Genomic DNA, 144,179 nt, shown 5'->3' with positions numbered 1-144,179 from the left:
TCTGGAGTGTTCAGCATCAGTGAGCTTAAACCAATGGAAACTCCTCAGAGACAAAGCAGTATCTCTCTCCTGTCTATCCAACTGACCTGGACTGGCATTGTTTAGCTTCTGGTCGTCTTACAGTCTATCCTTCAGTCCTCCCTTCACTTGCCTTTTGTAATCCATTCTTTCACATTTCTAATGCCTTGTCTCCAAATTCACATGGTAGTGTATAGGCTTAAGAATAGACAAAGTTTCAAAGGTTACTCAAAGTTTTTCTCTATCTTAACCATAAAGAAAGGTTCATTGTATTGTCTGGTGAGTCATGATTATGATTTGTTTTTGGTTGCAAAGTCTGATGTGATGTTTGTTGGACACTTGCAGTTTTTCTTTCTCCGCCTGTTGGCTTAGAAAATATAAATGAAGCAGTGCCACAGTTCCGTAACATCGTTGTGAAATGGAGCATGTCACATACAGGCTTGACCCTGGACAAGTAATTGATTGATATATGGTCGGATGGATTAATGACAGACAGCATTCCACCAGAGACTGGCTGGCAAAAAGACATCTCCGGATAACTGTGTACGAATTGCTATTCTAGCCAACGTGGCCCTTCCTGTCAACTTGCATCTGGCTGGTGGGGCGAGTGATTGATGACAGCTGTCAGTCTGCTACCCACTCCACCTCGTCACCCCCAGCTGGATGCAACTTCTGCCACGGTAAGAGTCCATCTCCCTCTCCTGGCAGGTTTGACAGAGTAGAGCCACATCGAAACTAGGTCTCATCTACCCAGTCAACAACAGCTGCCCTGTCTTTCCCTTCAAAAACCCCATGCCAGAGAACTGTAGGAGTGAACTGTGGAGAAGTGTAGGGGCTCGCAAGAATAATGTAGATATATTCTGATTGAAGTGATCTGTTTTCTAGGACAAATATGACATTTGAACATTCAGACATGCCCAACAGGTTCTCACTCCCATCTCGTAAAATATGGACGCTTGGTCAGGTGCCTTTGTCGTTGTGATTGACGCTAAAAGTCTCCTTTAGCGTCATATAACATGCTTTAACTAAACACGCTTGATCGGGACTATTGGCGTCCCTTTTGACGCAGTTATGTTAAGGAAAAGGTTGTGTGTGGGCTTACGTTTCCGTGACACATGGGAACAGGACGGTTTAGTTTAGGAAAAGGTCGTGGGTGGGCTTACGTTTCCGTGACACGAGTGAAGAATGGGACGGTTAAAGAAGAAAGCGTCTTTAGGAAACGTGACAAGCGGGACACAAACCCCGGTCTCCTGGGTGAAAGTCCTGTGTCTGACACATCCGCCACACCAACCAACCTCCCTACGCAGAATTTCAGCCTTATATACTACTCGCTAAACCCTGTGTAGCTGCCTTCTCTCCCCGGTACGTTATACAAACACGCTGAAGGACGCCTTTTTCTGACAGCCACTGTCCAAACGTCCGTATTTTACGAGTTCGGAGTGAGAACGAGTTGAACAGCCACCACACTGTAGGGAGAAGCAAGCAACTAACTGGTGGTTTAGCTGCTGGAACTGTAGGAGTGAAGGTAAGACTGACAGAAAAAGAGAGAGGAAACGTCAGACAGGCAATGTCAAATGAAAACCAGAGCTGCAGATTATTACACACCAAACGTGGTTTGGCTGTAAGTAAACCTGCCAGGATGACGACTGAAAGGCTTTGAATGCCTTTAATGAATTAGTCTAAGTAAGATCACAGGCCTCAACATCTACTTGAAAGAAAGCTTTACTTTTATTTTGCTAGCAGCACCAGAGAACAGGATGCAGCAGTGTGTAAGGGTTATGGGTCCTTGCTAGTGGAGTTCAAACTTACAAAAGGCAGTTCCAGAAAAAGATAGAAATCACCAATTTTGGTTATATATCAAGGCGCAACTGTATCGTATAGATTGCAGATGCACTGCATCTTTAATGAGGCACCAGAGGCTAGTGAAATCAACCCTGACCTGGATGGTAAGCATAAAAAAGAAAAACATCTGTTTGGGTGTTAAATGAGGATAGATTTGGTGCATTTATATGACTCAGGAGGTCCTTGCTTATTTTGCATTTTATATAGCTTACTTTTAAAAAAATGGAATCTTCATTTTCTCAGCAATTGCATTCCCAGTAGGAAGTAACATAAGCTCATTCTAATAACAATCTTTATTACATACCTTTAAAACTTTGCAGGTATGAATCATGGCACTTGGTTTACCATCTGTTTTGTACCCGTATCGACCACACAAGTCCTTTGGCTGCCAGCTGCCCATTGGCTGAGAGCCACAGACACACTATTAAAAGCTCAGCATCTGCATGACAACATACGTTATACTGTATCATAGAAACCATACACCTGAACATACTGATGCTATCTTCAGGAACCGTTCTTAGAGCATATGAGCATATGATATGAAGGTATCAGGTAGTGTCACTCAAGTGTTGTTGCTCATAACTGTAATGCTTCAATGAACTTGATGATTCATGAAATTGATGATTGATGATGATCCATGAAACATCTCCATATACTCCATTCCTAACTGACTGTAACAGAGCCAGACTGCATCATGATTAATCTAGCAGTCTATCAATAACTCATGACCTTTCAGCTGTGTGCAGGCAAATTCTATTATGCAGACTTGTATATGTTCGCATGATATTAAGGAAACCTAACATGATATACATTTGTAAGGCATGTCTTCTTAAGTAGATCAAAAACAAGGAGGGCGCCCATCATTTACATCATCATCACTTATTTATGTATTAACTATTGTAGGGTTCAACTGTGCCATAGTTGAACAAATGCAGTGGAAATGAACACTGTGTGGTGTATTTGAATGTTTGTTTGAATAAATTACATCTATGTTTAACTGGTATACTCCAGCACTACCTACTACATCACTGTGTTTCCTCTTTTTACTCATCAACACAAATCATAAAAAACACTGCAACAGTGAATAGTGGCCTATCCCTATTGATTCGGACTATTAAAGATTGACACTATTTTTCAGTTCTAATTCGATTCTATGAACCCTGGCAGGAAATGAATTCTATGCACAGGCAGTGGTCAAATTTAAAAGAAGAGAGGAAAACCAAGTCTTTCTCTATTAAAGTTGTTCTGTTTTCTTCTGGAGCAACCCTCGTTTGAATATGCCTAGTGTAGCTTTACATTTATCAATTATTGAGTAAAACATAATAAGTAATGCTGTAGACCATTTTTTTGAACTACATTATTAACACCTCATCAGCTCCATCCTCAGATTGCTGATATTGAGGTAAAAACTGTTCTTTGAATAGTTCCATTTCTTCTTCAACATGTTTAAGTGCTTGGCTTGCCATTATCAACACATCATGAGAGATAAAACTTTGCAGGTAAGGAACAAGTGCAGCCCTGAGGGGCAAAATTATAGGCTTTCATTTTCCAGACGAGTGATTATTCAAAATCCTCATATCTTAAGTTTGTCAGTTGAAGTGCTGTGCCATTTACAGTTAGAGATAGTGACAGTTATATTCCCTGTGATGCCAAACAGCCATACTCAGGGCAATCTAAAATTAACTGAGTATATATATGTTTCATGAAGTCAAAACAAACTTGTACAGCTATTTATTTCAAGGCCTCCAGCCGTATTGCTCTATATATCTGAGGGTAAAATGAAGCAGATTCTTACTGGACCCGGTTGTTAGCAGCAGATATGGCTGGTTATATGTGCGTGTTCCCTCTGGTGACTTTTGTCGCAGGGGATTAAAAACATAAATATGGTCGGGGAATCCAATAACTATGTGCAGTGAAGGGAGAATATGCATCATCTACACCTCGCAAACACAAAATGTCAGCAAGCATAGCTGCAGCTGTAACCTTGACAATGACAATAAGGGCTATTAAAATGGAAATAATGATGGCTTTACCCCGCGGGATTACCATGTCTGATCTGTCTCTGCAACATTGTTGGAGTCATCAGTGAGTGGAATCATAAACTCTGTTCAAATGTGATCATAATGCCATCGCAACCTGAGATTGATTACCTCGTAAACATAGTTTACAGAGTGTCATAGTTTAATTTCAACAAGGGCTTACAATGCTAACATGAGGTTCAGAGGGACATCTAAACCTACACTACAACCCACACAGCATGAGCTTTTAGTGACCACGCAGAAGCTATATTTAGTTTCTATGAGCTATATCATTAGCTATATCAATAACATAACAATACATTTAAACAAGGGCAACCTCTATTTGAAAAAGTCCTGTTTCAAATGTGTCTAACAAAAGAAATAAGTGGAACTTATATACCAATTTACCCCCAAAAAAAAGTCCAAGTCCATTGATAGTTGCTTAGTTCCGCTGGCTGTTGGCATTACCAATAACTTACTTACTGTGGTTAATATTGTATTTATCTTCTGTTATGTTGCAGTGGCAATTTTACCGGACTGATGTTGTTAAACTCTAGCCAATGCAGCTAAGACACATAACATATATCATTTTAATCCAAAAAAACATTGCTGAAAGGTGTAGTTTGCTGATTTTGCTGCAAATTAATATGAATTTAGAATTGGTCTTGAGATAAATGAGAAAAATATTGCTAATTAATATAATGTAATGGTAAACCAGTTAACAGGACTGTTCTTTAGCCTTTAATATGAAGCCTTTGATTTGAACAAGCCTCGAGGTCTGCTCATCACTGAATTATAATTTTGGCCAATTCTTCCATGCAGGCCAGGTGATCAATTTAAAATGGCTGCAGTGTGCATGAAGGGAACACCACTACTTTTAGGTAAACTCTTTCGCTGCTTAATGTCTATAAGTCATTTCTTTGTTTTGGCTCATGCTACTTGTTTAGCTACTGACAGGCTATTTTTGACTTGGATTATAGAAACTGAAGCCGATGATCTGTGTGTGTATGTTTATGTGTGTGTATGTCCAGGGTCATCTGCTAACAAAGCAACTACGGCCCCTCTGAGTGGCAAGACAGATCAAATTCCTGCATCCGTTTCTGCGGTTTCCCAAATGCTGACCTCTGAGAAATGTACGCTAAACATGCAATGAAGCGCCCAGTGCCCAAATATAGGTCTGTTGAGGACAAGACTAAGAATGCATGAAAGGGCATACAGAGGGCTCTTGGCAGACTCTTTGGTCAAATCAATACAAATGAAGATGTCTTTTTGAAATAGGGCAATGGGCCCCTGCTTCTTCCAGTTTTGGCTCCGCTGACGGGGTTGTGAGAGAGGCAGGTCCACAAACACAAGTCACTTAAGCATAAAAACTGACGCTGGCTGTGTTCCATCCCAGAGATTTGTCCATTTAATCGTGCCCTCCCTCACAGATCTTAGGTGATTGGACATAAAGCCTTCCCTCTTTATTGGGGGGGATTTAAGTGCCAGTAGAACAAACTGAATCCTGCACATGTTTAATTAGGTGTATCAGCTTTAATGGCAGTAAATATTAAAGCTTATATCAGTTTGAATTTGGATTAGAGGTATTATCACGAGAGGGTGCACTGCGGTAATCAATGGGAAAATCAGTGTTGGAGGTAATTACAACTGCAACATATCGCAGAGTTTATGCTGTTATCTGTGAGAAATGCAGAGCTGGCAGTTCATAATAGCATGTCATTGTCTCAGTTACAGTAAAAAAATGTTCAATTACTGTTCTAAGTTCCCCTATTAGAAGGAGGAAACACCTCTATTCTTAAATTAATTAAGTTGTTGTTTGAATCGGACAGTCTAATCAGTTTTTGTGAGCATGAACAAACATATCACATTGCATCAGTTTAGAGACTAACACTCCTCCACTGACATCCTTTGTATTTTGAATGGCTAACAAGTGCAGGCAGTTAATTTGTTAGCTCTTTAGTAGATCATATTTGTTGTGGTGTTTTGTTCTTGGTATGTGTGGGTGCTTTTATTTTAAGCTAGGAAAGACAAGGAAAATTCCCCTCAGGGAACAATGAAGTAAATTTTATCTCATCTCATTATCAAACCTGAGTGAATCCATACAATATTGTGTCTTTATCTAGATTAAAAGAGAGTTTACGATAATATGTTTAATAGGTATCAAACTGCAAAATGTACTGTATTATAATACACAGAAATATCTAACTGCTATAGAAGCCACATTTCGAATCTGATTTAGTTTTGCAGCCCATCCACTACTGGATGTGTTACAAGGCAACTGTTTGTACTGTATGTGCCATAACTTTATAAAGTGATCAATGTTTGGTTGTTAGCTTGTCCCGGTGCCCACTGAAGACTAAATAACATAATACTGCTTTAAGGTCCCACCTTACATGTCAAAAGTTAGTTTGCATCCAGTTTGAGCTTCTATCAGTGCAGTGTAGCAACTTTGAGAAAGCTTTAAGGTTTGGATGAGTTGGTGAAAAAAGTAACTGAATCCATATTTACGCTTACTGGACCAGCTAATTATTTTAAAGCGACACTAATGAAAATGTTCATATTTATGACAGATTAAGTGACTAGATGTATGTGAAAGATTTAGCTTGCACGGTGATGAACTCACAGAGAATTATTATCAAACTCTGCAGTTCCCATCAGTTCAATAGAAACTTATTTAGGCTCATTATTTGGGGTTTTAGGACCACAAACTCCATTGAAATGTGTCTGCCAGATATTGTAAGTATGCAGTTGTTTGCTAACATAGTAATTATGTTATTATTATCACATAATATTGACAATGCCTTCTTCCGCTGCCCTAAAGTGGCCAAAACTATGAAATGTAGCTTTAAACTTAAAATAATTGTTGCAATAAATAAGGCACCAGTACATTTTTTGCTCAGATTTTGAGAAAAATCACCACCATTGTTGTATTTTATGACTAAATAGTGCTAAATAAAAGCAGTTTACAATACAAAAAATGTTTTATTGTAGCTTTTCTTCTTAAAAAGTGTACAGTGTGGATATATACAGAAGGTGTCACATCCCAGCTAAGACGGCAGGGCAAGCTTTGTTTTCCGTTCTGACTGTAAGAGTCTACAGAAAATGTTCACTAACACAGACAGTTTTCTTGTAGTGTAAGAGCAACACACAAAGATAAAAATCAACATTATCCCCTTTTTAAGCCCTTGTCAACTAGAGACAAGCAATACTCCATCAAGCTTCAGGGAATTGTAATACTACCACACAGACTGTGCAGTATTGAATAACAGCCTGATTTAAGTGCCTATCACTGTCCTAATTGGTTTCCTCTGGCTCTGTGTCTACTCTGCTTTCTCAATCTCCCTCTAACGTTCTGACTCTCTCTCTATCTGTCTTTCTTCCTGAGGCACTTACAGTACTTTCCTGCTTGGTCTTATATCTTGCTGGCTTGCCCTCCCTCCACAATGACTGTGATTAAAGTGGAGCCAGATACCACTCACATTGATAAGTCCTCATTCAGCCATTTCTTGAACACAGACTAGCATTACCCAACAGTATCAAGGGCATATTATATTTTGACGGCTGCTTTAATCACCACAGTTGATATCCCGATGAAGTCCTGTATTGATTTTGTTAACAGGGAACTTAATGATCGAAAACTGTGCTAGCAACGCCGAAGAAAAATAAGTTCTGTGTTTTAGTGTACTCTCTTTAAAATATGAGTTTGACACAGTGACCAAATCAGTATGTAGCCTACGTGAATTAAATGCACATGCAGTATAATTCCTGTGGTAAGATTTTATCCTTTTGACACAATGTGTCACTTCTGTGTGGGTAGAAAAGGTGACAATAACATTGTATCATTTTCTGGGTGCATGGATCTTATTAAAATAAAACACTGGCATATCTGCATTGATTTCCCTGGCCACATGCAGTACAAATACGCCTGTAAATTTATATGGCTTACAAGACCTATGTATTCCCTCTGAAAATAAGAAACATTGTCATATCTTACATACTGTATAAATATGACAATACCTACATTAAAGTATGATGGTGTGTGTAACATTAATGCATAGCAGCAGACATTGTACAGGGCCACCAGGGCCTCACGTGCAGTTCAAGAGCACATGTTGTCTAGTTTAAAATGAACTGCTGCTCTAAATAACAAAATAATTTATGTGTTAATACAGTATGTTATGTCCACATGCTTACAGAGGCTTCCAGTTCTTTCTGTGGGTATCAGGTGATTGACAGGAAGTAGAGCATAACATAATGTGTGCAATGATGTAAAAATGCTCAAGCACAATAAAATGGCACACATAAACAGCCACAAACCCAAATTTAGACTCAGTGTTTGCTGTGATGGATTAGTTCACTCCGGTGGAAGTTGTTTTTGTTACTGTTCATACTGTACAAGAATGAATGGCAGCAAAAACAAGCTCTACCACATCCAGATGAATATATGCAGATGACAACAGGGAAAATAAGGACATGAGCAGCCTCTCACAAACTTAGTATCATACTGTAGTAACCATACTAGTAGTATTAGGAAATAATAAAGAGGAAACACATTAAAACAATGCATATTAATGGATATTAAGATGAAGAATGTAAAACCCCAACATACTAAGCAAAACTGTGCAAGATTTATTGTGAAACAGTAAAAAAAGCAATGGAATATGCCATGGGTACTGTGTGGAAAATAAGAGCATATATCCTTTTTGCAAGAAAACTCATTGTTTAAACATTGCCATTGTTGCAGTAACACTTTGTTTTTTTTTCTTGCCACTGGCTTTTTAAGTATGTACGCATTTGTCCTATTGTAAGATCAAAATTTAACAACATCCTAAAGTTTGGTGGACTTTTAAATAATTGCAGATCTCTTAAGTACTCTGTCTTTACATATTTCATTGAAGTGAGGTTTCCTAACATTGGTAAGAACAGACCCATAGTATTTTTAGAGACTGCACAGAAGATCTCAGTGGCAGTGATCACAAATAGGAATACTTTGTTGTAGCCTAGCAGACAAACAATTACGTAGCCTATATCCAGGGGCGGACTGGTACATAAAAGCAGCAACACCACAGGTGTAACCAAGGTGGCCAGGTTGCGAAAAATCTTGCCGTATTTTGTGTTTGTATTTTTGTATATTGCTTTTTTACGCAATTAATTGGTTACATAGCCTAAAAGACTAATGGCTAAATGTCAATGAAAGGGTAAAGGGCATCAGTTCAAAATGATGGCCTGAATCAATGCCTCTGCTGAATACAATAGGCTACATAAATAAATGCCGACACACAGCTCAAAATGGATGCAAAACTGAACAGATTACCGCAAAAGATGCAAAATGAGTGGAGGTTGTAATCTGCATCTAGCAATGAATACAGACATTCAGCAAAAGAATTCATACACTTGGACTATTTTCCCTGTGTAAAGACACTTAAATGGCAACCTGCGTCTATGATGGAGAGGTTTCCAGCAGTGCTGTCAGCCATGACTGTATTTTATGTAGCAGCCAAAACACTATCTTCACTTTGAAACATGGCAGATAAAACGGGATTACCCATGATCACTTCACATTATGGTCAACTAAAGTCATCCTCAACTCTGTGAGGATCTCCTGCTGGCTCTACCATCGACATCTACTCATAACCTAGTATTGGGCCTTCATTTCAGATTTATTACATAATGGCAAAATACTGTATATGATCACTGATCTCTCAGGTTTTTTTAGGTGTTCTTCATCCTCTTAAATCACAATCAGTCAAAAAGGCATTCAAGCTCTCCTACCTAGTTGTTACATGTTTAAAGTAAAAAGGCAATAAAGGATGAATCTGGTTTATTTGGGAGATAAAATCAAGAGGAACGATAAAATAAGTATCAAAACTTAGAGCATTTTAAGACTTTGAAAATAAAAAAGTCGAATGGAGTTTTCATTTAAATTTTCATATTGTTATTAAAATACATTATGTTTTTAATATAGTCATATAATGCTATACAAGGATGTGAAAATGAAAATTGGATTATTGCATTTTTAATTTAAATTTTCACTCAAAAAACATACATTGGTGGAAAATGATAATGCTATGGTGGAATTACATTTTCATTTTCAAATTAACATTATCATTGGAATAAAGTCCATGAGAACTCTCCATTGTGGTCAACTTCGACCTACTGCACTTGCCTTAGTTGTGCATGCATACAGTTTTCCTCTGCAATGAATGATTATTATTGACATTTTGGATATGCTCACTTTTTATTTATCAGATTGTGTCACTGCTCGTGCTTCTTTCGACTTTGTTGTAGCAATGCTACAGCAATAATCTTTGGTGTGAACAATGTTATAACTGGATAACACTTTATAATAACCATCGCTAATAAATGGTAAATTGATAGTTAATTAAACTTAAATTAATAGTTATTTTACTGTGAATTACAACAAAATGATAATTAATGTTTACTAATTATTAGTTATGCTTTAATTTATGTTATTTTAAAAGTTTATTGTTGTTAACATTTTATATATTGTATTAACTTTTTGTAAATGATTAAGAAATCGTTTGTAAACCATCAGTAAACATAATTTGGATGTCTGTTGTAAAGTTGCATCTGATGAAAATAATACCTTGTTAATGGTTAATAAAGAGTTTGTAAAGCATCTATAAACATTATTTAGACAGCTATTATCAGTGCTCAAATAATAAAATAATCATCTCTTTTATAGATCACCAAATAAAGATCTAATGGGGCCACATTAATGTTACTTGATGCTTTAGAAACCATTTATTAATCATTACCTTATTATGGATTAATTGCAACTTTGTAATGGCCATTCAAATAATGTTTATAGACAATTTACAAAACAATTATTAACCACCATAAGTATTACCTATCTATCTGAAGTTATAAACGTATTATTGTATATGACACCGTGCAAATACATCTGATGCTACTGGACACATCTTCAGTGATGTTCCTGGAATCATTGGATGTTTTGGGTCTTTCAACATCATACACCCTCCTCCAGGCGACCCAGCTGAGGCTGATCAGACCCCAGCTTGTGTCCAGTTGGCAAATCTAGCTACTCTGCCCCCAAGGATCTCCTCTCTTTAGCCATAGCCATCTTGAGGCTTTCTCTGCCGCTTCGCTGGTATTGTGGATGGCTCATCTCCTTCTCACTCCATCGATGCCTAACACGCTGAAGGCTCTGAACAGTGATCGGGCTGCAAAGCCCCTGCTTCCAACCTCTATTGAGAGACACCTTGCTCTCCATCCGGCTTGTCGACACTCGCTAACCAGTCCCTCATACTTGGCAAGCTTCCTTTCAAAGGCCTCTTCCAAACGGTCTTCCCACGGGACTGTTAGCTCCAACAGAACCACTTGTTTGGTGGATTCAGACAAGAGAACAACATCTGGTCTTAAGGTGGTGGTCACAATGTGGTTGGGGAACTTGAGTTGCTGCTCCAGGTCCACCAACAGCTGCCAGTCTCTCGCAGTGGCCAGGATTCCTGCAGATGTTTTTGCAGCTGGTCTTGGTTGCTCTCCAGCTCTAATGAAGGTGATGGCTTGCATGGAGGGGCGGGAACGTTTGGCCCACTCGACTCCTGCAGCAATGGCTTCAGCAAAGGCCTTCAGCACCTGGTCATGTCTCCACCTGTACTTTCCCTCTCCCAGTGCCTTTGAGCTGCTGCTCAGAATGTGCTCTAGGGTTCCACGCTTGGAGCACAGCGTAAACTAATGATAAAATAGCATTCATTATAACATTATGAATCATCATTTCATTGTCTTTTAACAGATTAATTAACTATCAATTTACCATTTATTAGCGATGGTTATTATAAAGTGTTACCCCTACAGAGAATTATCACCCAAACCCGCAGCTCCCCCTCGGAGCAAGTTTCAGCTCATTGTGGAGCATTTAGCAGCTAAAGAGCCAGAGACTCCCTCACAAGTCTGTAAAGACCAAAAACAGAGCTAAAACAGAATAAATACTGGACTTACATTTGCCAGGTGGCCATAAGCACGACTCCAAATGAATGATTATATTGCTCTGTAACTGCTGGATGTGTAAATATTAACTCAAAAGGTGATGTTATGTCAATGTTGTGTTTACAACTTTTCTGCGTTTCTGCTGCCTCCAAGTGGCCAAATATATTTAGCAGTTGCAGGTTTAAGTAATCCCAGTCTCGCTTTTGCCAGACCCTCCTCCAAAGCACGCTGGAGGAGGGTCTGGCTACTTATAAATATAGCATTCTGGGATGGGAGGAAAACGTGCTCTGGTTTATTGGCATTTCTTTAAACCAATCACAATCGTCTTGGGCGGTTTGTTTAGGTGGAACATGTGTACAGTTAAAAGTTGTTTTTGTCCTGCAACAGAAAACTCAGATTGGACAGATAGTCTAGCTAGCTGTCTGGATTCACCCTGCAGAGATCTGAGAAAAAGTTAACCATAGTCTTCATAAATCGACCGGAGTTTTAAATGCCAACACAAAGGAAGCCCAAGGCAACGGATATCCGGCCTAAATGAGTAAAATCCGGCGGATTTTACTGTATGCTGTATATCACAATATATAATAATTTGTTAATACTTGTTTATCAAATATCTAAGTACAAGTTTGATGCAGAGCAGAATATGGAGATGCAGCATGTTGTTGTTGTTGTTCACACAATAGAATCAGGCTTTGACTCAAAAGGACAATCTCCTTGAGACTAAAAGATGGCAGCTCCGTTTTTTCAGTCATTTTGAGCTGTTAAAGAAAAGTGCAATCTGTTTCAGTGATTACCATCTGACTCACAACACACTGCCAACACTGAAGTGCTGGTGGTGTCTTACCACCATTTTACTGGAGCCTTTTCTCCAAAATGTCTTGTGGCATCTTTAAACGAGGAAAAAGAAACACCCAGGTCTGTTTTGTCACAGGACATTTTGTCTATTACTGTACGGTACATACAGAAAAACATGTAATACTCAACTAATCTCTCTATGAAACAGCTTAATAATGTTTACATGAGCTGTAGGAATGAGATGATGTTAAATTCTTGTGAAACCACCTGTCATGTCAGGGAAATGGCATATGTGTGGTTTTATTCCCAAAATAATTGCAACTACTACTGAACCAAGTACACTTCCTAAACCAACAAAACCCAGAATAATGGTCAGGTTTTATGTATTCCACCTTAAGAAAATGATAGATATTATGATTCAGGAATCATGAAACAGCTGTTCTCACTGTAGCATTTCTTCTGTGAAAGTCCCAGGTTCGTGTAGGAAAAGTCACTTGTCATGCTTTGGGACCAGATATTTAATTCAGCTGAGTGGATGAGAGGCTCGGAAATGTGTCATTTACATATCAATTTGCATGTCACAGTAGATCTGTTTCAGTGTGAGTTTGTTAAGCTGCAGTGTCTCTGGTGTCTCAGCATACATTGTTAAATGTGAATGTCACTGCCTGTTGGAAAAGGACCTTCGCAAAATGTGTTTCATCATTGGGTCACTTCAGGAGCAATACCGACTCCTATTTATTGGTTTATTGTTCTTTCATCAATCCATTCATTTAGGAATGTTGTCTTTACTTTCACATGGAGGTCAGAGGTCAAACTGAGCCACAGGACAGCTCCTGGGAAGCTGGTGGAGATTCAATTTATAACTTAAGGACACAGTAGAGATGGGAATCACAAATTACCATTCCTTTTGTGGCCACTATGCCATAATGCTCTTTTGGGGGGCTTTTCCTACATCAACAGATTCATTTTTTTTTTTCAAGTTTAGAAAATCTCACAGTTGTCAAATGAGTAGTTTGGCATTTGTTAAAGCAACAAGGCTTTGTATGTAGATTCTGAAAGGCCATGAGTTTTATAGAGGATGTGGATCTTGTGGTGTGTAGACTCCATTATAATGACACTGCCCAACCTTTTCATAATACTAAAAAAATATTTCATTAAAATTGGAATGTTTTGGCTGAATTCCTGTCTGTTTTATTATCATGCAAATGGTGATAACCAGTGGAAAGCACTGGAGATTAAAACAATTCCAGGTATTGTGAGAGACAGCTATAAATGTAATTGGCAAGCCTGCAACTTTAAGGAGGTGACAGAAAAGGAGGTTAGGAACGCGCCATGGACAAAGGAGGCCAAAGCTGAGCTGTTGAGCTATCTCCATCAGGTTAAGTGCTTAAACTCCTGACAGTCTGACTGCAAATGAGGTCTGTGAGCTCCCATGAGCTGTGGTGTGACAAACTGTCTCTCTAGCCAAGGGCGGGGCTAGAAGGGGGGCATGAGGTGGCACCGGCCCCCCCTGAAATATGATTGCCCCCCTGTGGTCCCCCCCCCCCCCCATCCACTGGGCTAGAGTGCTGTCAATCTGAAAAATTTAATTTCCATTGGATCAGAGTACTGTCACTTGGCTGCCTGTTCTGCCAATTTTCCCAGCCCTTGTCACATGACCAATTAATGTTTCCATGATGACAAAATTCTGATACTGGATTTTTTTTTTAAAGTGGCAGACTGAGCCTATAGTATAGGAAATGTGTATTGTATTCGGATATACAATTTGTTTAAAATGAAAACAAGTGAAATTAATAATGAATGTGATGTTTTATTTAGCAGAATTGCATTGTGTTGTTCTACCCTATCCAATATTTCCTATATTTCTAAGCAGATTTCCTGTGCTGTATTTTGATAAAATGTCAGAATGTGGGGCTCTGCTGATCACGACGTACAGGTGTTGAGCTTTAAGCAACAGCTTCCCCTTCAGAGCATGGGAATTTGTCACAAATAATGTAGGAAGAAGTAAGGCCAATTAGTGTTACGACTATTGAACTCCACTGTTCAGACGTGCCCTAAGGGGGAATATAGACTGTCTCCACTTTTCTTCTCTCCCCCCTGAAACAGAGCAGACAGCCATGGAGATCTGAACACATACTACATCTTTGTACTGACCACACTGTGTTAGACAGATGGGAGGCTAATCTGTGTGCAGACCGAGTCTTCAGTCTTTTTCTTATTGTGGACCTGATTTTAAAACTGTAGTTGTGTTCAGATTCATGTGATTTTTAGAAGTTATGTGTGTGTAGATCCTCTTAACACACACCAACTACTGTAGATGTCATTACCTCTGGAATATGCTATCAAGTGCATTAAGTTAAATTCTACATTTTCTCAGACGAAAGTTGCATTTTTATAGAAAAAAAATGCCACTAAATGCACACATCATTTAAAGTTCTAATACATTTGAATAATGTTATTGTGCATATAAACTGGACCATTTTTTTTAGCCAAACTCTTATATGGATGTTTTGCAAAATGAGGATAAAATAAGTAATTCGGTTCGAATATTGTCATTCTGTTTCATGAGAAGCAGGGGCCCGTTTCAGGAAGGAGGTTTAACTCTGAGTCTAACCCTGATCTCTGAGTTGATTTACACTGAGATGGGAAACTCTGAGTTTTCAGTTCCAGAACGGCTGATATGAGTTGGTTCAATCAACTCCGAGTAGGTTCACCACCACAATAAAAAGGCAGCATGAATGGAGCCATGATACTACGAGTCACCATGGCAACAACCACAAACAAACGGGTCGGCGGAAATACTCATGCGCACATACAGCGAGTTTGAACATGTATTTCGTTAAAAAAGCAATCACAGCAGCTGCTGCAAAAGAGAGAGAATTTGCGTGGGAGAAAATTGCTGCTATATATAATATCATATTTAATCATAAGTATAATATTACTGGTGAAATGGTATTGAACCTATAATCTATTTCATTTAGGTGCAATACTGCGGGCGAAAAGGTCCAGGCCTACTAATCCCATTCTGAGGCTGCAGCACCATCATTAACGGAATTATAATTCATAATCTTTTATTTCAAAGGGTTTACATCATTTAATGCAATACTGTGGAACTCCTTTTTAATGTCTCTTGTCTCTTTGTGGCCAGGGAACACTACAAAAACGTTTAAAACATGTTTCAGAGCAAGTCACACTCTTCTGACGGCGCTTTGCGATACAGTGGCTTTACTAATATGCTCCGCATCACCAATGTTGTAAAGAAAACTGCCGTATTCAAAAAAAATGTAATGCAACACAAATAATCTACTGGGATGTAGAGCATTTCCACGATGGGTGACGTTAGTGATATGAGGACGGATAAGGTTATGTAAGCTACATAACTGATAGACTTGGAAGAAAAACGATACCACTCAAATGATATCTGGAAATTAAAATGCGCCGGGGCCTCAATATCATCTCCCGACGTATGTTTAACACCCTGCGAAGTAATACAGCTTCTTCATCAACGGGATCATTGACAAAAGGAAATGCCATGTTTTGAGAAAAAAAAGTTTTATAGTCTTAGTCTTATTAGTTGTTTTATAGTAACATGGTTAATAAACCAACCCTGTTTTTGTATTCATGCAGATACAGAAACAAACTGCACTAAAATGCACCTGATACAGACTGAATGAATGAATGAATGAAGGAAATGAAAGAGGGCTGTGTCAGAGGGAGGAGACTGAGAGAAGAAAACCTGCTCCCGACCAGGTTAGGGTCACAGGCTCAGTTACCATAGTAACTGACTCTGAGGTTAAGTTACCTCTCTTTCTGAAACAGAAAACCCAGAGTTTCCCTCATCTCAGGGTTAACAAACTCAGAGTTTTCACTAAACCGGTTTTCTGAAACAGGCCCCAGAGGCCTGTACTACGAATCAAGATGAACATGCCCTGGATTTCTTTCAGTTATCCGGCTTCACTAACCAAAACAACTGCGGTCCTGCATAACCTGTGTCACGACGCTGGTTATCAACTAGTTCAGTCAACCCAGGGTTTCCCAATCCAGCAACGCGCGCGTTCACATAAAAGAGGCGGTGTTTGCGCACCACGACCAATCGCAAACATCTACCAGAGCCGCATATTTTAAACAAGAAGAGCAAACTATAATTCTACATAAATATGAGAGATTCTGGCCATTATACAGTAGGCTACAGTACACCCCCTATAATAGTATACATTAGACTACACTGGTCACTTCCCCATCAGTCAGGCACAAGATCTGACCATAATTACACTTTTGTCATTGCTTTAGCCTTTTATTTCTACTTTCATATGTGGCAGGGGTTTTGCAGGTTTGGACCCCAAATGTACAGACAGCAGCAGGCAGGATACAGGAAATAAAGATCAAACTATGTATTCTCCAAACAAGAAATACAAACTGGACAACTAGGACAGGCTAAACATGTGCAGCAACGCATGGAATCACAACAAACAAACCGACAAAGAACAGACAGGTAAAAATACACATGGTGCTAATCACATGACAAGGCACAGCTGGAGTGGGCAGGGAACAGGAATAAAGTATAAAGTAGGAAGCAGTGATTGGGTAACCAGACAACGAGGACTGGCAACACAAAGGCAGGCTGACGAGGCTAGACACAAAACAGGTGTACAAGGATAGACATGCTGGCAGGGCTACAGAAACACATAAGGAACACAGAGCAATCACAGAAAACTCAACATGACAACGAATGAAACAAGGAACACGAACAGAAAAGAAACCTTCAATAAATAAACACTGGAATAAAGGCAACTAAAGATATACTGTCACACTGACACAAAAAGTCGGAAGGCCGCTCGCCACAGAGCAGGACTGTGACAATATCAGTGTTTCAAGAGTATCTGGACCAAAAATAGAATAACTTTAACATTGCAGTACAATAAATATATAAATGTAAAAAAAAAAAATATATAAGATTAGCAAAGCCTCTCAGTACACTGCACTTTATGTGTTTTAGAGAATAAAAACTCAGTGTGTTTAACATTTAATATACACTGACACTCATTGTTTTCATCCTTAATGAGCCAAAGAAGACCCAAATGGATTTTATATCCTACTAGCTGTAAATATCAAACCACCGTTTCAGTTCCTAATATCAGAGCAGTTCAGACGCACAAGCTGCTCCTCCTGAGATACTTTATGCTTTATACTTTATACTTTATGCTTTAGTCTGCCTTCATATGTCCTTTTATTCCTTTGTCTCCTTGTGTCTCGTTTTCTCTCTCTCTCTCTCTCTCTCTCTCTCTCTCTCTCTCTCTCCAGCTTAAAGCTGAGAATGTTATGTGTCTCTCTGAACACTTAACATAATTCTCCCAAACATTATCTTTCTTTCGTTTTTCATACGAGATTGGAATGTAGACACCTTGACCCTAAATATCAGAATCACATTTAAAGCGTCAGAACGCCCCTATTGGGGATTGTGTATTTATCTGCTCCTGGCCCACCATAACACAAATTGATTTATCTGTCATATAGCTGTGTATTCTATAAGAATTACTACCTATGAAAGATGCACTATTGCTGTCACCTCCTCCATGAATAATAAGCTGCTGATGCTACCTGCAGGTCAGCTCAGGTGCTGCTGTCATTGGCGGAGGCGATGCACTGCAGAGGGGTCGTACCACAAGGCTGGGCACAGGAGGGGTGAAGGTAAAGATGACGTTGATGCGTATGTGTGGGGGTGTGCATGTGCCTGCATGAATGAGTGTCAGAGAAGCAGGCACTAGTGGAGAAAGTATTCACATCTTTGTGTTATTTCCTAAAAGTAGAAACAAAACAATGTAAAAATACTGAATTAAAAAAATTAAAAGTCTTCCAAACCAAACGACCATATTTATTCCTACCCTTTAATACGACCCAAAGGAGCGTTTAATAAATAAACGCCTAACGTTGGCAGGAAATGCGACCTTATATCTAAACCAGAGAATGTACACATGGTCGAAGGCAGTGGTGGAAGAAGTACTCAGATCTTTTACTTAAGTAAAAGTACTAATACCACACCGTAAAAATATACTGTTACAGGGAAAAGTCCTGCATTGAAAATGTTACTTAAGTAAAAGTATCATCAGGAAAATGTACTTAAAGTATTTAAAGTAAAAGTACCCATTTTAGAAACTGGAAACGATCAAAAAAGTTCTGTCAATCAAATAAGTGTTTAATCGGCTCATCATTTCAGCTGGATTTGTAGGCCGTTATATTGTTGGGTATTTTAATTTATAATAAAAGTATAATTTTATAAATTACACGGGTTTTGTGTGCAAAAATCTAAATGTGCAAAGTAACTAGTAACTAAAGCTGTCAGATTAATGTAGTGGAGTAAAAAGTACAATATTTCTCTCTGAAATGTAGTGAAGTAGAAGTAGAAAGTAGCATGAAAAGAAAAGACTCAAGTAAAGTACAAGTACCTTAAATTTGTACTTAAGTACAGTACTTGAGTAAATGTACTGTACTGTATTGTACTGTATGTAGTAAATGTGTAGTGTTACATTCCACCACTGGTCGAAGGGTGGTTGAACTGTAGTCATCAGTCAATCAAGGCAAATCTATCAACATAAGATGTCCCTTCTACTATGTCTACTAGTATTTGCCTGATGTATTGTTTTGTCAATCAAATGCCTTTTTGAGAATCAATACCAGACTATAAACATCATTAGCTTCAGGTTATTGCAAACCACCACGGCTACAATTTGAAATTCTATTCATATCACCTGCTGCATGGCAGGGGTTTGTTTTCAGTCTCAATAGAAAGAAAAAAATCTTTTCCACTACAGCAACATGTATTGTGCAGTAATGGATTGTGGGTGCATGCTGACAAGGATGGAGCTGCAATCACTTTCAAAGCTGAAAAGAATCGTGTGAGCTAATGTGACTTTGAATTTAATGTGCCGGGACACGCTTTGCAAAAATCTAGGTGGAGTGAGAATGGTGCAGATAGATGAGTGGAAAAAACCTTCTTAATCCTTTATAACATCAACTTGTATTCCTAAAGTGCACCCACTGGCATTAAGATGTTAGAGCCTTTGAAAAACTCTTTGAATGGTTGCATAGGTGTATGCTTGTGTATATACGACTGCACATACATAGTTGTAGCTATTTTATCACCATCTGCAAACAAGATCTGCTTTTGAGGGATGTAAAATAAGTATAGTCAATATGCAGTACTTAAAGAAAAACTAAGCAATCAATACTACTTTGCAGTGATTAGAGAGTAAAACAAAGTCTCCACAGTCATAGCATCTGGATAGGTATTGAAACAGGAAACCTGTGTAGCGCTGTTTGATGTTTGACATGTCTACAGTGGAAAGCAGAATGCCAAGTAAATAACAATCCAGTTAAAAGAATACACAAAACAAATATGTAATGCAGATTCTTTCACTCCATTCTCGGAAGAGAAATAATAATCCACCTCTTTCCCTCTCCACCACCTCTTAATAGTCGTTCAAGTCCTTCTTTAGAGATCGCAAAGCAAGGAGAGCAGATTAACAGAGGAATTATTGACTAGTTTTACTTTGAGCAGAAACCATGTCCATTTGTCTCTGGACTGCAAAAGTCCAGCAATTACTATTCCTCGGGCCTTAGGGATATCGGTAGAAGTAGGCTTCTGTAATCCTTGCTATAGACCTTTTTCACGGCAGACATGTTGACATGTCATAGTAGGAAAAGCACAGGTGTATTCAACACCATTAATGATGGCTGCATTCCACTTAGGAGAGGCCCTGGTAGTGTGCATGCTGACTCACTGAAATAGCTTACTGGGACATTTGATGGAATTGAGCCATCGTTAAGGTTATCAATTTCAGCTGTGCTTTTCCTACTATGACAAGTCAAAATGTCTGCTGTGAAAAAGGTCCATTGCGCGATGGAAGTGGTGTCTCGTTATATTCACACCACCTTACATTAGAATTTCACTGCTCATGTTTATGGAGGCCAGTAAGATCATCCATTCTGAAAGCCTCAGCATGGAGAAACACAGTCGCTGTTTTGGCGTTATGTAGCCATGATGGGCTACATTTAATCAACTGGCAGTGTGTCCGTTCCCGAAAGTCTGAAGGGTTTAGCATCTGGTCACGTCAGTAGTGCTACTGATGTTGTTCAAGTCCAACTTTGTCATTACTGTCCAGTTTTTTATTATTCCTCCTCTATATTAAATGTCACCTCTTTGTATTGACTGGTTATTTCAAGCTTGAAATGCTGGCTCCAGAAGGCTCCATATGAGCATTCACAACTGTGCCCAAGATGCAGATCTTTTTTTCTGTTTGTGGGGCTAGAAGGACAGCATGATGATGAGGGGGCAATGGCTGTTTGAAGCACTCTACAATAATGTAATCAATGGCGTTAATGGAATCTGACTTCCATAATGTTGGTCAGCCTTTGCCACTAATTTGCACGGAGAGAGAGCTGTGGCGTCAAAATCACTGCAGAGAGCCATCTGGAACTGCAGCCCAATGGCAGCGGCCTGAATATGCCATAAGCAATAAGTACTGCTACTGTACCTAAGCCAGTCAATATCACATGAAGAGCCCACCGTGTGTAGGCAGCTGGCAGTGGCATGGTCCCAATTTCAGTCTTGGTTGCTCCATCTCTTTCTCTGTGTCATATCTTTTTTTTTCTCGATTTCCTACGAGATTTTAACACTATTGTTCAAGGACAACAAATGTCCAACAGGGAAAAGGGGACTAGAACACACTGATGGATATGCAGCCTTTCATTGAAGTCACAAAGAAGTCAACATATTGTGACAGAGGCTCCGTAAGAATACTGATGCTTGCCACAATCAGGCAGAGGGAGGGGGGTTATTAGTGGATTTATGTACTTTGGACAGCCCATAAAAAAGCAGGACTTATAGGACCTTGTCTTTGTCCATTTTGACTCTGATGAAGACACAGTAGTGTCCAAACATTAGTCTGTTTGCACAATTAAATGCTGCAAATCAGTGTGCTCTGGTCCCTTTTTTCCCTTTCAAGTTTGCTCTTCTTTTTCTGTCGGCGTTGACAGACATATTGTTTGCACACAGCCAATCAAATCATTTCTATTCAAACATATTTGCATATAGCAGTAAGTGTCACCATTATCTATCATTTGATGATGGTGACAGTTGACGAAGAGGCGGTGATAAAATGCTAAAAGAGTCTCGGACTTTGAACTGCAACCCACACTATCCTTCGTCTCTCACAAGCATTAGGACATCTTGTGTTGGCCTCCTGCACCAGCTAGCAAACAAACACCCAGTGAGTAAAACTAAACACTGCTAGTGTCAGTTTGCAAGCTGGATAGCTAGTCAGCTACACATTACTGTGAAAAGCTTATACCTGAAAATGTCAACATCGGTTGTTTTAGATACTAAATAGTGTGGTTCTTATTCTTCTGCACCACCGTCTTTAGCTTGTAAGCTACAGTAGTTACCTGCAGCGCTTTACATTGTGTATTTATGGCCCTGCTAACTCAACTGAGGCTTGAAGAGTATAGGAGTATTATAATCTCCAAAGACCTTTTTTTTCATCCTATTAGTTATAATTATATTAACTAAATATATTGTTTTATTATATTTGACTACAGAAAGACTAACAATTTAATTTTTACTGATTGAGCTGTGCGATACATTAAGTCAATCATATTATTTATGGATTTCCACATCTTATCTTTTTACAGAAATCTCTTTCCCATTTTAGTGAAGTTTCTAATTTCATTCCTGTAAAGAGTTTTGTTTTCTGAAAGATATATTGTTATTGATAATGTGAGCACGGGAGCACCCCTTGGGGCAGGTAGGAAGTGTCTTCATATCTTCCTACCTGCTCAAGGAACCTCAGGGAAAAAAAGCAGATGCTTGCAAACATTCTTTAGGCCCAGGTACTGCAGCTCAATTCTTCTCATACATGTTTCCTTCTTCCTCAGATCCAGCATTGTTCCTTACATCTTACTATCGTTATTGGCTTCAGGATTTGTTTGATTTGTATTGCATTTGGCTCACTTTTGCTTTCTGATTCAAACTATTGGCACTCAGCTGAGAGTGCTGAGTGAGTAATAAAGTTCTTATGAAGACTGACGTGGGGGAACATATGGATCTTTTCTGGAGGAGTTTAGCTGCTGCAAAGCTGCTAAACTGCTCCAGAAAAGATCCATATGTTCCCCCCACAGAAAAGATGTGGCGTCTGCGTATGTGATGTATACATTCATCGATGTGTTAATATATACATTGGCACTGGTGTCAGCATGTGGGTGTGAGTCTACAATCTTTACAGTCTGCATCTACTTATTCAAGGTGTTTCACTCTAAGAAATAATACTCAAACTACAAATACTGCATGCTATTTTTTGTGTGTGTTTTGTTCAGCTGCAAACTATAAAATAAAAAGAAAGCTTTCATAATAGTAATGATGCAAACACATCTGCACAGCATGTTGCACTTTTAACATAGGCCAATCTATAAGCATTTAATTGCCATTAATGGGCATATTATTTTGATAATATCACCCATTTCATGGTGCTTTTTTACGTAAATAATAAACAATGTATATAATATAATTAGGGCTGTCAATCAATCAAAAATGTAATCTAATTAATTACATACTCTGTGATTAATTAATCGAAATTAATCGCATACATAATTAACGGTGCCTGAACCTGTAGTTTACCAGTTTCATTGAACGCACCGTCTGTGTTGTTTCTCCGACGGCAGCTGCAGATTGTTACATACCGGTGTTGAATCCTCTACAGTAAAACACAGTCACACTTTACACCGTTTAGCGTTAGCTGTCAGCATTTTAACAGTTTTTAATCCAGCTACTAGCTAGTGGTAGGCTAACGTTAGCTGCTGTCGAGTATAGTGTTAACTAGCGTAACGTGCAGCGGTGTTTGTGTTTCCTGTATCGTATCAGAGCATCAGAGAGAAGCGCAGACATATCAGTGGCACCAGATTTCGGTAGCCAGGGTTGGCAGGAAGAAGATTTTTACAAGTAAATGTTCCAATTAATGATCCAGGCAGCACATTCTCGTCTCCCACCTTCATTTTACAGTCCAATGGTGGCTAGAACGGCTCCGGGTCAAACGTCAATATGGAATGGATTAATCTGCGTTATTTTTTTTAATGCGTTATTCTCAGATTAATTAATCAAAATTAACGCGTTATTTTGACAGCCCTAAATATAATATAAAAAATTAATAAAAACATGATTGTTGGTTATTACAAACACTGTCACTGAATTCCAGTCTTTCACTCTGAGGTACCAGAACATCTACATATGAAGCGGTGCAGAGCTTTACTGCAGTCTTTTCTTTTGGCAGTGTGTGAGGCCTTATTATTGCAACAGAAGCCAGGAATCCTTAATCCACAGGGGTCTCAGTGGGAAGGAAAAGCTTCTTGAACAATCCTCGTTCTTGGACCCTGTGGTGAAATCCAGCGATCAGTCAACCCTGAGCCCCTGAGCCTCCTGAGGGCTTGGGACTCAGGCCAGTGTTTTACAACGGCCCCGGTGCACTGAGGAGAAAGGGAGGGAGGGAGAGGGAGTGAGAGAAAGAGACAGAGGGAGAGAAAGAAAACAGACAGAGATGTAGAGATTGAGAGAGACAGACGGCCAAGGTCTGCTAGGAAAAAAACCATCTATCAAAAACACATAACAAATTGTCTCAACATTGGTGTATTCATAGAGCTGAGTTACAAGGCTGGCGGGACACAGGAGTGGGTGTTGATTTCACACAACACCTACGCTAGTTGACTTTACTTAGAAAATGGAGAAACTGATTTGTTTTAGTGAAAGTGATTTGAACTATATTACACTGAAAGTAATCAATACATAAAAAGCCAAATAATTTGTGCTTAACATCTGCAGTAAAACCCACTGTTTGCCCAACTAATATATTCAGCATTTTAAGTTTCAATGACCAGAGTTTTTTTTCTTAAATGCCACTGACATTATGAGCTGTGAAGAGATTAGTGTTAATAAAAGAACTTGATTTTAGGGATGGAACCAGCCGTCCTTTGCAAATAGTGAGAAATCAACATCAGCTAAAAAAAAAAAACTTCAGCACGGGTACACTGCGCATGTGAGACAAGATATTTTTCTCTGATTCATTCAGTTCCCATTCAATCATGACAACCTTTGACTGCAGCTAGCTAATTAAATTACATAAAGATGCATACATTGATTTGACAAGCATCCTTCACTGTTTCATTCCCAGGGACCCAGAGATAGACATTGCATTTATGACCATCTCAGTTTGACTTGCATGTAAAAAAAGTATTCACCACACTGTTTTTTTTTGACATTGATTCATTCCATGAGCGGGTTTGATGTCATTTGACAACACTAAAAGTATCTACTCTGTGAACCACAATCATTTCATGTAAATGTTCTTCCCATGGAGCAGATTCTGGTGAGTCATACATTAGCCTCTAATATAGGAAACAACTATCTATTCATTACAATAATTGTAAGTACACATTCAAGTGTGTGCAGGGCAAGCAAAGAGGCCTGATGGGTGTTCATCAAAGCTCATTTGATCCTCCACCAGAGGGCAGTGCTAAGTGCTCTCTTGACCTCAGAGCTCTGCTCGACTCCCCGGGTGATGCAGCGGCTGCATCTCATCCCACCTACTACTGCTCCTCAGAGCTGTGGTAATTTGTACTCGGCACGCTCAGAATATTGTGCATGATAGGATCAAGTAAAAAAACATCCACTAATTGCTGCAGATGTAAAAACTGTCCAATAGATTGATGGCGTTTTCTGTATTCCTGCAACATACAGTACTATCTAGGTGTTGTGCAGCTTTGACTTTGAAACTGCAATGAAACTTTTCTTTTTACTATGAACCCTTGTTCCTTTTTCACAAAGCGTAGCTTGGAGGTGCTTCGGATGTGTGCCAGCACCTCTCAAAAAAGAATACAAGAACAGGGGGATTCACAGAATCATTGAGAGCGTAGAAAGTGAGCTTTTTTTAATAATCGGCTCGTCACACTGTGCTAAGCTTTGTGTTTGAGTGTGTCTTTTGTGTCGGAACAAGCCAGGCCCAAACACAAAAGATTTTTTTAAGGCTCCCAGCATGTTTTCTTTAAATGTTTAAACAATGAATGATACTTGGGGTCCACATGGCATCCTCAATCAAGGTTACAGAAGAGAAGGTAATTAAGTTGATTAAGTCTCCTATGAGCACAATGAAGCTTCGGCTTTTTGGCAGGAGAGCCTAAACCAATGACAAGCGGAAGAAATTACGAGGCTGCTTTTATGAAGTATTAGAGTTACTTTTTATAGGAATATTAGAAAAGAATGAAAACCCATCCCCTTGATTTCTAGCCTTTTTCATATTTGAAATTGTTTGTTGCACTTAAGTGTTTTGTATTATATAAAAACAACAATTTGTCAATGGTTTCTTTTTGAATTGTATAACTGCAAACTTAGTATGGCCAAGGCTGTGCACTGACCTCAACCGACTCGCCCACCCACATCATGGCATTCAAACTACGCCATCATTTCACATTATGTGATATAAATATGGTTTCTATTCCGGAACTAATAAAGTTGAACTCTGTGATGTGACATCTAATTTAATAACTGTTTCAGTACAAAATGAGAGACATTTGTTTTGGAAGGACGAAAAGATAACATTGATGATATGTTGGAGGACAAATATGTCCAGTTAAATGTAGAATGATGTCTTGCAGAGATCAATGATGTGCTAATCCACAAAGTTCCTCAACATGGAATCCACTTGAGAGTAAATATATAAATCTGAAAAGAGAAAACGTGTGTAGAACTGCCAGTCCATATCAAGGTTAGATTTAGTTTCTAGCCAACATGAATTTTAAGTCTGAAAGTGTATATTGGATATCTTTGATCGCATTTTTTACATCCTGAATCATATTTTATATCTTTTCTTCTTTGCTCATAGATGTGGATGAGATTGATACCACTCTCATGTCTGTAGGGTAAATACAAAGCTTTTGAAGTGCTGGTTTTCATATCTTGTTAGCTTTGGACAGCAAGCTAGCTTTTCCACCTGTTTTCAGTCTTTGTGCTAACCTGAGCGAACCGGCTGCTGGCTGTAGAATATATTTTACCCTACAGACACAAGACACCTAATACAAACACCATGTGAGATAAATTAGCAAAATTAGTTTTAGTATCTTACGAATCGTGTGGATTCAGTTGTATACAGCAGAAACAAATGTTTCTTGCGCAGCTTGCAGTCTTGTCCTGTTTGTGCTGTTTCAGGAATTTGCTGCGATACATTACTTATTGATTTCAGGTGAGAAATCAAAGGATGTTTCCTTTTACTTCAAACAAAAAAGTCTCATGTGCCTCGACTGTTCTTTTCTCAGTGTTTCAATCACTGCCTGGCTCTCTCTCCAAAGGGAACTAGCTGCTTCATATGCTCTGACTACTTCCTGCTGCATGTTTGCAGCTTTAAAGCACTGTGATGTTCAGAGCACAGCAGGGGGACTCAGTGTTACAGTAACAATGTTTGCCACCCTCCCATCCTTCCTTCCATTTAGCAAGTTCATATGCGAGCATCTCCAACGGCTGACATTCCTCTCTTCATCAAGTGAAACGGCGCGTGAAATTCTAAATTTAGTTTTGTGTGCACGCTGACTGGCACACGATTGTTAGAAAGATTTCTGTCCCACTCTGTCACACTGATGATCTGTTGGCTTTGATGGAGGGAAAATCCACTTTTAGACGATCAGCTGTGAAGTAATGCCTCAAATTATTATGCGTGTGTCAAGAAATTAGATTGGAAACATTTTTTCTTTCTGCAACAAAAGCGAGCATATGTTAGAATTTAACCTTGAAATTCTAACAAATTTGGTACTGCTTCAAATGGTAACCTGGTGAGTAAAATCGATTGCTGGTTAGTTAGGCTAGTTAGCTTTTGTACCGAAACACATTTCTGTTTACTGTCAGATGTTTTGGGTATATGTGCTTAGTTTGACAGCTCTAAGTCTGTTTTCATTAACACTTCTGCTTAGTTATGTGTCCTTCGTTTTCCATGCATCTATGTGTTAAAAAAAAAAATGTCTGCGTATTTTTCTGCACAAGCATCATTTAATACCTGAGGATCCCCATCTATCTGCAGACAATGCGCCCCAGGCCAAAGAGATTCAAAGTCACAAAGCTGTCAGGGAAAAGATAAACAAACTGTTGTGGTGAAGATTTAGCCAGGGAGCCCTGTGCCTTTGAACACTACATGCTAATCGAGATTAAGACCCTGAAATGATACAGCAAATGCCAAAACACAATTTAGGCTGCAACCACTTATTATCAAGTTTCTTTAAATTGCTTTGGAATTGTTTGATTGGCAAGCTTAATCCTCCCCTCTCCTTGAGCAACCATCTCTAAATAAGTGATTATTTAACTTGTAAAAAAATAAATAAACTGCAGGAGAGACAAATATTGTCACAGGAATTAGCATCATTAATAAATACGGGGGACACAGCATTACATGTGTAAACATCGCAAAGGAGTCAACCATTTTCCAGTGGTGTCATGCATTAGCTGAGGTGAGAGAAGCAAATTTAGTTGACACTGCTGATGGATTGTCAAAGAAGGACTGTAATAGGCTTACAGCGGGAAGAAAGTAACTCTGACAACTAGCGTCTGCTAATGTTGCAGCACAAAATAGAAGCCTGGAAAATGATATTTTCCATGCTTTTTTATTATCTGCAAATGTTGGCTGTTGGTCATTGGGAGTCCTTTTGAAAGTGTAAAAATGCGTCCTGTGAGTTAACTGACTTTATCAGTGACTGTCAGTCACGGTAAAACATCACTGCGGGTACAGAACATGCATCCTGGACCATTTGTTAATTAAAATCTGTTAATAATTAATTCAAACAATTCTTAGAGCTTCAATTTGCCTATTTGACATTAAACAGGCTACAACCTCATAATCTGAGTTCAATCAACACCTTCTGTGTCAGTGTTAGGCTGTTAATCACAACAGTAACCAACTGTAACACCTCTACCTCTGAGGGTTGGGTGGACATGCATTCTCACAGCTTATTTGAAGAAATATATTCCAGCAAAATGTCTCCATATAAGCCTGTTAACATCTCCATTGTAGGACATATTTAGCTCTTTGGCAATGAGCCCACGTACAGAATTATATACAGATGCTGGAACGCTCATCTTATCTTATTACTCTATGTGACAAATTCCTCTCTGGATTTCAGAGCTCGTTCCTGGACACAAACACTTAAAATGTATTAAATCTCTGCCATGCATCAGGTCACAAGTAGTAAGAGTAGAATGTTAGTATACCATATGGATTCAGATGCTAAAATGACATGATTTTAAAGTCAGAGTTATTGGTTGAGATTAATATTGTCGAAATAACTCATCTGTCATTTGGCACAATTTGTAATAAGGCTGATGGTTATCATTAATGATTCATCTGCTGATTATTATTTTGATGTTTGATACATAGTCAAACATCAACCATCACAATTTCCCGGAGTCCAAGGCAACATCTTCAAATGTCTTGTTTTGTCCGACCAACAGTCCAAAACACCAATGTATTGCCATTTTACTTGATACATTACTGAAATGGTTTATTGGTTATCAAAATAGTTAGCGATTATTAATCCATTGATCGACTAATCCTATTTGTAATTCAACAAACTTGCTGTAGATACCAATAAAAACCTCAATTTGTAATGATGTAGTAGTTTCCTCTTTCACCGCTTCATATGTTAAGGCTATTTTACAATAATAATTGATCTTTACCAGATTACATTTTGAAAGTAACCTTCTTTGCCCTGTTTAGAATTGATGTCACCATGAACTTTGCCTCTCGGTGTGCTGCTTTCTCTCACAGCTACTCATCAAAGTGTTTACCTTTGCAGTTAAATGACAGAGGTTGCAACCTGCAACCTCCTCAAAAAAACCTTTCCACTCATAAAATCCTGTCCAGCAACCATGCTCGAGGCATATATCGCACGAGGAGCGCTGATGTTATACAGGTGGTTTCAGTTTCTTCTCAATTAGGTTGTCACTGAAGGGAAAACAAAGTACTGATTTGTATTATGAATTTAGTCAAACAATGGAGCTAATGAAAAGTGAGCAATTATACTGTACTAAAGAGACAAAGAGTGAGTGGGCTTACATTAGCTGAAAAAGCATAGAAAAGTGATACCTCTTGGACAAAATTAAGAATCTCTTATAATGAAATGGTTCTGTTTTCCCACAGTGGTGTCCTTGCTACTGCCAATGGCACTAAAGCTCTTTGTTCAGGGACCACTTGATTATTACAGCATATTTTAAAAGCAGTAAATCATGGTGATCAAAACAGACCACTGTGATTTTCTGGCATTTGGCTAAAGTTCTTATCCTGACAGTGGGGAAAAAAAAGGTTTAGAATAACACTGACATACTTGCTGCGGTTTAATCATGTCTGGAGCTTTGAGAGCATAGCGGTGGTCTGGCCAGACGGCTGCAGCAACACACAAAGGTGATATCTGAGACTGTGCAGTGAAAGCTGAGCTTCTTTGCTCTGCCCTAAATGACTTGAGAGGTGAAACTTTGGCAAAATGTCCTACGTTACTGCTCTGTATGAAGATTACATCAACTGGGAGGGAACTGAGATCTGATAAGAATTCCTCCAAGCTCAGAAAAGTTACTGTGATATAACTGTAAGGTAATGTGCTGGCATGGTAGAATCAAATAGTGTTTATTGCACAAAGAAGTGCACAAATATTTCAACTTAAAGGACAGGTTTAGATTTTCTTTTGTGAAGAAACGTGACAATGGGCCTGGGTAGCTCACCTGGTAGAGCAGGCGCCCATATATAGAGGTTTACTCTGCTGCATGTCATTCCCCCTTTCATGTCTTCAGCTGTCCAGTAGTTTTGAAAAAAAGAAACGTGACCATGTAAAAGATGGGGGATAATCTGAGTTAGTCCAATCAAATGGGAATTCTAATTTATTTAGTAAAAACATTGCCTTGGTGGTTTTTCGGACAAAACAAAGAGGGAATTTCATTCTAAAAAGAATTAAACATTTTAAAGAATACCACCGTTGAATGTATACGTTGAGGCCTTGTGTTAGCTTCATCTTAATTTTGGAAGCCATTTTTGCAACAGGACTGTGGATTTTGTCCCCAATCTGTTTGATTAAACCTATGCTGGGAAGGGATCACTTCACTGCCATTATGGAGAGGAGGAATGATTACAGTGACCAGTAACTCTTTTAGTGTTCATATGGGCATGGGAGTAATGTATTTAAACAGACTTGAAATAATTTCGAACATACCTTTTTAAGCTTATGCAATGAATATGTATAGAATTACTAGGTGACCCTCATAGTTATGAGCCAACAGGGAATTGTCACCAACTTTTAGTCTTTTAGGAACCTTTTAGTCTCCGTAAATTCATTGTTTTAGTTGTATGGCCTGCAGATTGAGCTCATTGTATCGGAAAGGGCAGAGTCGTCTCTACTTCCTGAGGAGGCTGCGGTCATTCAATGTCTGCAGTAAGCTCCTCTGGATGTTTTACCAGTCAGTCATTGCCAGGGTCCTGTTTTATGCTGTGGTGTGCTAGGGAAGCAGCATTAAGAAGAGAGACGCTGGGCAACTGAACAGGCTGGTAAGGAAAGCTGTTGTTGGCATTGAGCTGGAGTCGCTCACAGCAACTGCAGAGAAACGGACCATGAGTAGGATACTGGCGATCATGGACAATGACCGCCACCCACTACACAGCACGTTCATCAAATAGAGGAGCATGTTCAGTGGCAGACTTCTGTCACTGTCATGCTCAACAGACAGGTTAAGGAGGTCCTTTGTTGCCAGGGCCATCCAACTCTTCAATACCACACAAAGGGAGAGGGGAGAAATGGACTTTTCAGCATGAGCCTGTCTTTCTCAGCCCCTACCATTATATCACTTTGTCTGCTGTACAACTGTCTTATAGGCTATATTAGCCTCCCTACACAATCTGGACTGTGGTCATAACATCTACATCTTACAACTTATTCCCTGTTATATATTGTTCATATTCTTATTCAATCAGTCAGTTAATATGTTAGTTATTATGCTAATACTTCATAGTCATAGTTAATATTTAATAATAATCTACTGCACTGTTCAGTCCCTGCACTGTTCACTTGTGCACTATCACCATTGCACACAGTCTACCATAGCACCTTATCATGGTCATTGCATTTCTGTGAGTGTTTTTATTATTATTTTTATTCTTATGTATGTGTGATATATGTGTTTGTTGTGTTATGGTTGTCTAAGCTACTGGATGCCTAAAATGTCCTTCGGGATGAATGCAGTATCTATCTATCTATCTATCTATCTATCTATCTATCTATCTATCTATCTATCTATCTATCAATCTCATCAACCTCATTTCCAGAAGCAACCGGCAGTTGTTTCAGCAAATAAAGCTCTGATAAACTCTTTATCTGTGCACTGTTTGGTGGGCAGGTTGTGTTGAAAATAGTGGAGCATTTAGCAACTTGAAAACCACATATTTCCCTCAGGAGTTGGTGGACACCAAAGCAGAGCAGAAAATGTAGGCAATGTAGGACTTCGATTCTTCAGATGGACGGAAATGCGACTCCAAATGAATGACAATGTTGTCTGCTGGATGTGTAAACAGTCAAATATAAAATATATAACAGTTTTGCAACTACTTCAAATGTCAGATGTATTTTTCGCTTGTTCTGCTGCCCCAACTGGTCCAAAAAAATCTATTAATGCAGTTTTAAACTTACTTTATGTACTGTAGTTTTTGACCACTAGTATTTTTTAATAGTGTAATGTTTTTTGTGAATAGTTTGTCATATTGTTTTTATCTTGAGTACATACAATAAGGATGCAGATGCACAACATGTGCAGGGGCTTAAACTGATACAAAGTTCACAGTAAAATGTAGCAATGCAGCTATAAAAGAGGATAAGATAAAGATTCAAAAAGCGTTTGCAGATGTTTTGTGTTTGGGAATTAATTCAACGTGTTGTTAAGCCTCAAGGATACTTATATAATATATTTGGTGAGAATAGCTGAATGTAAACAAACCCCTGTTTGTTTACAATAAAGACTCCACAGGACACCTTTAATCAAAGCATGTCCATGCATTATTAAGCCCAAAAAAACCCTCATGAATTGCATCAACTTTCTTTGATAAAAGCGGGTTCACACACATCTACTTGCATCATCTGACGTGCTAAAGGGGCCACTGGTGTTGTGGATTACATAAGACAGCTTGTGCTCTCACACATAATGCAGGAGCCCACTCATATCAGTGGGTGACATCCCTCCAGGGCAATTTATGCATCCCCAGGGAGGCTAGAGTATGTCATCGGTGTAAATGGTTGGCTTAGGCTCAGAGGGAGCGTTTTAATTGTAGCTTGTGTCATGCTGAAATAATCAGGGAGGTTATGGTGTCAGAAAAGGTTGCCTGCAATAAATAGTGTCGTGTTACAGGAGCCATGTGTTATTTTACAGGTGTTCTTACAGCCTCAAACACTTTTGCAGGGTAAAGAGATGAGTTGTCCACTTCATCTTGTTTGTTACAAATTAATGCCACCTCAGCGTGGAGCTGTTAAGTTATTTGCCACTAGAGGTGCTGTTGAATCAAAGAAAAAACATATTCAGATTTTGTTTGAGGGAGAACTTGTCTGCACAGATCATGAGGAATCAGATGAAAGCCATATTCCCGTGTGAATATCAGTTTCAGTAAAATGTGATATTTTGGATGAGTGTTTCTGTTACAATGTGAAAGTTTCTGAGATAAAAATCTCTCCACTTTTTACTTAAAATGCCCCTTTTTTGGAATGGTTTATCGTATTTTATATGCACCTATTTTGAAGATAATTTCTGCGGAACTATTTGTTCAGTTAAAGGGGAAAAACTCGAATTGAACTGCATGGGCTGCGCTCAACAGTGAATCACTGTTGTAAAGTTATTCCACACCTGAGAGGAAGTCTTTAGAAAATTCTAATTGTATTCCCATTTCAGCTGTCGGAGAGAAATAATTTGCCAACCAGCTGACTGTGAGACAGGTGAAATTGAACGTTCAGGCTTTGAGAGTGAACTTGAGGTTTAATCTTAGCATCCAACCAGAAAGTACTAATCCCTGTGAGGAGTGTGTGCACGTTCATTACTAAAAAATAAAAGTGAAAGCCAAGGGGAGAACAATCAGTGACATTAACCACGATGAAAGTCTCTCTCTGAGTGTCTTAGTTAACTTAAGCAGTAAAACCTTTCCATTGTCCCTGTCCTATCAATAGAGGAGAGATAGTGAATGCAAATCCAACACAAACCACCTCTATTCCACGCTAAAATGTGAGCTTAATTAGCTTCGGGAGCAGGTTTGTTGAACAAAAACATAGAGAACGAGACATTGATCAAGAGAAAGGCTAGGAAGATAAAGCACCAAGTGAGTTGGGCAACCTGATTTGTCTTTAATTAAAAGCAAAAGGTTTATCCTTGCAGAGGGCAGCAACTGGTCTCCAAAGGCCACTCCAATTACCGAATGAGACAGAAGGAGTGTGTGTGTGTGTGTGTGTGTGTGTGTGTGTGTGTGTGTGTGTGTGTGTGTGTGTGTGTGTGTGTGTGTGTGTGTGCGTGTGCGTGCGTGTGTGTGTGTGCAAATGTGTTTGTATGTGTGTGATGTGTGTATTGCAGTAATCAGTCTTGTGCTTTTGAATGTGTAGGTGCAGGGGCAGGAGGGAGAGAGACAATATGATTTTTCAATCTTTGAAGATGTGAAAGACATATTAAACCATTTCCCTCTCTCAGTAAGAATGTACAAACATTCTCAGGTAATCCATGTTTCAGCACTGCAGTAGTAACTTTCTTACACCTGGTTGCTAATACACCAGATGTTGTTATTATCAATGAGGAGTCCAGTGAGGTGCATATTTTGGAGGTATGCTGCAGCTTTGATTCCAGCATTTAGGAGTCTTTCTACACCAAGGTAGTTAAATACCAACCACTCCTAAACACCATCTCAGAGCTAGGCTATAGGTGCACGCTACTAGTTTTCATATTTAGTAGCCTAGGAAACACACACAGGTTGGTAGTAAGAGGGCTGCAACAACTTGGGATGGCCAAAAAGAGGGCTAAACAACTTGCAAAGTACTGTGCCATATCTGCTATTATTGGCAGCCGCCACATATGGCGGAGACGCTGCTACTTATACCCTTAAGAACTGAGTATTGTGCTACTTATACCCTTAAGAACTGAGTAGTGTGCTACTTATACCCTTAAGAACTGAGTATTGTGCTACGTATACCCTTAAGAACTGAGTAGTGTGCTACTTATACCCTTAAGAACTGAGTATTGTGCTACTTATACCCTTAAGAACTGAGTATTATGCTTGGTAGGTGATATTGTGAAGATTTGCTGCGTGTCACTGGTCCATGAGTTTGTGTATGTATTGTATTGCATCGGTATTATTGGTGATAAATAAAATGATTAAAATGTGTGCGTGTGTGTGTGTGTGTGTGTGTGTGTGTGTGTGTGTGTGTGTGTGTGTGTGTGTGTGTGTGTGTGTGTGTGTGTGTGTGTGTGTGCGTGTGTGTGTGTGTGTGTAGAGTGCTAAACAGGGTGAGTTTGAAAGAGGGCGTCCCTCTTATGGTCCCTCCCCAGCCCTGCCCCTTACCATGGAGGAGTAACCCATAGCCGGTCCTAAAACTGGAAACTCATTCAGTCCCCTTCTGAATGGAGTGTCTTTAACGTGAGAGTGGAGGACTTAACTTTCAGCACGAAAATATTAGAGCCATGCATTCGGTCCTGGTCGCTGCCTTCCTGACCCTGCTGCTCTGCCTCCCCAGTCCCGGTCATGGAGGTAAGTGCCACTACAAATCACTCTGTCCTGATCCCCCCTTTTCCCTTTCTCCCCTCTGTCAGAGATGCACGGGAGGATATCAGATCACTGTTCCTGCCTGAGGCTTCCCCAATGCATAAATCAAAGCATGACAAGCTGATGAGTTAATATATCAAACTTAAAGTAATGAAACTTTAACCTGCACGAATATTGCATTGAGCGAAAAGTTTGAGTAAACTCTAAATCAGGTTTTCTTTATTTTATTTTCTGTACTTTTATGTTGTTCACCCTCACAGTCCTAGTGCCATTTATTGCTCAGCAGTGAAACCTTCTTTTTCCTGGATAAAACTCAATACATGAGGGAAAAGATGTGCCAAGGGTCTAACCCTGGACCAAGGTCTAAGACAACATCTGTAGGTTTCTCATCTGAAGCAGTTTTTTTCTTTGCCTTTCAGTCTGTGCCCAGCTGACTGTGTAAGAGGATTTACCTTGAGAATGTATGCATGGAAGGCGTGTTGCCAAAAGGCAGGAGGTAGTGAATTTGAAGCCCTCTGTGGATAGGAGGTGAGCTGAGGTGCCTCTGCCGGCAGCTATGAATGGCTCTTTCAGGGAAGTACACAGTGGCAGGCAGAGCTGCTCCTGATACACCCAGAGAGGTGAGATGAACGTGTGGGAGAGAGAGGGGGCTAGTAGGGGACAGAGAGAGGCAGTGTGTGTATTGGGGAGGAGGATGCTGGGAGGCCAAGGACCATACAATGGCCCCATAGTGCATGAGTAAAGTCAGATACAGATGTACCTTTCTCAGTATGACATGATGCAGCTACTTCTTCTTCTTATTCCCCTGTACTTATGGTGTGAGTACAGTTAGTGTGGGAGCTACAGTGTTTAGGTGAGGCAAATCCGGTATGTGGATGGGAATTTGAAAGTGTTTCCAAACAGCTTAACCAACTCACCTCAGCACAAAATTATACATATGGCGAGTTGGCAGGATCAGCTTTGGACTTAGAGCAGCTGTTGAGCCCATTGTCTTCTGCCGGCTGTCACATCTTCAAACTCACTGCAAATTCCACTTCAATTAAGCCTGGGCAAACCTCTCCATGAGTGTCTCTCAGGCAGCTAAAGTGAAAAAGTGTCTCTTGATCTGAACAGGGGAGTATCGCTTTGTTTTAGTGGCACAGAATCAAAGCTCAGCTGGAGAGCTGGATTCAGCACTGTGATCTGTTCACCACGAGCATGAGGAGAGTCATCTGCCCTTCTCTTTGCTCATTTATAGATAAACCACTGACTGGTGTGACGGCGACACCTCCACTAAAGAATTAGCCGTACACTGAGCAAACAGTGACTGCTCTCCGAGTGTGGTCACAATGCATTTGCTGACGATTCATAGAAACCTTTGTGCAGTATCATTATAGTTAGTGCTGACTGGCTAAAAGGTGCAGTAGATGAAGTTTTCCACAAACCAAATGCTCCTCTAATCAAAAATGATGGCAGAATAAAACAGGAAAACTGTACCGGGGAACAATTTCTCCTCATCTAATTATCTGCTGGCACAATCCTCACTGCTTCAGTGTGAACAGCACTCACCCACTGACCCTGGAGAACTAATGGCTAATGTTGACCAGATGTACCGAGTCACTGATTAGATGTTGCCCCCCCTCGCTCCACAAAATGCCTGCCACAAGCTGTTGGGGGACTCTTCCACCAACTACGTAGAACGTTTACAGAGGGTTTTATTTCTTCCCCGTGTTTACATCTTCAAATGTCACAGGCCATGCGCCACATGATGACCAGATGCCTGGGCGTTGTTCGAGTCATTGGCACCTTTCTTTACAGAGGCACTATGCAGTTGTTCAATTCAATTAAATTTTATTTATAGTGTCAAATCATAACAGGAATTATCTCAGCACACTTTACAGATAGAGTAGGTCTAGACCACTATAATTTACAAGGACCCAACAATTCCCGTGATTCCCCCAAGAGCATGCATGAATGCGTAAGTGCGACAGTGGCGAGGAAAAACTCCCTTTTAGGAAGAAACCTTGGCAGACCCAGGCTCTTGGTAGGCGGTGTCTGACGGTGCTGGTTGGGGGTATGATGAACAATGGCAACAATAGCAGGCTAAGATGTGAGATGCTCAACGATCAGCCTGTTTAGCCTTCTGGTAATGTCATGGCCCCCAATTCAACATTTGCACCTGTGATTAAACACCGTCTTTCACCTAGCCAAGCTAACTGAGCACCTGCCCACTCTTTCAGATTCTGTATATCAGTGAATATGATTACATCATAGAATTTATCAGGGACACATCTTTTCTGGCGTTAAAAGTAGATGACCAGCAGGGTTCTGCATTCAGTGGCCATATGGGAGCACTTTTCTTTCTCAAATCAAGTGATGCTCACTTTATCGTGACTCTATCTGAAATTAGACATGACATGTTCCTGTGCAGAGTCTTTAAAACTGCAGCTCTGTATCTCTTCAGTGGCTTTAAGGCTGTTATTTACCAAGGTTTGGAAAAATTGGCAGGGCAGTAATTTCCGAACCATACATTTCTTTCCAGTGCTTACATGTTGTTTGGTTGGCTTGGTGATAGAGGTTTTTTCCTGTTTTGCTGTCTGTTGAAAGGCACACAAAATGCGAAGTTCCTAAGGAAGCCACAGCCACTGTCACTCCTCTCTGTTCGCCAAACAGTGTGAACAGTTAATGACATCTTTCTTTCCCCATTGCCAACCTTTTTAGTTTCTCCTATTTGTTATTTTGTTTTGTCTTATGTTGTCTGAAAATCCATTTATAAAATATTGACATTTTCTACAATACAAATAAGACCCAACAGATGAAGAGACAGGCAAACAGACAAAACGGAGAGAAAACAAAACTTCTGTCCAACTCTGTTGGCAGAACTAATCATGTATGATGTGAAAAAGCTACCAGATGACACTAAAAGAGCATCAATTGAATTACCACATGCCTAATTGCAAATTCTAGTCTTAAATTGCTCAAATAACATATAATAAGCCATAAACATCTACTACAAACACTGTCTAATGGTTTATGCATATTTGTAACTGTTTTAGAGATGTCTTGCTCCTGAATGTGTTTGCATTTTCATTTGCATAGCTTAACGAGAGCATTTGCATCCCAAGACTGCATACAAGCCCGCTATCTCCCCTAGAGTATAATGTTACTATGGTAACAAGAAAAAATAAATATGAAATTTGCCTGGGCTTTGTGAAGTGTCTGTATACAAGGCCTCCATGTGTTCCTTGAGAGTTGGCATGGAGAATGGTGTGACAACAAGTGTCTGCACAGAAGATTAATAAGTCCAATATTTGCAATGGGAAATTGATGAGATTAGTGTTCTGCTGCTTGTGCTGGTCCCACAGACACACTTTGTGACCCTCCCCTTACCTCTTAGTTTAAACAAAACGCAATTGTTTGGACAGAATAAAAATGGGGCATTTGGAGTAAATCCAAACAAGAAAATCAGTGTTTATATATATGCAGAGCAGAATGTGCAATCCCTGGCCTGCTTTCTGTCTATGGAAATCCATCAAAAAGTGACTTAATTGTGGTCACTTCAGCTTTGTGAAAAATGTCTAAGGACAGAGTTATACATATTATTTTCAATTACTTCAAGGTACACTTCCAACATAACATCCAAAATAATCTGTGATCTGTAACAAACTAGACATTCCAAAAGGAGCAGGAAGATGAAAGTAATTAGTAAAACAATAGATAGTTTTAGGGAATTTGCAAAAAAGATGCACAAAAGTAACATATGTTGTTTCTTTAAACGAGAATAAACTCTGGTTCTGCTGCAGAACAAGTGCATTTCTTCACTAACTTAAGTGCAGTACATGCATCATTCTTGTAGTCTGGAAGACATCCTGCGCATTGATGAGCTTGTCTTTGGCTTCACGAAAATGAGACTCTCACAACTTCTCTGAGCATGGAAGACGATCAATATTGATAACGCTTCTAATATGATAAAACCTCCCTCACTTCTGCCTGCCTGATGTTTTATCCTGGCACTTTCACAGAGAAAGTTTCAGTGAGTCATGGTTTATTAACTATTTTTGGGGGGATTCTGGCCCGAGGCAAACATCATTGCAAGAATCTAAAGTTAGCTGTATTGCCAACCTGCCTCACTCTGCTCCTTTCCTCTCTATGCCTTCATCTTGCTACTACAGGTAGAAGTTTATATCTGACCTGCAGCAACAGAGTGGGCAGCATGTCTGCCGAATCATTACACTTGGTCGGTCCCATAATGGAAATGTGAGGGGTTTGACTCCTGTAACAGCAATAACTCCTCAAGGTGTCCTTAAGCAAGACACTCAGACATGTTTTCACGGGTAGCTGCTGTAAGCATGTCATAATACATAATAAAGCCATAAATTTAAAATGCAAAAGAGTGCCTAAGAAAAGACAGAATTTATGACCAATGTATCATTTATTTCACTGAACAGTTAGTTGAAGGATAATAATTATTACTTAATCTTATTTCCATTGTTTTTGCCATCATTTGTATCAGTTATGTATTCATAACTGATGAGTTACTCACCAAAGTAACTCAGTGACATCTCTACAAAAAGAAAGCAACACAGGGCAAAAACTTCTGGTGGTCTAACAATCGGACAGGAAATGAATAAGACAATATTTTAGCAAGATTATCTAAACAACTTTATTTGGAGGTAAAACTGAAAGTGGACAAGCCCGCAATGCACATGGTTACGGCTAGTATGGCAGGTCAAAGTTGAACTAGTAAAATAGTCTGTAAACTGTTATGGTTGTTTACAGCAGTTTGGGGAATCATTTTACTCTTTGTCTTTGGCTTCTCTTTCAAATAAATTTGGCTAACTTTGGGACAAGGCTAGATATATGATTTGGCAACTGCCCCGGGGCCCCAGAATCTCAGGAGTCCCAAAGGCTTCAGATTCACTGTGTGCTTATTACTTAGTGGCAATATGATAGTTTGATAATAATGCATGGTCCTCTAAACACAATATAACAAGTGTATCATTACATATTCTCAAGGCCCTGACTTGTAGAGGCAGTCTAAATAGTTACAATCCCGTTTAACACCTTTATTATTTCAGTTTGGATTGTAGTTAAATAATATCATACCTTTAAGTAATTGTGTTTATTGTTTTGTTGTTAATTGTGTGTTGATCGATAGGGGCCCACAAGCACATTTATACCCCAGGCTCCCATAGTTAGCAAATCCTGCCCTGCCTATGGGTTTCTTTATAGCCATTCTGATTATCTGACTGCTCATGTTTTTTTCTCCTTTTTTTAGCCTGCCAGATCTAAACGATTAACTTGAAGAGTCATATGGAATAATTACTGACAGGAATGAGGGCCAAACTATGAAATAAGGTCCAAGTTGTAATAAAGCATAAGAATTATTTAAAGCAGCAGAGACATGTGATGAAGCTATCAAGTTGTCCTTCACAGGGCTACATATGTGCCTGATGCACAACCCTTCCAAAATAAAAGAGACATTCTGCCTTCCTTTTGAATGTATCACTGGCATTGTTGTCACACTTAAAGCAGAGGACTTAGTGACTTCAAAAGCACATATCACAACTCAATTTACTCTCATCTCAAGAACAGTAAAAAAAAAACAAAAAAAAAAACATATCCCTTGCCTTGAGGACTCTATAGTCCCCTGGCAGATGATCTTTCCCACATTGCTCTCTTTGAGGTTGCTGGCTGTCAACGGCAGGCTGCTCGGATTATATTTTAGGGCCATGATCTGCTTAGAGCAGGCAGACAGCCCACACACAGACCTCATTTAGCCCTGGGTGTGTACACAAAAGAGTTTCTGTACATAAACACAGGCCCAGATTTTCTCCCTAGGTGGAAGGTCAAAAGCCATCTCATGGTGTGCTACCATGTTGTTTTAACCCTTTCCACGTCATTCAGATAAGCCGGTGGAAGGGGGTTTGTTGCAGTTTAGTGACGAATGATCTACACCCAGATATGAGCTATGTGTAAGTGGCAATTTGGGGATTTCAAATTGTTGTTAAACTGTGATTGCCTTGTCGCCATGCAATTTTAGGCAAGGACACAGTCTACCTACAGCAGTAGCAGCTTGGGGTTAGAGAGCTGCGTGGGCGAAGGAGGAAAATAGTCAACATTTACTCTAGAGGACTGCACTCTTTCTCCTCACATTTGTTAATACTTGGAGTTTTAAAGTTACAGGATTTCGGCCAGCCAGGGTTTTTCATGTTTTTTGTGTTGGTCCACTGAACAGGACAATAAAGTTTAACAGCTGTTTTTCATTTGACAGATTGTTGTGTGGACACAGAACAGAAATAACTACTGCATGCTCATCATACTTCTCACAAAGATACTTGAATTTCTGATTAGCACTTAATACAGGGTACAGCTGAAACTGATGGGAATCTCATTATTTATGCAGATATATGTTCAAATGTAGCCATGGACAACAGTAATGGACCAATAAATACTTTTTATATCTTAACATCTCTAAACATGAACTCAGAGGATCACCAATATTAATAGGATTTATCCTCTGGGGACCAAGACTGTTTGTGCAGAATTTCATGGAATTCATCCAATAGTTTTTGAGATATTTCAGTCAGGACAAAGTGGTGGACAGACCAACACTGCTAGTCATAGACAAATAAAACAGAGTTTATTACATTTGTGTCCTTGACCAAAAGCTTGACATCCTGGGAAATCTGGTTCACGATGTTTTTGTGGATATTGGGTCTTTGCAACAGCAGGCAACAGGATGTGGATAAGAATCAGATTACTGTCAATTACTGAATAAAATAAAAAGTAAACACTGTGAAATAAAAGAAAATAACAATAAAACAAACCAACAGCGCTGCAAAAAAAAGATCAAAAAGACAAATATTACCTACCCAGGTCCACCATCATGCACATTAGGATACCTGTCAGACAACAAAGGAGCCAAGACTTGAAGTGGAACATTTAAAATCAAAGTGTTTGTGTGTGTGTGTGTGTGTGTGTGTGTGTGTGTGTGTTATGACCCTGATAATCACAGGCTTATATTCCTCCCCCACTGCAGCAACTGAACTGTGCATGTTTATTTCTGATAAGAGCTGCTGGGGAGTTTAGTGCCCAAAATGAAAACTCCAGAGAAAATGCTCATCATCACAGAACTGCCAAGTTTTCAATAAGCAGGAATTATGCATGACCAGATGTCTTGATACAAGTGGCCTCTATGGGTTTTTTCCTTTTTTTTAAGGGAATAGTTTGTTTTATCATTTTTGGTTGAATAGAGAGGGAATGAGTTATATTCTGACTGCCATTGTTTTTCTTATTCAGTGAAAATAAATTGAAAAACAATATGTGTCCTTACCCCAAAGTACTTTTATTTATTTATTTTTTACTCAGTCAGTTTCCCCCCCAAGATCAGCTCTCAAGATCCTGCCTTTCTGTTTATCGTGAATGTTATCAACTGGTAATATCATCTTACATCATCATATGATATAAATGAATACCTATATCAGATTTAGGAACAATACTTGCTTTGTTGAACCCTCTGCATCATATGTAACTCGCATTCCCTGATCAGTGGAATCAGACCGATGTGGCCAGTGCGGTAACAAAAGGCTGCTCAGGCACTGGAAAAGCAGCGTGAATCATGGGAAATGTTTCCAGAGTTGGGCTGACTCATCTGTGACGTGTTAGGAAAAGCCTAAGGTTTCCACTCTAACATCTGGAGTCGGCTTGGTCAGTTAGAAGCACGCCAAAGCTGGAGGCTTTAATCATATTGTCCCACCGCTTCTTTTGCCTAATATAGACAAAACAACTGCGGTGAAAGAATGTGAGCGTGCCGCAATTAGCCAAGTTCGGAAGAATGCTCGGTGTTAGATCTGAACAGGCACTGAGAGTGCAGTTTGTTATCAGATGTGTTTCATGTTTGTTCTCTCAGCAATCCTCAAACTCCTGAGAACTTCTGTATAGCAAGTTTTATATACAGTAAGCCACACACAGTCGTGACTCAAATACATCAAATGGAAAAAGAGCAAAATTGTAAAACGTCTTTAATATTAATGCGTTGTATTTCACATTTTACATTTGTTAAGTTTCGTTACAGCTACATAGCACTATCCCTTAGAAACCTAAGCACATGAATATGACTCACTATTATAAATATAGAGAAATCAACTGTAAGTGCGGGGACTCCCTCCAGTCCAGAGGGTGCATGACTCATAAGCACGAGGCCGCTGTGGTTAATCATGAGACATCTGACTCCAAACTAATAGTTTTTTGTGCTTTGATTAGTTCTCGACTCCGAGATGTTATTAGCCTTTGCTCCAATATCGGGGATTGAGCTTTAGCCGCAAGGGGCTATGATATGTTAATCTGCTGAGAGAAATAAAATATTTCTACTTAGTGCTTTTGGTCACAGACAAAGTTTGAGAGCTAACGTCACCAAGAAAATGACTCTATTGTCTTTATTTCACATGAGGATGCTTTTGGGCTATGTAAAAAAAAGAATATGAACATCCCCCTTTTTTTCATCCAAATAGCTAGTTTCCTTCTTTATCATTCCCACAACATGGCAGTGCAAGGCTGCAGTTAGAAGGGCCAATTTTCTCAGCATGCTGGCACTGATCAATGCCAGCTTCCATCCTGTTGAAAATCTTCATCAGCAACGCAGAGGGACGATAAAGTGTTCGGAGTAATTTGACGCCAGGCGGCCTCATTACAGGCTGGGTTCAGACAGATTCAAGGGGGCTGGGGGTAAGACCAGGCCTGGGATCTGGCAGATGACAGTCTGGAATAGCTTGCACCAGATAAATATAGCTAGACGGGAGAACCAACAAAAGAGTATGTTGCTTCACATGGGGTTGACGAAAAAGGGAAGGGGGAGAGAAGGGGATCCAGGGCAGGGCTTTTGTGTGTGTGTTCATTCATGTGTGTTTGTGTGTGTGTGTGTGTGTGTGTGTGTGTGTGTGTGTGTGTGTGTGTGTGTGTGTGTGTGTGAGGGTGTGTATTGTGTACGTGCTTTGGTTCACACAGATCCCAATGTTAGGGAGCCCAAGCAAATGTCGTCATCCCGCTGGTTACGAAGGCTTAAAATAACCAGAGGAAATTATGTGTCCCATGAAGTTTGGTTTGACTGACTGTACGGCCGCCTGCAGTAGCATAAAGCTGAGAACAGCTGCACAGTGGAGCTGAAGCACACGTAACTGGTCTGCCAAGCCAGACAACCAAGCTCCTTGTGCAATCATGTGTTGAATCTTTCACACAGTTGTGGCAAAACAGATGCTAAAAAGTTCTGCGTAGTTTCAAAGAATATTGTGAAGTGAGCACAGATTCAGATTATGTGTTGTGGGCGTCAATTTTATGAGAATTAAATTATTAGAATCTATTATCTGCTTTTTGTCACATAGAAAACTGAATTCATTAATCTGTTTAGGCATGTATAGGATTGTGGTTGAGACAGGACATAAAGTAATCAGCGAAGAACTGAAGGAAACAACACATATTCTATTAAGGTGCACAAGTAGCCATTAAAGGAATAGTTAGACATTTTTGAGAAATACCCTTATCCGCTTTCTTGTTCTTACACAAGCAGGCTGATAACAACTCTCATGTCTGTAAAATAACAATGACACTAAAGCTACTGTAGCCAGTTAGCTTAACTTAGCACACACACTGGAAACCGCCCAAAGGTAAAAATTTGCCTTAGCTCACTAAATCTCATTTGTGTAATCCTTTTTTTTTTCAAACAAAGTGTAAAACCGGTGGATAATGCCAGGCTAGCTGTTTCTGCCCATTTCCTGTCTTTGTGTTAAACTACTGTAAGCTAAGCAGCTGCTGTGGTATCAATCTTCTCATCTGACTCTCAGCAAGAAAGTAAAAATGCATCTTTCACAAAATCATTGCTTTAAATAAAGGAGGAGAAAGCAGCACACTCATAACTCTGATACAATCTATTTATTTTGGAATCTATGGATCAACGTTTTCGACCCTTTATGATAGAAGTGCAGAGGACAACATATGCTAATATATTTCGTACACTTATTTACTAATTTGTAAGTAAGTATACAAATGTTCCCTTCTTTTTTAATTTTTCCTTAGAAGGTGGAAATATTGATGTTTCAGGGCTTTAAATGACCTCTCTATGGACTGTTCCTGTTAATTGCACTGTGATTTGAAACTCCAGTTGAACACAATGTCAGTCAGGCAATTATTGGTTTTTATCCTGAAGGAGACAGGATGTGCTGAAACACTGATCCACAGAAATTAAAATACAAACAATCTATTAAACTTATCAATGAGCTGCTTTCCGTTCCTTCAATAAACTAAAACATCCGTTCACCACTCTTATCTTAAAAAACCTGTTGCTTTGTCATCACACTTCTACCTGAATGTATGAGGGACACTAGTTGAGTCTGCCTCATACATTCTTCCTTGAAAAAAAACCATGTCTGTCAAATTTTTCATGCCTCGCCTCCACACGCATATTTGCATTTCCAGACAATATTCACATTATCATGGCCTTTGGGGAGACCAAGCTCAAAAATGATTACATGCTTGATTAAATGCTGGATAATGTGAACTATCTTGTGCAAGAGAAAAAAAGATTGTGGAAAATGAGAAAAAGAATTGGAATCTTTGAGCAACTGACAACAGCAGCTGAAGTCAACAAATGATCGGCCAAACCAGAAGTGAAATGCAGATGACAGAACAACTAGTATTTTTGTGGCCAACTATGCAATCTGATGTTTCATAGTGTGCCAGACTAGGCCATGGGAATATGCTCTGGGGAATGTAAAGATACGGAGTAGGGAAGCTGACCATGCGTGACCCCGGTACATCTTGTCACTTTACAGCCAAAAATGCATTCCCAAGCTTCTCTTCTGACAAATCTCTATTGTATAAGTGACCACGGAGGAGACACTAAATGTTTTTACCATTGTTGTTCAGTTTAGATTTGGTGAGCTTAATTGCAATTCTCTCAGAGTATGTTTTATGGTTCTCTGAGGGGGAAAGTACTGTAGATTTAAACACCCCAACAAGAAAACTTCCCTTTCTTCTTTTCAAGCAAACCAATGACACACATGGCGTGTTCAGGTATTCCAATATAACATAAATGTGCCCCAACCCTTGTTTAATAACCTCCAGAGGCTGTTACATAGCTAATTTGCAGTGTGAGAGAGCATTTTGATACACGTAAGGGTACCAATAACAATTGGATGGCAATTAGCTTAAGACCAGCGGGGGGGATGCTTTTTCTGGCTGCCTGATTCTTTAATGCATATTCATTTATTAGAAAAATGAGCATGCTCCTGGTGTTTCTGTGCCCTCTTTTCATTAAATGCATAAGAACAACATGTTATGTAACTGCATGGCCATTTAGTGAAAGTTTATTTAGGGGAATAGTCTGGTGTGTGGCAGTTACTGTTACATACTTAAAATGGTTTAGATCCATGAGATGTTGAATTAACACTTAAACTCACTATTTTCCATCTGTGAAAGTCAATATACTCCTAATATTAAGACCATGTGCTCTTTCCACATCAGCCAGTGGATCCAAGTGAAAGCTATGATACTTAATTGAGTCAACTAATTATCCTGAATTTAGTCTCAAATGGGAGTTAGTGAAGAGAAGGAGACCCTTTTAATCAGGTTTAAGTTATGACTCAATTGAGACATGATGGATGGGGAAGCAAGTTTAATGAGGGTGGGTCTAAAGCTTTATACACAGGCTTCTACTGTAGCAGACACTGAAAGAGAGGTCAGCAGTTTAAAATGATCCCTGATCCCTTGAAAGTGTGGTCCGAACTTTAAAATAGGAATAGCTTCCCGTGATTTGATTTCATTCTCATCTAAAAACCAGTTTCACACCCTCAACAAACTTTATCTAAAGAAAATGTATGTTTCCCGCTTTGCAACCAGACATTATCAAACCAGATAGCACATCAGTTTGTTGAGGGGTGGTGGGTTCAGAGAACTGATAGGACAGAAATGAGGTTTGATACGAGCAATCATAGTAAGAGAAAATATGAAAAGTTAAAAATAAAAATAACCGTGAGATGATTTCCCATCTCAGCACAAGTAAAGATTTGCTTTCGGTAATTTGTCATATAGTGTATCTTGGGGGAAGTCTTAACACTAACTCGCTCAGCAGCTGTTGTTGCAAAGAAATCATTGTGTTGTCCAACATGCTGCTACTTTTTCCTGGCCACTGAAAGTGGAATAACCTGGGTTCACTGCCTTGCCAAATTGTGGATTTCATTTCTAGACATAATTAAACATGGTTGTCAAAGGTAGAGGAGACTGTCATGTTATTTTAAAGGTTGCATGTGTTGTATTTCTGCTTTCCCAATGCATTGCCATGACAAGTAAACAACATGGATTGCAATTATCCTGGTAATTGAAAGTAAACATCCTATGCCAGTAAAATGAATCAGCTTCATAACAATGACTGAAATTGCTCACAATCAAGAATAGGCCTACATAATAGATCATTGATTAGGTTTAATCACAGACATCATCATTAGAGGCTGCACAATCTGAACACAAACAGGACCACTTTAGGCTACCACTTCTGCTTGCAGCTCATAACAAATTACAGTATGTTCATGTTGGCATCGCTGTAACCTTCCCTTCTCCTTTAATGGGAAAACTTCAGTCTCTCTTATAACTGACTGACTTTTTGAACATACTCTGCTGAGCAGCCAATCGTACCTCCCCAAAAATGTCTTCACAATCTTTTACTCGGAACGCTGGCCTCCAGATAACACTGCAGAAGAGGCTGGTTTTAACGTGACCTATAGTGCTGTGCTGAAAGGTAAAATCCAGAGCACATTCTAATAAAACATGATGTGGTTGTTTCTGGATATTTGAAATAGTGCATTGTTGCCAGGGAATGTACAGCCTTTACCTGTCTTGGTGCATGCAGGCCAGCATTCCTGAGCCTGTTGATGAGCTGAGTTTGGAAGCTGATGCAGGGAATTAGCTCAGAAGTACTTTCAACAGCTGCATAGAGGTGTCAGTGAAGTTAGGATTTTGATCTGGCTGAAGAGTTTGTGTTGTACACAACATTGAAGCAGCTGTTTCTGAAACTTAAAAGAGAAATAAAAACTATTAAGAGTTTTTAAATCTATCTTACTGCAAAACAATAAGTATTTACCTGTAATTACATTGAGGCAAATACTTATTGGGCGCTGTATGGTTCCGTGCATACTGGAATAATGACAGTGATTTCATTGCAAGAGATGTGGGATGAAATCCACAGTACTTGTTCTGTGCAAAAGAAAACAACTGAAAGGAGGCTGTAAATAATTATTAAATGATTTATGTTTCCGCCCCACTATGGGCCAAAAAATGTAACAGGATGGTGAGGTTAGCCTGTCCAATACTTTGGTCCAGAGAAAGTTATTTCTATGACTACTGGTTACATCACCATAATAACGCAACCCAGTCTCACGAATCAATAGATTAAAAATAATGTGACAATTACACAAACTGCCGTGAGACCGTGTTGAATAACTTTGTATGGATATTCAAACTCCCAACAGTTTCTACAGATTTTTATGAATCTCTGACTTTTTGTTTAGTGCCACCTTCGGGTCAAAATTTCCACTAGGCCACTTTGAGCTAAATCCCAATGTCATCATGCTACCACGCTACCAATGGGAGTGCCCCAGAAAGCTGATAAAATATTAACTCAACCTGACATGGACATGGATGGGATAGACTGTAAAAATGAATTGCCCCTTGGGGATTAAAGGGGTGATTAAGTGATTATATAGGGTATTTTACACTGTTCCTTAAGGTCTCCTAATAGGGTATGTAACATTGGTTGGGCTGAAAATTGCCCGAATGCTATTAGGCCCTTAACTACCCTATGAATATGGCTCTATTTGGAACAAGAGCTTTTCTTCCAAATATGGTATGCTCATGAGCTGTGCGCTGATTGGTTTGAGCGAACCCCATAGAAACACATTGGAGACGAGACAGCAGGTCTCATATTTCAGACACTGCAAAGTTATACATTGTTTGTCGGGCTATTTCGTTATTAAATTCACTTCTGAGACTTTTTTAAGTGAGACATCAACTATATAAAGCTCAAATATGGGCCGTTTTACAAAAATTGATGGCTTATTGCAAATTTGGTAAGACGTGTCGGACTTCAGCTAGGAGCTCCACACAGTCTGACGAGAAAACGGCAACCTCGATACCCAGTGAAAGTCACCGTTTCTCTGGGTACTGGACTAATGGAATACTCGGGGCTCCACGGAGCTGGCTGGCTGCCAGCTGCCGGCATAACTAGAGTAGCTATATTCAATTTAATGCATTTTTGTGAACATTAGGGGTTTCGTTAGCTGCTACTGTCCCTTATCACGGCTAGTTAGCTTCATTTTTGGCGTAATTAGAGTATATTTACAGTTTGAATTTCATCACGCCACATATATAACATCTACCCCAAGGTCTTATAAAGCTAACAATGGTGTCCGATTTCAATTTAATGAATTTTTGTGAATTTCAGAGGAATTCTAAGAGGAGGCTAGCTAGCTCTCATTGATAGAGCTCCATCCAGCTGCAGGCTCTATAAACGAGACCTGGCGGACAAGAGGCGTTTATTTTCCCGATCGTTTGTTTAAATTTCAATTCAATTTATTGTTATTTATAGTGAATTATCACCATGGACCGTGGTCTCAGAACACTTCACAACAAAAACTAACACATTATTATATTATAAATAACTCAACACATTATAATTACACACATTATAAGATTAACTGGAACCTGTGGTAAGAGATTGCTGGCGTAACAAGCTCACTGACCGCGCTCTCACTCACACACACCGGCCATTTAGCAGGAAGAGGGGAGCTGCAGGCCCTGGAGCTCTGTCAGGGCAGCGGCGTTTGGTAGTCCATTAACCCAAAGAACTGTGACTTTGCATGTATGTGCATAGTCATATGCATGGAGTGCCGTGGGCTGCCAGCCGTGACGGAGCTCCATCTATCTCACAGCAGGCCAGGGTCTGTGAAGGAAGGCAGGCCGGGCGGCGAGGCAGCAACACAGGCAGCACCGGCCGATGAACTCCGACACACAGTCAGATAAAATTTGCAATTAGACATCAATTTTCGTAAAACGGCCCATATTTGACCTCTACATAGTATATTTCATGAATAAAAAAGGATCAGAAGTGAATTTAGTGGTAAAATAGCAGATGAACAATGTATACAATTTCTGAGCTCTGCGCAACCTATTCATAAGACTAAGCTGATCTCAGATCAGTGGTGTAGCCTATGTAAATGTTTGGGCGTGACAAAGATAGAGACTAGAGCCAAATGAGGAGGAGCCGCCGAGTTGACGTCAACTACGCGGCTCGTTGAGATTTGCCCGTTTTCAGAGGCAGTTTCAAATTGTGAGGTTTGCATAGGAAAGAGGTGTCAATGGGATTTTGAGGTTCTATGTATGTCCTAGTTACCCACTAAACTGTCATTATTCAACTATGACAAGGTAAAATCGGTTTTGCATTCAATCACCCCTTTAATAAAGTTTTCTGTATCTGTATCTGTATGGGCTATCATGCTAATGCTAAGCTGCTATAACATTTATCAAATTCATTTTAGTTAATTGTGTTAGCAAGCTGACATTTGCTGCTTAGCACTAAACACAAAGTACAGCTGAGGCTGATGGGAATGCGTGATGATGGAGCCATATGGCATGTAAAAAGTTACTTTTATCGTAAAAGTTACATAAGGCCTTTACTGCAGGACCTACATTTAGTCACAAATTCTATTTGACCCCCTTACATACTGACATAATACACTGCGACAACGTGATATCATTATTATCAGACAGCTTTTTTCCAAAGGTTTCCATATGGTTTCAGACTTGTGTGGTGGGGTTATGTGAAGTCTTACTATCAGATGTATGATTCATTCACAGACCATAATGTTTTACCTTGACCAGAACAGACCTCTTTGAAATGCAAGTCATAAACTATAGATGGTGGTCTCCATGTGAACTCACTGCTGACTCGCTCCACAGTGAGGTCACTTGGAAACAAACTTAATGGCCCCAAAACAGACTGACTGTGGAGAAATAGAGGAGTTGGATACTATGTACTGTAACAGGCTGTTGTCTGGATTTATGAATGAGGCTTTAATTGTGAGCAGGTGTGTTGTGTTAGAGACATTATATACTTCCTTCCTGTGAGTCGTGAGCTACAAATATATATTGTTTAGAAGAAAAAGGCCCCATTGCATTGTTGAGTGAAATATATATATGATGTTAAACCACTGAAACTCAGGCGTACCAAAGTCCCATATGAGCACATGTCATGATTTTAGTGAATCACTGTGAAGACATGGAACACACATTGTGTGAGGTGGATGCTGTGGTGGTGCAGAGCTGGACATTTTATTGCCAAATCCAACAGGAGCAGCCCTGCAGTCCCGGGCTCCACCCTGCCTCGCCCTTCTGTGTCTTCTATGCCTCCTCCTCACACGCCATGAAAGTCAACATATATGTGACAAATATGAATGCCGTGACTTCATTTTATAGATACTAATAACTATGACATACATGATGAAATAACAAAAATACAGTTTAGACAGTTTTTCATTTCAAAGAGGCAGACTTCATAATAATAGCTACCTCCTCTTTTCTCTCTTGGCTTTTTCACTACACTATCCCTCCATCTTACTTACCTTTCTCAGTGTACAGTTAATTCAGTGTACAGCAGGACATCCTTATACAATTTCACCAGAGCATGTAAATACGTATAGATGTTTTCCAAAAATATTACATTCTGGAACATAGTTGTTTAAATATGGTTTTCCGTCATTTCCACTACAATATACACAGTGGACATTAACAATAACAAATATGTGGAAAACATTGGTCTCCTCATTTGACTTTATGGGGCGTTGCATGAACCTGCGGAACCAAGACACTCAACAACAAAAAGACTATTGTATCTCTACAGTGTTACTCATATGCAAACTGTTGGCCTGGAAGCCACACAGCTAAGTATGTTTATGAGAATGCATCATTCACACATTCCATTCTGTACAGTGCAGCTTTCTTGATGCATTAATATCCATGGGCCTTATTCTTGGTGTATCGAGGGCATCCGTAGAACATCTGAATGACAGCTGGATGGCATTGGATGCCTTTGGCAGGATTATCGAGAATCAGTATACATTTCGGAACAGCGTTGATTAGTAGTCAGAAATATATAGGCTACTTCATTTGGCCTGCCTCAACCTAATTTCAATTCTAATAAACAACTGTGAGTATGTTCGTAACTAAAGGCCAGAACTCATTTACATCGGATTCACAGGTTGAGTGTCATGAATTTTGAAAAGCTTCCACATATACTACATTGCATACATGTTTCAAATCCATTATAATGTAATATCTAGGATCCTGACATATTACAACATCATCAACAGAGGCATATCAAACAAAGGCAGTTACAGCAATGGCTTGATTTAGATACGTTTTGATTTCACAAGCATGCAAAGAAGAAATGTGAGAACTTTGAGTGAACTGCATTACAAAGTGAGTGTCTGTACTGGGGGATTCAGCACGTCTGTATATGCTTTCAGGCTTTGGTAGGAAGGATGGCTTATTGTATGTTCATGACAGCTCTTAGAGCATGTTCTTAAGTGCTCAGAGCACCAAAGGCTTGAAGTTACACGTATATATGTAGTTGTAAATGGCTAAAATGCTTTAAAGGGGTTTTTCTGTAGTCGCTCGGCTACGGCTGACAGCATCGATGTCCATTCGTTGTTCAGCACTGCAGCTAAAACAGAGGTGCTCAGTGTACTCGGGTTTGTTCCCCATGGATAAACAGTACAGCACATTTCTCCATTGAGTTGTCTGTCAAAATGCACCCACACTTGTAGTTTGTGTGTGTTTCAGTTTAACTACAGCTTCTCATTGAACATGACTGTTGCAGTTAGCGCTGCCACATCAGATAACTGCGGCAGTTAAAAATAAAACACATTATTAAGGTCTTGTGAAGCTGCTGTCGCACAGAAAGTGATGCTATTGGAAACAAGACCAACGCCCTGACACAATGCCAAGGCCTTATGGTGAAACAGCAGATCAGAAGCCTCCAGAAGGAGCTCTTTTGCCCAAAATACATCTTTTGCTGCTCACCAGAAAATCCCCTCCTCCCCCTGGGTATACTGCATATTTTTTTCTTTGAGTCTTTCTTTCCATTTGTACTTTCCTTTGCTGCACTTAGTCAAGTGTCGGTTGGAGCAGATTTTTGAGGACACAAAGACTCCTTTTACAGTAGCCATCTGAAAAATAACTTTCAGTGCCATTTGTTTTGTTTGCTTTTGGGGGAGGCAGTTTTCTTCGCTGCCTGGGTTGGATGGCCCCTCCCTTTTGCAACAGAGTCGCCCTGCAGCTTATAAATGTTTAAAAAAAGTCTTCTTCTCGATCCAAAACCACCTCAAAGCTTGGCAGAGCTAAAGGACGAATGCAGTAAAACGGAGCAAACACATTCCATGTCATCAGCCACGCAAAACTGTGCTGCTTGTGCTTGCAAGGCTGTGTTTGTGAACTAAATCCTTGTGTGCAATTCAGTTTCCCAAAGGTTCTGTCAACTCACTGCAAGTCTCACACTTGATGTTTGCTCTCCACACCCTGTATGTACAGTTTGTTTGTTTGTTTATCATGCGGCAAAACCAATAATGTTGATATTCTCGCCATACGGCAGGTGTATACGGGATTGAGGATTTGAGAGATGAGTAATTTTTCAACACCCGGCTTCACATTCATGTCATTAGGCACAATCCACTGGTATAGAGTTATACTATAGAGTTATACTCCTATCTTTATTCAAGAGCACATTCTTTCAATTCGAAAACATTTCTCACTGATATTACTTTAAGATCAAAACCTTGCTCTCACACTCAAATAGTCACTGCTCGCGCTTGGATTTGCTCTGCTTGTGCTCAAACTTTCTTCTTGGACTCAGATATGTTGTTCTGTGGACAGATTTCCTGCCTTCAGCTTTGGCCCTTCTCCTCGCACTCAGGCTGATTCTGCGCACTTACAAATCTTCTCCTCACGGATTTCTCCTGCGCGCTCAGATTTTTTAGTGTTACAATCCTATCAAAATTCCCCAACCAATAGAATGCCAGGTGTGGTGTTGACCAATGAAATGATCCCTGCCCCGTTGAGGGTGCGTTTGTTTTACGTCTGTTGCGGACAACTGTAACCGAGTTTATTTACCCCTGTCGTCCATCGCTTTATTATTAGTATGTCAACAATGTGCACAGAATGGTCGACGCTCTTCCACCTGCACCCATCAGGAAACGGGAGAAAGCTTTGAAGTGGGACACATCAAGTTAGATCCACAACTACGAGGGTGAGTAACATAAATTAAGCACGTAGAATATGGCGCTAGCATATAGCCTAGCTTAATGTCCATAAACAAATAGATTTGTTTTATAGTTTAGCTAGATTGAACGACATATGACTGACAGTATGTGTGTATTTACAACTGGTATTTAATGACCCCACTTTGTATTTTTCCTCGTTTGGTTAACCCTAAAAAATCTGAGCGCACAGGAGAAATCCGTGAGGAGAAGATTTGTAAGTGCGCAGAATCAGCCTGAGTGCGAGGAGAAGGGCCAAAGCTGAGAGCAGGAAATCTGTCCACAGAACAACATATCTGAGTCCAAGCAGAAAGTTTGAGCACAAGCAGAGCAAATCTAAGTGCGAGCAGTGATTATTTGAGTGTGAGAGCAAGGTTTTGAGGGAAATTATTACAAAATCTGAACGTAATATCAGTGATAAATGCTCTCAGATTGAAAGAATGCGCTCTTGAATAAAGATAGGAAAATAACACCAGTGTTAACTGTGGCTTACATTTCTTGCTCAAAGGCACCTCATTGGAACTTTTTAATGGGAGGAAACGGCATTGCTCAACCCCCGTCTCATTTGGGGATTCAAACTGACATCCCTGCAGTCATAAACCATCCTCTGTAACCTTCATGCCAGCAGTACATGCTTATGCTTTCTCTTAATCAGGAGGTCCTTTATCTGCATCGAAGGCTGTGTGTTTGTGGCTGTTTTTGCCTGAGAGGATTGAATTGAGCGTGTCTGTAGCTCATTGGGAGGATTCTGTGAGAGCAGGAAATGGGGATCCCTGTGTGTTTATATGTGTGAGTTTTCATGTGTGGCCATCTGAAGCATGAAGACAGATGGATGTGTCATACATTTTAAGCTTCTCACTTTTGATGCTGCCAATATATTCAGTTCCGTTGTTTTATTTTTAACTATATTTATGTCCTTTGTTGTTCTGTGAAAAAGTTTAATAACAAACCATTTTCTCCCAATAAGGACAACCATTATGCATTTGGTGAAAGCAGTCTATTGTCCTTACCAGTTCATCTGTGACAAAAACCACCACATCAATATATCAGGTAATGTTTAGACAGTGTAACTGTGCAGTTGATAATAAAAGTTATAAAATGGTACACTGACATCATGCAGCGTTAACAAATATAGTCAAATAAAGAATTTACTGAGAATTATCTGTACCGGATCCAGTACCACACCCTTCATATGACTCAAAGAAAGGAAACAAAATGTCTTGCAGCTTTTAAAAAAACCTGCTGACCAAACTGCCTTAAGCACCCAGTCTCACTTGTCAGAGAAAGAGAGCCACATACGCAGCCAACTATTTGTAGTGATGGCTTGTTAACCATTAATTACCCTGCCATCGCTGAGCACTTGCACATTATTCAATTAACTCAAATGTAAACTATCTCTGCAGGTGGGCTGCCAATATTCTGAAGTGTGGCTCTTTATTTTTAGCAGTTTAATTTAAAAAGAGAGAACAAAGCAGCATTGAATTGCCTTTAACTTTTCTGAAAAAAAGAAAGGTATTGTTGTCACAAATAACTTTAATTGTTAAGTGGTTTCCTCAGACTGAGGCTGGTAATTTGGCTTTTCCAACCTTATCCTTCCTCCTGACATCAACATGTATATTGCTTGGCATGGTATTTGCCTAAAACAGCAGTGTGTACATAGCCTGGTCCTACCAGACTCTCGTACATTTCATTTGTACAGAGAGTCTGGCCACTCTCCATTGACAAGTGTTAACTTCTTTGAAGGCGGGTACTCTGTTGTTTTATTACTTATTACTTAACTTATTCTGAAGTTTAAAACTATTGGATCTGCTCAGAGCCACTCTGGATCTGCCATAACCAATCGCTAACGTTTGTCGAGGGGGGGAGGGGGGATAGGGGAGACGTCAACAACTATCGGCTTAGCATCGCTAGTGTTAGCCAACTCCTTCATCACTAACGGAGCGAGCTGGAAAATCAAACTTTCATCAAACATCATGGCCACCAACAAAACTCAGCAAAGATTGTTCTTGCTCGGGCTTTAACTTCTAGATATTCGGCAGCGTTGCCACAACGGACCGTATCTTTCTCCGCCGCCATTACGGAACTATAACTCAAACTAGTGCACGTCAAGACCTCAACGTCATCGTTCTCAGCCACTCCCTCTGTTAGTTGATTGGACCTACAAAGATTTGTTCGGAGAAAACCCAAGAATATACCGCAAATCCAGACAGAGTACTGAAGGAAAATGAAAATTGAGCGGAAGTACGTAGGAGGGCGGAGCCAGGCTAGTGTGTACAAGCTGTCTGTCCAAAAATAGTGGTTTTTAATTTGTCAGAAACCATCTTATCTTAACCATCTCACGATACCTCAAAGTAAGTTCGACTGGAACCATCTGAACATTTGCAACCTCAAACCAGCCAAGAGAGGCTCTCTGCCTTTTTGTCTTTTTGGTTAGACTTTTGCTTGTTATTAAGTTTGGGTTATGTTTGAGTGCAAGCTCTCAGTGACTTACAAATTGGTTCAAAGGGACTGAGTCACTGGAATCAAAGCTGCACACATCAAAAGAGATAGAAATGATATCACCCACACACATGATGGGAAAAACTGTGTGATAATGAGTCTTTATGAATGTCTGACCCTAATAACAGTATAATCGCATTGGGAGCTGTGAAATCCATGTGTTCACCCATTAGCAAAAGGAACACTCTTCTCAGTCGCTCTGATTAGTCCAAGAAGCTCCCAAAAGGGCCGTTAGCATGCACACTCGAGAATGTATTTAAATCCAGAGGAATTTTAATTACACTCAGATAGCTTTTAACTGGGTTAGCTTGTGTTGTTTGGATGGTTAATTAATGGTTTTGTAAGCTGTTTTCATTTCATACGCAAACTCCAACTGGAGTAAACAAGCAGACAACAACATCACAGGTGATGTCGGTGTCTTCTTTTAATCATAAAAAAAAACATTTAAACATATTTACCATATTATATTAGCCAGTCAAAGGACTTTGAGTACTTGAATCCAGTCTCGATTTTACACATATTGACGTCTTATCATGTTTCAGTGGAATGTCTGCCACTGGTAATGATCAGTTGATTGACTGGTTGGTTAAATGATTTCAACACGTCACTCTGTCTTTCTTTGACAGAGGCATCTTTTGAGAAATGAATGAAATATTTAGTTTTTACTCACTGACTTAAAAAAGAAGAATCTACGAAGAAAACATCTAATTTCTCCATTCATCAAGTGTAAGAAATGTTGTGGGGGATCTATTTTATATATAAGGTTTTTATCATTTGTTTGTCTGCTTGAGGCTGTGAGAGACTTTTTACAGGAAGCGTGTTGCCAGCTTGACAGAACATCCAGATCTGTGAAATACTCAAAAAGCTAATCCTCGCATTTATGATTATCACGTGCTGTTGTGGAATTTGATCTCCCTGTGAGGTATGAGATACAATGTATGCATGCTCTGAACACGTGGTGCATCAGTTCTCACACATGTTGACATTCTGCAACGTTTGCTTACTTAGCACGTAAGCGGCAGTGAACACATTTGCAGATGGCTTATGTTTTGGTTTGTACTGTAAGAGGCCTCCTGTCCGACTTTCCCGCATGTTTTACAGGTGAAAGTATATAATATTTTGTTCAATGAGGCGAAGAAGAGAACGGAAAAGTTTAATCCTCATAAATTCTTCCTTTTCCCAACTGCGCCAGATGGAACATAAAGCATGATAATTCCCTTTTTGGAAAAAGTTCAAGGAGTTTTATATGCGGCCAACATTCAAGTAACAGCTAATGAATCACAATGAGCGTTCCACATACTGTAGGTGCGCAAGGGGTGTTTCTGCAGGAGGTCAAAAGAAGAGCAAGCATAACAGAGAAAGCCTGCATGTAGCCTTTTAAGCCCTCCAAAAATCTTACCTTAAAAATAAATTATCGCCATTTTCCTGACTTTTGGATGTTTGTCTTCATGATTGAGATCAAAGTTTTTCTTAAACAGGTTGAAGTGCTCCTCTGTGCCTACTAGCAGAGGGAATATAAAGGCAATCAAGTTTATTGTAACAATAATTTATTCTGTATTACATCTAACACACACACTGATAATGAGTGAGCTGAGGAAGTTAAAAGTCATACATCAATAGACATTGATTAAAGTGATTCACTGTGAAATCGCTGTATTGTTTAAGGCTACATTAGGCAAGTTGTCACTGTATATTACAATTTCAATTTCTTATTGAACAAATGTGATTAAAGTGGGACCGTAACAGAGGGGAATATCATTAACTGCAGAAGTAAAATTGTGATGTTGGGTATACAGTATGGGACTTTTCTGTACTGTCACCCACTGTTTTACTCACTACAATTGTTCATAGGATTATAATGTGGGAAACAACGAAGGAACCGCGATGGAGTTCAAGCTTTTGTCATAACAGTTGAATCCTGGAAGACCTGTCAATCAAGTCAACACGACCAGCAAACATACCCTCTACACATCCTGATGTCATCTCAATGAAACAGCACCTGTCAAAAATGACATGTTGATACACACTAGACAGCATGAAATTAGCAACTACCATCACTTCTTGGGAAAAACTTGTATCGACTAAAGTAGAGTCCTCAATAATTTCCTGCATCTTAAGACACTGTAAGATTCATGGCGGTTGTCACTTGATTTAAACTTCAGAGCAAAATAGAAACAGCAATGAGCAAGTCTGTCCAGAAAACGTTAGATCTTTGGCCGCACTTCATAATTTTTTGGCATCCTTTGATATAAAGCAATCACAGACTAGTTGGTGCAGCTTACTGATTTCTGAATACCAAAGTTAGATCTTGATGTTTAAAGCACCTGTTGCTTCCATTTGTAGCCGCCTGTCAACATTTAAAAGCTTTCGATATAAAATAAAAATGTTCCATCAGAAAGGCGATCTGTTGAACATACAGTACTGTCTAATTGACCTGCAAGTCTGTTAAACAAGACATGTGGTCAGAGTGCCAATGTCTGCCAAATGGCAGCATGTTAAGCACATGTTCATAAAACATTAGGAGGGAAATGGAGAAGAAAGAAGGTGAAGGACAGAACATTTGCTCCAGAAGGGGACATTATCTGTAATAGCACCATCATAGCATACTTTCACTCATCCATAGTGAGCAGGAGCAGAGAAGTAGACTTCTTCATTAAATTCATTGACATATTTTAAACAAGGTACACAATTTGTTCTTAGTATGCTGCTTATAGTCTGCACGACTCATGTGCATGTAATTGCATTTCACAGTACGAGGAAATTACACTCACGTTCATAAATTTAACTTTTGTTGGCTGCCCAAGGGTTTTTCAATAGTAACCCAATGATGTAAACAGGGAATATGTTGTAACGAAATAACAGTCTTACATTACATGTTCCTTATCATGCTGTACTATAATACGAGGGATAACTCTGTCTTTTTATTCCCATTTCTTTTACATGTATTAACTGGTGAGGATGCTGACTTGCTTTTAGCATATGTATGTAGCCAAGAAAATGCATATTTAAGACCATTTTACATGGTTCTTACCTTAAAACAAGATTCAAATCTGCTAGCAACAGTTGTAATTATAACATGCTAAATATAGTGCTGGAATGGAAAGCTCGATCGGCATAGCAACAGTAACTACGGGGGACGGTGTTAAGCGAAGGGTTAATTGATAGTAGCTCTGCGTTTACTGCATATTTGCTTAACATGCTGTTGATTCCAACAGTTTTTTGTTCAGATAATTTTGTGACAAGTCTTGCAGTACATAAATGCAGGGGAGGTGTATGAAACAGGATTGAATTACAGACTCACACTTAACAAGTAAAACCTTTTATACAATCAATATCTGGATTAAGGAATAGACTTTTAAACCCTCTGGGGTTTGTTTTTAAGTTTTTCTCCACAACGTCAAGGTTTACAATGGTTGCCTCTATCCGCTTCTGTTATGTTATTGGCTACGGGGTCTTGTGAAGGCAAGCATTGATTTTAGTCATCATGGGCTTTGTTTTAGTCTTCAGTCAAGACAGTGACTATGTCTCAATGGAGATTCAGCCTCAAGCAGTGAATAAAAAACACATTCCTCACATCCCCTTTTGCCAGTCCTCAGTTCACTCGTTGGTGATTTGATGATCTCTCTCTCTCTCTCTCTCTCTCTCTCTCTCTCTCTCTCTCTCTCTCTCTCTCTCTTTCGCTCTCATTCACACTATGAATTTTCAACACTGCGCTCTTCCAACAACAGGATTCATCAAGGTCTGACAGCCTTGTCAATATTCACCACACAAAGGGGGCAACAAGCCATCTAGAACCTTGATGAGATGAACAAATGTGTCTTCATATATCTAATAATAGCCGAGGAGCTGTTAGCAATGCATGTAAAACTATGTGTAGCGATTTGGGTATTATGCACAAAATCTGTGCAAGCCATCTGTGTCTATGGCATGTTGCATCATCAATTGTGCTGTGGCAAGATTAAAGAATTGTCTTACAGATGATGGATGGCTCACAAGATGCACACAGTTTGGATTATCAGATACATTTTAACACAGTGTACACAAGTTAATGAGTTAATAAACAACAACCCTGAAACATAAACCATGTAAGTCTTAATGGATGCTATGAGAGTTTGTTGATGAAGCAACCTTGAGACACAAAAATCTTGAGATAGTTGAGAAACTAAATCGGCAGAATGGCAAATCTTGTTCACTAAAAGCAGATGTGGAGAACTCAATTTCCATCCAAATTAGCTTATTTTCCACTAGCTTTTGTAACTCAGTCGTGTTGATGCTTTATATCAGCTGCCTTTCCAAAATGCTGACACACATGCCCCTGTTTTGGTTTCTTTTTTTCATTTCTAACACTGCGGTCCATGGTGATCATCGCGGCCCTTAAGGTGCAGGGACACCCCACATCTTCCTGTTTTTTGTCTATCCGTTTCAAAGCTAAATGGATATCTATTACTGTACTGGGCAGTAAAAAAGTATAAAACAATTATTTTATTGTAAGCACTTAACAGCACTTTTCATGATATTCCAACAGCCTATGGCTAAGATTCATGGAATATATTGTTTGTTGAATGTTGTTGTTGTTGTTGAACAAAATATTTGTCAGCTTATCTAAATTCAAAATGCTTCCTTTTTGCAAAAACACTGCACCATAGCAGCTGAGTGCATGTAATAGACCCAAAATCCGAGTGTTTTATCAGTTTTCTACAAAGCACATTCTGTAGCTTCAGTGACAGAATTTTGGTGGTTAGATATCTCTGACCAAAATGTTCCAGGTGAGTCTTATTACCTCTGTCCTTGTGTTTTTAACTACACTGACTTGAACAGTACCTTCGACTTTTTAGCAAAGTCGATCCAAGCCTTTGATGTGCTCCAACTGCCAGTCACCTAACATTATCTATGCATATAATTAATGGGACTTTTACATCTAGAAATCCTAGACCCCTAAAATAACTATTACCATTTCCCTAATATATTGCTTGATCAACATAAAAAAAAGTGCAACATGTTCACAACTCCTTCTTCTTATAACCAACCCTTTTAGGATCACGGGGATACGGGTTATAGCTTCTGAACATACCTGAAGGCTACGTTCAGCTGTCACAGATGAATAATCCTTGTATCCAGTGTTCTGGCAATTTAGACAGATCTGTGACTGTGGTACAATAGTTTCACTTTAAGGACACACACCTCCATACGGTAGATCAGTCCCGTAGTTGAGAAGCAGTCAACCTTTAACAATAGCTGTACTGATCCTCTGTCATCCTCGATGTGGGTGGCACAATATGGGAGGAAGTTGTATTTCTCCACAGTCGTCTGCAATACATATGGTCGTGTCAAACACAGTGATGAGCATTTAGTTGAATCAGCCATGCACATTTGGGGGTAACACAAAAGAAGATTATGAGCAACTTCTCTCATATAAAATGAAGAAATAACACTGTAATCAGTCAGAAGTAATGAGGTGCATTACTCGTATTTACATCTCATGAATACTCGGTGAAGTTGTTGGAACAACAGCCCATTCAAACAAATTGGGTGTAATAAGGACCTTGTCTTTCTATCTGCTGATGTTCTGTGCTAACTTACAGAAACAGGAAAAAGAAAAAGGCTGTATGAAGATGTAGCTCTTAATTTTTCTGCACTCACTTTTTGTACTTCACAAGATTTTCTTTCCAGCCTCCCAGAAGCATGCTTCTCAGTTTTTCTAGGTCTTTTTCATCATATTTTTTTCACTCAGAACATTTTGTCTTTCTAAAATTTTCTGAAGGTTTTTGTGCTTTCTGTCTTTGAGGCATCCTTCATGGCACTGTGGCTTCAAATCTGACTCATGACCCTTGTCACAAGTTACCCTTTCTCTGAGGATTCACACATTAAATCCTCGCCAGAAAAAAGACAGCGTTGGTTGTTCGTTCAGATGCTTAGGACTATCTTTGTTCGCGTTTTCTTGATGTGTGTTTTGCAGGTCATGCAAATAATGACTGTGCTGTCAGCAGCAAAGAGGAACGTAGAGTCACTTTGTATACAACCAAAAAAATGTTTATCTTCACCTTCCTGTCTCAAATAACACCTTTGGAGTTTAGGGAGGATGCAGCAGCCAAAGTAAAACTTTCCCGCCCTGCTTTTATCCTGTGCCTTCGTGGCCAAGATGGATGATTCTGCCTCAAATGTTGCAAACTATAAGTGAAGAAAGTTCTTCCACGTGAAGTAATGGCTGGCAGCCATACCAGAGGCATTTAGACCTTGAGTAAAAGTGGCCTTGAGCAGCTAATGTAAATGCAGAACTAAACAGAATTCAGTAGGCATCGTGACATTTTGTGTGGTTTTTGACAGGAAACACATATATGGTGAATTTGTTATCAGCAACAACAATGCCTTTGTTTTGAAAACTATGACAGATGGCTGTAAAAGAAATAAAAAATAAAAATAAAGAGTTTCATTTCTTTTACCAGCAAGGTGAAGGTTAGTGCAGCCATAGATTACACTGTTGGACTTATTCTCTGGCTACATCTGTACACAGCACAAGCTGCCAAAGGGCGTGAGTTATGTACCATAAACAGTGGCTTGTGTTAGAGGATGCATGTTGCCAGGACATCCCTCCAGGCCCACTGCGGTGTGCAGAGTGGCTGCTGTCAGTGAATGATTTGGCAGGGACGCAGAGTTAGTTTCCCCCCTGGGACAATTTTGTCACCACATGTTTAAACCATTACCACAGTTGTGGCATGAGTGTTTAGGTCCAACAAGTCCAGTGTTTACATTAAATGTGTATTCTATGTTGAAGCCGTATATGCTCTGTGTAGGCACGGATGACTTCACAAGACAAATGGCCCAATTATGTTTTGGACTGAGGCAATTCAGATGCAAAAAGACTTGTGACCAGAAGTTTGCCGGTTTGATCCCGGGACCAGCTGAATAAATCTGGGAGAGAGACAGCAAAGAGCAGTGCTTGTTCCTTCGTCATTACACACTATAAGGAGCTCTTGAGCAAGAAGCGTACCCCCCACTGTTACCTTCCAGGTGTGTGTATGTAACTGTGTGGAACAGGGAGTTCCTGGAAAAAGTAATTCACGCTCAGTGAATCTACTCTGTTTAAAAAAAAAAAAGGTTAAATAAACAAAGTACACATTTTTCCCATCGCTCTCAATCCCCACTTTTGCCACTTAGTGCCTTTCCAAATAATCATTACTGTTTTGAGTGCTTTGGTTTGAGTCATACTTTAGATTGGTAATTCACATGTCACTGCCGCAACAAAAAATAAACTAATACGAAGCTCAAAATCACATAGAATTATTATTATTATTATTATTATAGATTGTTAATAAAGCACTTCTCTCTTAATTTAAAAAAACATCAATTACAGAATTACATTTGTTTGTGGTAAAGAGGAGAGAGAAAGGAGCCTGTTTCAAAATGTTTATCTCCAAAGGGTTTCACCCATGGACCACCATTTTCCACTGAAACCAGAGCTATCCATCTTCAAGTCTGTACTTGAATAATGAAACCAAACTGTGCAAATTGTGGAAAAATGAAATGGATATACAAGTTGCAGCTGGAAGATTAGAGTGCTGTTTACATGTAAGTTGTTTCGTAGCGTTCCCGGGCTTTCCATCTTATAGGCTGTTTTTGGCGGTTGAAAGCGGCTGGTAGAGGAAGATTGAGAGCAGGATAGAGGGACGGGAAAGAGAGGTGGAGGGGGATGGAGAGCACTCCTTACTTCTCCTGTATGAGAGTTGAGCTGTTGTTGAGTGAAAAGTGGCATTATGGGTTGGGTGGAGCAGGGCGGGCCTCCTCAACAGTAGCCTGGTGGAAAACAGTTGTGTTAATGGCGAGAGACGGTGGGCTGACTCAGCCAGCAGGCCATGGAGAACTGACTGCCAGGTTTGGAGACGTAAAAAAAAAATACGAAAACTCATATTAGAGAGAGTGTGTGTGTGTGTGTGTGTGTGTGTGTGTGTGTGTGTGTGTGTGTGTGTGTGTGTGTGTGTGTGTGTGTGTGTGTGTGTGTTTGTGCATGGGTGAATGATTATGTTTGCACCATGTACTTCTGTCTTTGGGTGTGTGCACTGGAATAGTTTAGAGTAACGCCGGTTGATGAAAGGGTTTAAGAGCAAGCATCTGGATAAAGCATTTATCTGGACCTACATTCAGCAGAGTTAGGCGAGAGAGAAGTGTCTCCAGGGTTTTTGGGGGGGTGGGGGGGGGTCGTCAGTCTGAGCTGGACAGGGTCAGTCTGGTGGTGTGTGTCTTCAGCTGGTTCTTATTATGGGGCTAATGTGACGCTCTGATCTGAAACACACACTGACTTTGCAGACCCAGGTTAAAGCCGGATATGGGTTTTGGGAGGCCCCTTCACTGCACTTCTGTATCACAGTTTCCCTCCTTGGAGCACAGCGAGACTAAGGGCCTCATTTATAGAAAGGCCTCACTATAAAATTTGGTCATGGAAAAGGGTGTAACAATGACACTTGAAAGTGATGTGACAAAGAGTATCTAGTTATATATATATATATAGTTATATATAGTTAGTTTATGATGTTTTATTTGTTTTTTGTCAGGTTTTTTATGCATACTTTTAAAATTGAATTCAACATAAAACTAAGGCTACTTTTGTGAAACTGCCTGAAATATGTACCAAAACCTGGCATTGAATGCTTGGTTATATTCAGACACTTCTTTACCTATTGTTGGACCAAACACTTATTCAACACTCTGATTTAAATCATAATTATGTTAATTTGGGGGGCTTTGTTTTGGTAAATGGACTGCTTTATTACCTTGGCAGACAAAGCGCTTCACAAACTGCCTCTCATTCACTTATTCACACACATCAATGGCAGTGGAGCTGACATGCAAGGCGCTGACTAGTCCATTGGGAGGAACTTGGGGTTAGGGTCTTGCTCAAGGACACTTACAGGATACATGAGAATCCAGGGATGATGCTACCATTATTACCTAGCTTCATTACTACTCGCTACCTTTACCTCTGGAGCTACAGCTGCCCAATGGAGTTTTGTAGAAAAGCATTGTTTACATTTCTCAAAGTAAAGTAGTAGTTAGGGATGCACTGATACCACTTTTTTTTCAGTCAAAATAGGCTACAAGTACAAGTACAAGTGCAGGTAATTACATTCAGGTACTTGCGGATACCGAGCACCGATATGAGTAGGCCTACTTAATAATACCATTACAGTTCTAACAATTAATTTGAAAACATGACTTTCCGAGGTGTACTTAAATGCACCGTAAGTTCCATCGGTGGTTTGGGGAGGCAAGATGGGGAAGGCAAAATGTTGCCACGGGTGTTAAGGGAAGCATGAGGATTTAACAGTGTTGTTGTTTCCCCATCATCTCCGACTCTGGCAGTGGCCATGGTGTCTGGAAGAGTCAGAATCTGCAGGCTACCGGGTAAGCTATGCTGTGTCATAGCTACAGACTGTTGCACATCCCCTTTCGAGTGAAATACAACCACTCTCTAGACCGTTTGACCTTTAGATTTTTTTTAGCAAGCTATTAGCCAACGGTAGGTTACCGTTGCCTTCTGCCAACTAGCGTCACAAGCAGCGATGCATGAAGTTGTAGCAGGTCTGGTCACAAAGTAGTTTTATGAGTAGGCTATGACTAGCCTACAGCAGTGAGCACAGTATCGGACCCGAAACCCGATACTGGTATCGGTATCCATGCATCCTTATTTGTACTAGCTAGGCCTATCTGTTCCAAAACGTATTAGCACAGGTATCAAAATCTACAATCTACAAATCTTCTAGCATTTTTGATAAATGAGACCCTAATGAGAGATAAATACAAAAAATAGGGGAAAACAGAGAAAAAGAAAAGGGAGAGTCGGTTTAATTCATGAGATCTGGCTGGGAAATATTTGAAGCCCCTGCAGCAGCCAAGCCCAACTTAAACCCCATCTCTATCAAGAGTTCCCCTGCATCGGACCCCAGCTGAGCAAAGTTTCTCTGGGTCCAGGTCTTAAATCTCTCCCTCTGTGCTGACGTTCAAGTGGAATGATTTATGACCATGAGCTGCTACTCAGCAAAGTGTTTTCCAGCCCACTGAAAAAAAGCCAATGTCATGCTGATAATTAGTGGTGTAGTGACTGATGCCTGCACTCATTCTCATAACTGCAATCATAAGGGCACTCTGAGCGAAAGCTGAATGGATCTATTGATCTATCCAAAATGACTGTTAACGGTGAATAAGCCAGACCTATGAATCAGGATGAGAGCAAACATGTAGACATGTCTTTTCAATACCCACAAAGAAGTGTTAAGGTGGAAAATGACAAGACCAAACCATAGTGCTGTTAAGTGTTCTCTGCCCATTCATACTTGAAATTGTGAAAAATAATGCCTCAGACGCTCTCAACAGTGTGCTACAGTGTACCGGTTGTATGTCTGATAGAAACATTAAAACCCACAAAAATACCTCAAGAGTGCAGTATGCTGACATTAAGTGAAGTACCAGGAATTGTTAAGGGACGTTTGAGTCACGACACAGGAACACAGGCTAGATGAAGAATGTGTTACATGCTCACGTCAAAGATGGAAAATCCCAAATTCAGGACTAAAAGAATACTTGAAAATCTATAATAGTATATATTTGTGCTCTCTTCAGTGCTCTTAACAGAAACGTTGACATTAAACAAAATACACTTATTGTCTTTCTTGCCAAAAGATAGGTAAGAAGATCAGTAGCACTCTCATGCCTCTGCACTGTATGTATGGAGCTGAAGCCTGAAGGCTATTAGCTTAGCTTACTCTGCCTGGCAGCTGTTCTCCATTTAATAGTTAGAGCATGTAACTCCACTGAAAATCAGTGTGAAATTGCGTTTACACTACAAAAGATGTGTGGTGGTGACCGTCTCGGCAAGTGGTACGAGTCATCGGATCACAATGCATCTTGGTGGTCATTTACACTTGTATTTAGCGCTGTCCGCTTGTGATCCGATCACCCATGACACCTTTCATAACCAGGTGTAAACAGGGTCAAATGTTATAGGACTTCCATGCATGCAGTATAATCCACATTGATACTCACATTCATTATGTTCCCAATATGAATTGCTTTGCCAATTAATTGCTTAATATGCTGCTTCCAGTGGAGCCTTGGAACTATGAGGCAGTGATAGCACATAAGGAAGTAGTGTATTTAGCTGCTTAGTGAAGGAGCAAGCGACAGTTATGAAAGGTTCAGCTGCCAATTTATATGCAAGACATGACACTGTACTTATGTAGAAATCTTGAAAACAGATGCAATTTATAAGGACACAAGGTGTACAGGTCATAAAAAATAGAAAAAGCCCTTAACCGAGTTGCATCAAATAGGAAAATGAGGGCTTCAAACTGGTGGCCTAAAACAACTAATATTAAAATAATTTAGTTTAATTATCCGTACTAATCAGTAGATGTAGCAACAGGACACAAACCCTCTTTGCTTTTGTGTTGACATTGTAAATATTAGAAATGTAAATGGCTGTACTTAACTGCTGTCTAATTTCCTCCTGCAATTACCTTGGACGGTCAGTGCTGTGGAACAAAGCCAGAGCAGTCTAGCCAGTCATGCGTTACATGCAGTGTTCTCAATTTTAGGATAAAGTACAGTAGGATAATGAAAATCCTTTATTGACCATTAAGTAGTACAGGGCACTTTGTATTCTGCAAGATGACAAATGTATCATTGTAAAAGTTTAATAGTCTGTATGTGATTTCCATCGCTATGTGGCACTACTTTCTACCTTCCTGTTCTCTCCCTCGACACAGTTTCCACATGGTGAGATTTCACACTGGATTTCCTTACCGGTGTGTTAAAATGTACTTCAGCTCAGTCTGTAAACAGCCTTGTTCTAGCTGAGGGGAAACAGAGAAAGTCATAGTTGATGTATAAACAATCACTTGTTAGAATGGTACTTGTACATGAGTATTTGGCAAAAGAAAGTGTGTGTGTAAATGGGTGTGGAGGGGGGTCAGTTGGTGTGAGGAGGGGAATATAGGTTGAAATAATATGAAGGGAGGGTCAGTCCTCTGATGTCATGGGGGGATAATTTTAACAGGACCCACCAACTGGGACCTTGGCGGTTGATGGCTTCCGTAGCTTGGCTGGGCTGACAGAGGCACGCTTTGTATTAGCCAGTCATAAACTACAGCAGAGCCCTGAGCCACTACAATGCTTCTGTTCACCGCTGTGTTTGTCTTACTATGTTGTTAGGTAAGTGAGATCATCAGTAAAAAGTCATTATGACCAACAAGTCTGTTAGTTGAGGGTGATGAGCCAACAAACTGTGAATTTGTGACACGCCTTATTCGACTGGATTATTGGGTTTGAGGAAAGATGTTTACCTTTTGCTGAAGCCCGACCTGAAAATTTGAGAATGTCCCATTGGGAAGTTTTGAAGTAGCACAATATTTCTTTGTTCGCTGTTGCCTTGAAATACAGTATATATAGCAAAGGTAACATGAAACTGAAATGCAGCCAACATTTGAAATGTTTTCACTGGCAGCTGTGCAGGAGAGTGTACAGACCGCAGAGAGAGGAGTTCATGGCAAGTTTCTGAAGTATTCCACAGTGATTTCCAATGATATGATTGGATGATGTGTGGTCTTCAGCTACTCCTCCATAACCTTCCACCTCTCTGATTTCCTGTTCTCAATCTCATCTCGATCCAGTGATAAAGAAAGAAAATGGCAGCACATACAAAGTCAGTCATCCTCAACAAAACAAGTTTGCTATAGAGGAACAAGGCCCTTTCCTTTTTGTTCTGTGTCCCTCTAAAGAAAGTGGGCTTTCTCTATTCATTTTGTATCAGAAACCTGGCCTTTCAGAGCCCCTTTCACATTAACAGCACAAACCCTGACAACACTGAGTCTTTCACATCCTTTCCATGCTTTCCCTCCCTTTTTTCACAGGTCCATTTTCCTAAACTGAAATTACATTACACTGCCATTCTCCTTTCACAAGGAAAGGTCATAATTTTTCTGATGCTGCTGCCACCCCTTGTCTGTTGTGTAAGTGCAATTTTTACAGAGAGGGAGCCTGAAAAGTTAATTATTGCCCCAGAGGAGGCCACCTGCTGAGGCTCCACAAGCCTGTTTTTTTAATGTATTGTACCTCTTCACTCTGGCTAGCGCTGGAGTGTCTCAGAGGGATGCAGAGGTAGGTGGGGATTTGAAAGAGGACCAAAACAGTGTTGTGTTTGCTTTCACACTGACATAGTCTGGCCTGAGAAATGGCTCTGTAAAGCTTGTAAAAGTGTGTCCCTGGGGACATCTGAAAAGTCAGCGGGGAAGGGGGGGTCCTTATAAAGCAGCGCTGTCAAGGTATGCAGAGTTGTGGCTCTGCTCTCCACTGTTTAACAGTGCTGGAGTTAGCAGTATTTTTTATACAGACTGCTGTATTCAGAGTCAGGTCTGTCAACATGTTGCACCAACATGATCACCTCCTATTCAAAGCAGCTAGTGTGCTGTGATCATTGTGGGAATATTTATATATATTGTTTTGTTGGCTTTCTAGTTATCCAGTGTCCAAAGTAGGTACATTGTAATTTACATTCATCTGAATTAACACACAGCTGACTACTAAACCAAAACTGAAGCGGCAAGCGTTTATCACTTAATTGTTTTCCAATTATCAATAAACGTTTTGACACCTATGCTAGCCACTTTGGTGTCATTTTTCAACGTGCTTAGTCGGGACTCTGTGTGTCACTTTTTGACAATCTGAGTTGGGACCGATTTGGCGTCAATTTCAATGTGCAGGGTAAAACTACTTAGTTAGGGTTAGGGAAAGATTGTGGGTGGGGTTAAAAAAAATGCACGTTTAAGTGACACGCGGGACAAGAACGACACAGTTAGGTTTAGGAAAAGATCGTGGGTGGGGTTACAAAATGTAAATTTCAGTGACACGCGGAACAAGAACGGGACATGAACCCCGTCGCTCTTAATACAATGTCATCTTGCAGTGCAGCTGTGGTGGTGCTGCTCTGCCCCGTGTGTCACATAAAGACGCTTAAGGGTGATTTTTGCGTTGGTAACTGACGCTGAGAGCCACTGACCAAGCGTCAGTATTTGGCAAGTTGGGAATGAGAACAGGTTGACTGTCCACAGGAATGCCCTGACAACTCTGTTACCTAGATAGATATACTATTCATTTGTTTTGCTAATTACGTAATTGCAACATGGATTATGTACAGTGGCAGCATTTTTTCAGTCAGAGGGAGGTGGTCGGGATGGTGGGAGAAAAAAACCCAGGTGTCCTGATTCCCAGGTATTGTTAAGTTTAGGCTACAAAAGTACTTTGGTTAAATTTGAGGAAAAATCGTGTTCTTTGGTCAAATGGTAATACAGTACAACATGTTCTGGCTCATAATTCAAGTCACTAACAACTTTAACCAAGACCTCGATCTTTTCTTAAGATAACCAGGTGCTTTGTGTGGCTAAACATAATCATATTGTAAAAGACAATTTATCACATCCCATTGCTTTAAGATTTTCCCAAGTCTGCTCAAAAGCAGCACATTCTGAGAAGTTTGAGAAGTTGAAACTAGCAAATATTTGGCACTTTTGCTTGATATATGACAATGTATCAATTATCGAAATTGTTGATCAATTGTCTTTATTGACCCAGCACCTAGTAGATGTCTGATATACAACTATTAATAATCCATGTTCTGATAGTCCACTGGGTTGCTTACTAGAAAACTAATGTTTATCGCAAGCACAAGTGCTATTGACCCTTGTGAGTGATGTAATTGTTCATCATGGTAATGACCGTGTTGCCATATGGAGGTAAATGCCATTACACCCTTAAAAGCTCTCCAATTCAATTTATGGTTAACAACACCCTATCCTTCGCATAATTATATCCAAGAGCCAGTATGTACTGTTGTAACAGACACAGCCCAGCAAAGGAAACAAATGACCAACATAGCCACTATTTATAGTAAAGCTAACCATGGTTTAACCATAGCTTACACAAGTAGGTGGTTTGTTTGGATTCCAGGCAGTGTTACCATGGCAAAATTGGAGTAGAGGAACAACTTTACTTCTGCATAACATTTTAAACATGTAAATCATATTATTTGAAAGAAATGTGCATACTCATAATGATAAATAAAACCATTAGACATGATATTGTGCTTGTGATTTGTAGTATTTTCTTTGATGACAATACAAGCAACAAGAAAGCATCCCAAAGTCCCACATCTTGTCTGTGCATCTTCACACTCATTTAAAATTACTCTGACTCATCGGCACAGTCAAGTCACAGGACACAAAGTCGTCTGAATGTCTCCAATCTTCCTGCACTTGTGGTCAGCGTGTCTCTCTTCCCCATAGCTTTTCCGGACATGTGTCTCTAGATTGAGACCAAAAGAGGATGGAGACGAGTAGGAGGAGGAGGAAAGGGAAAGAAAGACAACAGGGTAATTCATTCAGTCACTGGTGAAAGAGAGGAAGACTTCCTCAGAGCATTATAAATACAAGCGCAGTCAGTCATCAAATTATAGCCATCTGCATTGGCCTGAGACCAGGATTCTGCTTGACACACAATAAAGTAGTGTGATGTGGGGTGTGGTAGCTAAATGGGATCAGAGGCTGTCCTCTTTGGTGGTTAAACCTCCACACACAGACTGACACCAAGTGTGGCAGCAGTGTCACAGCTCCAGCTCACACTCTGAAGGAGCAGGGATGATCCCTTACAGATAATGATGCCTCGTCAGCGAAATCACCTCAGCTATTTCCTATCTACACCCAGCCCCAAGTCCCTGGAAGATGGACAATATAGCTGAGTGTTATGTTGTGAGTCTTGTGACGCTCATTCTCAAAAGCACTTCATGTTTACGTTTTTTTTTTTTCTCTCCTCCATCCTGTAGGTGTGAGTAATCTTTTGCATACCTGTTAGACAGTGTGCACATAGCAAAGGTTTAAGCAAGAGAGACAAAAGAAGTGTCACAGAGCAGGGCATTTATACAGATAGACTCTTTAGAATGTGCTTTTCTTCCACAAAGCCTATTCTGTACAGAGCTTTACAGAGCTTAGCTGGGGAACTAATGAATTCCAGGTCCAGGTACACTGCAGAGAGTAAAGCTATTGTGTGTATCATTAGAAAATGTGCTCCTTTTCCTGAAGGCAACAGCAGCAAGCTGAATTTGAACCAGAAAATCCCCAGGCAGAATTGTCTTGGCATCGCTTTCTCCTTCAGCTTTTTATCCCCATGCTCAGTGAACAAGCCAGCAAAAGCTTGGGTTTAAGAACCATGGAGCTCATTGCGATTTTATTTGTTAATGCAATTGCCTGTAAGAAAAGATTCTGTTCCCCCATTTTTCAGTTTCAGCCTGAAGGCTTCTGTGCAATTAGCACTAGTGTTTCATTTGGAATACCTTAGCCTTACCAGAAACTGTACCATAATAGCCTATGGCACAGTCAATAACAGCTAACGACAATAGCTTCCGAAAAGGGACATTTTTAAAAGGGATGAAGTGTAACTTTGATAATTTCATGTGATTCAGTAATACATCTGGTATTTGCATGTTCAGCTCCATTCTCGTTTTGAATTGCCTGAAAGGATCTTATTGCTTTAGTTTTGATAGTTTTCTCTAGTTTATTTCAGTTCATTAGTTAGAATTCACACAATACAGTATGTGATCATGTAAAAATATATTTTCTGTGACATTTAGTTTTCAGATCCACCAACATGGTGTTTCTTTGGCTGCAGGAGACCAGTGCTGTGATGCAGTGTATAATCAAATGTCTCTGTGTATTTGGCCCTGTGCTGAGACCGTTCATCACTGACTTTGTTCATGACAGAGCAGCCTTGGAACCAAAAGCAAACGCCCCGTGGTGAAATCACAAAAGCATGGGCACCATGATAAAAGCTTTGCTTTTGTCCTTGCTGAAATCAAAATGATTGTCTTTGTTCATCGTTATCCAGTGTTTGTTGCAGATCTGGGATGGAGGGGTTCATTTACAGGATGAGAAACCAAAGGACAAATGTAGCCTTCAGTGTTTTGAAGTTGGCAGCGTGGCATTAATGTAGATGCAACACAGACACAAGCTGCCTTTTAAAGGCACACATACACACAGATGACCACCTCCGAACAAAGTCTTGAGAAAATACTTTTTCCATATATAGCTATCAGTTGGAATGTCTTATTTTCCCTGACTTAGTTGTGTCTGAGAAGTTATTCTGTGAGATGTTTGCCTCATGGCATTAAACCCACCGCCCAGCTAGGCTACTGGATGCTACTGTTGTTTAGGAGGGAGTAGTTTGGCCCTCATGATCTCATAGGAATGTTCTAACTTTGACACAGCAATATCTCACTCTGCTTCACTATTCCAAATGTGCCAAAGCATTAGCATTGTGTGATGAGAAGACTGTATTCTTCGCTGTGTTCCAATGAGTTTCTGTGTCTTGTCCCTTGTGAGGGTGAGTGGGTGCCTAATGGAAAACCCCCTTTCCACATCTCATGGCTAAGGCCATGGAAATCCCATGCTGAGGAAACAGGGTTTTTGGAGGTGGTCCAGTTTAATTTCAGAGCATGTGCACTGGGAAATAATTGACTGCCTCAGTAGTTTACATTTTGTCGAGGGCCTCGCAGAGCACAGTCCGAGGCATGTGGCTGAATTTGCATATCATTGGAAACGAGACAGCTCAAGCCTGGGAAATCATGCACCCCAAGATTCTATATACCCGGAAAACCTCCGCAGGGGTAATGACTGAAGTCTCAGTGAGAGAATCCCTTTGAGGCAAGAGGAGCTCCTCTTCAGCCAGGAGCAGCTGGAGGACACCTGATAATAGAAATCAGTCCTGAGCAAGTTGCACTGTAATGCTCATATACAGTAATTAGTTTGTCAAGCTTCCAAATTAGAACTCACAGAGTTGCCATCTAGCAGTTGTAGGGTGAGTTTATAGCTTCATATGCAGGTGCCTCTTTGTGTTCGTCCTTTGTAGTGACACGTGTTATGTTACCACAGTGTAGAGAATGCAACTTGTGAGATTAGGCTATTTTATGTCAAAATGGTATATCGACAAAAGTGGCATTTTGTCTTCAGAAGTGCACAGTCCAAAAATAAATATGCGTATACATGTGTGTAGGGTGACATATAGTGAAAATCACTGATTGTTGCAGTTATGCAGCATGTCTGACTTCTAAGCTGACATTATGCATCTTTCTCATCTTTAAATGCAATGTCTTATTTTCACTCTTCACAGAATCCTACTTTGGGGACAGCTACTGCAGTTTACAAGCCTTCCAAGATGTCTCCTCCTTCCACCTCTCACTACAGATCAAGACGAGTCGGCGAAGTGGGCTGCTGTTTTTGGCTGCAGGAATAGAGGACTACCTGTTCCTTGAGCTCCAAAATGGGAAAATACAGGTAAATGGTTAACAAACTGTGAAGGAGGCTGAAATATTGCACCCTTTGAGTTTAGTAGCTCACATGGTGCAGCCAAGGTTTGCTATGCTAACATTATCAATTTTGTCATTCTTGAAAATTACTTGAATGAAAATAAAATAGAAGATAAATATTATCACTAAATTTGTTGTAAACTCATTCCAAAAAAAAGGGGAAAAAGGTGAGTCGTGTTTAGGGTTGGGTATCATTTGGGTATTTTCCGATACTGGTGCTAAAACGATACTTTTAAAATGGTGCCAGTGCCTAAACGGTACCTGAACAGATACTTAAAAAACACACTCACACACACACAAAATGACAGTCAGCAACATTAAAGAATGGCTTTTTTATGGTTAAGGCAATATGGTCAAATTTAAATAATTTATTTAAAATGTGATAATAACATTTATAAATAATGTTGTTTGAGAGCCATTCCGCTTCAAGACATGTATATGACACATTCCATAGATGCCTATATCTGAAAACAACCTGATTTAATTGTTCTGTTGCCTCCTCTAGTTGTACTAATGAAATGAGGAACCGTGACATTTTACATCTATAATTGTTTGACAAAAGCATTGAAAAACATCAGGTGTTCGATTCACAGAAAGCACAACATGTCTGCATCTTCAATAAGGTGAAGTCTCAGGGTATGTGTAATAAAAGGAATAATTACCTTTAGTCTTCTTTGTTCTGTTCCTCAAAATGATATGAGATGCACTGAGCAAATACATGTAATGCCTTATAAAAAATGAAATAGCCTTATCGGTCATGCATGTGTAGGAATCATGTCTTTTAACTTTATTTAAACAAAAGGCAGATCACTGATGTTACCAGTGAAACTGCTTAAAACAAAAAAATTAAAATACAGCTTAGTCAACACTTTGAGGAATTTTCTGGGGTTGTAGATACACTGCCTAGATCATAAATGATAATATTACAATAACATTAAGCCTAAACTCAAGTGTTTTATGTATCAACAAATTAGCCCACATAAATGGTAAGTGAGAGGATCCAGAAATGAGCATTGATAAGGATATTTGGGTTGTTATTTGTTTATTCAAGAGAGAGTTTCTTCATAAATATTGACAGGATTGAACAAAGTTGTTTTAACCCGTGTTTATTCATTTTATGAAAAGCATTCTCTTTAAACATTAGTCCTGAATCCCATCCATGTGCTGCCCATTTGTTATATCATGACTCTACCAATGGAATACACAATAATGATTACCATCATATGACACAATAATACTACACAACTACAATACATACAATGTTTTTGTTTTCCCTTAGGCACGGATGAACATGGGTGCTGGCGAGGTGACACTGTCCTCATCCCAAGGAGTACAGCTGAACAACCTTCTGGACCACAAAATCTCACTCACACTGCAAGATGGCAAACTCACAATGACAATTGATGATCTCTTTCCGACATATGTTCCTGTGGATGACGATGGCGAACAGCTAAATATTGACCAGGGCATTTGGCTTGGAGGAACAGGAGACCTGGATGCTGCCTACCTCAGCAATGCCATTCCCCCTTTCCGCGGCTGCGTGACTCAGGTCAAATTTGAGTCCCACCAGTTTGATATTCTCAGCACAGCGTTTAAACAATGCCACGACACGAAGGAATCCTGCAGCAGTGAGTTTGAGGCTGGTGATGGGGAGGCAACTAGTTTCAGCACTCCTGATTCCTTTGTGTCCTTCCCCACCTGGAGTGGGGCAAGTGGTGCTCCAAGGGTCTTAGAAGTCCTAATGAAAACCACCATTGAGGATGCGTTACTCGTTTTCCACCCTGGCCGAGATTCAGACTTTATTGCTATTGGTGTTGTGAAAGGCTTTCTCAAAGGTATGCTGGATATCGGCAGTGGCTTGAAGGTACTGGAGAATACCCATGTGCAGCTGGATGATGATCAGTGGCATAGAGTTAAGGTTCACATCAGTTCAGATTCTTTTGTCATTAATGTAGATAGCCAGTCTTCCTCCCTCCCACTTGACTCGTCACAAAATTTGGACTTGGTGGGAAACTTGTATTTAGGAGGTATCCAGGGGAAAATGAAGGATGTCTTTCGTGAGAGTGGGTCCTTAACTCACGTAGAGGAGGACATGACAGCCGAATCCTTCATAGGTTGTTTAAGCGAGATCAAAGTAAATCAAAAGGATAGAAGCCTTCAGGATGCTTTGGTGACCAAAGATGTTCATGTTAAATGTGAAGGAGAGGATTATGACTACTCAACGTACGATGACCCAGACGCAACTACAACCTCTCCACCTGTTAGCATCACATACATTGATATCGACATCAAGGATCAGCATTGCTACCCTACAGATGACATGCCAGAGATGTTCAAAGATGTGACAAAACTTCTTGATGTCACCCCATTGCTTGTGCCCGAAGGTGGGGAAGCTTCTCTTGATATCAACAACCTAAGCCCTACATTCGACCTCAGTGCTGCAGGAATGCGTCAGTCTCAGATAATCTTTACTCTCCAGAATGATCCCTGGTATGGCTTGATTGATATGAACACTAACACAAAACGCACACAAAAGTTCACTCTTCTCGATGTTGTCAATAAGAAAATTAAATATATGCATGATGGAAATGAAAGGCATGCAGATCAAATCCAGCTGCAGGTGGTAGCTCAAAGTAACGGCTACCTTCCAGAATGTTTAAAAACTCCTCAGGAGTATGTTCTCCCAGTTGAAGTTCTGCCCGTCAATGATATACCACAACTTGGTGGAGGAGAAATCACCATTACAGAAAACGGCAGAACTCGTTTGAGTCCCAGCCTAATCAAAATCATGGATTCTGACACACGCTGTGATGAATTAGTAGTAACTCTAACCTCAGAGCCTTCCATGGAAGTTGGTTACTTAGAAAACGGTCAGCAGCCAGGAAGAAGCATCTCAGAGTTCACTTGCAGGGAATTGAAAGATGGAAATATATATTTCATACACAGAGGAGGTAGTGCTGAACTTACCTTGGAGGTGTCTGATGGACAGTCAGTAAGCCATTCAACTACTTTTAAGTTATCTGTGACCCAGCCACATATGACTATTGTCACCAACACTGGCCTTCTCTTGTCTCAAGGAAGCAACGCATCCATAGGTGTTCAGAATCTGGCTGTCATCGCTCATCCTCGTAATGGAGATATTATATATAACGTCACACAACCTTTGATGTTTGGAGAACTCCAGATAATGACAAGTGATAGAATGTACAAGCAGGTTACAACTTTCCATCAATCTGATCTGGATAAAGGCCGCCTAAGATACATCAGCACAGACTCGAGCGACCAGGAAGATATTATGAGCGAGCGTATTCAGTTCAACGTCCACCTGGGACAGTTCTCCCTCTGGAACAACACCTTCTTGGTCAAGATCATCCCTTCCCAAGTGAAAGTTTCTAACCTGGTTCCACTGGAGATGGAGGCCGGTGAAGAGCAAACAATCAGACTCACAGAGCTTCAAGCCCAAGTTAAAGGGAAAAACCCTGATCCACAAACTGTAAAGTACATCATTGTCAAGCCTCCAACACTCGGTAGTCTCCAGTTGTCAGACAGGCAGTTGGCTGAGGGTGACATCTTCACACAAAAGGACATTTTGAACAGTGCTGTTAGCTACAGGGTGCCTGTGCAAAGAGCTGAGGGTAGTATAGACCAGTTCCAGTTCAGAGTCTTTGCTGATGATCAGTATTCCCCTCTATACACCTTTCCGATAACCATCCTCGCTAATGCAGATGCTCCTTTATTGACCAATGAGAGGCTGGTTGTCTTGCAGGGTGGTGAGCATACTCTGAACAAAAACCATCTTTGGATCCATTCTCCAGGTTCCACAGATTTTGTGTACCGGGTCACACAGGGGCCAAAGTATGGGCGACTGATAAGGGACTCCCCAACCGGGCAGCCTAGATTTGAGGGGGCAATAAGAGTATTTAGCAATGAAGACCTCCAGTTTGGAAGGCTTATTTACAAGCACGATGGCTCCAAGACAAGCAGTGATGAGTTCCGTTTTTCAGCATTTGATCAAGCAGCAGAAAGTTCAGACAATGAAGAAACAATGAATGGTGTTTTCAGAATTTCTATCCAATCCAAGAACGAGCATGCTCCTGTGAGGGTTGTGGACAAAGTCTTCAATATAGTCCGCCACGGTCAGCGTCTGCTAACAACAGATGTCATCCAGTTTAAGGATGACGACTCAGGTTTCAATGACACCCAAATTGTCTACGCTCGTGAGGGAATCCTCTCAGGCAACATTGTCTCAACATCTAATCCCTCTCAGCCCCTTTTCCGTTTCACACAAGCCGATCTACGAGATAAGAACATCCTCTTCATTCACCACGGAGCAGACCGGGAACGCTTCTCACTGCAGGTGTCAGATGGCTTCCACAAGACCACCGCGCTGCTTGATATCCAGGCAGACGAGCCCTACCTGCGAATAGTAAACAACACAATCATTGTCATTGACCATGGAAGCACCAAGACCCTTAACACCACTCTATTGAGCGCGGACTCCAACATGGACATCAGAGATGACAGTGAGATCAAGTTCCAGGTCATATCGCCACCCAGCGACGGCAGGATTATTGTGAGTGGGATTGAGGCTTCAGAGTTCACCCAGGAGGACCTGAAAAAAGGCGTTGTCTCATATGAGCATAATTATGAGAGTCTGAGGTCCAAGGACTCCTTCAGCTTCTCTGTCCAAGCAAGAGGACATTCTGAAGAGAGCACATTCAGAATTAAAATATTCAAGCAAGGTTACTTCTCTGAGCCTGAGGTGATAACCAATGAGGTCATCATTTCCTATGAGGGAGAGCACACCATAATCACCCAGGATAATCTCAAGGTAATGTTTACTGACTCATTACAATATGTTTTTACTAACTGGAATATTTTTGTATGTGATCAAGAGCTACAGTTCACAAATCTATCATTCATTTGCTTTGCTGACACCTAATCTTTAAAGCCCACATTTGTTTTTATATATAAAGTAATTATGTGACAGAACATTGTCTTTGTCTTTTTCAAGTTTATTTTCTCTATGTAAAATAGATTGTTCACATGACTCATTAAAGCATACTGTCTTATTTTGTATACCCTCTCTCTAATCTACATTATAGCCACATGAAAGCAGGTCTAAATATGACTGTGCAGTTGCTGCTTTTAATCTAGTTTATGTACTAAATTACAGTATATTAAGTGTGGGAAACAGAGCACTAAGTATCCCCAGAGGAGCTTCCTGAAGCCCACTGTAATTTAAAAGATGAGCCTGCCTGCACTTCATCTTAAAGGCAATTAATGAGGTTTAAATTTTCGGGCCATTCATAACACATTCTGTATATATATCTTGACTTTTAAAATATTGACATTTCTGAATGTAAAATGTTCTTTTATTTAAACTTTAATTTCACCATAGTGTACACATTTTAAATCTGCGGTCTTGACTAGAAAAGAACCCAGACACCCAGTACGCATACTACTTAAATATGTATTGAATATAGCCTTGACAGAATGGCTTTTACATCAGGTAAAATATTGACTTGGCTTGTGGGAGCTTTTTTCAATGTGTGTCCTTACTTAGAAATGGAAAGATCCTCAGAAATATTGTGAAATGCAAGATTGACTGCTAAACACCCCATAGCTTCAGGCTCCAATGAGTTTATCAAAGCTTCTCAGTAGGGTAACCATAAATCTGCTTGTGTGTAAATCTGCAGCATGACTTTAAAGGTTACCAAATGTCACGGATGTCTTTTTTTAAGTTTCTGTTTGTCATACAGTCACAGTTATCCAATTAAATACTCTTATGCATGTATATTAGGTATACACTGTAATAAAGTGGGCAGTGCTCTATTTTGGAAATGAGAAAAGAGCATCCAACTCCAGATGTTTAATATACTAACTTTGAAACACTACTGCCAATTTTAAATGAAAACTGTTTGTGTGTATTTGATTTGTTTTACCAACTGTCACTGAGGCAGTTGCACAGCCTTCTGCTATTTTTGTCAGCTGTGAGTAGTTCCTCTATTTCCATTGTGCATGCAGCATGCATTGGGGGACAACAGTGTCTGTCATCAACTAAAAGTCAAGCACTTTAAGTATGTATATATTTAATTAGCCAGAAAGCTGAGTAATGTCACTACACACAAAACATTTAGATGATCATTATACAAAAAAGAGATGAAATATTAAGATGTTAAATAATAAATGTGTGTACCTTTGTCTTTTAGGTGGATCAAGCTGATATTCTTCCTACAGAAATGGTGTTCACCATTAAAAACCCTCCTCGTCTTGGCCATGTGGTCAAGCTGACAAACAGCTCGGACAGCACAGCCTCGCCTGTCCTCGAATACAGTCACTCCTTCACTCAAGAGGACATTGATCAGGGACACATTCTCTATGTGTCTGCATCCATCCAGGTTTATTGTCATTCAATGTATTCCGTTGACGTGAATCATATGTGGCAGCTTGTTCTCTTTCATATTCACACTGAGAGTAAAATCAGACAAAAAACAACCTCAGTCTCTGATGAGTCTAAGGTTCAAGGTCTCTTTTTAGTATATCAATAACTTATTTGAACATCCATCTCTTTCAGGGCAATGACGCCTTCACAGTTGATGTCAGTAATGGTTTTACGACAGTGGAGGACCTGCACATCTCTGTGAACATTGTGCCCCAGCTCATCCCCATCCAGACCTTCAACTTTACAGTGAAGGAAGGCCTCAGCAGATCAATTAACGCAGAGATTATTAACATCTCGCATCCCTTCTACAGCTTAGCAAACATTGACTTTGTTGTGGAAGAGGCACCACAGCACGGGGACATCCGTTACCTGGATGGAGACGAACTTACTTACTTTACATGGGAAGAGGTATGTAATGATATAATAAAAGAAATATAGAAATGATCAATTACGTTACATATGCCAACAAAGAAGATCACCAAAGATCTCTAACCAGTCACATATACCTTCCTCCTTCTGAAATAGTACAGCTTTTTTTCTCTTGTATATCACCATTGGTTTTAAAGTGCTCATTTTCAGGTTCATAATTGTATTTAGAGGTTATATCAGAATAGGTTTACATGGTTTAATTTTCAAAAAACACCATATTTTTGTTGTACTGCACATTGCTGCAGCTCCTCTTTTCACCCTGTGTGTTGAGCTCTCAGTTTTAGCTACAGTGTGAGACATCTCACTTCTATTCCATCTTTGTTGGGAGTCGCACATGCGCAGTAGCTAGGTAAGCCCTGCTAGCTAGTCAGTTGCAGAGTATAAGGGCGTACCATGCTAGCAGCTAGGTGAGCATTATAACGTGTGTTACAAAGTCACGAGCATTTGTCACGGAAGTAAAGGCTAGACTACAATAGAGCTGTTTGGAGCAGTTTGTGAACAGTGTTTTCTGTTGGAGATGGTAAGTCTCTTTGGGATGGACTTTGGGCTTTTTCACTTTGTAAACCTATAACGTGCACAAAAAATATATAGAACACAATAAAGGAAAGGGAAAAAGCCAAAAAGCATAATATGAGCACTTTAACCTGTGTATGATCTCTCACTAAGTCTCAAAGACTTTCTAATCAACAATCAAGTAAAGTGTCTTTGTTTGCCAATATGGTGACATGCTATGCTCTTGTTACAATACTGGCTTGATTAGCTGCTGGGTAATAAGGAAGGTCATTGGGTATTTGCCTTTGATCCAGCTCCTCTTCTCTTTTTGCGTTATTTTAAAATATGATATTTTCTGTGTATGCATGTACCAATCTCTATAACTGCATTCAATTTGCATATTTTGCCACTTTGAACGACCTGCATCATTACAAAATTCTACAGGAGTACATGCAAAATTATGATATCTTAAATCATCAAAAAAATTGTGTTTTTCCATTTGGTTTCCCTTGCTGTTTTTGAAGTTCCACTTAAAATTCGGACATTTGTTTTTGCCCTGGTTATTGGCAGGAAAATGCCTTGGGGGAAAAAAAAAAGTTAGGCTTTTTAGCAAATGTGTATCACATGTATTGCCAACATACCGTCCTTTAACTAACATTTTTAGGATTAAGTTGATTTGATTAATCATTTTTTTAAAGCTCCTAGATTTTCTGTGGAGAGAGATTCTTATACAGTATGTCTGCAACCAAAACCTTCCCATAAGACCCCAAAAAACCCAATAATCCATATTTTATCCTGTTTTAATAACTCCAGGGAGTATAACCTCTTCCTCTCACGACTAGATCACTGTGGCTGTTCAGGAGGATTACCACTGCAGGCTTCTCCATAAAGCTTTCCCCGTTTACTTCTCAGTGCTGTTTTGGATTTGTTTTGTTGTACCAGATAGAGAGGAGAGGGAGAATCTGGGAGCTGCTGCAGCACAGTTATCTGGTCTCTCTCCGTATGGTTCAGAGGCCCCAGTGTTCGGAAAATATAAAAAATGCATGAGTAGTTACCGGTGAAAAAAACCTCATGCATTCTGTATAGACCACATAGCTTACTGGAGATGGTTAGACACATGTTATAGCTCCAACATCGAGCTCTGCCTCTACTCCTCTCTACTTTGCTGAAGCGTTGTGGAAAAACTGACGATGCCTTTGGACCGCCTGAAGCCAAAAATAACTGGCCCGGTATATTCCTATAATAATGTGTGAGTGCACACAAGCTTCCCGCGCTTTGCTACTGCCAGACTCACTCATACTATCTCTCAAATATCCCAGTGTGCAACTCGAATGGGTTTAGTGCATAGCAACGATAAACTGAGCAAAAATGAACATAGATATCATCATCTGCCAAGATGGAAATGTCACAAAAAAAAGCTTTTCTTTATACAGATTTTTATGTGTGCTCTCTGTGTACACTTTTTCAATTTTAATTTACTGTTATACTCAGAAAATGAAACACAGTCAGTTCTCCCAGTCCCAAATGAGTACCACATTGAAGAATAAATGTCCATGCCTCAATCGGCGCAGCATTTAAACCAGACCATAATTGTTTCAAAATTAAAGTCGGATGTGTTTGTGCTTTTCTGTATTGTTGTTTTTTTTCCCTCCAAGTTCAATGCTGTTTCAAGCAGACATTAGACTAACTGTGTAATTTTGCGATAAAGTCATCAGTTTGGGTAGTTCACTAAGGTCATGTTAAGTGTACAGTTACATCTGGGGTGTGCAGTGAGAAAAACTGAGATTGTTCAGGAGTGTCTATATGAACATCAACCACAAAAATGTAAAGCTACTCTGTGTAACCACAGCACTGATATATTTGAACAAAAAAGGCATGAACACATTTAGTAACATACGCAGTGTGGAGTGGGATCAACTTGAGGAAATGTAGGAAATCTGAAACACTACTCCGATACACCTTTTGCTTGAATCAGGTTAAGCTCCATCAGGTCTCAATTAGGTCTTCCATCTGTGGAAGCCTATTAAAGTCCACACAGGCATCTTTATTTTTCACATAATGTTTTTGGAACAAAGTGAGCAAGCTTACTGTATAAAGTTTATATTTCAAATTTTCCAAAATACAGTAGGCACACAGAACCTGAGATCTTACATCAATCAAAACTGAATAAAATAAAATAAATATTGACACCTGCATCCGTCTTTCTCTGAGTAAATCTGAAGGCCACGTGTCCAAAAAACACCCAATGTTTATTGTCCCAGCGAGCAGACTGATTGTCTCGCTCACTTTCCCGATCAGTAATGATGATGGCGGTTGTTATTCCAGAAGGATGCCCGTCATATGGGATCCATTTAGCACTTCCTGCTCTCTGAAGCGGGTCCTCTCTTCACAGCCGTTGACTGGCTTTCATCAAGACAAAGTTCCAACTGTCCTCTTGCAGAGAAAGATCCTGAGTCTCTGGAAATTTGTCAGAAAGTATCTGAAGATGAAAAAAGTTATAGGCAGATTATTTGATTCATACTACAGGACTCTGAAACAAGAACTCAGGATGCTGGGTGCTGAGATTCCTCTTACGATACGATACAACTTTATTGCCAGGGCTGAAATTCTTTTTGCATCCCTGGGTAGCTCGTATAAAAAAAGAGGACATAGACATACATACAGACATACATAAGATGAATAACACCAAAATACATACATAAAACATTGCCACAAATGACCAACACCCAAGTAAGGAAACAAAGCATACATGTATAACAACAGAAAATGACATGAACATACACACAGACAATGTATTGGAGACTTGTAACCCTGAATAACTGGTTTAACAATAGGATATATTGATGTATGAAAGAGTTTTGAAGTCTGAAGCGATTGAAAGAATGAACTCTAAAGCGTCTGTTTGAAGGCAGAAGCTGATATTCTCTGTGCAAAACATGTGAGGAGTCATTTGAAATATTCCTGGCCAGTCTGAGCATGCTGTTATTGTGAGCTACCTGAAAGGAGTGTGCTACAGGTAGTCCTATAATCTTTGAACAAATTTTTATTTGATTTCTGTATGCAGAAAGTCACCAGAGTTGGCTTGGCCCGGCCTCAGGTGCTGTTTTCCATCTTACTCATGACACTGGATGACGGATTCCTTTGTGCATCTGGTTTCCCTCAAGGTTTCGGACTACAAGGGAGATTCTCCTTGTTCATGTGCTGATGCCAGACTTTAGGAGACCTGAGTATAGCCTTTAGCTCAAAACTTTGAAAACCTACTGTATATTATCTGTTTAGGACAACAAAAGATATAATGTATACCAGGCCTGGAATTTCATCATTTTAGGGACAAGGCCACTTGGCCTTTGTTGTCACGGTTGAAGTCGGTTTAAGTGTACAGAATGATTTTATTTTTAATACATAGTATAACTATCAGTGGGGGAAAAATCCTTATTGTGTTATTTTTTGTAGGCTACACAGCGTTCTGTATAAATGTCAATCAAAGGCAAAAATTGGATTTCATCATTCTTTTTATTTACATTTGAGCATCATCACCCTATGTAAACTGACGTGAAATTCCTGCCCCGGTGTATACTGTACAGAAATAAAGGTCTGTTCAAACAGAAACAGAATGTTCTTCTCTCCTGACAACATAAAGCCTTAAAAGAATAGTTAAAAGGAACATATCTGTCTGTTAAATATGAGGCTAAAGTCTGGTAACAGCAAGCCTGGCTCTGTCTACAGAAATCCACCAACCAGTTTGTTTAATCCATACAAAAAACTGGGCAACAAAAGACCAGTCTTAATGCTAAGCTAGGCTAACTGTCGCTTGGCTAACTTTCATCTAACTCCAGGCAATAAAATGAAAAAGCATAATTAGATACATGCTTACATTATTCATGATATTACTGTGGCATTGAAAGATCAAGCAAGTTAACAATTCAAGTGAACCAACTTTTGCTTTAAAGAATAATCCTGTAGTACTGTATATGGAGATGATATGGGATAGAAATGGGTACTCTAGCGACTTACTGTTTTCCATAAAGTTGGTGGACTCAAGAGACTGTTTATAAAACATTGGTGGAAATTGAAGCAGCAGAGGCCAAGATATTCTGACTTTGGGTATGGGTCAAAGTCCAAACCCTAGATCCTAGCTTTCCCAGCAGCATCTTTGTGTTAGATACTCCTTGTCTAGTAAACGCCCATGTGTCAAACTCCACTAACACCGACTTTGTTATACATTTGTAGTCTCCAAGCAAAAGCTGAGATAATAAGTTCTCCCAGAGACACAAAGTACATAGTAGAGTAGTACCCGAAATGATTAGTAAACTGACTATTATGAGTATATTTATTAGAGTTCAGGGGCAGGACAGCTATCTGAGAAGATCATATTTTGCTCCAAAATATTTAGAATTTACGATGGAAACAAGTCATGAATTTGAGTTTCTTCTAATTCTTGTTGGACTTTGTCCAGGTTAACCCACATATGATGTTTTGTGGTTTCTCAAAAGCTGTTTTCTTTGGATATGGGCATTAAGAGACCCAGTCACACTGTAACATTTTATTCCACCTTTTAGGCCCACCCAAGCTCTACCTATTTTATGATGTTTCCTACCATTCAGGTCTGATTCAAAATTGAGTGACAACAGGATCCTTTTTTGTCTTCTTCAGATGAAACTTGGACACATCTACTACATGCATGACAGCACCGAGAGCAAAGAGGACAGTTTTACACTCTCTGCCTCGGCTTATGAGATTGAGCGCCGGAGCCTCCCTGTCACCATCGCGGTGACTGTCATACCAGTCAACGATGAGCCGCCACAATTGACACGTAACACGGGACTGGAGGTAAAGTTTTGCTCTTTGTGCATTTGCTCTTACTTTGAGTTTCCCTCCAACGGTAAACGTTGTTGCTGTAGGAAAGTCTTTCATATCTATTAAAAGTTCACTTTTAGTCTGTTGAATACTTTTTTTCCTTTAGCACATTTCAACTGATGATAATTCAAGCTGACCACAAGCTTCACTTTGTGTCAAGAGGAAAGAGCAAAAATTTTATTGCGACCTTTTCAAAACACTCAATAAAAGGAGTATTTCATACTGAGAAGACGAAACTGTAGAGAAAAAATGTCAGATCAAATGTTCACTTCATGTTACTTTTGTGTATATATTTGCTTTTCGCTCCTGCAATATGCTGAAAATAAGAACTAGTCCAACTTGTCCATGTAATTGACAGGCTGTAGGTATTCCCACATGCTCCAGACTTTGCATGATTGATCTGATGCCCAAGCCACACAAAATATAAATTTCGGCTTTACGATAATAATGATTGAGATTCTGATATGTTGAAATGGGGTAATTTTTTTTTTTTTTAACTACCTCGTAGTGATGCTTGACTGTTTTATGTTTGATCTTGATTCAGTTTGCATGTAACTGCTAATTTAAAAGTCCCAAGAAATACAACACTCAAAAGGCCTTGTGTTGGAAGGATTATTTTCATTAGAGGTTCAAGCTGATATGAAAACTTTGTTTTAAGAATTAATGAACTCTGAATGAACTTTCTCACATCTATACTGTATAGCTTCAGCTGCAGTTACAGTCCGCTGTCATGAATCCTGGATGAAGTGAGAATGAATGCTGCAAGTACAATAAATGCAGTGAATTTCTTCTTACAATGAAGGATACTGACCTCAAAGACAATGAGAACAGCAGTGGCCTCCACAGCATGGTTGTTTTTATAAAGAGCCATAAAATAGAAGTGAATTAGCATATTGTCAGCTTGACTGCTCTATAATGTTGCCAATGAATCATGTAAGCCCTACAAGTATAAGAGGGCAGTGATTCAATACTGTATGCACTCAATGCAGTGTCAAGCTATATTTTAGGTACAGTATAACAGTATCTGTATGCATTTCAATGCAGACTTAGTTTGCACTAGAACAGAGGAAACACAATATTATTATCACAGTACCTCTTTATCCTTGTATCTCAAAGATAACTGTTATTGCATTATTTGCAAAATTCCACACTGAATAGTCAACTTTCATAAAATGTGAAATATGTAATCTGTAATCTGCAACTGACATTAGTTTATATTTTTGTGATTTATATTTGCCTTTTTTACACAATACACTGTGTACAACTCTAACTTGAGAGTATTATTCATCACATTAATCTAAGCACTCGAACATCGTGTCAAATTTGTCGGCACTTAGTTTGAAAGAGAGACTGAATAAGTAGCCTAACAGATATTAAACAGATACCTAGTAACTTTTTTACTGACATCCATGCTGCTTTCTAATGTTTACTCTGTTTTCCGGCACGTTCATGACATCGAACATGACGTGCCGGAAGAAAAAACAGGAAGGCTCACTCGTCTACTGGCAATAGCAAAGGAGTCCATTGCCTGTTTTTAGCGTGTTTTTCCATGTTTACTAAACCTGCGCAAATTTTTGTGGAAAAAGGGTCAAATGAAAGTTGTTGTTGTGATCAGGCTTCAAGTAAAATTACGGCATAACGATTTAGAATTCAGCTGGATTCATAGATATGATCATTCTGATAGCTTTTTGACTCCCAACTCATTTGCTGTTTATTAAAATAGACAACATTTGAGTCACAGTCAGATATTTGTCAGTTTAGTTTGGAACTCGCCTTCTAACTGATTTACATCAGAAAGAAAGGTTTTAGAGGATCAATTAAGTAGCTTCTACTGTAGGAGTAGGCAGGCAGTTGGAAAAAGCCAGCAGTAATCAGCTCAGAGAACTGGAAACCAACTGTGTCATTCAGCCCTCCCTGCTCTGCCTGCGGCTCCGCGTCTCCCTGGAAACCCGTATTTTTGGAAAACCAAGATGGTCGATGAGACCACGGCTTTCTGGCACAGTGAGGGCGGCATCCAATCCCTGTGCCTCCTCTGCTGCGGCTGCAGAATGTAACATAATGATATGTGGATGTCTCCCCACACAGAGCAAGGGCTGGCCCAGCAGCGGCACTTGGATTGATTTAAAGCAGGAAGTGTGTGTGTAGTGACCTCTGCAGCAGATGATCAGACATGGTGACTAACATGGCCACGATCAGGCTTTGTTTAAGCTCACCATTGATCCCAGTTGGCCCAGTCCATAGGATACAGCTGGTCTCGATTAGGGTTTACCCTAGTCTCTGTCTGTCTCTGTCTGCTTCTACTTGACTTAGCTGTATCTCAAATGTTGTCCCTCTGAGTCAGTCCAACTTCTTCAGTCTGTTTCCATCTATTCATCTATCCATCTAGCCATCCATCCATCCATCTATCTATTTCTCTCTCTCTCTCTCTCTCTCTCTCTCTCTCTCTCTCTCTCTCTCTCTCTCTCTCTCTCTCTCTCTCTCTCTCTCTCTCTCTGGTCTTTGTGTCAGCCTTTCTGCCATTGCCGTCTCATTTTACATTTTAGCAGAATTATATAACTATCCACACACTTAAATTGCCAGCCTTATCCCCCCTTGCTATTTGTTAACATGACCAGTGAGTTATAGATAAAGCACAGTATTTTGGTTTTATCTCACATCAAAACACAGAGCAGGAGAGGTGTCACACCAAGTATTTGGATAATGAATTTGTTTCTCAGGGAGAAATACCACAGCTGAAAATGGGGAGAGCTGAAATCAAAATGGAAACTCCCTTCTTTTCTTCATGGCCATAGACTACAGTTTAGGCATTGACAATAAACTATTATCTGTCTTGTTGTTGCCTTTACTTCCCCAGTCCCAAATATAGAGTTGGAAACACACTGGTGTCCCCTGAACTTACTAAATCAGCCAAGATTTCAGATGCCCGGGCAGTTTAATATACAGTTTCAGACATATGGCGCCCCTTAGAGTCGCAAACATTTAAAAGATGGCGGTATCCTGTTGAGTCATTAGTAAACTAAGTCATTGGCCAATGGCAGCTCCTTCATTACTGCCTCCAAATGAAATATCAGCCATTGTGTCCAATCAAATTGAATTTGCAGCCCATCCTCTTAGGTGCTATATGCATTGATTGTTATATAAACCATCAGTTTGCAAGGCCATTTTCGATTAACTGCCCTAGATTGCCTGTTGCCTCCCTGGAGTACAGAGTAGGCTGATGGGGCCATCTAGTGTCAGGGATTGGGTTTTGCACTGTAAAAGAAAAACCATCAGAACTAGTACTGACAAAATCTTAGTGATGTGACCACATTTCAAATTTTGACACCAGTGAAAGTCTGGTGTATAAAGTTGCATTTCAGCATAATAGGTAATTATTGTAGCATATATGGTGATTATTATCATCCTCGTCATGGACATCACAAGCCAGTATAATCATGGGTGTAGAAAAGAACCGTGAGAAAGTACTCACATCAGCTGCTCAGAGACATTCATCACATGTTCTTTTAAAAAAATGCACAAGTGGTTTATAAATGGAAAGACAAGCTACGAAAATAACCAAAGACCTTTTACTGTAACTGCAAGCATTTTAACATATCTATCCCACGGGACATCATACCTGCTGTGTAGGTTTCAAGACTGTAATTAGCGCTGTTTCTTTGTCTTTAGCTTGAATGTCAATTCATTATTGACACATTATTTGTGCAAAAAAAATAGAAACAGATGTAATTTGCCACATGTTCTAAACAAGATTCCAAAAATGTGTTTCTGAATTAGGCTATTGTGCAGTCATCAGCTAATTAAAACACTAACTGCAATTGAAAATGCCTGTGGTAGATATCAAGAAAGAAGAAGTGAATAAGTAGAAGAAGAGCTTTTCTCAAACTATTATTTCTATCTCACACGTCTTACTAAATGCAGAGTTGGAGTTCCCCATGTAGCTACATACTGTATGTATATTCAGAGGTTGTGGTGCTGATGTGGGAAGTGTTGCTATTTGATTCCGTGCTCGATATATTTGGAACAAATTGCGTTATTCCCTGAAGATAAAAGAGTAACTTACTGTAACACCACCTGAAAATCTTGTTTTTGCTGACCTTTAGTGATTTAACTTCCCACCTTCCCACCACTGGCTCCAGTTGGCATTAATCGGTGATACCTTTTGACACTGTAAACAAATAAAACCATGGTTGAGATGACGAGAAGCTTTGGTCTCAAGGATGAGATATTGTCGGAGTAAATGTTTTCAAAATGAACACCATATTTTCTGTTGCCTTTTGTAAGGAGATTGTTCCCACCCTCATCGAAAATAAATCATTGACAGCATCAGCTCAGTTAGGAGTCATGGGAGAATGATGGTGAAGTATTGCACCCGTTCACAAGAATGTGTTGAACACTAGTATGTGCCTGCAATAATGCTTCATAATACTGATAGAATTTGCCAGGTGGGTGGTGTTGTTATCAGCTAAGTCATCTTTGCATATATATATATATATAGCCTCTCATGTCTCTCTTTCACTAAAGGCAGGGATACAACAGAGGGAAAGGAAGGCATTTAGCATCTGTGTTGTTTATGATGCATGGTGCAATAGTGGGTGTCCTGCCTTAAGGCAAACGGATCCACTTCCACCCTCACTGAGTTCAGATTTGGCTCAAAATGTTTGAGTTCAGTCTCCACTCCCCCACCATGGGTGTGCACCCAGACAAAATATCAGGCTCTGCTTTCTGCAGCCCTGAGATAAACTGCCCCGAGGAGGTAGTGATTCTCTAAGGCCTGATATAACAGATTCTCTGCAGGCTTTAACAGCAGGATGGATAAAATGCTGCCCCGTTTGTTGATGTAGGCTGCCGGTATGATGATGCTGTCAGTTCTACCTGAAATATCCTTGCAACCTATCAGTGGCTTGAAGTGAGCCATAACCCTCATTTCCAGTAGGAGGATGTGACTTTCTTCCTCTGAAGTGACACGCCACCTACAGAGTTCATCCAGGCAGGTTACCCCCATTCTGTCATGGAGGTGTCAGACACATGAAATGTTATTATCCCGAGAGGTAACAACTCTCTGACTGCAGGTATCTAATGTGCAGCAGTTCTGGTGGGACCACAGGGGGTGAGCTGCCAACTTCTGGTATCAATCCATGTTTCACAAAATTCTTAACTCTTAATATACTGTATATACAGATGCTGTACTTCAGGGCTTGTAGCTGGGGGCCTCAATTCCCTCCAAGCTGATCCAGGGATTATCCCAAATTTAGCAACCTGCTTACCCCCAAACATCAGCACCTCTGCTCTCCACACACTGACACCCAGGGCGGCCCAGTAAGAATTTAAATGACTGTATTCAGAGTGAAAAAGGGATAAATACACATTTGAGTATAGTAATGTAAATGCTGAAACAACTGCTATAAGTAAATTAGCCGTCGAAAGATGCTGGAGAAGACTGCCCTCCCCCAAAAACGAAACCATAGGTCATTTGTACAAGCAGCAATTATGACCCATATTTACTTTTTATTGTTCTAGTGGCCGAAGTATGACAGAAGTCATGTAACGTAGTATTAAGACCTAGAATGCCTGTTAAGGGTGGGTGGGATGGGTGGTGTATATGTCAAACAAATATAGAACCTTTCACCCAGGAGACTGGTGTTTGTGTTGCGTTACATTTTTAAAAGTTAATAGCGAGTCATTTTTAACTTTATGGAGCAAATGGAACGATGTCACGTTCTTGTGTGTAATTACATTGTCATGTAAGTACACACGGCAGTGAAGTAACATAACAAATAATAATTAACAACCACATCCAACCAGAGGCCAAAAAGTGTAAAATGAAGTCTTCTTCGACAACATTGTCTTCGTCCTGCTAAATGTTTTCCAAATATTTGTATTGGTTTGCTTATTGTTTATTCTTTATGTCTTACTTATGTCTCTTTTGTATGGAAACTCAGCACACATACATGCAATTCTGAGTCAGGACCTTCAGACAGGCAGTCACTATACAAGAAGCAGAAATTGTGCCATGAACATGAACAGAACTGCCGATTTCACTTCAACTCAAACCCTACTTATCTGTGAAGTCATCACTAGTTTTTAAAAAATATAATTTGAGAGGAACAAAGATGCAATCTACCAGCAAAAATAGCACAAAGTGTGTTATGGCGGATTATGGCTTTGAACTGTTTGGTGATAGATCTTTGATGGAGTGTCAAACTGAATGGGATGTTAAGTGGACTGCAAGGCAACTAAATTATACACTTCACAACACATTTGTTGTATTGAAACAGTTTAGATGGGTCTAAAATACCAGAGATGACATAGAGGACTGAAAGAGACAGCGACTGTGTTGGTTTCACAACAACTGTCTCAGAGAATTTAACTCACTTTGAAAGTGTGAAAAACAGAGAAATGGAGCATATGTTTTGTAGCCACTTTAACAGTGTTAGGATGTCGGCTGGTCATTCAATCCATTTTGGTTAAAAATGAAATTTTGGATTGTGGATACCTCAATAAATATTTGCTAGATTTAGTACACGCACCCATGTCCTCCTCAGTGTGAATTGTAACAACTTACTGTAGACTTCCATCATCTGTTCAAAATTTAGTTTCTTAATAGTTTCTTTTAGGACCAAATACCATGCAACATTCCCATCATCCCCAGCTTTGTATTTAGTGCTAATTTGCATGCTAACACACTAAACTAAGGTGGAGATGAACATACCTGCTAAAACATGGTGAACATCAGCATGTTAGCATTGTCATTGTGAGCATGCTGGCCTTAGCATTTAGCCCAAAGCACCAGCTGTGCAAAAGTACAGCCTGTCACAGTCGCTAGCATAGCTGTAGGTTTTTAGTCTTCTTTTGATTAACATGTTATATTTGAGTGACTAGGCACTTTCTGCCTTAGTGCTGTATTGTTTTCAACTTAAGTGTCTAGATCTACATTTGGATTATATAGCCTACAGTGTGAACTTAAATACTAAATTTGGTATTTAGGCTGCTATTACAGTCAATTAAAAAGAAAGCTCTCCCTAAAGCACGTAATCACTGTTGAAAATAGTTGTAGCCTAGTTAATGTACCATATGCCTTTCTGGCTCGCTTGTATTATTTGGTGGTGCATTTTCAAATTCCCATGGAAAACCGTGAATATGTAGACAATGTGACATCACACAAATGTTTATATAGCACAGCTATGATAATCACAGGAATAGCAGCAACATTTTCTGCAATTTAACATCAGTTTTTTTTTAAAGCAGCTTACAGTTACTCCTTCATAGATATTTATTTTTTTCTCAATAGGTAATATCCACAGTAGACCAGAATGCAATACAGGTTAAATTTTAAGTTTGGACTTGCAGTTTCACCGGTGGAACACGTTTTGCTCTCATGCTTTATCTATGTTATTTCTCACTCTTTTCACTCTTTATTTACACATGCAACCCACAACTGAATGCCACAAGTTCATGCCCACTCTCTAAGGTCAGTGAAAGTAAAGAAAAAAAAGTTACTTACACCACTTCTAGCACTTCAACTCTTATACAGTATACTCTGCATATGTTTTATACGTAGATGATACATGCTTATATGTGCAACATATCATAAATTAACTTCTAAATATAACTGACTCTCAGTGATTGACACCTAAAGCTTTAATATCCACAACTGAGTCTTCTTTTCTCCTCTCCATCCTGCTGGAAGGCTTCTTGCTCTTCATCTTGAGTCTTGAGAAAATGGCAGGGAGAGAGGTATCAGAGGGCGAATGGCTTTCAAGATCGATATGTGCTTCTTACCGCAGGGCACTCTGAGCTCACTCTCCCAACTGAATCCGGCTATTTAAGAATGTCTTTCTGGGGATCTGGCCCATTTCTTTCAATTAATGTTCCTTTCAGCCAGCCGACCATTAGAAGTCCATTAAAGCCCCTCCTCCCAGGGAGAGTCATTCAGCCTGCACTGCTGTGCTCCATCTTCTGATAACAGGAGCGACCAAACTGCCACGGAGAAATAATTAACCTTTTAAATTGTTTCTTTGGAGGTGGCTGTTTGTAGGATGGCTTTTGTACTTATTTTCTTTTTATTTCTTTATTTCTTTATTTCTTTTGTCACTTTTGTTACTTTTGTTACTTTTATACACAAAGCAATCTCCAATAATTTTCAAATAAACTCCTGACCCCTTAAATTACCTTGAATTACCTTCCTCCAAACATAACTCTGGGTCATCTGAGGTGTGTTTTCATCTCTGTTTCTCTCCTACTGTCTTTGATATCTCACAGGTTCTTGCTGGAGAGGAAGCGGACATCACCTCCAGCATGCTGAACACTGAGGATGCTGATACCCCTGCAGAGGAACTGGTTTACCACGTTGAGGTGCCAAACAATGGGATGGTGGCGTTGAAAGAGGCACCCGAGGAGGGCATCCTAAATTTCACACAGGCTCACATAAACAAAGGGGAGGTCATCTTCATTCACGAGGGTGAGGCCACTGAAATGTTGTTTTCATGTTAAATTGGTATACTGTATATTAATCTATGACTACTACCGGCCTCTATCTTAGACCGCTGGTATTACAACAGCATTTTTTTAAACCTATCACAGTGTCTGAGTGTCTAAGCAGAAATGTGATTACCAGAGGTGGAAAGTAACGAATTACAATTACTCATGTTACTGTAGTTGAGTAGTTTTTTATGTACTTTTACTTTTTAAAGTAGTTTTTAAAATCTGTAATTTTACTTTTACTTAAGTACATTTTGTTGAAAATATTGTACTTTGCTACGTTTTAAATCACATCTGTTACTGAGTAAAAAAAAGTAAATAAAAAAGGTCTCTAATGTTGTTTTGCGCCGTTGCTTTGGCAAAGTATCTGTCAACAATCCTTTTCAAATCGCAAAAGACTGTGATAAGTAAAATAAGTATAAATATAAATATATAATAGTATAAATAAGTATCTCCCCCCAATGTTAAAAAGCAACTAAGTAACTTTTACTCTGAGTACATTTTAAATGAGCTACTTTTTACTTTAATTTGAGTAAATTTTTATACCGGTAATTTTACTTGTACTCTTAGTAAATGTCCATCAAAGTAATAGTACTTTTACTTAAGTAGAATATTTTTGTACTCTTTCCACCTCTGTGAATACCTGGCAAAGTAATCAGTAAGTCAGTGGTATTGATCAACAACCCTATTAAACCTGGGACAGTAAAAGGTTTACTTGAGCGTAATCTATTTGCCCCTTTATTGTGCCAAATAAAAGTGTAATTTTAATCAAGGCTACAAAGGTATAGCAAGTTTTAAATTACATTCTGTTGTATAATTAGTAATATAATAAACATGTAGTAGATATAAATTTGTATAATAATAAGGGGAAATACCAGTATGACCAGTAAGCCACATTCAAACCCTTGTGTTCCTCCAGGTGAGGAGTCTGGTGGTTTCAGTTTCACAGTGACAGACGGAGAGCACACATCTCCTCTCTACCAATTTGTTGTCACAGCCAGGCCTCTCACCATCACCATGGTAACGCAGGAGGAGCTCATGGTATTTCCAGGTAAGATGCCAAAATCCTTCAGATTTTAAGCTCTGAAGACGGCAGTGATGGAAGGATTACCACAGTGACGGGTGTGTGATCACTCGTTCAACAACCTAGTCATTACAGCAGTATAATAATAGGTCTTTGTAGAACGGTTGTATTTTTCTGTTTTGTATCTGGGTCAGACATACAAAACATGGTCAAAAGATAAAAAACTAAAAATGATGTCCAATGTTTTTTAGTGGCTTTTTCCAAAACACAAAATTTTTTGTTATTCAGCGTGCAGATAACAAAAATATCCCATATTTTTTCTTCTCACTCCAAAAGTTACAGACCATAGGATTATACCAAGTAAACATATTCAGGACATGAAGGAAGATCATAATCAACAATACAAGAAACAAAATACACCTTTCCTCCAAATATCTTTGATTACAGAACATTGATATAGTGTCCCTATAGTGTTTGTTTTGATCTTATGTTACACTTACAGTACATGAAGTAACACTTAACTGTATATTTTAAAACTTTGATAATACATTGTTAAAAAAAAAAAAAAACTAAAATAAACTTTCTCTCTATTATATCTGCACATTCGGCAGACTTTGACTCAGACTTAGTGTTAATTTTGTGCCAAAGCAAATGTACCAATGAATTTTTCTATTTTAGTTACCTCTTATACTGAAGCTGTAGGAATTTGATTTGAGACTTACTTTTGCTAAAGAGCGGCTACTGTGTGGCCAGAAGTAGTATTTACAACATAACAGCACAATTCATTTGCTTTAATTTCTTAAGATTATCTTCAGTTCGTTGTTTTCAAGAAATTAAATAGGTAGCGCAAACTCAGTGATTAATGTCAGTTACACGGTGCGTATGCTAACATTAGCCACTACAACCTACTTGCCAGCAGACCAAGGAAGTTTGAAAAAACCCTGAGTGTGGTGAATATAACAAGGATGCATTTCATTTCATTCATAAGAGGAAGATTGTCTATTTGCGTCTTACAAAGGTGATATAGTCTAGCTTTAAGCGTACTCTTCCTTTTACAGTCCAAACTTGATTTAAAATGTTCCAGTACACCAAAGAGAAGTTGTTTTGTTTCAATCCTGTTAAAATGTTACTTCACTAGCAAGGACCACGCCACAACAATATGTAATTTAAATATTTAAAGATGAATGCTTTATTATAATGATTGTTAAGAACATAGGAATAGATTTGGATGGTGGTTGAGATTGAAATAAGATGTCGTCTGGTTGGTTGGTCCGGGAGGATGTACTGGAGACCAGGTGGAGTGAGACTCATTGTGGCGGTTCTGTCTCAGGTGCTTTCACCCGAGCTGATTTAGAACCCCCCCTAGAACCTAGAATGAGAAATGAGAGAGGAATGCGCTGGACTGAGTAGGAAGGCAAGAGTGTAGAAGGGATGAAGGGATAAGGGGGAAAGTGAAAGGATGAAGGGATGAGGGACAAATGGAAGAGCGGATGAAGGGATTAGGTAGAGGCACCAAATGGGAAAGGAGGGTGGGTCGAGAATGCGGAGGCGAACTGCACTGAGTGGGTTGACTTGGAATATAAAGGCTGGTCAGTGATTAGAGGTGAGGTTGAGGCGTGGCCCTGCTCCCGAACCTAAGTTAATTCATTAACTTCATTTTATTTCTAGTGGTTAAAAAAACATCATAACTTCTCCAGGTGAAACTTTTGAGAAGTGAATCTATTTAGTGTAAGCACAGACAATAACCTCAGCTCATTCATAATAAACCTTTGTGCATTACACGAGATGAGTTGTCATATTTTTGAAAGCTTGGATAACATTTTGGAACGAAAATCTCCCCATCAGGAAACTCTTCTGCACGATATGTGCATGAATTACTGTAAGCGCTACAGTTTTAAGCAATTGTGTGTGTGTGTGTGTGTGTGTGTGTGTGTGTGTGTGTGTGTGTGTGTGTGTGTGTGTGTGTGTGTGTGTGTGTGTGTGTGTGTGTGTGTTTTCACAGGAACAAGGCAGTCTATCACAAGTGCCAATCTGGGGGCTGTAACCAATGAGGATGGAAATGAGATAAGCTACTCTCTTATCCGCCCACCTCGTTTGGGAAGGCTCATCCTGGCCAATGACAGGAACCAGTATGAGGAAATTACCCACTTCTCACAAACACAAGTAATTACTTTTTCTGTGTGTGGTTTTAATTTGTTTAGTTGTGTTTTCTTTTGAAACATTGTTGATTGTTCGAGATAAATAATAAATCAAAATCAAATTATTAGTAACAGTAAAAAAAGCAAACAGTAAAACACATTAAAGGAAGAAAAACAATGAAAAGTGTGCGGATTAAAAAAGAATTCCTGTAAAGCCAAAAGACAAAGCATCTTTCGATGGAATATTTCTTTAATAATCAGTTGCATTAAGGGGGCACTGTAAGTTCAACTATTATTCAAATAAATCCTCTCAACTTTTGGGTTAAACATTACTATTAATAGTAGGTTTGTGTTACTAAGCCATCATAGCTCTTTGAGGCACTCCAGTCGTCTGCTGCATAGACCATCAGACAGACATATGAGAAGACATAATGCTGCTTTAATGCATAGAAACACAGCTAATCCTCCTTTCAACACGGACTGCTGCTGTGGAACTCACCCCTCTCCCAGTGGAAATAAAGTCATTTAAATGCTTGCGGTTGCAGCTTTTCACTCGTCTGAATATTTTTAAAGGTCTGCTCAGAACTGTGCTGTTATTTCGTATATTTTACTCAGCATGCAGGATTTTTTCTTTTATATTCGAAAGGTCAATGCAATAAATTTGATAGTGAAGCTCACTCAATCTAGACTAAAACAGCCAAAACTTAGTGTTTGTTGACATGACAGAAAGTTAATGACTGTAAATAATGTCCTCACATTCTTCTGTCTCACCTAACATCACATAATAAAGTGTTTTCACTTTTGAAATGTACTTAAAGGTACTGCAACTGTGCACACAGACAATTATTTTTACGTTTAGTTAAGTTCACATACACTGTTGTTGTTTTCCATAAGACAATGTGTACCAAACATTAACACATCATCTATAACTGCAGTCCTTTTTGTACGTGTGCAATATGAGTGCAACATGTTCCTCTTGTTCACCAGCAGGGGGCCTCATTGAATATGACTTTGTGCCATTGTGATGTTTAGGGTCACCATTAGTATGAGCATTCATGCTAATAAGCATATTTTTTTCCTCTTGATAATTTGAATTGTATGTTAAGACTGTGTGACTGCAGTCTTGCATTAAATTGTATCATTGTTTACAAAAAAAAAAATCTCTCTGTCAAAGCGACTGTATGTATCGGACAGGGTTGGAGAGTATTTAAATAGACACTGGGGCCACAGGCACAGAATGATACTTTTGGGAAATCTATTGCAGCATTTTTTAGTAACCTCAAAGTAAGTAGCAATAACCAAGTAACATGCTAAAAGAAAGTAAAATTCCAGACACTCTGAGTCCTGAAGTATAATAAAATGCCTTAGGCTTTTACAGTAATGGCTTACACCTACATGCTTAAGAAAGGACCCTTTCATCAGGGTGTGGCCCCTGATTTCAAAGAGCTCCTTTGTTCATTGACCGTGATTTATTTATTTTTAGTTAACTTATTGTCTGTAAAACAAAGAGGCACTTCTCTTTTCAGTTTACTCAGATTACATAATCAAATATCCAAAGATGTATCTCTTAAAACATTACTGATGGTATTTTTCGCATTAACTGGATTTGGTTATTTGGTTAAGGATTATGTAGGTACAGGTACACATGTACCACCCATGCACCGTAGGCCCAGTGTTCATCTGTGACAGGGTGTTCTCGCTCTGTCTCTGTCTGATTTCTTTCCTGACATCTGACCGTGCTTGGATGAGCATGAGAACAAATTCTTGCCCTGCAAAACTGCTCTGTTAAGAGTGTGACGGAAAATCTAACACTACGTCGAGCTGAAAACATGATTACTTTAGTTATTCAGTTATTCAGTGTGCGTTTGTGTGTGCATGCATGAATACACTGTGTGTGTGTGTGTGTGTGTGTGTGTGTGTGTGTGTGTGTGTGTGTGTGTGTGTGTGTGTGTGTGTGTGTGTGTGTGTGTGTGTCCCAGTATATAGCTGAGCCAAACCACTGCTGCAGCCATTTGAGCTCTGAAATTTTGGTCTGTTTCAGCCATCATAGGAGCATGCAAATATGTAGACGGAGATGCTTTGTTTATCCTTAATGTGTTGAGTATTATAAATGGAAAGACCTGTAAAAGTATGCAAGCCATGTAGACCTGTCACCTTGTCAGTGACTCTTGCCAGAGTATTTGGATCTTGTTTTTTTCTTTCTTTCTTCTTTTCTTAAAAGCATTTAAATGTGTGTGTCCCAGTATACAGCTGAGCCAAACCACTGCTGCAGCCATTTGAGCTCCCATTTTACTGTGTTTTTTACAACGTCAGGGGGAAAAAAGAGCAATATATATTATTATAATATATATTTTAGCGAACTAAAATGTCTTTCTCTTTAAAATCCCTCAAGTAAAAACTAAGTCAGTAACAAGTGACTGCAAATGGGAGGTCAAAAAGAAGCTCATATTGACGGATAAAATCATACTGTTGAGGATATAGTAGATGTTTGAACAAAATACTCAGTGTCCTATAGTATTATAACATAATTAGTGATTTTGAATAATGTTTTTTTTTCCCTGACACACAGCTGGAGTCAGGAGCGGTCTACTATGAGCACCAGTTACCTGAGGAGCCTTTTTGGGTGGTGAGGGACTCCATAGAGCTAACTCTGTCATCCCAACCAGCCCCGGATGTCCGTCACATCCTGCCCATCACCATCTCTTACTATGCTGCTCACAGTAACATCTCCTCACAGCTGTGGAAGAACAAAGGTACAATCTAATATCTAATTTCACAAAATAAATAAATACCACTCTAATTTACCCCACAATTGTAGTTATTGTATGAAGATTTCCGCAGATGTTTAGATGCAGAGATGAGTGGTTAAACCTGTAAAGCCCCTTTTTATAGGGCTCCGTCTAAAATAATAGCACAAGAGTTACAATGTGGAGATGTTGGTGCAGCCGTGGTAACATTGTGTGTCTATTCATTTATTTATATATTTAACCTTTTATCATACAGTGTAGATTTGCTGAGCACACATACAGCAACACCCTGTTACCCTGATATGGTACAGTTTGGGTGGAGTATCACTTTAAATTTGTAAATGTCTAAAGTAAGCCTACTTTAGACATTTACAAATGTGTTGTATATTGTTCCAGGTTTGCAATGTTTTTTCAAGACTAATACTGTATGTAAAATTATCATAAAAGGGTTCAAAACAAATCTGCTGTCAACAAGTTTCTATGGCAGCTTGATCATTCATTTTCAATCATTTAAAAAATCATTCCATGGTAAAACATGTCCATTCTGGTTAAATTCACAGTGATGTACATTTATGATTAATCTGCCATTATGCTTGGAAATTTCAGCTTGTTCTTCAATTTAGTTTTTATAGAGTTTTAGAATAACTTTGGTATCATATTGCCTGAATAGTCCAAAGCCAGGGACTCTCACTCACCTCTGCTTCTATTACTGCCAAAACAACAAGCCCCGCTGTCTTTCCTAATGTGCTAACAGCAGAAATGCACTGTGCTAAATCTGTATAGAAAGTATCTTTCAAAATTGAATTTGATGACATATATAAAATGCCTTTTTGTTTTTATTGTTTCCTCTCAGGTTTGGAAATTGTGCAAGGCCAGAGGGAAGCCATTGACGATTCAATTCTTGATGCCTCAAACCTTCTGGCTATCCTACCTGAAGTTAAGCAAGACGATGTGGATGTGGTTTTTGAGATTAAGCGTTTCCCTGACCACGGTCGTATCACTCTGGGTGGTCAGGACCTGCCCCGTAATGCCCCATCCTTTATGCAGGAAGATGTAGCTCAAGGAAAGCTGGAGTATCTCCATGATGACTCAGGGGCTTCCTTTGACAGCTTCTCTTTCAGAGCTCGTCTAAAGTCTGAGGGTCAGGGTGTGGCCTCACCTGCCGAAGCCGTGGTCCTGGAGGAGATATTTAACATCTCAATCAAACGGCGGGGCTCTGACTCCCCCGACCTAGTCACTATAGACATGCTCTTGGAGGTTCTTCAAGGCTCCATGACCATTTTGACCCAGAAGCATCTTAACACTCAAGACGAGGACAGTCCGCCAGATGAGGTGCACTTCAAAGTGACCAAAGCCCCTATCAACGGTCGACTGGTTGACTCACTTACAATGGACCCCATCTCTGAGTTCACACAGGAGATGGTCAATCGCGGGCAGGTGGGCTTCTTCAGCGATGGCAGCCTTGCCGATGGCTTTATGGAATTCATTGTGTCCGATGGAGAACACCAAACAGAGCCATACACGCTCCACATCGGCGTCTTAGCTCGCATCCTGTTTCTAGACAAAGCCCCGGAGATCAAGGTGAAGCAAGGCGATGATGAGACCCTGGTGACTGAGGAGATGTTGAGGGCCACTACCGGGGGCCCTGTTGAAGAGGACATCCTTTACAAGATCACAAGTGTCCCTAAGTATGCAGCTGTCATGGTAGACCGGCAGCCTACATCCGCCTTCACACAGACACAGATCAAAGAAGGTCGAGTCAGTGTCCGCTTTGTTAAGTCCACTTCACCCCGAGACAGCGTTGCATTCATAGCACGTAGCAAGGCTGCTAATGTCTCCTCTGTCCTCAACATTACAGTCCAGCCTCTGGCCAACATCGCTCAGGATCCTCTCTTACCCCAAGGTGCTCTTGTCCAACTGGACAGGAAACTTCTGGATGCAACTCCCCTGGCAAACAAGACCAGAACCTCCCCCACATTCACTGTCATCCAACAACCCCAGGGGGCTCGTTTTGTAAGGTCTGGAGGTCCTGGTGCAGGTCAGCCAGTGGACACATTCAGCCAGAAGGAGCTGGACGAGGGCCGTGTAGCTATGGAAATCCTAAATAGTGCTTCTGGATCACGAGGTAGTGTCAGTCAGGATGAGGCCCGCTTCCTGCTCAAAGCCCATGGGGTTCCTCCTGCAGAATGTGTGTTTTCCTTCCAGACAGGCCCCTACAATGCCTCTGGGGTCTACCCTGCCACTCTATTGAGGATTCCCTCAGAAGCCCCATCAAAGGACAGTAATGACCTCCCTGGTGTGGCTGGGTCTCCTCGTTCCACCCCACCTAGCCCCCGCTGGGGGGGCAACATGGACTGGCCCCACGGAGATGCCCCCACCACAGCGTCTTCTGGCTCTAGCTCCCATGGGAAACCACATGTTTACCGGCGCAGCAACTTCTGGTCTATTCTCATTCCAATCCTGGTAATCCTTCTCCTCTTGTTGCTGGCAGCCATCATGGCCTACTACCTGATCCGTAAAAACAAGACAGGCAAGCACGACGTCCAGACAGCAGCAACCAAGCCTAAAAATGGAGAGGTAGCCAGCGCAGAAACTTTTCGCAAAACTGACCCGGCCAATAACATCCCAATGTCCAACATGGACTCCAAAGCCGCAGACCCGGAGTTGTTGCAGCACTGTCGGACAACAAACCCGGCCTTGAAAAAGAACCAGTACTGGGTCTGAGACACTTTGAGATAAGACACAGAGGGAGGTGGATCCTCAAGTGTTTGGAAGTCTCCTAAAATCTTTCCTTTCAGTATTAAAGACCTCTTGCCACACCAGTTTAAATGAAAATAATGTTTTGAAACCATTGGTTATTTACTTATCTCAACATAACTGTGGACAAATTCTCAGGCAATGAAACACTGAATTCTTATTGGCAAAGAAAGAGGCAGTTTCTTATCTAATGAGGCTCAGGCCATATCTATTTATTTTAGTTTTATCATTCCTCTTTGTCAAAGGGCACAAATGAAGACATAAACATGCCATGTGTTTGCAACATATCTTGGGTGTGCTCTGTCATTGTATTCCATATGATATCATAGGCCAATATTATTAATTTGAGTGGATAGGTGATTTAAAGTCATTGTGATGGTTTGGTTTTAGTTTTTGGTTCATCAGGATAGTTGATAAGCCTTGTACATAGATGATGAGGTAAATATATGCTGCATTATCAAGAAGATCAAAAACTGCCTAAAGTAACAAAAAATGACATCTTCATCAGAGTCCTCAAAAACTGCCTCTTTGTTTTTTCTCAATGTTTTTAAGGTACCGTTGCATTGTGTTTCTCAGGGCTAAATTCAGTTTAAAGGACACAAGGTTTTGGAAAATATGCTAATTCACTTGTTTTTTTCCAAGAGTTAGATGAGAAGATAGATACCACTCTAATGCCTGAGAGTAGTATCTATCTTCTCTACTAACTCTCGGTAAGAGAGCGAAGAGGCTTAATTCGCAAAATGTCAAACTTCGACTTTAATGTCGTCACACAATAGCATTTCACTTTTACTTTTGTGTGGAAAGAATATGGTTTGATACTAAAAACTGTTTCAAATGAAGAACTTGTTGCAACAACTTGCACAGGTTTGATAGAATTTAGCTTAAGAGTTATGTCATCATCTGTCATATGTTATTATTTCTGCATGCTTCCAAAGTGCTTGTAAATATTCACTGGACTGGCACAGCACTGACCGCACTACTACACAGTTTGTAGACCACAGGCAGGAGGTTATTTCAGTAGTATTGGTCTTTAACACATCCGTTTTGGCTGACAAGCAGGAGTGAAGTCATCTCTAACTGGGATGTTTTCAGTTTCCAAATCTGCAATTAAGAATTCCTAAAACTGGCTGGTGCTTGGATGGGGATAATGAATAAAATGCTCAACTGGTTAGGTTACATTGATTTAAAATGAAGACATTGACAGTTTATTTTTCTTCAAAGCTATTTTTGATTTTAAGCATTCCATATGTAAGCTAAATATAAAGCCTGTCATAAATTGAAATCATGTGATTTATTTTACTCTTTAGACTTATTTTGTATGTTGAAACTAGGAAGAGTGTTAATGTAAATCAGACTCCTTTTGTTCCTCTTAAGATGTCTTCATTTATCTGGTTGTTGAATGTTGAATGAAGTACTTTAGGTGAAGTAGAAAGTATACAATGAGAAGATCAGATAACTTTTTTTCATCCACTAAAGAAAAGAAGGACTCAACTATTTCTTTTCTAAAAAGTGTTTGACTATTTGCTGTACATTTCTTTTCTCAAACTGTATACCGATGACACCTTATTCTTTGCTAGTCATATACTGAATATACAATAGTTACTTTGCAGTATTTGTCTATTGATCTTATATTTTTGTAATGTTTTGAGAGCAGGAAATGTAGGTTGAGATTTTACAGACAGCACAGAGCTCAGGAAGTAATGCGTTTGCAGGAGACTGTGTATTTCCAGTGACATCTCTTACAGATAGCTGAAATAAAAGTACTGGTTTCTCCTTCAGGATATTACATCCACATCTTACCAGTTTTATGTGTAAATATTTAGTTTTTGAGTAAGATTCTTTGGGCTTGATTAACTTTTTGAAACATATATATCATGTTTTGTGTCAAAGGTACATGTAACTACATTTAATTAGATTGATCAACCACAAAGTATGCCTGTGTCTGTTTGTGTGTCTGTGTCTGTTTGTGCTGTGTGTTTGTGAAGGTGCCCATCACTCCACTCTTCTGTTTTCTGCTTACTAAAGGCTGAGTTTATCACCACCCCTCATTTTTCATTATTTATTATTTCTGTCACTCCCCATACATCAAGTCATACTCAAGTTATATGCTTTGTCAGAGATTAAACTGTAATCTGTAAACTGCAGGTACCTTTAAAAAATAATAATAATACAAAGCAATGTTCAGATTCTGGAACAAGAGAAATGTCTATTGCTGCAGAATGCCTCTGAGCTTGTTCTCGGCACTAATGGAAATAAAAACGTTAATGCAACAAGCCTGCTTTAATTGTTTTCAGTCAGTGACTTGATTGTTCTTATGTTAAAAGCTCTTTAATTCTTTACATTCTCAATTTGCTTTTTTCGTCCAATCAGGAAATGTTTGAAAGTGCTAAGAAATGCATCCATGTTTGTGTGCCTTCATGCCTAGATGACTGTTATTCATCACGAGCTGGAGGAGCACATTACTCCAGTTATGGCCTGTTTTAATCGCCTCTTAGTAAAGTTTAAAACTAAAGATGACATTTTAGTTATTACTAATCAACAAGGCAAATTTCTACATTGTTCTTCCCCTTAAGTAACTAAATTGTTCTTCCCCTTAAGTAACTTAAAGTCTCTCATGTCGGTTAACAAGTGTCACTGGATGTTTCCAAAGCCCGACTTCAAATGAAGGGAGACGGTGCATTTGCTGTCTTTGCCACAAAGCTTTGGAATAGTTTACTTGTCACTATTAGATCTTCCAAAATCCAATGACATATGCTTTTGCTTTTCTGAACAGATGTTTTTGCTCTTTAGTAGTATGTCATTTCTGTTTTAGTTCTGTTTTGTTGCTCTTGTGCCTGTCTGATATTTCATGCTAAAGGCTTTTATTGTGAAGAATGCGTTCGAATGCGTCGAAATCTTTACTCACATAATTTTAGCCAGAAAATTGTAACAATATAAAAGGCTGCCTGTCTTTAAAAAAAAAAAAAAAAATTGTCTTTTTCATTTTATTTTCAATTTTATTTCCTTGATTTGTGGTCATAGCAGTTTCTGGTCATAGCAGTTTCTGCTCATGCAGTGAATAATATCATAGTATATTTAGAGTTACACTATATATTTTATTTACTTCCAGAGCATGTTTATTCCAAGGAAAACTTGTGTATTCTGGCCAAGGTAATAGGGAGGGTTTTAGGATTAATTGTTATTGTTAATTATTTTACTTTCAAACAATATTATTTACAGTGATGGCCTGGGGTACATTTGGGCAAAGAGTATATTTGAGACAATAGACATTTTATATAAAATACAGTTTCCAAGACAAAGACAGTATTGTCTATGTTTTAATGATTTATAACAGAAGATAGTGCTGTATCTTTACCAGGGGAACATATTTTTGTCAACCTTTTGTTGTCTGCTTTTTATAGATGCTATAAGTGCTTTTGACCACCAGGTGGTGTTAGGGTGCAAACAGGCCAAGGAAGAGACCAGAACAGTTCTTGCGGCAGTTCAGCATTTAACAAGGTTCTCTCCATCCGTCATTCTTTCCAGTGAATGGCCTTTGCTTTTCAGTGTCTCTCTCAGCTTTTTACATTTTCCTGCTCTCCTGTCTTCTCCCGGTGTCACTGGTCTGCCTCTGCTCATCCTGCAGCTTTCATAAGCTTCTGGCACAGCTGTTCCTCCACATGTGCCTGCTTATGTCATCGTCTCTGATCACTGTCACTGTGCTGTGGATGTCAAAATGAGAGAAAACAAAAAAAAACGGCATCTTCCAAAGAATGCGAATAAAACTTGTAATTGAAACTAAGCTGAAATTGAAATTTTATTAAATAAAGAAAATATAAAACAGATAGTAATTGTACAACTCTAGCAACCATAATGAATATCTAAACAGCACAGATGTAATGTAGATTTCAGTTCAAATTAGGGCAAACATGTATCTTGGGGGCATTGTGATTATGTCAAAGCCTAAATGCAACTTTGTTTTCCTTGAATTCGCCAGAAATAAAAGATTATGTAAAAGTGTGTTATTAGCTGATGTGAATGCCTGATCTGATCAGAATGAAAAGAAGAAAGACTTTATGTTCTGACATTTAAATGTTTGCGGTGTTGGAAATCTCAACTCTGTGTAGAGACACAGTATCAGTACAGTAGTAGTATCAGTAAGTAAAGGAATAATTCCTTCTTCTGATACTGAATGGACATCTCCCACTGTGTCCACTTCCACAGATGTGCTTGTATATCAGAGTTGGACATTTCTTTATGACCACAGGCCTTTTACTGGATCATTGAGTTCTGCTTCAGATTCCTTTTGGATGGAAATGTGTTTCTTAACGCAGGACAGCACTCTTACGTGTTTGGCCTGGTTAGAAAGAATGAGCCGCTGATTAGCGGATGTTATCCAGCATTAGTTTGGAACAAGCTAACTCCTCCTTACTCCCTAACAACCAACAGGAATGAAAACACACAAAGCAGGGAGGCGAAATCATTCTTAAGATCCCATTAAGATAAATATTTTAACTCTTTTGTCATATCTGATTGTTTTGGCTTTCATTTGCTGTTGTTCTCAACATGTCAGTGAAGAAATATATTATTGTCCAGTTGTGTTTGAGGATTACATATTTATAGTTGAGGATGTAGAGCCAACAAAGGGTGTCAGAATTGCAAAAGACGGTATAATTGTTTAGCAATCCATTTTTAATAAAACCAACCAACCAAAAAGATACCAGCTCTAACAGATCTTTCACCTTATCTGTCAGAAACTTCACTGTGTAGAAAATGTTCTCGATAACCCAAGTTACTCAGCCTCTTTGAGTTTTAGGACATCAGTTTGCTTGTTAACCTTCAATATAGGTCTGAGCTGGGTTGTGTTGACATTGGCTTTAGCTTTTACAGACAGGCTCTGAGTAAACCTCAGTGGAAGATAAATGCCTGTTTTCTTTGGACTTTACTCTGCTATATGATCTACAGACTCCATCAGCTCTTGACATGCAGTAAGTGGCATGCAAAAAGGACAAACCTCCAAATCTGGATGTGTTTCCGTGCATGCTGTTCCCACCTTCACCTTACATCTCTCACGTCAGTGCAGAAGTCACGACCTGAAAATAAAAACCTCTCCGCCTTATTAGTGCATCACAGCTGTCAAATGTAATCCTCCATGGAGTCAACTTCTCTCTAATTGATGTGGCTATCTGCAAGTTCCTGTTTGTTCTCATTTTGGCAAAATAGTTGGTGTTAGGCTGTGTAGTTGCCACCTTGCAATTCTCAGGGATTGAACAGTGTGGGCAGTACTGTGATGTCTTATTCTAGATTTTCATTTGATGAATTTCTGTGGGTGGTATTCATGTATTTATTTCAATAAAACAGATATTTCTGCTGTAAAACAAGCATGGTATGTGCCAGAAGATTTTTTCCCATTTTTTCCCACTGCACATGTAAAAGCTGTCATGTATTTAGGCACTCACTGGTGACATCAACATGAGTGTGTCCATCCATCCATCTTCGTCCGCTTATCCGGTATCGGGTCGCGGGGGTAGCAGCTCCAGCAGTGTACACATGAGTGTGTCATCAGTGTAAATTAATATTCCCTTTAGAGCCATTTTGGTTCATGTTTTTTTGTTTTGTTTTAAAACCTCCTGCCACCTGACAAACACTTGACATTTTGTCATCTATTGCAAAGTCTAAAAAAAATAGGCTATCAATCAGGAACCGTGGTGGCCTTTCTTTTGGGATCACTACATTGCCAATTTTATTAATAAACCAGTTAAGAGACTAGTCAAAAGTTATATGTAGACCCACCATCATGTTGTTGACATTATGGGCAAAAACTACTGTTTATTTGTCAATCAAAATGTACTTAATGTGTATCTCCTGGAGTCTGAGAGTTTGAGCAAATGACAATAAATAATAATAAGTAAAATGTGTAGTAAAATGTTTTCATGCAAAAGTAACCAGTAAAACAACAGATTGTGATGTTGTACTGGTTCATTTTACTAAAGCAGGTTTCTTCATTTACTAGGTACAAAAAACTTTGCGCATGTACTGTAAAAGTATCCAGAGTCATATCGACCACGTTACTTAGCCTGTGGTCACACACAGCTGTCAGAGAAGGTTGGAGGTGGGTCCCTGGGGCCATACGTTGGGGTCAGGAGAGCAGTGTAATGTGCTGGAATAGGGCCAGGGTGAGAGTCAAACACAGCCCTGTCACTGCAGTCGGTCCTAGAGAAAGAAAGGCCTTTCAGTCAGAAGGACACACACAGACAGCTGGAAGAGGGCCCACTGTACAGTGTGTGTGTGTGTGTGTGTGTGTGTGTGTGTGTGTGTGTGTGTGTGTGTGTGTGTGTGTGTGTGTGTGTGTGTGTGTGTGTGTGTGTGTGTGTGTGTGTGTGTGTGTGAGTGTGTGTGTTGTAGCTTTTGTGTCTCTGCCATTTATTGCCATAGCCTATGAGCTGGTCTTAACAGAACATCATACGGATGGACAGCACAGAAATAATATCTGCGGATGTTTTGATTCTTTTTGCACTGTGAAACCTTGTCACCACCAGGATCCACAGGCCTGACAAAATTCTGTAGGGCCACAGCTGCTCTTCTTTGTCAGAGACAAAATGTCAAATGTCTTAGTTCCACCCACCTCAAACCTTCTCAAACTGTATACCAATAAACCTCTTGGGTGAGATTTTGATACATTGACTTTTAGTTTAAGTATTTTTTTTTTTTATGTGTGTGTTAGAAAGTATTGAGAAACTGGAAGATCTGCATTCAGTCAGGCCTCGAAGCCACCATCTAGCTGCACCCTGTTAAATATTTCAAGAAGTAGGATTACCAATGATCTAGATAATTATCCTGAATACTGACTAATTCTGTTGAATTGTTGCTTACGTAAGCCTGGAGATTAGCATGTTGTTTAAGACAGTAAAGTATCAATGAGACCTTACACTTCAGAATTTCAGAAAAAAAAGTATGTTTCTGTCACCTAATTGTACAACCTTTCAAAACATCCCGCTGTTAACTGCAGACATATTATTGTCGACTTTGCTAAGGATTAAATAACAGAGAAATCTGAGAAAGAAGACAGGAGGGAGAAGGAGGATGACATCTGACAAAGCTAATTTTAAGGCTCTAGGTTATGCTGTTTTATTCTGTACTGTGACAACCATAGATACTGTAGTGTGTATGCCTCTCCTCGAACCATTAACCTTGTCTCCATGCTACATTCCACTCACAGTAGGCTACTTATACTATGTAATTAGATTTACATTAACTCTTTGTAGGAGGGCTCTTACACACCAATCTGAGTGATGATCATAACTCCAGTCCAATTTCCTTGTGGTTCATATAGTTCAGAACAAGATTATGTAAAGTACAGTTTCGCCACAGAGATGATGATAAAGATGTCTACTGAATTAGAGTTCATTTTAGTTAGGTAATTAGTTTAAACACAATTCATTCCTCAGCTTGCCACAGACCCTCAGCTGCATAGACGCCAGCTTGACTCAGAAGTCAACACACAGCTTATTTGGTTTTGTGGCCTGACCAGCGGAGCAGATGATTCCTCGGGTCCAGCGCTAAGAGAGACTTTCACCCTCTCCTCCCCTGTGAGAAATGCACTGTGATCACCATGCTTTGTTACTCCTACTGGCTGGAACACTATTGTCATGGAAATCTCTGTTGTGTTTTCCTTGTGTGTGTGTGTGTGTGTGTGTGTGTGTGTGTGTGTGTGTGTGTGTGTGTGTGTGTGTGTGTGTGTGTGTGTGTGTGTGTAATACCCAGGGTGGGACAGACTACAGAGAGAGCCAAGAAAAACACAGCGCTGGTCTAATATTGCTGCCCGCCCTCCTTTAATCCCTCCCTCCATTGCACCTCATCCTTCTCCCCTCCTTCACTACCCACCCTCCATCCTCGCCATCCCCTCATCTGCCCTGATGCCCTTAAAAAAAAGGCCAAGAGTCTGGACTGGGCAGGAAATCACCAGGCTGGACCCCCGTCACCCCTCCCTGAAAGCCCTCTGAGCTGGCTTATGTCATTGCTCCGTCCAGCTGATAGGGTGGAGTTCTCCCTCTAGGGTTTATTGTGTCACTACATGAAGCAGGGAAACAAATTGCATTAGTTTGAATGCACACATGCATGAAAAATGCTAAACAGGTTTTGGTGTCTTTTCCAAAACAAATACTCCACACAGTGATGATGTTTTCCATGTTGGTAGGCAGTTGTTTTTACAATTTGCCAAAGTTTCACTCCTTGTTATTTATTTATAAGTTGTGCAAGGTCTCCCTGTTGATTTTGGAGAATGAAGGCACCAAACTGTAACATGACCAGAGGAAGTGTGGTTCTGAGGTGGTCCTGATGAAGGTGTATGAGCAGGAGGAGGTGGTGGTCAGATCAGCGAAGGCCGCACACACAGAGAAGTGGTATGCAGGACCGGACTGGGAAGTTATTTTAAGAGAGAGCCCTTCTGGAAATTCACTCAGAGCTGTCTGCCTCCACTGCTTTTCATCACCGACTTTGCTCTACAGGCCAGGACATAACAATTTCAAGTCAACAGGGGATGGAAAAAAATATATATTCCTCAAAAAATGGTTCATTGAACTTTACAATGTTTACAAACAATGTGTGCAATCAATTTATCAAATTGAACGAACTAATTATACAACTATGAATGTACTTTAAAGGAACACTAATTTGACATGTCAAAGTCAGTTTACTGGTCATGTCGAGTACTACAGCCTGTGAAAGCAGTTGTATAACGTCTTCCTGTGGCTCTGGAGGAGCTTTGTGATCACTTGTGTAAGCTTGGCTCGGGCTTGGGAACTATTTGAACAAACATTTTTACACAACAAACATGGAGTTTGAAAGATAGTCTTCTACGTTCTTCACACGTGACTTTTTACACATCAAACCCAAAATTTGGTAAAGCAAGAAAAAGTGAAGAAAAAAAGAAAAAGGTTATTAGCTGAATTTATAATTGAAGTATGTAAAAAGGTGGGTGGACACCAAGAGACATCCATAAATACATTTATGTAGTGTCACCAATGTTAAAAGCTTTTAACAAATGAATGAGCATCATCTTGCATAAGGCCACTAGCTTCTATCGTTCATCAATGGTTACTTTAAAACAGCCATGTTCGTTTCTAACACGACATAATAGCAGCAACTATTGGTGCGACAGTGGCGAGGAAAAACTTCCTTTAAACAGGCAGAAACCTCAGACAGGACCAGGCTCTTGGTGGGCGGCAATCTGCCGCTGCCGGTTGGGACACTGATACAGATATACAGATATACAGAAATATGATTCATAATAATTATAGCAGTTGGTATGATAAACAGTGGCAATTATAGTAACTATGAAGATAATAGAACTATGACTGGAGTGGCCGGGTTGCTTCAGTGGGTAGAGCAGGCGCACATATACTGAGAGGCTTATGCCCCGACGCAGAGGTCAAGGGTTCGAGTCCGACCTATGACGATTTCCTGCATGTCTTCCCCCTCTCTCTCTCCCCTTTCTCATCTAGCTGTCCTATCGATTAAAGGCGGAAAAGCCCAACAAATTATCTTTAAAAAAAAAGAACTATGACTAGAAATAATAGTAGTAGCAGTGCAGGGCGAAGCAAAGCGTTGCAGGGCATCGAGCAGCGGCTTACATTCATACGCACACACCTAACATTTACACAGAAACTGCAGTAGGGATGCATCACATGATGCACACATAGAAACACTGGATAAAATGTATTTGACCCAGACGGTCACAGATGAATGTGCTGCATGTGATCTGGGGTACCTACAACGTGACTTGTTATGTAGGTAACAATAGTTGTAAAGCATCCAATAGCATCTTCACACAAGCTTAGATGAGTGAAGAAGGACTTTACTTGGTAATCTCTAAATCTTGTATGTCCAGAATGAGTTTAAAGACACGTTCAGACAATTTCAGAGTTGGGATGGCACTACATGACACTACACTGTGGTTAAACTGTACTGCTTAATCCTAATTATTCTCAATGGAGATTTCATTAAACGCTTCTGTGTAAGTCATCAAATCTCCCGAACCTTCTTCATGTATCCAGAGTCGAGATGCTCCTGAGTTTTTACATAACATTCACGAGAATATGTATTAACGCTTCTACTTTATAGCTCTGCGGTCATTACAAACGCCAGCAATGTGACTTGTTTACAAAGTGGGTGGAAGCTTTCTCTGCTACCGTGGAAGATTCATTGGGATCTGTCTCATTTCTGGTAATATCTGTTCACAGTTTAGTCTCCAACCATCCAGGAATGCCTAAAACCACAGTCGAGGGAGCGTGGGGAAGAAACAAATCACAGAGCTGCAGACTCGAAGGGAAAAATGTTGGCCTGCCTTCACAGCCGAACAACCAGAGCAGAACCTTTTTTGTCTTATCTTTTTCCCCTTGCTCTGTTTGAGCTCTGACATTTGCACAGGGCATGATGCAAGCAGATTAACCACGCCAATAAGTACACTTCTGCATTGTAAGTCATGTTCTTTGTGCACTGTTTGATAATGCTATCTGGGACTTGTATTTTCCTTCTTTAAAATTTCACCTTTGAAGTGACTCCTGAAATGATAAAGAGGTATTGGGCCATTCTGCTGAATCAGTGTCAGGACATAAAAAGTATCTGTATAGATATGCTTGCTGGAAACGTAACGTCGGACATAACATTAGCTTACTGTCAGGATCCCACAGTCTTCCCAGAGAATATCAATCTCAATGTATAGTCCTGTGACCTAATTTTTTTTCTTAGATGTAGTGATCTTTTTTAAGAAGGTAAACCACTTAAAGGTGCTAACCATGCGTTCATGGGCATCGGAAAACATTTTTCCCAGTGAAAACGCATGACTCACGTCACTTCATGTGGGAATCAGAAGTGGGAAACAGTTTGCTAACAGAGTTTCTCAGTTGGTGACGTGTTGTTGACAACTGATGTTCGAAGTAGGCGACTTTGGTTCACTGAAAATATTTCAATGACAATAAACTGTTTATTGTGGACAAACACCTCTGCCAAGAAACATACACAGACATAACATGTTTCAAATTATTCATAAATAGGCCTATGTATAAAAAAACAACACCTTATCCGTGTCCTTTCCCGTTCGTTGTCCAGCAGATAACACAAACAAACACCTGTCCGTGTGCTGTTTGTATGCTCGCATAAGAAAACAGCAGCAAATCTTTGTTATTGTGGCCTCCATGTTTTCACACACCTGATGCTCTAGGCTACTCCCAACAGTTGGTGGCAGTCATGCAATAAGTTGTTATGCCAAACGCCAATATAACAGAAGAAGAAGAACACGCATCCCGACCATGTGAACACTGGCAGCCGGAAAAACAACGTAATCATGGGGGCGGTCCCTGTTATTCCCAGGTGGCATGAACGCACCATAAGTGTTATTACCATTGGTGTCATGTGGCTACATTTCATGTATTTGCTGATGCTGTGTCAAAAACTCAGTCCTGTTACTCATACGAACCATCTTCCCATTTAAAAACTGACTGGCCTGCATGGCAACTTTCTGTGTAATTCTTGTTTTTTTTTGTGGCTTCGTTTATCAAGCAGTGTTTTCAAAATCAGTGTCTGGGTGTAACTCCTATCTGGTGAAGTAATAACATTTACTAATGGAATATTTGACTTGAAGATAACTGCAAAGTGAGTGCATTGCCTGACAAAGACAAACAATAAGCTATCAGATTCTAACAATCAGTGCTCTGCATTTCTCTCTTTCATCCGGTCTTTGGTGTTTTTTGACCCCCAACGTCTCTTCCCAGGCAGCGCGGCAATGGTTATGTTTAGGGTTAAGGTTAGGGTTAGCTGCCTGGAAGGCGTCGTTGGAGGCAAAAAACACCATTGAGCCTTTCATCCTCAATAATAACATAAATAGGCCAAACATTTCATGCAATGTCCATGCCAAAGTATTTCTAGCTGCCTGAAGGAAACTGAGTGGCACTCTTATTTTCAGACTTTGAGTTTAGTGATGGATGATTTGCCTATAAAGGAATCAGCAGATATTCCTTCCAACATTAAATATCCACCATTTTGAGTCACAATCTTACCAAAACAATGGCAATGAAAGTAAAACTCACTGAACATGAATGATGTTGTACTGCATGAAAATATGAAGAAATAGATAAAGTAATGTACATCAGGGAGCATGTAATCACTGTGCAAGTAAGTATGTGTTGTTTCTACAGTCTGATGTTAGTTTTTCAATGTTCCAGTTTGCTCTGTCCATTTCAGGATTTGTATTGGCCTGTGCAACCATAACATATCTGCAGGGGTGTATTGATCAATTTCAGTAACCTGATGATTTTTGGCCAGTCTCTTAGATTTTTCGGGAATCAAAACTCATCTGTGCTCCATTCCTCCCTCTTAGTACTTGAAGTTGCAGAACACAATGTAGCAAGCAAGCAATCTAATGCAAACCATCTTTTTTCTGCCCATTTCCTGTCATTTCTGATCCTGTCAGTCCTTACCTGCCTGTCCAGCAGTGGCCATGGCCCAGTTTCAATAAACCCCCCTAAACCTTTTCTTTTCCACTGTCATTGCCAATTTAACTTCACAACTTTATGTATTGTGTTTGTTTTTTTTCCACAAGCAAAGTTTGTGCAGAATTGTGGATGTATGGAATGTGTGCATATGGCGGCTCAAAAAGTTAACCAGAAAGCCTTCAGACACTTGGCAGATTTCATAGTGGAACAGCCGTATGTTTCTGCGATTATCCGGGGAATGAACTGTTGTTTATCCAGACTACCTATTTGTATCTGTTCACATCCACTCACGTCTTTCCATTGACTTTATATGTAGTCACGCTGCGTCTAAAATTCACTTTGTTTTCAGTCTCAACATACATTGGGTGAGATTGTGGCTCTCTTTTTTTATTTGCATGTGTGCGTGCTAGATAGTAAGTACCAAGATGGTTTGTGTCAGAATTGGTAAAAATCCACGATACACACCGTGCTGTTATCATCACCGAAGTAATGAGTAATATGTCACGAGTAATAGTCCCAAAATTGGACAAGATATAAAGAACACAGGTTGACAAATATAGGAATTGACCTTTTAAGCTTCTCTCTGTTGTGATGTGATGTGTGATGTGATGTGATTTATTGTTTTTACGTGGCTAGGGGACGCTGACGGGGGCTGATGGGAGTTTTGCTTTGTCAAAAACAAAGAGGATTTGAAAGTGTTAAATGGTGTCTACAGTCAAGCTCAGTCACACTGACCTGACAATGACATGTTGAGAATACCAGCAGAGAGAGAACGAGCATCACTCACTAGTGTAAAAGAGAAAAGAAAAAGAGGTGGCAGAGAGGATTCTTTTCGATCGGACCGTGCGATAATGGTTGTTTTTTTGTGTGGCTTTTGTTTCCCAAAGCAGGAATGTTGTTTACAGGGATTGGACAGGTCTCAGAAATGCAGGCTGAGATCTGAGGAAATGGTTGTTGTCCCCAGAGGAACAACTGCAAAGCCATAGGGGAGAGGTTGACAGGGACTTTAGCACGTTGAACTATTCCTTTCAATGTGATGATATAACATACCTGTTTATAGCCTCACACAGAAAGAACAAAAGCTTAGTTTTCATTATGATATTTACGTGTGGAAAACATCCTCTGAGAATCATTTGAGCTCAATCTGATACCAGATCAGCTAACCGTGGAGAATTTTTAAATAATAACATCACTTATTGCCTCTTAGAAAATGCAAACATCACTAACAACTTTTAAAGCAACATGTAAAATGAGCAAAATGAGTCAGCAACTTTTTGGCCTAAACCTTTCCTTGGATTTATTGAGAAACTGATTTTAGTGGATAGGGTAGAAGAATTTCCAGCCACGTTTTCACAGCTTGACAATTGGAAGTAGCACACAATGACAGCCCAGCAATAGAGAAGGGAAGTCCTTCCTCTTCTTGTGAACCCAATGGGATCTTATTTCATAAAAAAAAACAACAGCTTACAAAGTGCTTTAACAGAAAAAAACAAAAGCATAAACAAAACATAAATATACACAGCACATCAATACACCTAACTCTACATACGCAACAAAAGATGGGGCAGCTCTAAAGGACAGAAAGGAGAAAAAGAAAATTCACAAGTAGATCGAAGATAAGTGGAAATAGCAAGTTATAGGAGGACAGTCGGTAAGTGGTGATAAACAGAGAAAAGGCAAAAGAATAAAAACATAAAAAGACGGCATCAAGCAAGTCTATAAAAATGAAAGAGGAGAGACAGATAATGTTTTTTGTTCCCGTTTAAATTGAGCCTTGAATTGCACCTATGTTTGTCAATATAGATAGATATAGATAAGATCATTTTGTGAAGAAAGTCACAATTTGTTGTACTAGCACTTCATTTTGTGTGAAACACATAGGCACAATAACCGTCACATTGCTTGCTGCTCTGCTTGTTTACTAGCTAGCTAGCTTATGTCCACAACACATGTAACGTTGACTTACCTGATGTGCTTTATCCAGCGTCTTTTTATCAGCCGTAAAGCGAAAGAACGAGCAAGACTCGTCCCTCGTGTGAGTAGCCTACCGTTACATCCCGGTACGAAACACAGGCATCCAAGTTTCAGGGCGATGTCACTTATGCGACTTTGGGGTGAAAAGTCTTTTTAATTATATATTTTCACTGCTTATACTTTTTACAGTTTTACGACTTTCTTGACTTTCAACTGTTATCTTTTAAATTGACGAACATCATATGTGTAATGCATGGTTCAGTTCAAAGGGGATCAAATAATGTTTTGTCTCCAGCCATTCACTACCGTACAAATAGTTCCGAAAATAAGCCCCATGGTGGTCCACCTGAAGGGGAGGGACTTTTGCCTCTCTATTGGTGCGATCATCAAGTTAAGTGAAGGAAGGGTTTGTGTTTATTTGTAAGTGAAGAAGAAAACTGTCAATCGCGGGTTGTGCTTGAAGTGACGTCACAATCATCCGTGGTGGAAAGTGCTTTACCTGCTTCTGTGATGGACACAAGTAGTTCTCATTTCAGTTGGTGGATGAATGAGAGCTCTGCTGGTTAACCAGTGGGCTCTTTCATATTATTATTGTGGATCACAGAGATAATAGGTGGTTACCAAATCGCTGTTAATGAGTCGCTAATGACTTTCGAGACTATGAGGGCGCGTCTGTTTTACTGAATTCTCTGTAACTCAGTTGGTATAGAAGTAAAAACAGCCCAAAACTCCAATCGATTTATGGCTTGGTGCCTTTTATTGAGGTCTATTTTAAACCAAATGCTTTAATTTCTTCCAGATTTAAAGGCATACTATGTAACTTTTCCCTCTTTGGTCCCCCTACAGGTTGTCTCATTGGAATTAAAGCCACGCGAGCTGTAGTTCCAATGAGACAACCTGTAGGGGGACCGAAGAGGGAAAAGTTACATAAGGTGCTTTCCGACCAGATAGTACTTGTACTTTTTAGAGGAAAAGTACACTTCTAAGCAGTTCTAAGAACTACTCTCCCCCAAAATCTTTTTTTCCGTTTGCATTCCCACTGGCCAAGTGGCCATAGGGACTGGTAGGAGGGGTAAGGGAGTGACGTAAGCACGGCAACGGTCTTTATAGCATCGTCACTAGACCTTAGCGCCACATACAACAACAAAGCAGCATGGAGGAGGCCGTACATGGCCAGCAGTGCCTGCACCTCCGCATTGGTCCACTTTTCCGAGTTCCGCATTCCGTCCATTCTCGTAGTAATTCACGTAATGTTTTGCTCAACACAGACGGGGCTTTATTATACTCAGAACAGACCCCGCCTCTGCCTGCTACGCTGTGGACGTGTGTGTGTGTGTGTGTGTGTGTGTGTGTGTGTGTGTGTGTGTGTGTGTGTGTGTGTGTGTGTGTGTGTGTGTGTGTGTGTGTGTGTGACGGCCGGCGAGGACACACTTGTGGAGTTTAACTCCGAAAAGACAGTTAACCACAGGTTCCCGTTAATCTTATGATGGACATTTGTTGTTGTGATATTTAAACAAACAAACCATCAACGGCGAAATAAAAGCCTCTTAATTACGAGAGCGGTCTGAGAGACCTCCAGCTCACAGCGAGGTGTCTGAGCGTGACTGGCCGAGCGACGAGCTAGAGGCCGGGGCAGGCGCTTGCTGGCTGTCGCCTCACTTCATGGAAGTGGGCGTGAAAAACACGAAAAAGCAGCTACTTTTAACAGAGAGACAGTCTGTATTTGCCATTGTGTTTTCATATTTGCTGTCGTGTTTTCCTATTTGCTGTCGTGTTTTCCTATTTGCTGTCGTGTTTTCCTATTTGCTGTCGTGTTTTCATATTTGCTGTTGTGTTTTCATATTTGCTGTTGTGTTTTGTGATTTGCTGTTGCGTTTTTCTATTTGCTGTTGTGATTTGCACTTCAGGGCCACCGTACAGAAATTATCTTTTAAGCACTGTGACTTTTACATCTTGACTGTATTTGGTAAACTGCACACTAAAGCATATTTATGACATAAAACAACATTACAAGTTAAAGGATACTTTTTTTAAGATCATTTTTTTTTGGCATTTTTTATTATACAGGACAGCTGGAGATGTGAAAGGGGCGAGAGAGGGGTAATGACATGCAGCAAAGGGCCGCTTTTAAAATGCAGGATATCGTTATAGTTTAAAGATATCCACTTGGCTCAGTTTCAACAGTGAAATGACCTCTCATCTGCAGTCAAAATGAATGATAGTCACTCCCTAAAGTATATTTAATCTTTGCAAGAGGTAACTTGCATCATCCTCCCTCATCCTCTATCTCATATTTTCATCTTGTAGTCACTGTATCGCTTTAAACTCAGGTTGGCAGTCGTACTGGATCCTGCAACACTACATCACTTCAACAGCTCATTAGATGAGCAATCTCTGGCAGCTGCTCAGAAGCCTTCAGGTTACAGGATGTGAACTGAAATTTCCACAAAGATTTTGTGTAAATGTGTAAAATGTAAAACATCTTCTTGTTTTCTTATTTGTTGAAACCCTTTTACTACATGAACCATCACAAATCAACTCTGGAAGGGGAAAAAAAACAGCAATAATCATACTGGTAATCTGCAAAATGATAGTACATCCTGTATAGTAGTTTTCCAATGCTTTCTTTATTCATGGTCAATAAACCTAATTTAAAAGACATTATACCAAATTTTTTTTTAAAAAGAAAAAAAAAAAAAGCTGAAATTATGAATTATAAAATAGTTAAGATCAGAGGATGTTGACTGAATCCCAGATTGGTTTATGTCAAAGTTTAGTCAGGATACTGTTTTTAAACCATTCAATGTTTTTTTTCAAATGCTATAAAATTAAATGAAACAACCAAACTTCAATGGAAGTAATCATTAGTTTTACCAGCAAAGAATGTTAAGTTATTTGTGGGCAATTTGGTTGAAAGAAACCCATATTTCTGATATAAAAAACTTTGAAAATGGGTCAAACACAAGGGTTAAGTCAAGTCCAAGTCTGTACACTTCTCAGAGTCCAAATTAGGCTCAAGACCTAAGTTCATAGTGAGAGTCTACTATAATATAACTTCTATCATTGAGTACAGTCCATAGTTTACACTACAGTACAGAAAATTCAAAAAACAATTGCATTATTCGCTAAAATCGGGTTTACAAAACTGTGTTAGAAGCAAATATTCTTATAAAAGGTCACAAGCTGGGGCGACCTCTAGCCCAGTAGAGCGTGCGCCCCATGTAGGCTGAGTCCTTTACAGCAGCCCGGTTTCGATGGTTACAAGCTAACTAAAGAAGTACGATGTCTTTCCATACATTTGTGCACAACACTACGAGTCAGATAATAGGACATTTGCTTCTTAAAAGGCACACGAGCATAATTTCATTAAGAAGTTTGCATTTGGATTTCAGTCTGTCACCCCTGACACTTGGTCTTACAAATTCCAGCTTTAGATTTTTTTAATTGGCATGAAATACTGGAAAAATACTACCAATACTTTACTGCTGCCACTGGTATTCTCAGGTTGTAAACTAATTTGATTTTGAATTTCACAAATGGAGACGTTGCGAAGATTCATTTTCAAACAAACAACAAACCGCAAACAAATGTGTCTGGAATGGGAATGTGGTTTTAAATAACAACGGTGAAGTGACACTGGTGAAAGCTTTATAAAGATACAGAAGTGCTCAGATTAGAATAAACCACCACTGCAGTTTCCATGTGATGACACAGCAGTACTTTTGTCTTACTCGATTAGAGACTGTGGTCCGGATGTAACAGCAGCGTTTTGTGTCCTAATAGTTTACAGGCATTGTATTTGTCTGATCTAAGCCTGAGCTGTTCTCTTTATTTCCCCAGCAGCCCCTGCAATTTCCACAGTTACTTCGTGTCTGACTCGCTTGCTATCTAAGATCTTTGGATTTCACAATCTCTTCACTTCTGCACAAACAAGACTTTGCCATGTGACGTCTGGAAAACGCTCAGCAGAGAAACTATTCAGGCACAACACATGAATTACCTGTCCGGGCCTGTGGCGAGGGAAAGATTTGATCATTTTGAAGCCAAACACACACAGACACGTATACATTCACAGCACAATTAGACATCTTTAAAGTACCAGGATTAATGTGTCACATGTTTTCCTCCCAGCTACACATTGTGTATGAGCAAACAAAAGCACAGGGATTTCAGTGTGTGTATACAGTGTGTTCTCAGCCATTGAAACTAGTGTGACAGCACTGAGGCACATGAGGTAATGGTTATAACTATTGTATTTCATAGTCAAAAACCAGTTAAAGGAGTGTGTCCCGTATTCTAATGTCACGAGTGGAAGAAAAATGATTCAGATTTTTTTTTTACTTAAATAAAAGTAACAATACCGCAGAGTAGAAAATTCTATTAGTAAAAGTAAAAGTCCTGCATTCAAATGTTTTCTTAAAGTAATAATCTTTAAGATTTTAATTTAAAGAAATGTTAAGTCACTGTCTTGCCGGATAAGATAACATAACTGTGTTTTTCGGTCTCTGCTAGCAGTGCGAGTAAACGGTTACTCTGGCAGAACAAAAAGAAAAGAGTGATGACTACAGACGATGAAACTTCAAAAACAAAGTGAAAGTGTGACTCAAAAGCACACCTACAATTACCGCTTATCGACATAGGTGCCACCAAAGAGAACAAAACGAAGGATTTAATAAAACTATGTATAGACTAATATAAAAGTAATCCATCTCAATCAGCACTTATGACCCACTAGAAGTGTGTGGCTGTGTCTGTATCTGCAGACACCCTGCCCTCTGCCTTTTCTACTTGTACTTAAGTGCAGTATACATGAGTAAATGTACTTTGGTACTTCCCAGCACTGGATGTTACATTAATATATTGCCTCACAGAGAGTGATCTGTGGTTTAAGACCATCAGCACAAGTAAAATATGATGCTGTCTCATAAATTTGGTAGGGAAATCCATACAATTAGTTTGCTATCAATTGTCAATGGAGCCGCTCCAGGCTGCACATCAGTCTGACTTCTTGGCTCTCTGGTTTTTCATTTTGCCAAAGAACTGTTTATGTTGGAAAAATGCTGAGTGGACTATCTTAATAGCAAATTGATGAGTCAGTATTTAAATTGCTTGTTTTTAACAGAGAAAACAGAAAATAGATTTTTCATGATACATCCTGTCCTCTGTGGACACCACTGATGTCATCCAGCGATGACAAACATGTTGAAGCTATTGTGGCCTGATTAACTTGTCAGGAGACCTACTTAAAAAAAATAAACTCCACCAGCAAAACATCTTATTGGGACTTTCCGGAAGAATGTGGAAGCATTTTGGGTCCAACCCACTGGAATGTCCTTACTTGTAGCCAGGCAAATGTTAAGAGACCAGCCTGGCTTTAGATCAGTATATGGGGTGTTTTGGGAATTTGTACTAGATGTGTATAAGAAAAGAAGTGTGAATATGAACCTGAGATGGATACTTTTATCCAAAGTGCCCTCAAGGACCATCAGATCAGTCATTGTAACAGTGGAGCCAGTGGAGATGTGACCTTTACAGTAACCTCAAAGTGTTGGCACCTTTGATCTACAAAGAACAAATGGATACTGGGTGGTAGAGTATAGAGCTGAAGATCTTTGCTGGGTTCGGTCTTAATTTCTATCATTTTACTCGGGCCGGGCTCGGGCTTGCGCTCCGGGTTGCGCGGTAAATGAGCGGTCAGGTGATGTGTTTCGATTAGCACGAAAATGGATGCTAAGGAGGTGAAACGGAGGCTGGCCTCTGGCGATTACATTTTGGTTGCACCAGCAAAGAAAGCAAAGTCTGAGGTGTGGAAAACTTTTGACCATGTACATAATGAGAATAACGATGTTACAGAGGACTTATTTTCTTTGTTCCAACTTCCAAGTGGCCTATAGCCTACGTTAGTCATGAATAAAGTATGTTAAAAAAATGTATAAATGACTCATTCTTGACAAAAGGCAAAAGAGCTGTGTGCGTGCGCACATTTGAATAATGTCGGGCTGTAAACGGGTTCGGGCTTGTCAGGCTCGGGCTGAATTCTGTCGGGCTCGGGCTTGTCGGACCGAACTTTTAAGGCCCGATTACAGCTCTAGTAGAGTGTGTGAATTAGAGAGTTTTAATCCAAACAGCCACATTTGTAAGAGCAGACACAGCCAAGCTGAAAAGTCCCTTATCTAATGCCTTTATTGACCATTTGTTGATTACAACTCCAATCTGGAATCCCTACTAGGTAAAAGAAGACACTTCAGCCTCCTGATGTGCACCTTTCGGATGGGTCTGGACAATAAGATGCATCTGGAACCAGCCAGTCTGAAGTCTGGGTCACCCCTCCCCCTCAACAATGAGTGGGTTTAGGGCAATGAGACAGAGAGGTAAAGAGGGCAGACAGAAAAACAGAGACAGACACAGAATTTGATACAAAGAAAAAAATTACATAACACCATGCACATTAATCTGCCACTGAGAGGTACGTCAGTTTGTTACTATGGTAGTAGATACTGTATGTTTTTTTTTAGCTTCATTAATACATAACCAATTTATTGGCCCTCCTTTTTATTAGCACACATTTTGTAGGAGCAGTTTTTGCCCATGATTTTAATTTCCTCTAATGCCACAATAAGTTTGACATTTATTGAATTGAGTATGTCTCGACAACTATGGGTTGGCTATGAAGTTTGGTACAAACATGTATGTCCTCCTTACTATGAATTGGGATCATTTTAAAGATCCCCAGACTTTTCATCTGACGGCATCGTCAACATTTCACAGTATCAGATTTGTGTTAAGTGCTAATTAGCAAATGTTAGCGTGCCAACACACTAAATTACGAACATGGTAAACATTATACTTGCTGAAAATTAGCATGTTAGCATTGTCATTGTGATATGTTAGCATGCTGACGTTAGCCGTTAGCTCGAAGAACAGTCGGGCCGAAGTATAGCCTTGCAGAGCTGCTAGCGTGGCTGTTGACGCCTTGTCTTTTTTCATGCTTTTTACTGTTTCAACTCATTCTTTGCAGTTATTTATATGAAACTGTGTTCGTTAACTCTTTAACAACAACAAAAAATATTGAGGGTACACTGTAACGACTCTAAATGCTCTATCAGTGTTTCAAAATTAATTTCCATATGTTTTAAATACACACCTTAGCTCTATAGTGGCCATGTTTTCATCAGCTTCAAATTCCCTTTGCTTCCGTATTCTTGTTGTTGCTATTATCTATTAATTAAACTACTAGCTGACATGTCAAACACTGACTGAATTTAGGAAACACGGGTTACTGTATTTATTGACTGCATCTGTATACTGGGTACAGTTTATTCTCTAAGGGCTTTGATTCAGGATGAAGAAAGAATGTTCATGTTTAGAAGGAACATGACAAATCATTTGCTTGAGAGAGACATACTTCACCGCACATGTCTCAGTTTATAACAGTTTATAAATAAATGTTCGCATTTTCGGGAGTCGATAGGAGTTTATTATTTCAAACAAATCGACAGTACGAAAGAGGGGCACAATTAAAGGAAAGAGGGAGGAAATAAAGCTTTTATGTGGCATACAATCATGATTTCTTCTGACTTTTTATCTAATTACAAATTCTATCTTCAGGCCTTTTTAAAAATCCTTCAAATAAATCAATCTGAGAAGGAAATAAAATACGTCTTTGGTTAAACTGTTCACAACTCATGTCCACACTAAAAGGCTAACCTGGGATTAATGGTCACAAGTAGATATCGCTTTATTTTACATAGTTACAAGCTAGAATTATTATAATAATAATAATTGTATTGTTATACTGTATACTTAACAGTATTTTTTTATATTTCTTTCTGTCCTTTCTGTTTTTATTCTTTATATGTTAAGTGAGTGTTGTACTTTGAGAGCAAAGATTAACCAGAGTCAAATTCCTTGTTTACGCAAACCTGGCCAATAAAGCTGATTCTGATTCTAAAAAAAAGTTAGGACCTCTGCAGTAAGGAGGAATCTGAATAATCCCATGTGGTTCTGCATAAACATACGGAATGAGAAAAATACTTCAAAGTCAAAATAAACTGACTAAAATGACTAAAGATTGCTCATATCGGTAATTCAGTGAATGGGCATCACAACCCCCCAAAGACTGGCAGTGCCAAGATTCCTCTCCCAATCCAACTCACAAATCTGGTCTGAATATTGGCTTTTGGCCCTGCTGTGACACTAGCCCCAGCAGAAAGCAGCAGAAGCAAGTGGAGGAGGGATTACCAAACACACCCATGTGTGTTGATTCGACCATCTGTTGCCTTTGTTTCCTTCACATGCTGGAGGAGGAGGACGCTGTAATCCTCTGCACTGTGGAGGTCAAGTCCATGTCAATCCAGGAGTGAGACAACAATCCTGTCTGGCCATCCATGAAAGTGATAGCAACGACAAATTCTGAACTCAAATATCCCCTTTACAGACCACATACTTCAGGGAATCTTACTTACAAATGAATGGGATATTTGAGTTTTTTAAAAACTTGGAGTCTTGACATTTTTGACTGCAGACATGAATCACACATGACTTTTTCGAACAGTTGACGCAGACAGCTGTAGAGCTGCTGGGACCTAAACACATTTGCTGCTGTGCTCTGGAGCTCAGACTGATTTTTCATTAAGGAAAACAAATGAGGACTCTGGGTATGACTTGTCTTCTGAGGTATCCTGTCGACAGGCTGGAGGCGCACTTTTCCTCCCTAGGCCCATGCAGACATGAAACTGCTTCTTTCCTTCACTCAGCATCTTGTTTTGTTTTTTTCTTTTCTTTTATAGACATCTGCTGGCACTTTGGGCCATAACGCCTTTACCATGTGCCCTTGCAGGAGCACTGCAGACCTGATAGAAATCCACACTTTCCCCTTTAAACGAGCCAGGTGAGTTGCTTTAGACGTTTAGAGCGTGGAGAAAGAGTTAAGAATGTGTTAAGTAATGTACATGTGACTTGCAACATGACACCCAGGCATGACTAGACCATTAGCAACAGGACATTTAGAGGTTTTTTTATAATACAATTTTCGCACCACGCTGGAGCCGTTTCAACAACTGTTCCCTTCTCGAAAAGAGGTTGTTAGCTCACCCAAGGCTTCAGCTGTGTCTGATGGAAAAAGCCTGAAAGGAGGACAAGTTGACCAGTTTTCATCTCCCCCACTTCCTCACTCACATAAATTGGGTTGCTGCGGAGAAGTGCACTGTTAGCATTACTTTGGTAATACCTCAAGGGTTTAGGACTTTTTCCAAGGTGTCCTTTTACTGCCATTGAGGCCTTTTTGCTTCACTAACACTCTGTGGTGTACATCATAAAAGTGTGTGGCAGACAAACTTAATTAGAAATACTTAAAATGCTGTCTAAATCTGCTTTCACAAGTCTAATTAGTGTGATGATTTATGCTTGAATTTTACATTTTCGCTCCCCTGTCAGTCTTGGGTTTCTAAGTGAACTTGATGACGTCTCCTCCTGGCACATATCATGAAGGTGACATCACCCCGCCGCTCCAGTTGCATACCAAAACCTGAGAGAGCCTGAACTACTACCATCAGACCCAGGCATTGGGTTCAAATAGAAACATCTGGATTTTCTTTTTCTTTTTTAAGTTGAAAAGATTGGAAGTCATGAAGTGCATCTGTAACATACACTGATACTTCGCTCTAGACAAACAGTGGAGCAACTGTGATCCTTTAGCATCACTATGTATCAACACGACAGGAAGGAACTGTTAGGCCTACTATAAAAGGAAAAAATAGTATCGTTAACACACCTGTTGTCAGGGTTAAAACGAGGGAGCTCAATATAATTAAGATCTATGCCAACACCTCATTCACTTTAACAACAGAGCTGCTGATTTGAGCAAATGAAATGTTTGCTTCCAAAACATCTGGAACACATTAAAGGGAAAAGCCGGGGTTTCACTTTGACATATTGTTCTAGGCTACAGTTCGGCATTAATCAGCTGTCTCCAAGAATTAACCCAGCAGGACAGCCATACTCGTATAAGGAAACTTTTAATAAAATGTTCCTTGACTAAAAGTTAATATCAGAATGGGTGTTGACTCTTTCTTGGAGGGTTTTCCTCCACATCCATACAGCTAAAGAACATGTAGGGCCCTATTTTAACGATCTAAGCGCACGGCGGGAAGCGCCTGACGCAGGTGCGTTTAGGGCGTGTACGAATCCACTTTTACTAGTTTGACGGCGGAAAAAAGGGTCCGTGCGCCAGGCGCATTTGTACCTTGGTGCATTGCTATTATGATGGTGGATTTACTAAGCAGGAAGGAGAGATTTTCAGGAGAAGAAACTGATCTGCTCATGCGTGATGTGAAAGCGCGCGAACAGATTATATCATAATACTATTTCACAAATGTTTTTAATCTTTTGCACGTTTGTGTGCTGCTGCGCGTCCTTGTGTGTGTGTAACAAGCATAGAGTGCGCGCGCCGTGCACGAGTCTAGGCGCATTTTAATAATGTGCTGTTAAAATAACAATGAAATGCTGCGTTATTGACTTTAGACCAGGTTTTTGTTGGTCAATGGCGCGATAACTTTCCGCTGCCTCAAGATAACAATACGTCAAGAATGCACCTGAACACACCTCCCTGTAAGACCTGCATGCCCATGGGCGCAGGTGCATTTGCTATTTAAACGATGCGGGCGCTGGACGGGAAATTGACAACTGTGTTGGTCTTAAGGCATTTACACACCAACCAGACGGCCGACCGTTGGCAGAAAAGGCAGTTGGACTGATTAGTCTCCCCGAGTTGGTCAAAAAAGTGCCTCGGAACACACCAAAGCGACAAGACGTAATACGTCTCCATAACAGCAGGCGGCGCTAATCTGTATTGTTGCCCAAAAATGAAAACCGGCAGCTGATTGGACGAACGCGTCACGTGGGTCTGGTTTCTCTGGAAATTCAAAGACAGACTGTCATGGCGGCTTGTTCAGAATACGATCTCATATTGTACTAAAATAGTTTTGTAAAAGACATTTTAAGTGAGAAATAGGCCATGCAGTTGCTGAATCTGTCTTCATTTCAGATCAACAAAGGTCAGTTTAAAAGATTTTCGTCAGATTTTGAGAGGCTTAGTCACGCTCCCTTCCGAGTTCCGACTGCCCTGTCTCCAACTGAACACGTCAGGTCGGCCAAAATGAAGGCCGACAGCCCTTCGGAAGGACGACGGCATGGAACACACCGAACAGACTCGAGTCACCGACCTCGCCAGACTGTCCAACGGCCGATTATCGGCCCGGTGTGTAGCTGCCTTTAAACTAGCTAAGACACATGCGTTGGGCTTTGCGCTGCGCCCGGTGCAAGATAGGGCCCGTATTGTGGCTTTTAGACAGTGGTGACTAAGGGCCCATTCAGACCAGAAAAAGCGACCCGGTGATTGGTGCCTCAAGGTGACGTCGACTTACGTTTCTCCAAAAGTTGAATCGTTCTCAACTTTTCGCCGCTGGCCGCTGCAGGTTTTTTCGGCACCCCCCTGCGGCATCCAACACTGCATCCTAAACGCACTACCCCCATTCAAAATGAATAGGAAGATCTGCATTTTCGCCGGACCGTCTGAATCGGCGAAGCACGGCACAGTGTGTGTGAATGCAGCCTGAGGGCACCTTCAGACCAACGAAAGCTATTCGGTGATTGATGTTGTTATTTTACCCCCCAATGTAACACGAGTAGACTTTATATTTCACAATTATTGTTTTCAATCAGATCGTTCATAGACCGCCACAGTGTGTGAATGCAGCCTCACACATGCTGTCTCATGTGTTTAACAAACTAAACAATACATTTGAAACAAGTCTAGGAGTCTACAGCCATGCTAGCAGCTCAGTGATGGTGAAAAATTAGTAGAATTCATCCACTTAAATATCCGTAGCACATTTCACAGCAATCCAACCAGTAGTTGTCTAGATATTCCACTCAAAACCAAAACTGTCAACCTCTCTGGTGGCACTTGAGGCAAAGTCAGTGCCAGTGAAATCACAAACCTCAGTAGACTAGACTAGACAGGAATGTCTGTACAAAATTACATGGCAATCCATTCAATAGTTGTTATGTTGTGATATTTCAGTCGTAACCTGACCGACCAATGCCAGCCACAGTGTTACCATGGCTAAAAACAGTAAAACGTGATCATGACATACCGATAATAGACCTTAGAGATTGCCTACTCCAAACTTTTAATTTGATGTGAGGAATTCTGCTCTATTCAGACTTAGAGCAAGATGTGCGTAACATTTTTTTTTTTTTTTCTCATTTATTTTGGTATAACGTCACAGTTCGTTTACGTGGACACTGAAATTTGGATAACAGCTCCTATCCTGGCTATCCTTGTTTTGATTATATTCAGGACAAACTGTTTGTGTGTGTCAAATTGGATGCTTCTTTTTTTACACTCATCAGTGCTTCCTTGGAAAATTGTTTGTGTTTTTTAATACTTGAGAGAGGCGTTAAATAGGTTGTTGTAAATAAAATATGATGCTCACTTGTTCCAAATATAAAACCGAATACTTCAGTAGTCTAGATATAATGTCTGCACGGAAACAAACTCACAATGTTGCTGTACAAATCTACAAAGAAGAGAGACAGAAGGCGATCGCCATCATTACTTTTATTAACATTTTTAGGTCCCCTTCCCTTAAATCAGTTGACAAATTACTTTCTGAAAATCACCATCTGTTATTTCAGAGAGTGAATAAAGCATAGAGTTCCTGCAGCTCACCCGGTCACACATCCATGTTAAGAAACAGTCAACTGTGTGAAATGCCTGGCATTTAAATTATCATGCTGCTTTGGAACATTAGAGGAAAGTGTCATTATGAAACCTGATTGGGCCTGCAGGCACTTCTTTAAATGTTTTTTTCCACTCTTTCTTTTGCACCTTGCATGTCTATCTTTTGCCCAAAATCTGTCTTTGCCTTTGTTGTCCTTACTCCCTAGAGTTTCTGGAATGTTTCTTTTTTTTGTTTTTACTTCTTCCAAATGCTTTCTTCACATTTTCCTCAGAGTAGAACAATTACAGAACCAGAGAGCACATTCAATTTCACTTCGACCAAACAGAGTAAAAAAAGGTAGCCCAGAAGAAAATGTCTGACTTCTTTGGTCTTGGAGAAACTGCGATGAGTGCAAATGCTGACAGAAATGTAACAAAAAAAATGCTGAAGTATGAACAGCACAGGTTTGTTCAATAATACACATAAACAACACCACATTTAGACAGCAAATAGTTAAAGACTGCAGATGTGGACTGAACAGTACCAGTAACTGAGACACTCATGTCTTGAGTCATCCACAAACACAGGGACCATTTGTTTACTGAGAAACCTGCAATGAATCAGCACTTCTTTGTTATGGGAGAAACTTGACCAGGCAGAGATGTCACAAAATAACTTTTTCTTTCACTTTTCATCCACACCCAAACATACCACTAATAAATCAACCCTATTCCATCAAAATGAAGAATCATTGCCTCACAACTGATGAATAAACACTGGAAATTGCTTGAGGAGAAGCATGTCAAGCTCACAAAAACATTCCCTAGAATACCTCTTAGATTTACGGACGCTGAATATTTTTCTAGTTAAGCAGGATGATTAATGTTACTGGAACAACTCTTCTGTAATAATAAACACTAATTCAAGCAGTGAAGAGGGACTCGAATCCTAAGTCACTCAAATATCATTCAGTGTGGAAAAGTTGGTACACTAAATGTGATAAACAAAATGTTAAAAAAAAAAAAAGTGACACTTCACTGTGATCACAGCTGGAAGAAGAGCAATAAAATATATGTAATATTATTAAAGGAAGAGTTCCACATTTTAGAAAATCTGCCTATCCGCTTTCTCGCCGATAGTGATGAGAAGATTGATGCCACTTTAATGTCTGCAGGATAAATGTAAGGTTCTAGCCAGCAGCTCGTTAGCTTAGCTTAGCTTAGCTTGGAAATGGGGAAACAGCTAGCCTGGCTCTGTACACAGGTAACTAAATCTGCTTACCAGCACCCTAAAGCTCACCAATTAACACTAACAATTTCATTTGTTTAATCCATACAAAAATGGCAAATTGTGGTTTTACAGGGGGTTATGTGCTGGACTAGTGTCATGAGTCATAACCCCCCCTGTTGTTTTTTTGTACAGATTAAATAAATGAAATATAACATTTTAAAGTAGTGAGTTTTAGATCAACTTTGGACAGAGCAAGACTAGCAGTTCCACCCTCTGTCCAGTCTTAATGCTACGCGAAGCTAACCATCTGCTGGCTGTAGCATCATTTTTAACAGACAAACACGAGAGTGTAATCAATCTCCTCATCTGACTCAAGAAAGTGAATACGCACTTTTACAAAAATGTCGGAACAATTTCTTGAAGTTATTATGGATACAGTGTAGAAATAATCTAAATGAAATAATATGGTTCTGTTTGTGCATTAGATGTCGTTCTAAAATACTTGATATGAACAATAAATCGTACTGTTTTTTGACTCAGACTACATTAAAACACAAAACTCTAGTAACAGGACGAATTTGGTCTTGTGTCAACTAAATGATTTAATACAAATACTGAAATGCCAAGTTGATGTACCGCCTCACACAACCAGTGAATCCACTTCAGCTACCTCACTACGTTTACTAGTTGGCTAGATAAACCGGCTGCTACATAGAAAGATATCGGTTTTTTTGTTTTCCACTGTGGAAAAAGGGAATTGATCAGCACAGTAGTTGACTCATTTCACTCGCTCACCCACACATAAACACACCCTCCACACTATGACCCCCTAGTGTATAAAAACATGTGCAAACTTGTTCCTAAATGCATGTAATTCGAAATAATTTCCCCTATAAGACACAAGCCATGCTACAGACAAATGGCCAATTTAAGAATATTCCATGCCTTCCTTAAAGGCACTTACTGCATGAAAAACATAAGAAAATGACATTACGAAGCTGAATTACATGGTATGAGTAAGTCTTCCACATGGTGCAAGGTTAAGAAAGACATTCGCGACTTGTACTAAGAGATACCAGAGAAACTGATATGAATTTCAAAGCAGTGAACACCTGAGCAAGATTTGCACTTAACAAGATGATGGTGAAATTCCACTTTAGTATTCAGTGCACTTGTTCGGCCAGAAATACTATCTCTTCATGGTCTGATGAGAAAAATCAGTGACTTCAATAAAATCCTAAAATGCTGTATTAAAGAACATTTGGAATGTTTATCGGATGTTGGTAGATAAACCGTAATATTGTGGGTTTATTCTAGAAATGTTCATATTGGAAGCAACTACAATCAGTCCCAGGAGAAGCCAAAGTGCATGATGTATTGGAGAGAAGGGGACAATTTCAAAACAGAACCCGTTTCATACTATAGAACAATAAACTACAGATTTGCTATGATTCTGAAACCTATATTCTTATTTTAATGTTACAAATACCTTAAATTATGTCTGTGGCATTGCCTATGTGATGCGTATTTCAGAAATAAAAAGGTACAGTAGGTTTTGAAAAAAATGTGTCTTTGAATCCATCAAAGTGAAAGACTGACTGGCTTTGCACGTCTTTCCAGTTACCATTGCTTAATTCATCTGCAAGTCTTTTCAAACTGAACCAAACACCAACACAAACGCCTTGATAAAAGAGTCAAGACTTGGATCATGCTTTCTTTCTCTTCTGTGTTTTTTATGGCATCTTGAACATGGCAGCGGTTCGGTGTCTTTACAGACAGTCGTACATGCGCAGGGTGCGCTCCAGTTGCTGGACAACACGTTGGTAAAAGGCTATCTGCTCCGTGAGGTAGGCCTGCATCATGTCTTTGAAGTCCACCTCTCGCTGGTGATGGAAATGGCTCATCTCCGCCTGGAGGGAAAACCCAACCGTCCGGCAGCGTTTCCTAATGCCGTCTGCCTCGTCCTGATCCATCTTTCCCTCGTCACTCATCCGCTGGCTCTCCTTCACCTTGGCAAAGGCACCTGGGAAAAGATAAAAAAGTGACATTATTTAAAAAACTTTAATAAAATGCCGGTGGCAATATTGGTCAACTGTAGTCTCGCATTGCCAGACCTTCCCCCACAGCGCTGCAGACGAGGGTCTGGCTAGTCCACACAGCATTCCGTGATGGGAGAAAAACGTGCTGTAGTTTATTAGCATTTCTTTAAACCAATCACAATCGTCTTGGGCGGCGCTAAGCACTGTATGGAGCCCAAGACAACGGCTATCCGGCCTAAATGAGTGAAATCCGGCGGAATTTCCGTCGGCAATGGAGCAATCCCGGAAGTGGAACGTCGTGGATCTAGACTATGTAAACTGTTACTGCAGAAATAGTATGTATTTATATCCACGATGTTCCACTTCCGGGATTTCTCCGGTGCCGCAGAATTCGGCTGGATGTCCATTACCTTCCGCTTTCTTTGTGTTGTAATTTTAAACTCCGGTCGATTTATCAGGACAATGGTTACCTGCTCCTCAGATCTCTGCAGGTTGAATCCAGACAGCTAGCTAGACTATCTGTCCAATCTGAGTTTTCTGTTGCACAACTAAATCAACCTTTGAACGTACACGTACTTTGAATGTTCCACCAAAACAAGTTCTATTGTTTTGGTTATTTCGCAGAGGCACCATGGCTCTGTCCGGCACTTAGCACCGCCCAAGACGATTGTGATTGGTTTAAAGCCATGCCAATAAACCAGAGCACGTTTTTCTCCCATCCCGGAAGGCTGTATGGACTAGCCGGACCTTCCTCCGCAGCGCTGTCGAGGTAGGTCTGGCAATGCGAGACATTAGGCTAGTGAAAGGCCATTCAAAGGACAATCAACAAAAAAACTTGTATTTGGTATGTGGTAAAGCAGATACTTTCTGTTTACTTGCCCAATTTTCTGAGATATTCATCTCTGAAGTTTCTGTATCCACCCAAATACAACAAAACATATTTTATCACATAATGGTATCTAGCCATGCAGGTAGATGTTTGTTTGTGCTGATTGCTGTTGAATTCTTGAAATTGAGTTGTTCATGCTCCACAAACTACTTCCATAGATTTGCTTTCATAAATATTAAAAAATGTGGATAAACTGGGCAAGTACAACCAAAACTATCTGAATGGCTATGACCATCTAGCCTGGTCCTACCAGACTCTGGTACATTTCATCTGTACAGAGAGTCTGGCCTCTCTCCATTGGCAAGTGTTAACTTCCTTGAAGGCGGGTACTCTGTTGAAGTTTAAAACTATTGGATGAGCCCAGAGCCACTCTGGATCTGCCATAACCAATCGCTAACGTTTGGTCATGATGTGCATGTCATGCGCATGTGCAACAAGAGGGGAGAACGACAACTATCGGCTTATATTTAGCATTAGCATCGCTAGTGTTAGCCTTAGCCACTCCTTCACCACTAACGGAGCGAGCTGGAAAATCTAACTTTTCCTGAACCCCGTGGGGAGGAGGGCCACGACATCATGGCCACCAACATAACTCAGCAAAACATTGTTCTTGCTCGGGCTTTAACTTCTTGATATTCGGCAGCGTTGCCACAACGGACCGAATGGCTTCGCTCGCATCTTTCTGGCGCACGTCCTCAACGTCATCGTTCTCAGCCACTCCCCCTGTTTGCTGATTGGACCGCCAAATACTGAAGGGTACTGAAGGGAAATGAAAATTGAGCGGAAGTACGTAGGAGGGCAGAGCCAGGCTAATGACCATCAGATTTAAGTAAGAAATTATGTTTTTTGTTGTTGTTGGACTGACCTTATAAAGTCAATGTCAACTAATTTAAGCAATGATACGCTGATGTATAGTCACTGAAAAGGACACAAATAAATACCCTATATCAAATGTTGTATTAAAAGTCAAGTATAGTTAAAAACAGTCTTAGATTTGTATTGCTTTTCGGGTGGGTCTGTATTACTGTACGTTGTGCTATACAAAAAAATATGTATACCAACATCTCCTCCATGGCACTCAGCAGACCAACAGTAAAGACCAACATTGTAACTTTTTCCCAAGAAATGAACTACTGTCCAGCTGTACACTTTATAGGTAGAGCAGTGAACAGACCACACAATTACTTTTTGTTTCATTGCATACCAAACGTCTAGTTTCAGTGTGATGCAGACAAGTTGTAACCACAGGAACATGATGTCAAAGAACATTGCAGCCTAATGGCATGTGGCCACGCTGCATTTCTCAACAGATTAGTGAGTCTGTCTCAGTCTCATACAAGCTGAGCTCGATTCCAGGAAGACGACTGATTTTAGTCATGTGGATGAGCTAGCTAGCAGGACTAGTTTGCACAAGCTAGTTGTAGTGTCTTTACTGTGTCTGCTACAGTGTACAGGTTTTATCCATTAGCTGTATCTGTGAGTTAATGCTGCTTTGGATTTTGTATGGAATTCTTGGCAGAAGTCTGGGAAAGCATGAACAGCACTTATAGTCTGTTCCAGCAGCAAGGAGGCGTGTGGACTACAGTCTGTGGTGGTGACCTACATTCATGTATTCTGTTTTCCACATGGTGTGTGTGTGTGTGTGTGTGTGTGTGTGTGTGTGTGTGTGTGTGTGTGTTTGAATCAGCTAATGCAAAATCTCATCACAGAGAAAGCTTGATGTGCTCTTCCACCCAACTAAATCTCTGCTCTCTACATTGATGCTAAATTAAACCCACAAAATACAAGCTACAAAAAGGAAAACTGTGACAGAATAAAATGCAAAGCTGTGTAAGTTTCCTACTATTCTACAAACCAATCCCTGTTTCCCACTATAGGCTTTCTGCCTCTTTTCACCGAGTTAACAAATGCTATAGGATACATGGCCAGTGGTCTGGAAAGTCACCAGATTTGTTTATCTTGCCCAACCAGACTGGCTACCGCATGTTTATGGCTGTGGTGGCCAAGGAAAGAATGTAACTATTTCCCATGTGACAGCTTCATGGGTCTGTGCTAGGTACATATTACTACTCTGTAGGGGTTTAAGAAGGAGTGAGAGGAGAGGAAAGAAAAGGAAAGGACAACAGTGTGCAGGGGTTTCTGCGGATTTCACCAAGTTTAATTTAAGACCTTTTTAAAACCACATAGAATGCATAATTGATATCCATTTCATGATCATACCTGCCAAAGTATTAAAGTATGTTGAAAAACTAGTGGGGACAATATGGCCTAGAATTATTTATTATTTTATCACGGTTTTTTTACCAGTACTTTCCAGCAGTATGTAAAAGTAGTTCCAAATGATATAATTAATTAAATCAAGTCAACATGGACTTGCAAAAGTGGCAGTAAAAATGGATGGATTAACCATTTAAAAAATGATAACATTAAAAACATTTAAGTTTTTGCCAAAATCGACACTTGCGCATTATGACCCAATGAGCTTTCAGATAGCCGTAGTGACAGTGGGATTGAACACTGGATTACAGTAAAACGCCTCCTGCACATACAATCCACTGTTGCAACAATCCCACTTATAATGTGTAATGTCTCCCGACAGCCTACAATTGGGAACAAAAATATTTTAGAAACATTCTGCTGCCTATGCCTGGGAAGAGAAAATATTAAGGACTTTTTAAGACTTTTCAAGACCTGCAGATTCCCTGTCTAGTTTAATAAGTCATACTGTGTGTGTGTGTGTGTGTGTGTGTGTGTGTGTGTGTGTGTGTGTGTGTGTGTGTGTGTGTGTGTGTGTGCGTGTGTGTGTGTGTGTGTGTGCGAGCGACAGAGAGAAAAAAAATGAGTATAATCAAGATTAATTATGGCCACAACCCTCTGGGTAACTGAACTCAGGCATCTGCTAAATTCCCGATTCCCACAACCCGAGGTCACTGCGAGATGATTTCAGGAAGCGCAGCACTTCTCCTCTACATCTTCATCTTTCTTCTATCCATTTCAACACAAGCATAACATTGAGAAAGGAAGTCCCTATTTAAGATGTGTATTTGTTTACAGCATGTGTTGCTGCTTGGATTTATGTATTAGTGTTGATGACATTTCCCAATTTCCTATAGCTGAGCTTTATACAAAGCTAGCTTAATTTTTCACCACAGACAGCAGATTCTTCTACGATCCAAACATTAGCACACTGGGACCATTGTTTCCAGTTACAGCTAATACAACCAATCTTCCTGTTTAATCCTAAAGTGAAGGCACCATTAAACTGGAGTGTAGCCTCTTTAGTTGAGGCTAGTTTGTATAAATCACCTGACCCCTGTTATGCGTGTGTAATCTATCAACATAACGTAACACTGGCTGATAAGTGGTTAGTTTAGAGATTGTACTGTAATGGGTGTCTTTAGAATAGGAAGCCATATGTAGCATGACTTCATGATTCATCAGAATAATGGGTCTTTTCATATGAAAAATCCAACTTGGCTCTTGCAGTATTATAGCCCCTGTTTGTGACATGGAAGCGTTTACTTGTCTTACAAAGTAACCTTTTAACATCTTATTGCAAAGATGATTATGTTTTAAAACAAAGACATTAGGAAACTGTTATTTGGGATGAACTGAAATGACCCCATCATTAAAGATACTGGAGTGACCTCTAGCTCACCCAGTAGAGTGTGCGCCCCATGTCTGAGTCATGTCATCTCCTCTCTCTCCCCTTTCCTGTCTTCAAGCTATCCTGTCAATTAAAAGCCCCCAAAAAATCAAGATACTCTCCTTCAAAAGTTGTAGTTTCCCTTTAGAGGTTAAGTTGAATACAATCTCCAATTATGATAAACATTGATTGCTTATTGCTTCACAATCCTCTTGAGGTGGGGCTTATATGTAAAAGCACAGCCACTAGTATGAAATGATTTCACTGCTGCAATGCAAACCACAAAACACACAACACCCATTTGTCCTTAAAGACTTGGGAATTGGCTCAATTTCTCTCTTGCAAAAATAAAAAGGAAAACAATTTGGCAGGTAACGGCATGATGCTTTCAAATCCAAAATAATGTGCTATGGTTTGGTGAACAAAGTGACTGAAACGGCCACGTACATTATAATACTAAAGTATGGTAAGTCTGAAACCCTTAAACTGCTTTGACGTCCATATATTGGTGTAGTATTCAAATTTGTGTAATCAGAATGACTCATCTTTGCTCTCTGTACTGTAAAATAAACCATTCTGTAAATTTGGTTCAAATACTTCAAACACAGGAAGAACTAACGTGACTGAGTAGGATTAGGGGACGTTATTCACATTGGACAGATGAGTAAACAGAAACATTTTTCAACTGAGGACAAATGAGGCTTGTCACCACAAAACACTAACCATTTGTGTGTGTGTGTGTGTGTGTGTGTGCGTGCGTGCGTGCGTGCGTGCGTGCGTGTGTGCGTGTGTGCGTGTGTGTGCGTGCGTGTGTGTGTGTGTGTGAGATTGTGAGTGAGTGTGTGGAGGGGCTGCTGACGTCTGAGTCAAGCACTACAGTGAACCAATGAGACATTTGTTCTCTGTTGATCTCTCAAAAAAAGTAAATAAGAAATGGCAACAACAACAAAAAAAAGACCCCATGAGTGAAGTTACTAATTGTGGTGATTCCATTAATTAAATGACTGGGCCTCTAGACTACTTATGACAAGGCAGTTAAATGTAAATCCTGACATGGAAAAGAAGGAAAAAGACAGGAGATGTGATCTGAAAATGGAGGAAAAGGAGGCTTTAGAAGAGAAGAGAAGAAAAAGTGAAGCAGCTTCAAGAATGCATGAGGGTGAAAAGGACTCTGCAATATCTGCCAGTGTTTAATGTGGGCCTTAAAAGCCTAAGAAGATACACAAACATAAGAAAAAAACCACTGCTGAGTAAGCTAACAGTAATATGTTTACACCAGCCAATCAGATACACAGCTACAAACAGATTTGGAGTTTATGTCCTGAGCTGGAATGTGCTCCCAACCGATTATAGCCATCTCAAATATCCTTTGTCCATTTATCTTTGAAGCTAAGTGGCTATGGGACACGGAAACAAATATCTTTTTTTTATTTCTTCAGGGATGAGGAATGTTCAAAACAGAACCACCCTCTCTAGACTGCACCGGGAATTAGTTACCAGAAATGCTTAACCTGTGAGCGGGTGACTTCCTCTGCACGCTTGATATTACTTTGTGCACATCTACTACTTTTTTTTTTTTTTAACCATCACTGGAACTGACAACTCACAGAAATAAGATATGAAGCTTCCACTAGCTTTGGATTTAAGCTCTTAATTGAAGCCATGCAAAGAGATGTTCAACAGATGTTCTGTTCTTTTTTTTTAGTATGCATACAGAATCTGATCTAAAACTATTATATACTTTACTCTCACACACATGGCTATAAATCCATGTTCCTGTCAGACATGTTCCTATCTAGATGTGTTTGTTTATTAAAAGGGATATGCTCAGCACTCATCTTGAAGGAAAATATAATTCATCCCGCTAATAGCCCTCCAAGTATCTCACAACGTTCCTCTGCAAAGGGATTTATTTTAACCTATCAAACTCAGCCAGAAAAAAAAAAATCTGTTATGTCATCACACATCAAGTAAAAGAAAGCATGTCAACCTTAGCTGTGACATCATAATTATTTTGTATAACTTATTACTTTAAGATTTGTGAGACAAGAGTTGTGATGTCTTTTGTTATGCAACAGATGTATTATTTCTTCTGTGTGTTCGCCCTTTAACTTTTTTACTACTGACTAACTTGAAAATATGCAAGATGTTCCTATGATGTAAGATGTTTGGCTGATCAGAATGTGGATATCCAACCTCAACTGATGCATCCTACCAAATGAAATACTTGGTCAAATGACAAGGCTTTCCCATTGTCCTCATTTTTACGATAGTCTTTTCATGACATCAGAAAAGACCAGAGAATGCAACAGCTAACAGTGCTCTCCTCTGAGGGATGGCGTCTCCATGCCAACCACAAGCATTGTGTCAGTGCTACCATGACTACAGTTACGTTGGAGACACCCATAATCTTACTGACAGTTAAAGCATCATTCCTGTCAGGGGAGGGGAAAGATTAGGACGCTGATGGGGTAAATACTCCCTTTCAACTTCACACTTGTAGCAGACAAAGAAGATTAAGTTCTAGTTTTGGATTACTTTAGCTGTTTAGCTGTACTGGAGCTGAATAGACAGAAAAACAATTAATCTGTAAACCAACCGGTGAACGTGATGCCAAAGAATGAACTAATCAAAATATGAACAAATACAGATGCCTTCGATGACTTATATTTTCCATTTATTCATAACACTTGGAGACAGATAACACAGAAGTACTTGGAGAGTCAACCTTCAAAACTACTTTTCTTGTTAAGGGTCGACGGGGAGTGAAGCCTATCCCAGCATGCATTGAGCAAGAGGACAGTTTGCCAGTCTATCACAATGCCAAACCATATAGACAGACAAACACATTCACATCTACAAGCATCTTCAGGTTTTTCAATTAACCCACCCTGCATTTCTTGCAAACTCCACATACAAAGCCTCTAGCTGTGAGGCAGTGCTAGCCACTATGTCATACTGAGCAGGCTTTCAGACTGAAAATAGCTGCGTTTTAGCTGCATTAATTAATTTTTGGGCCACTTGGAAGAAGTGGAACAAGCTGAAAACATATCAGACGTATATCTATTCACACATCCAGCAGACGCAAAGCATCATTAGCATGCATTTGGTGTTTGTGTTTTGTCTCTATTGTGGCCTCCATCAACTTCTTGAGAAAATGTCTTTCTTTAGCTGCTAAATGCTCCAGTACTTTCACCGGATAGTTGCTAACTTTGTCTGTTCACCATTTGGTGCTGGGCAGGTATAGAATACAGAGGGTTTATCAGAGCTTTTTTATTTTACTGAAAAAGCTGTGTGCTTGACCTGGAAACAGGGATAATGAGAGCAGTGAGAACCAAACAGTAAAGTTGCAGTCCAAAACAATGAGCTGAAGGACACTAAAATGCCCCCTGTCTAACCAGAAATGAGCTATAACAGATACAGTGGTCCCATTGAATGAGGAGGCTATTGTTTGCCTGAACATGACCTTAACAGCAACAGACTGCCATGCCTGGTGCAAACTTGAGAAGTCAGCTACGAGCGCAAGCTATCATTGATACTCCTTTGAGAAGCATAGTTTTTGTTGACAGTGTTAGAGAGGTGTCCAAATCTGCTGTAACAGTAACATGGTTAGTGGTGGTGGTGTTGTATTAGAAAGCATTGTACACTGAAAGGTGAAATGTTTTGTCCAATTTCAGTTATTTGTTACGAGTGGGGCAGAAAATAAAAAAAAATAGCTATGGCATTAGTCTTTTCAATATAAGCTAACTCCTCTCTTACCTCATGCCTTTTCGGGTCTAATGACCACAAAATCTGTGGTTGTTTGAGAGGAGGAGGGAGGCGGCGGTGGTAAAGACAGAGTTCTTGGAAACATCTGTAATCTCCTATAGTGTGAAACAGCAGTGCACTGGGCCAACACAGACAGGAATGCAGAAGCAATGTGGATAGACAGTGTGTGTGAAGACGAGGGCCTAGCCTTTGTCAAGATTTATGAGTAAGCAAACATTTGCTCTTCATAGTCACCAGAGACAGCGAGTGGACTTTAGCCAACAAAATAACATACAATCAATGTTCAAAAGGTGCCATAACTGGAGTCTGCAAGGTCCTGAAATCGTAGCGCATGGTTTCACAGATTACGGTTTGCCTACCTG

At 39.8% G+C, this 144,179-nt stretch overlaps 2 protein-coding genes across 2 annotated transcripts in view; one reads left to right on the top strand and one right to left on the bottom strand.

Annotated features, from left to right (window-relative positions):
• Positions 1–35,341: 35,341 nt before the first annotated feature.
• On the top strand, positions 35,342–108,230 carry cspg4 (chondroitin sulfate proteoglycan 4). The gene is made up of 11 exons (XM_078256685.1): positions 35,342–35,464; positions 75,514–75,677; positions 76,989–80,540; positions 81,922–82,110; positions 82,287–82,562; positions 87,729–87,905; positions 96,192–96,390; positions 97,330–97,461; positions 99,437–99,597; positions 102,142–102,325; positions 103,173–108,230. Exons 1-11 carry the CDS (start codon positions 35,398–35,400, stop codon positions 105,041–105,043), a joined length of 6,972 nt encoding a protein of 2,323 aa, XP_078112811.1. The 5' UTR covers positions 35,342–35,397; the 3' UTR covers positions 105,044–108,230.
• Positions 108,231–132,127: 23,897 nt separating this feature from the next.
• The window catches only part of snx33 (sorting nexin 33), a 21,706-nt gene continuing 9,654 nt past the window's right edge, over positions 132,128–144,179 (bottom strand). The window contains 1 exon segment of the mRNA XM_078256684.1: positions 132,128–135,498. Coding sequence (XP_078112810.1) covers positions 135,245–135,498 — 254 coding nt within the window. The 3' untranslated portion in view covers positions 132,128–135,244.

The sequence above is a fragment of the Sander vitreus genome, chromosome 8 (assembly GCF_031162955.1).
Source record: "Sander vitreus isolate 19-12246 chromosome 8, sanVit1, whole genome shotgun sequence".
Classification (NCBI taxonomy): Eukaryota; Metazoa; Chordata; class Actinopteri; order Perciformes; family Percidae; genus Sander; species Sander vitreus.
This window is presented reverse-complemented; position numbering and strand designations above follow the sequence as displayed.

What these genes read in the sequence shown, in the direction of transcription:
- cspg4 (XM_078256685.1), top strand. Translation starts at nt 35,398, where the DNA reads ATGCATTCGGTCCTGGTCGCTGCCTTCCTGACCCTGCTGCTCTGCCTC. An exon ending in CTTACTTTACATGGGAAGAG is followed by an intron (nt 82,563 to 87,728) that starts GTATGTAATGAT and finishes TGTCTTCTTCAG; the next exon opens with ATGAAACTTGGACACATCTA. An exon ending in ACAGCTGTGGAAGAACAAAG is followed by an intron (nt 102,326 to 103,172) that starts GTACAATCTAAT and finishes GTTTCCTCTCAG; the next exon opens with GTTTGGAAATTGTGCAAGGC.